The 143,112-nt window shown below is 47.4% G+C and overlaps 3 protein-coding genes and 2 pseudogenes across 3 annotated transcripts; all 5 read left to right on the top strand.

Moving 5' to 3' along the window:
- The first annotated feature begins 8,727 nt into the window (after positions 1 to 8,727).
- On the top strand, positions 8,728 to 83,355 carry SLC13A3 (solute carrier family 13 member 3). Its single transcript, XM_072735722.1, has 13 exons — positions 8,728 to 8,897; positions 34,882 to 35,147; positions 37,539 to 37,702; positions 48,556 to 48,622; positions 51,785 to 51,967; positions 54,320 to 54,445; positions 59,453 to 59,548; positions 60,490 to 60,594; positions 64,889 to 64,986; positions 70,063 to 70,175; positions 76,201 to 76,362; positions 78,777 to 78,914; positions 81,546 to 83,355. Exons 1-13 carry the CDS (start codon positions 8,787 to 8,789, stop codon positions 81,720 to 81,722), a joined length of 1,806 nt encoding a protein of 601 aa, XP_072591823.1. The 5' UTR covers positions 8,728 to 8,786; the 3' UTR covers positions 81,723 to 83,355.
- Positions 83,356 to 89,904: 6,549 nt separating this feature from the next.
- OCSTAMP (osteoclast stimulatory transmembrane protein) lies at positions 89,905 to 95,588 on the top strand. Its single transcript, XM_026014722.2, has 3 exons — positions 89,905 to 89,999; positions 92,430 to 93,432; positions 94,692 to 95,588. Exons 1-3 carry the CDS (start codon positions 89,956 to 89,958, stop codon positions 95,088 to 95,090), a joined length of 1,446 nt encoding a protein of 481 aa, XP_025870507.2. The 5' UTR covers positions 89,905 to 89,955; the 3' UTR covers positions 95,091 to 95,588.
- Positions 95,589 to 106,341: 10,753 nt separating this feature from the next.
- LOC112931930 (thyrotropin-releasing hormone receptor-like) lies at positions 106,342 to 115,873 on the top strand. The gene is made up of 2 exons (XM_026014742.2): positions 106,342 to 107,810; positions 111,312 to 115,873. The coding sequence occupies exons 1-2, from the start codon at positions 107,025 to 107,027 to the stop codon at positions 111,624 to 111,626; spliced, it is 1,101 nt and encodes a 366-aa protein (XP_025870527.1). The 5' UTR covers positions 106,342 to 107,024; the 3' UTR covers positions 111,627 to 115,873.
- LOC112931931 (ADP-ribosylation factor 1 pseudogene) lies at positions 115,073 to 115,873 on the top strand (annotated as a pseudogene).
- A 17,279-nt stretch (positions 115,874 to 133,152) lies between these two features.
- Positions 133,153 to 134,457, top strand: LOC112931906 (large ribosomal subunit protein uL4 pseudogene; annotated as a pseudogene).
- The last annotated feature ends 8,655 nt before the right edge of the window (positions 134,458 to 143,112 follow it).

Raw genomic sequence — 143,112 nt, forward strand, 5'->3', positions numbered from 1 at the left:
GCCAGGAAAATATGATGTGACATTGTGATATGTCCAACACTGCCAAGCATACAATGCCCACATCTTTCTAGAACATTTAGAAGAGCTCTTGTGGCTGGCCTATGGACCACGGAGTAGAGTTACCCAAACTGGGCACAGTGAGTGCCCTGTCCAGCAGGCACATTCTTGTTTGGTAAACTGACCACACTCACGGCATGTGCTTGCCACGAGGATCTGGCAACCCCTGCACCATTGAGGGGACCTGTGTCTCATCTCTGCTGGGATGGGTCCTGGTTCCGATAACAACTTATTTACAAAGCCAGGCAGCCAACTTGTGGGCCATAGTCAGCCAAGTTGATTTTTTAAAATACCACGTTAAGATACTTGTCTTGATTTATTGAGTTTTTAGGTGCTCCCTTAAACGTGTGCCTGCAGGAGAGCCTCCCTTGCCTCATCCTGGTCCTGACCCTGCTGCCGCTGGCTGCTAGAACCCCTGGCTGTGAGAACCCAGCTGATAGGGCACTGGGACTTTCCTCTAGTGCCCTGAATTCACAGTGCTGCCACTCCAAAAGACCCAACCACCCTTTCTGGGGCCCAGAGGAGTGGCTCTGTTTGCCAGCAGAGGTCGCCAGTTACTGTCCTTGTCAGTGTGAAGAAGCTTCCCTCCCATTCCATCCTCCTCCTTCCCCCCTTCTCTCGTCCCCTCCCTCCTCTGCCCCTCCTTCTCCTTCCTCTCCTTCCCTCCTTTCCATCTCTCTCCCTACTTGGAACTTGGTTCATTTATCCACTCAGCACCTCAGCTGAGCATCCCTCTCTGGCAGGCCCTGTGCTAATCACTCGGGCTGCATGGGGCTGTCTAGTTCTCTCCTGATTTAATTTTGTCATTCACTCCCTCACCTCTTCACTCATTCATTCACTGGGTATTTGTTGAGCACCTTGGCTGTGTCTGGCTCTGTGCTGGACCTTGAAGAAGCTACAGGGATGACGGAGCCCAGCTCCACCCTGGAGCCCCTTGCCCCCCTTTCGACGCTGCTGCAATCCACGGTGTCCCCATTGCTCCCCCTGCTTCTGACCTGCCTTCCATACTCTCCCCTGTTCAACAACCAGAGGCACCCTTGTAAAGCCAATCTATGCTGCTACTCTAATCAGAAACTCGATGGCTTCTCATCTCATGTCTCCTTGCTTACCAGCTGTGTGATGTGGGACCCACTCATCGCACCTCTTGGAGCCTCAGTGTCCCCATCTGTAAGATGGATTGATGATGGTGCCTACCTCGTGGAGCTGCCGTGAGCGGTCATGGGTCAGAATCCCGGGAAGCAGACTGTGAGCTGCAATGTAGGTGGGATGTTTACTAAAGTGTCCCTTTGAGGGTCATCCTTCACAGAAGGGAAGGAAAAAGGGAAGAGAAGGGCAGGAGAGGGCAAGAGAGGGCAGGGGGAGAAGTACGATCAGAAAACAGACCCAGCAATGGCCTCAGCTGACCCCATGGGGAGCTTTTGGCTACAGTGGCCCTGCAGTGATGTCCCAAGTTGGGCTGAGATGAACAGGCCCTCATAATCCCCCATCACACAGTCACTGGTGGGCCACCCCTGGAAGGACATGAACATGGGTGAGGTCATTCTCTGCAGGGACACCATCCTTGAAGGGCTGACAGCTGATGGCTGTCTCCTGACCATACTTCCTACATTTGGGGCAATCAGGCTTGTCTTGGGGACCTGGGCTGCAGGTCGATGCCCAGCACAAGCATCAGTGAAATAATGCATGTAGAGTGCTACCACAGTGTCTGGCACATTGTAACGACTAGCAACTGTTATTATCATATGACCTATTAATACAATTTTTACAAACAACAAATAGGCGATTATAATAAAGCATCATTTGCTCCACTTAGAAGCCAAAGATACACAGGTACACTTCTCCACACTGCTGGCCCCAACTCCAGTGTTTCCAAATCCAAAGTTCTGGGCCTGAGCTGAGAATTTGCATTTTAACAAGTTCCCAAGTGATGCTGTTCTGAGAACCACTGCCCTAAAGAAGATCCAAGTGTTCCTGAGAAGGACGGCGGGTAGATGCTAAGAAGGCAGAAACAGCAGTTATTTACTGTACCCATTTTAAGGATGAGGAAGCAAAGTTTCAGAGATGCTAAGTGACTTGCCCAGTCATCAGCTTATAAATGATAGAGCTTATGCCAGGCACTGTCATTTGCCAACCAAAAGCCACCCTCTTGATTCCTTTTGGACAGAGCCTCTATTTGTTCAGGTATTTAGTAGGTGAAAATGGCTTCATCTCAGGGAATGTCGGCCTGGTCCCTGATATACAGATGGGCATGTGACTTTTTTCTGGCCAATAAGACACAAAGCAAATCTGCAGAAGTTGCTTCTGGGGCAGAGAAGTTAGGAAAGGTGTGAGAATTCTCTTTATGCCCTGATTCCAACACACCCCCAATCAGCAATTCCTCCCTTTAAGTGCAGTGGTGATAACTGGAGGTTCAGCAGCCGTCTTGGGACCAGAGGCTGCCCTTTGGGTAAAGCATCAGTGAGAGGAAGACAAGGGAATAAAGAATGGGCAGAAATGTGAGTCCATCCTTAGTGATGTCACACCTCAGACCTCTTTTCCCTGACTTATGACTTGTATAAGTAAGCATTTTTGAAGCTGAAAGTGCTTTAGCCAGGTTTCCTATCACTTGAAGCCAAAATATTCCTAACCAAAACACAGATATCCGTCCCCTAAAGTCATACTTCTTCATTGGCATCTTGCTTCCTTCCTGGGTCAGCTTGGCATATTGGGCAGCACAGGCCTCTCTACTGAGATCAAAGTGAAGAAGCATTACAGGCAGACTCCAGCCCCTTCCCTTCGTGGGCTGTAAGGTGAGACCCCTGGACTGAGATTCAGCCTCTGGAAGACCTGGCCGATCTCTGCCGGCAGCTTCCTCTGTGTGTTTGGCCCCTTCTGTTCCTCTGCCCCTACTTGGTCACCCCGTTCTTCCAATAGACAGTCCTGCTGCTATTTCAGGGACTTTGTACTTGCTGTTCCCTTTGCCTGCAACACTGTTCCTTACGAATCTTGATGTGACTGCCTCCCTCACTTCCTGTAGGTCTCTGCCAAATGCCACTTTGAGAGGTCTCCAGTGAGCACCCTATGTAAAAGTGACACCCCCTCCCAGCCCTCCCTAGCCTTTCTTTTATTTATTTATTTATTTATTTACTTACTTATTTATTTATTTATTTATTTAATTTTATTTATTTACTCATGAGAAACACAGAGAGAGAGAGAGAGAGGCAGAGACACAGGCAGAAGGAGAAGCAGGCTCCATGCAGGGAGCCGACATGGGACTCCATCCTGGGATTCCGGGATCACGCTCTGGGCCAAAGGTGGCGCTAAACCGCTGAGCCACCCAGGCTTCCCCGCAGCCTGACTTTCATCCCATTCCTGAGCACCTGCTGCTGTCTTTCACATTCATCTGCTTGATTGCTTCATGTTTACCCTGTGGGCAGGGGCCTGGTTTGTCCCCTGCTCCAGCTACGGTTTCTACAATAGTGCCTAGAAGGTAGTAGGTGCTCTGTAAAATTTGCTGAACTGAATTCCCTCATGCCAGTGCAGCCTGCTTGTGGAAAAGAAAATCATGGAGCCACATGAGGCTTCCTCCCACTACCCCAAACACACACACGCATGCACACGCACACACACACATGCACACACACGCACACACCACCTACCCACAGTCTTCCCTGCTGGAGGCAAAACAGAGGATGGTCCTGGCCTGCAGCTTGGAACAAAAAACATTCAGAACCCTGGGGGTTTGGTGCCGATCAAGATCAAAGGCCTCCTCGTATTTGTAAACCTTCCTCTCCTGCCTGGGACACAGAAGGTCAGGGGATGGCCCAGAACCCAGAGTTAGATGAGCCCATTGGCTGGGGCTGGTGGGGGGGGGGGGGTACTCTGGGCCTACCCCCTCCCCCATAGAGAGGAAAGGCCCTGCACGGCTGAACCTCTTGCTACCTCCCCTCAAACCCAGCCAGAGAGCTAAAAGGGGTAACTAATCCCAACCCCAGCCTGAGGCCCACCTGCTGGGACTGGATTCAAAGCCAATATTGCTCTTGGAGCTATAGAGGCCTGACCAAAATGTCCCACTGAAATGTCCCACTGAAAAATGCTGACAGCGGTGCGTGACTTAGTGGGGGGGGGGGTGCTGAGTCCTCCCCTTCTGTGGAGGGGGAGTGGAAAGCTGGTACTAATACCCCGCGCACTCTCCCCTCTCCCAGCTTTATTTTTCTCCAGAGCAGTGAGCACTATGGAAGATGTGACATATTTCATTCATTCATCTTATTAAAGAGCTAATAAAAGGAAAGCTCCAGAGACCAGAGATTTTAATCTTGTTTGTCCACTGCTATAGCCCCAGCACCAAGAATGATACCCAGTATATAGTAGATGCTCAGTTAACACTTGTGAATGAATGAGAGTCATGCTTTTGGTTGATGTTCATAATAATAAAGTACAATGACTTAAGGCATTTTCAATTTTTCAGGACTTACTGGACCTCTGCTACGTTCCAGGTACTGTCCCAGGTGCTGGGAATGTGGCAGGGAGTAATTTGGACTCCTTGTTCTCATGGAGTTTAATCTAGTGGAGAATACTTCAAACGATGACTCACATAGTGAAGGAAAGAACTCCGGGGATTTTATAGAGTGTATGACGCGAAGTTGAGGAGTTGAGGAAGGTTATGTTCCAGTAAATGGGGGGGAGGGGGTGCTCTGAAGAAGTGACATTTGAGTTGAGACTTGAGAGAAGGAAGCAACCATTGAGATGGGATGGTGGGAGGGGGCGCAGGGGGACATCCAGGCAGAGGGAGCAGTCATGCCAAGTACTCGGCATGTTCCAGGAGTAGGAGGAAGGTTGCAAAGAGGGAGGCATTCAGTGATCAAGGAGAAGGCAGGTCATCAGGCATGGCATGGTCATTCATGTAAGTGCTCAGCACAGTGCTTGACCCACAGCAAGCCCTTAAAACCTGGGCTGGTGACTATAATCAATATGTATGCGCGCTCCTATTAAATGGGGGGAGGGGCGCCTGGGTGGCTCAGTCAGTTAAGCATCTGACTCTTTGTTTTGACCAGGTCATGATCTCAGGGTCATGAGATCGATCCCACATTGGGCTCCACACTCAGCAAGGAGTCTGCATGAGGGGTCCTTTCCTCCTCCCCTCCCCCTGCTCACATACTCCTCTCTATAATAAATAAATAAAATCTTCTAAAAAATAATAATTCTAAAAATGTGGTAGGGGAGTGGTGATGTGTATCACAGGAATTTCAGCTCTATCATGCCCTAGCTGTGTGACCTTGGGCAAATGTCTTAATCTCTCTGAGCCTCAGTTTCCTCATCTAACTGACAAGCCTAGCAGGGAATGAAAATAAATGGTAGTCAAACCATCCATCAACTATGGAAATTCTTTAAGAACTCCCTCCCACATTCTACTTCTTTCTCAGTGTAAAGGGGGGAAAACAAAGAAAGGGAGTGAGTGGATCCAGCCTGGGAGCCACCTTTTCTCCTATAGGGTGCTAAGGTCCAAGTCATCCAACGAGGGGCCTCATGTTGTGTGGATTCTGCTTCCTGTAAGAAGCTCTTCTTAGAGGATTCAGCCTCTGCAAGTTCTGGGTGATCTCTGCCACCAACTTCCTCTGTGAGTTTGATCCCTTCTTCTGTTACTCTGCCCCCACTTGCTCTCTCTGGTGAGAAAAGTAATAGCGATACTAATAGTTACCTATTGCTATGTAACAAATTGCTCCAAAACTCAATGACATGAAACAATTATTTGTTATGCTCATGGATCATGTGGCTCAGAAATTTGGAGAGGGCAGCGTGGGGGTGTCTGGTTTCTGTTCCACCATGTCTGGGACATTAGCTGAAAGACTCGAAGGCTAGGAGCTGAAATTATCTGTAGGCTCGTTTGCTCATATGCCAGTTAGTTGTTGCTGGCTGCTCGTTTAGAGCCTTGCTTTCTCTCTGTGGCTTTTGTGCCTAGTTTAGTCTGACATTCAGTTATGGTAGCTGGGTTTCAAGGACAGGAATCCCAGGACTGAGCGAACCAAGCAGAAGCTGTACCCTTCTTATGGCTCAGCCTTGGAGATCCCATAGCATCAGTTCTGCTGTGTTCTATTGGTTGGCGTGGCACAAGCCCCCACCCACATTCAACAGGTGGGAACGTGGACCTCCAGCTCTCAGTGGGAAGAGTGTCAATCACGTTTTAAGAGGAGCATATGGGAAGCCCATGGAGGATGGAAGATAGATGTTGGTGCCATCCTGGGAAAATAAAATCTGCCACAAGCAGAATGATCATAAGTGTTGTCAATTGTTGAATGCTTACTCTGTGTAAGTACCATGTTACAGCCTTGCTTATTAATTCTTCCAACATCCCTGTGAGCCACATACTCTTGTTTCCATTTCAGATAAGGAAACAGGCCCACTGGGGTTAAAGCCTTTGTCTAGGGTTACATAAGAAGTCAAGTGGTACAGCCAGAAGTTGAATGTAGCTTTGTCTAATGCAGGGTGACAGATTCAGAAGGGTAATGCACACAGATTATCGTACAGATTAAATGAGTTAAAACATGTAAAGTTCTGAAAACAGTGCCTGGCACATAGTGAGTGCAGTATATGTGCTTGCTATTTATTATTATTCCATTTGAGCCACTAGACTGAAACCTCTGCTGTAATACTAAATACTGTCCTCTTTATCTCTTAGCTCCTTCCAGAACAAGGAAGCCAGTCCAGGGACCCTGGGTGCAATATATCCTGGTCCCAACTACCTCCACTCAGGCTTTGGGGAATGGGCCACAGTTTCTATGATGTCAGCTGGCCCAAATCTCCAGGAATAGTTTCTCTGGTTTGGAAAACTATCCTCCCACACCCAGGCTTCGAATGTCCAAAGTGCTCCCTGCAGGGCCTCACCCTCCATCCGAGGTCGTCTGCTACTAACCTGGCTGGAACCTTTGATGAAGCCGGTGATTGGGCTGGCTCAAGGTCAGGTGCCCAATTTGAAAGGACACTGGAGAAAGTTTCATCACAGCCTGCAAAGGGTCCATTGGGAAATAACTTGCCCTAGGGGTTTATGGGAATCATGGCAGTGTGACCCACATGGGAAATAATAAAAAAGAGCAGAGGAGCCTCCACTTCTGAGAAGACAGAGTAGACATGATTTTCTTTACTTCCTGCTGAATACAACTGAAAAACCCTGTACAATACACATAAAACAAGAAGACTCTGGAAAGTAGAGAGATAAAGGCAGTACCTTGGGACCCAAGGAACAATCCGGTGATAAAGTCTATTGGATTTTATTTTTGCCTCCTCTATCTTAGACTTGGAAGAAGCAGGCTACCCAGAAATGCCCACAGAAGCTCCCAGAAAGCCCCGACAAGAACCTGCACTCTATAGCCAAAGCACCGGGAAAGATCAGCCTAGCCAGACCTCTATCAGACAATCCGACTTTACTCCAGCTGAACACCACGGAAAAAACTGTGAACTCACCCCCACCAACATAGGCTGCCTGAGGAGCCTTGACTTCCAACCTCACCAGGCTGTCACAGTGTGTCCCAAGCTTCCTTCCCAGGGCTGTGTCAGAGGAAGTGGAGGGGGCTGGGACTTTCGTCCTTCCTGGCCTAGTAAGGATCCTCATCTCCTGCCACCCCCTTACCATGTTTGCTCTGTGAAATGCTTTGTTGAAGAGATGAAAAGGCAAGCTGGGGGGGGGGGGGTGAATATTTGCAAACCACATATGTAAGAATATATAAATTACTCTCAAAACTCAGTAGCTTAAAACAAACAGTCCAACTGGCAAGCAAACAGCAGGAAAAGATGATTCCCGGAAGAGGATATGCAGATGGCAAAGAAGCCATATGAAAAAATGTTTAATATCCTCAGTCACTAGGAAATTAAATATTAAAGCCACAGTGAGATGTTGCCACACCTCTATCAGAATGGCTAAAATCAAAAATAGGGACAACACCAAATGCTGACAAAGACATGGACAAACTAGATCATTGACTCGCTGCGGATGGAAATGGAAAGTGGTGCAAACACTCTGGAGAAAGCTTGGCAGTTTCTTTGAAAACTAAGGACGCAATTACCACATCACTCAGCAGCTGTGCTCCTTCCTGGGCTTTTATCCAGGAGGAAGGAAAAGATGCCTCCAGGCTCCTACCTACAGGTGACTCAACCGACCCCAGGGAGGAAGTAAGAACAAAACGAACAGCGGTGGAGATTCCCAGGGAGCCCTTGCTCCGTGCCAGGCGCCGTGCATCATCCCATTTAAACTGCCCAACAGACCTCTGGTCTGGTTGAGGCCATTATCATCAGCCCCACTTTGCGGATGAATAAACTGAGGCTCCAGGGCCATCGCTCAAGGCGACGCAGCTAGACCGTGCAGAGTCAGGACTGGAACCCGATGCTAACAGGTGCTTGGATCCTCACATCGTCTTTACCGCCCCTTCCCCGGGGGGGGGAAGGGGGGCCAGGGAAGGTCCCGCAGGTGTCCCACGAGGCCACGCTGCCTTGAGGGCTGGAGTCCATTCCTTGTTCCCGTGACTAAAGTTCCCTGACTATCCCGACAGTCCACGCCCCCCCCACCCTACCCGCGTCCCCTGCCCCCCGCCCGAGTCCCAGGGGCGCAGGCCCCACCCTCTTCCTCCGGGAGGGGCAGGGAGAGGGCGGGCCCCGAGCGCAGTCCCCTCCCCGGGCCCTCCCCGGACCCTCCCCGGACCCTCCCCCAGGCTTTAAGCCGGCGCCGGGGCCCAGGCGCGGGCAGTCCGGGCGATCGCGCGATGGCAGCGCTGGCGACAGTGGCCAAGAAGGTGTGGAGCGCGCGGCGGCTGCTCGTGCTGCTGTTGGCGCCGCTCGCGCTGCTGCCGGTGGTCTTCGCCCTCCCGCCCAAGGTAACGCCTCCTCCTCCCGGGCGCCCCCGGCCCTCTCCCCTGTACCCTGCCCCTCTAACCCCTTCCCCGCTGCGCCTGGAGCCGCGTCCCACGCAGCCTCCGGGATGTCCTCACCGGCCCGGGAGTGAGTCTCTCCTCTTTGATGAGCTCTGAGGATGCGCTGAGCGCGCGGTGTTCAACGTTTCACCCCACAGCCACCACGACCCCCTGAAGGAGTGCCACGCTGTAGGGTCCGGGGCAAGTCCCTGAACCTCTCTGAACTTCATTTAACTCCCATGTAAAAAGGGAGGAAATGAGACCGTCGCCCCATAGGGTTGTGCAGACGAGGCAATATATGTAAATCTCTTAGAACTGGTGCCCAGCAAGTGCCCACGACAGGCACGCGGGCTGGCTTTACTCCAGGCCCCTTAACTGATGGGAAGAGCCAGGGTTTGAGGAACCCTCACCGCGAGCCTGGCAGTGAAGCTTTGCCTTGCCGGCATCGTTTTGTTTCAGCCTTTCCGTGCCCCGCAAAGGGGGAGGATTATTTTAGCTCAATTTTCCAGAGAAGAAAAAATGAGGCTCAGAGAGATGAAGTGACTTGCCCAGAATCACACAGCACGTGCCTGAGTGGGGATCCAGCTCCTGGCTTGTCGGAACCCAGAACTTGAGCACTTTCTGCCCTCTCAGAGAAAGTAAATCCCTCCACCAAAGGCTGCAGATTGAGGTCAGGAATGTAACCATGTAAATCAATGGCAGTGGGGCCTGGGAGAAGATGGCATCACAGGCCCCAATCGGGTCCCTCAACGGTGCCTGGCCCATCTGGGGCATTATGGGAGGGCACGGACAAGGCTTCTACCACCAGGCGGTTGCTTCACTACCTCTCAATGCATTATTAAACGTTCATAAAAAAGAAAAGCAGGTAGAGGGTGTAATTTAGTGGTACATTACCCAGCACCATGAGCAGAGACCAGGGGAGCTGGGCGAGGTGTTCAGAGAGGGCTGCATGCAGGAGGGACCCACCTTGGGCGCAGGGAATAGGAAGGTGATACCAGCTGGTGCCAAAGAGATCCAGGTCTAATGTACAAACAAGCTTTCTGGTGTGGAATGATCCAGGCTCTTGGACTTCTTTGACATTGAAGAGAGAAATGACAAATGCCGGAATAAGATGAGGTCACTTTTTAAACACCATCCCATTCCTGGGCAGCTGCTGACCTCAGGACCTTGGACCAACTTCCTTTCTTCTTTGGGTCTCGCTTTCCTTGTCTGCAAAGTGGGGCCGTCATGGCGCTGGCTTCTGAGAATTGATGTGAAGGGCTGAGTGAGGAAGTTGCCTCACTTTGTAGAGCATCACCGGTGGAAGGATGGGTGGGCCTGTGAGGTCCCAGGTGGAGCCCCAGGGAAGAAAAGAGAGCACGCAGCATCCTTCTCCCCAGCAGGGGCTTCTGCAAGCTTCTCTCTGCTCTGGCCTCTAGCAAGATCTCTGAACCCAGGGGCAGAGCCAAGTGTTACGGGGCCTGAAGCATATAGTATTGGAAGGGTGCTTTGTAAGAAAAAGTACACGGAGGGCTTGGGAGGGGCTCTGAATCTTAAGCGTCATTAGCTTCACCGTGAATCCACTTCACTGGGTTGGGTGAGATGATACAAGTTCGAGTGGGGTTCCACTTGAACCCCAAGTGCCCCAGTAACATGCCAGTAGCCTTCTGCGATGGTGGTGCGGCTGATGAGTCGGGATTTGTGGGACGCTTCACTCTTACTATGTGCCAGGCGCCACGTGAAGAGCTTCTCAGGCATCCTAGGTAACGTGCACAGAGCTGGGGAGACAGCTGCTCTCTGAGCAGGTGAGGAAATGGATGTTAGCAAGATTAGGTGACTTGCCCAAGATCACATACCCTGGACAGAGCCAGAAGGCAGGGAGTGTGCCTCTAACCATTGCACTTGATACTCTTTCCTCCGTTATCATTGAATAAGAACCTCTCCTGGTTCCCTACAGATGCTGGGGGCGGGAGAATCCTGCGTGTGGCCCTCTTTAAGTGGCTGATAAGTGAGGGCTTGCTCCCAGGAGACAGGTCTGGCTTCTTGGGGGATCTTAGCCTCCCTCAAAAATCTCTTCTCAGCATCCTCAAAGCCTCACCCCATATAATATGTATGTAATTATCATTATTTCATTCTTGGCTCATAATCACTGATATGTTTCTCAATCTGATGTACAACGTGAGTCACGGCATCTTTAGAGAGCATTGAACAGAGAACATTGCTGTTTTTATTGATCGGGGACATACGTTTAAAGCAAAGAGTGGGTGTGCTATGCAAACACAGGTTCCAGACAATTTCTGTGGTAATCTTATCCAATTTCAACCCTGTGATAACCTCACCAAACAAGGGCTGGGGGGCTAACAAAAACTTTATGTTTGCTGTGCAAATGTAGTTTCAAGGCAAGCATCCATAGTGTCAACTCCCACCCCCAATGTCACTTCTAAGCCTCTCTCATACAGAAATTCTAGAACCATCCATGCATGTGATATTGTACGTATGGGTTCCCAAAAACTTTGCAGGTGTCAGATCAGGAAAAATAGTGAAGAAGCCTGGGCATTTGCCATTTGCCCTTTGTTGGGTCCTGGTTGTCCAGCTTGATGATGCCTCCAAACCACTGCTGCTCTGATGTCCTAGGAGTCTGTGTGGTTGACAGCGTCGGCCCTTGTGCACCTGTCCCCTGGAGACTGGTGAGCCAGTCTGCGGGGAGGTCAGAGTTAATCTGATGAGCAGATGGAAGTGGAGGGATGGGGGCGGGGAACAATTCTTACATTATGTCCTCCTGGCTTGGAACAGAACAGGGATGAAAAGGAGTGGGGTGTACTTCTGGAATGCAGTGATTGCAATTTCCAGTGCCACTGGAGGTTCCAGCTCTTGCTACAAGAGTGCTGGAAACATAGGAAGTCGGATGCTGCTGGAAGGATCACCTCAACATTTTCTAGGAATGGCCACCCTGGGAGATGGAAGTTTGGGAGCTGGCCTTGGGCAGCTAGTGGGGATAGGTGAGACTGTTAGAGCAGCTTGCAAGTGAGCACTAGCTCCATCCGTGTGTTTGCAGGGGAATCTTGCCGCCTTTTCCGTCTTGCACCCATACCCACCGAAAGCAGATGTAGCCAGACTAACCATGTGGCCAAGATGAGTTCTTGCAATGGGTACTCACAGGTGACTCTTTCTAAGGATGCTTCGAAGAAGTATTGGGGAGATATTCTAGGCAGGACTGCTACAGGGTGTTGAACAGGCTGTGCACTGCACAAAGGACCTTGAGTTGGCAAAAAGAGACTGGACCTTCCTGCACTCCACCTGCCCAACTGTGTATCCTGGTGCAGTGCTGGATCTACCTGAGGAAAAAAAGGAAAGCCTCCTTTCCTAATATGCTGCTAGCAGCCAACTTGTTCTGGGGTGGTGGATCTTTTTAGAGGATGGTAGTACACCTGTAAGGTCAGAGGCCCACTTTTTTTGCATTTGCCTAATTCTTAGGTGGGTGGGATTTAAGTGGATGATGAGGAAAATGGTTATTTCATTCCCAGTTTTGACTCTTTGGAATCAGAACTGGATTCTCATTCCACATACTTGCTCTGTGACCTTGGGCAAGTCATTTTACTTCTCTGGGGTCCAGTTTCTTCACTTGATAACACGGCCACAAGATCACCTCGCTCCCTGGTCATTTTTGGGTCCCGTGAAATATATAGTACCTGTGCCATAACTTCCTACTTTTAAGTTCAGTGCTCAAGGTTTGTTTCACCTCTCCTGAGCCGTACCTGGGCAACGGAGACCCAGGTAAGTCAAAGGATGGATAGAGCACGGGCCATAGCACTGAGACGGCCTGCATTTGGGTCTTGGCTCTGAAACTCAGATGGGCAGCTCTGCATTTCTGAGCCTCTGTTCCCTCATTTGCGAAGCGAGGACTCACACCTTCCCCCAAGGGCTTTATGAGCCTTAATTAAGAGAACATATGGAAATTGTCCTGTGCTGTGCTGAATGTAGTGGGAGTTTATAATAATAATAACTGTAAAAAAATTTTCCCCATTTATCCTATTCTGTTTTATATACCTTTCAAATTTTGTTTATTTACTCTTCACATCAGCCTTAAGAAGAGAGAGTAAGGATGATCCCCATTTTTACAGATGAGGAGAGCAAAGCACAGAGAAGTTAGGTAATGTTCCTGAAGTCACACAGTTCCTCAACATTACTTTGTTCACTTCTCTTGGTCCTGGGTTTTGAAATGAAGACAGCATGGCCAGGGTTCTTAGAGACCTTGAGTCTTTCCTTAACCGGGACTTCCCAGAAAAACCCCATAGATCCAGCCCTGTGGATCCAGTACCTTCCTAGTGCTTTAAACTTGTATTATCTCACTGAACCCAGAGAGCTTGGACAGGGAACCCCCAAAATAGACTAGGATCCGATTTCGTTTCCATCACCCAAATCATTGCCCACAACATTTTTGCCAGGTCCCCTTCCCCTGCTCAGTATTACTTACTTAATTATATTCCTATCATGCCTACCCCCCATTTTTTACATTATTGCTGCCTTACTACCTGCCCCTCCTTTCCTTTTTTCTTTTTTAAAGATTTTTAAAAATTTATTCATGAGAGACACAGAAAGAGAGAGAGAGAGACATGGGCAGAGGGAGAAGCAGGCTCCCCTGCGGGGAGAGCCTGATTTGGGACTTGATCTCAGGACCCCAAGCATCACACCCTGAGCCGAAGGTAGACGCTCAATCACTGAGCCACTCAGGCGTCCCTTCACCCCTCCTTTTCAAAAAACTTAAATCCAGTGACTTAAAAGGAAAATTTAATGTCAAGACCACGTATGGGAACCAGGATCACGAATGACCAATAGAAGAAATGCAGCAAATATCCAGTGTTGGTTGTTTGTGGCTACACGCGCTGCCCGCTTGAAGCTGAGGGCCTGAGACCTATCCTTTCTGTGTTGCCCAGGGAGGCAAATGCTCAGGAGAGGCGTTGAAGACAAGTTTAGTACCAAACTGAGACTTGGCTTTGGAAGAAACGAGAAGGAGTAAAGAATCCGCAGAAAACCTTCACGAAGCTCTCTGACTCTCTGACTCTGACGCAGTCCCCGGTCTGATAAGCGGATTTCTTCATAGTCCTTTCCTTGCGGGGGTTTTTGTGATCAAAGATAGGTTTATTTGCAAACACTCCATCTCAGATGCACTTACATTTTGTTTCTTTTGAGGTCTATCCTGTACATGCTCCCCCTCCCCCATGGAGAGATCTTTGATGCTGACTGTGGGGGAAGGAGAGACGCTTGTGGTGTTTGGTGGAATGAGCTAGTTGACACGGTCAGTCCTGAGCCTCAGTTTATTCGTATGGAGATTGGGTCTAATCCTACTGAAATGCGTTCATGCTTGAGTGCTGGCTTGTAGTAAGCTCTCGGTAAATGTCAGCTGCTGCTATTACAGCCCCGGTCACCGCGGTTCAGAATTTGGGGCTCATACTAGCTCAACTTCCACCAAGAGGTAACTGCGGTCCGACCGAGAAGCAAGTGGGTTGCCCGAGGCGTCACGGTGAAGGAGTGGCAGGGTGGAGGGCGAGCACCTTCCGCCCTGTCTTTGTCCACTGATCCCCATCTTAGGCTTCTGGCTATCATGTGTTAACTAGCAATATTTAATCTCTGAGCCTAACTTCTAGGTGAGGGGTGAGGGGAATCCAGGTCAAGCTCCCTTACTTCTGTTCAGATCACAGTTGGCCCTCAACAGAGAATATAAACAGCAAATATCCATTGATCACTTACCAGGAGCTCTGGCCTCTTTGCTCCCTCTGCTACCACATTAACCTTGCCTCTTTCTTAAATATCTCAAAATTGTCCTCACCCCCAGGGCCTTTGCACTTGCAAGTTGCCTCTGTCTGAACTGCTCTTTCCCCAGATGTCTGCAAGGCTTGCTTTCTCACTTCATTCATCTCCGCTCAAAGATGACCCTCCTCAAAGGCTTTCCCTGACCACCAAAAAAAAAAAAATCCTCCATTCTCTTCCCTGCCTTACCTTATCACTATCTGGCAGTTTATTATGCATTTAAGGAATGGGCAAGTCAGAGTAAGCAGCTGAGGATTGGCTGCTGCAAATCACTTCAATGGGCTCTGGGACGCAGGCTGTCCCCTAGGTGTCTGGTACCTGACCCTCAGTGATTAAGGCCGGTGGGTGGATCATGGCCTGGAGACAGAGAGAGCCAAATAAGAGGTGGTTGCCGGTGTGGGCTTTGGATTGGGCAGGTTTGCATCTGAAAAACACCTGAGTTATTTACTATCAGGAGGAACTAGCTAGCCCTGGGAGGGGCTGACCTTTCAGAGTTATCAAGGTCCCAAGATATCAGAGCGTCAAATTCAGAAACTAGAACACACACTTGATCCGGTCTTCCATAGTCTTCTCTTGTCTCACTGTGATCTAGCCTCGTAGGCCTTCTTTTAGTTCTTCAAACCCACCAAGCTTGTTCCTGCCTCGGGGCCTTTGCACTTGCTGTTTTCTCTGCCTGGGTTGCTCTTGCTGCTGATCTGCCACAGTTGGATCTTTCTGGTCATTCAAGTCTTAGTCCTAACAGCACCTCTTCTGAGGAGTCCTCCCGGATTACCCCTCCTCAAGAATACTTGTCCTCCTTATCCCACCAGTCACTCTCTACACCCTCCTATTTTATTTCCTTCGTGGAATTAATCACAATCTGAATTATGGTCATTATTTGCTCACTGTCTGCCTTCAAAAGTAGGCAGTGGGCAATGGAAGGGCACAGCTTGTTCCCCACAGCATCCCCCATGCCTGGGACAGCACCAGACATGTAGTAGGTACTCAGGAGACCAGTGAATGAATTAACTTGGATTTGAACCCAGGCGGCCTTGCATTTTCAGAAACTCCAGACTGTGGCGTTTGTGGAAGACCTGAGCTAGAGGCAGCATTCTGGCTCTCCTTTCTAAAGTTGGAAAGACCGAGGCCCAGAGAGGGCCTGAGGGACCTTCCCAGCTGCTCCCAGCCAGGTGGTCCCAGAACCCTCATCCCTGCCCCTGCACGCTCTCTGGCCGGGTCTGACCCTTTGCCCACACGGCCCCCTTGGCCTCGGAGCTGCTCCTCTGAGGCCCGGCCAACTTTCCACTTTCCTGGAGCTCCTGCCAGGTGTGTAAACAGGCCGATGTGATTCCTGGGGATGCAGCAGGGAGCAAGATCGTTTCCCGACCAGACGCAACAGGACAGTGCCCTCTGGACTGATGAGCAGGACTTTCTGCCCTCCCTCCCTTTCCCCTCCCCCTCCCCCACCCTTGCCCGACCTTGAAGACACAGAATCAACACCTTAGCCGAGCCAGACCTGACTGGGGCCTGGATTAAGTCACACCCATGTTCCTGAGCTGTTCTTTCCCGCTGAGATGCATCAAGGGAGAGACACACCAGGACACAGTTCAAAGCACCTCCTGCCAGGTCACTTCCCTCCTCTGAGCCTCAATTTTCTCATCTGCAAAGTGGGCATATCAAAGCCTACCTGCTGGGAAGACTTCAAAACATCTGACAGAGTAGGTGCTCAGGAAAGGAGCCTGACTGTTGCTATTTATCTGCATTATGGGGGTACCAGGCTCTTGGCTCTGCTCCTTGTCCCTGAAACCTACAGGGCCAGAGGCAACCAATGGGGATGAGCTTGTGTTGTTGGGTAGAGGGAAGCACCAACACACAGAACGGAACAGTGATCCCCAGCTGATAAAGAATTGGGAAGAGGGCTGAGGGGACCACAGGCCCCTGCTGGCCAGCCTGGGGGCTCTCTTGGCCCGCCTGTCCCTTTGCTCTACTCTCCTGCGTGGGTCCTTATCAGCAGTCTGGGCCAAGATGGGGATTTGATTTCAACCGTATAAGCTCTGTTACAGGAATGTGCTGGGGTCCCTGGGAGGCTGCAGGAAGTGAATTCAAGCTTGTTGATGGCCTGGGCCACATGCCTTATCCGTGCCCCAGGAGGCTTCTAAGAGTCGTAGCCAGCACCTCTCCAGGACTTATTAAGTGCCAGGCCCAATTCAAAGCACTCAGCATGTGCTTGCTAGCTCATTATGCTCACCACGGCTCTGTGGGGCAAGTGTTGCTCCTCCCCACATTCACAGATGGGAGAACTGAGGCACAGAATGATTTAGCCACTTGTCCACACTCCCAAGGCTTGGAAGCTGCAGACCCTGGCATTCTAGCTCTGGAATCTGTGCTCTTAGCCACGACGTGTGATGCAGGGGTGATGGACACATTTTATAGATGGAAAGGTCAAGGCTGAGAAGTGAGGCCACTTGCCCAGCACCTCACAGTCACTGAATGAGTAGTGGGGCTGGCATTTGACCCTTGGTCTACCTTGTTGAAGGCCCACACTCTTGCCTGGTTGGGTGGAGGCAAAGGGGAAAGGAAGTGATTGTGCAGCGTGCTGTCAGGGACATCAGGAAGAGCTTTCCAGAAGACAAGAGATGTCATCCTGGCCCGAGTAGGAGTATGGAAGTCTCAGGATGCTCTCTGAAGACAGGAACTAACATGGGGTGGTCATACATGATGGATGGGAGCTTGGATTTGGCTGCTTGGGTTCAAATCCTGGCTTTTTAATATGCTGTGTAACCTTAGGCCAGTTACTTAACCTCTCTGTGCCTCACCTATAACCTGATAGTGTCATAACCAATAATTGTTTGTAAAGGTCTCAACAAATTTGATTTCAAATCTGATTTCATGGGCAAACCACCTACTACGTTCCAGGTCCTGGGAACTGCTTTAAATCAGTGATTCTCAAGCATTTTGCTCCACAGGAGATAATTGGCAGAGTCTGGAGACATTACTGGTTGTCACGACATGATGGAGGTGCGACTGGCATTGAGTGGGTAGAGGCCAGGCATGGGGCTAAACATCCCACAGCACGGGATGCCCCTGCTGCAGCGACCTCAGGCCCCGAACTTCCGTGGTGTTGTGCTCCAGAAGCTCGCCTTCTGTGTGTTCATTGCTTTGATCCCCGAGCCGGCCTGTGAGGCAGGCACAGTCAAATCCCATTTTCTGTCCAGTATTCAGGCCGAGGGTGCCTGGGTGGCTCAGTGGTTGAGTGGCTGCCTTCGGCTCAGGTCATGATCCCGGGGACTTGGGATCGAGTCTTGCATGGGGCTCCCCGCTGCTTCTCCCTCTGCCTCTCTCCCGACTTACTCTCTCTCTCTCTCTCTCTCAATTTCTCTCTCAAATACATAAATAAAATAAAATTAAAAAAACAAAAGAAAAAGGAAGCAGGGGCCCGTGCTTGCCTGGGGGCCACAGCCTGGCTGCAGAGGCCTCACGGGTGGGGAGGATTTGGAAATACCCCTGCCGCCCAGCCTGCTCCTGGCTGTGCTGGGTGGAGCTGACCCCTCGTCCCCTCTGCCCCAGGGCTCTCAGCGGGCGACACACTGGTTGGGAGAAACAAGAGAGGCCCTTGTTCTCTGCCACTCACAGCTGCTTGTCCCCATACTTTCGCACTTGCACCTTCCTCTCCTGACACACTGCTCTCCCCACCGGCTCTGCGGCACCTTCTCTTTGAAAGGCCTGGAACTTAGCAAAACCTTGGTGAGGGGTGTGTGTGTGTGGGGGGGTGCTGAGCAGGGCGTTTTACAGCTGAACCCCAAACCTAGACGTGTTGGCACTTGGCTGGCAAGTGCATCTGAGGGGCGCTGACATCTGGGGCAAGAACATGGGGTGTCCAGGCCCAGGGAGCCCGGCAGAGGCCTGGGGCTGCACCCTGCTCGAGGGTCATCTCCCTCCTCTTGCTGGGGGACCAGAGGCTTGAGACCTGTTCTGAGGTCACCTTCTCACCTCTGCTAACCTGACGCCCACCTAGGAGGCCTGTTTCCATTTCCTGCTCCCCACCCTTTTTCTTCTGGGGACCTAGATTCCTCCAGACCTTGGCTTTTTTCCTTTAGGAGAGGGGTCTGCCTGGAATCCCTGGGCTGGCGTGTCCTTCCCAGAACCACTTTCTGGGGGAGAGGGGCAGCATCGTGAAAGTGTGAACACTGACATGACACCAAACTTCCGGGAGTCCTCTTGCTCCCTCTCTTCCTGGCTGTATGACCATGGGCAAGCGACTTAGCCTCTCTGTGCCTCAGTTCCCCCTCTGTAAAATGAGGACTGATAGGACCTACCTCGGAAGGGTGTTGGCTCATATACCTTGAATACTTGGGGCTGTGCCTGGCCCATAAGAGGTACTAGGTCAATAGTTGCTATTAATGTTATTTTACTACTAGTGGTAGTAATATTTGCATTACAAATGAGCTTGGGGATCCAGGCTCTGGAAGTGCTCTACAGAGTATGAGGCTTACTCCTGGGTCCTCTTGGCCTCCTCCCCGCACTCACTGTGTGGGTTCTTGGGTCTTCTGAGCCTCTGTTTCCTCCCTTATAAAACAGAATAAGCTTTTCCCTAGGAGCTGCAGAGATTAAATGAGATAGAGCTTATCAGAGAGAAACCTCTTTTTCTTAGTCTGAAGTCTGGAACCCCAGAAGCCTGAGAAGGGAGGGATTGTGGGCAACAGAGGGTCGTTGTCAAAAGGGGCTTGGAAACTCCATAGGTCAGGCCTCTGCAGCAGGGGCCAGCTTCCTCCAACTCCCCATGTGTGCCACAGGGGCTCCCAGGATGCCTGGAGCAGGGCCCGCCTGACCAGAGTATGAGTGGAATGATGGGAAATAGTAGAGAATTGAACGTGTTAGGAGCAGGACAGACTCCTAGTGCAAAGTAGTGGGCGCACAGGATATGGCCTCAGCTGACCTGGGTTGCCCGCTGGTGTGGCCGAGAACTTGCTCCACGAGTGACCAAAGCATGTGCCAGACTCAGTTTCCTCATCTGTCTAATGGGCCTGCCTACCTCATGTGGCCATCGTGAGAATCCAGGGAAGCTAAGACTTTGTTAACAGTAAAGTGCCTCAGGGCCCCTGGGTAGCTTAGTTGATTAGGTGGCTGCCTGTGGCTCAGGTTGTGATCTCAGGGTCCTGGGATGGAGCCCCTCATTGGGTTCCCTGCTCAGTGAGGAATGTGCTTCTCCCTCTCCCTTTCACCCTTACTCATTCTCTCTCTCTCTCTGCACTCTCTCTCTCAAATAAATAAAATATATATTTTAAAGAAAACAGTAAAGTGCTCTGCAAATAGTAAATTACAAGCAGGGATCAGGGATCCTGTCTACCTTGTTCATTCACCAATGTACCTTCCAACACCTGGCGCACAGTAGGTGCTTAATAAATATGTCCAGAATGAATGTGGAATAAAATGACTATTTTCTGTATGCCAGGCACTGTCCCCAAGTGATTAATACATTCGGTCAAAAACTATTAATTGAGCACCTACTCAATGCCAGCTACTATTCCAGAGGAACATGGCAGTGAACCATATAGTTGCAAGTCTTTATATTTATGGAACTGACATTCTAGGGAGGGAGACATTGAAAAAAAGAAACCAGAAAAATAAGATCTATGGTATGGCAGATGGTGATAAGAATAAAATCAGGGAAGGGGAGCGGGGAGTTGACAATGGAGGTAGTGCAATTGTAGAGTCAGGAAGGTTTCATTGAGGAGGGAATATTTGAACAAATACCTGATGGAGATGATATTTGAACAAAGCTGAGCACATATAAAGGAAGAGCAAGGGACAGAGGTGCAAGGGCACTGAGGTAGGAGCATGACAGGTGTTCATCAAATGATCTTCCTGGGCCTCAAGACAACCCTTCCCAGGAGATAGGCTCTTGGCCCCCTGAACATGGAGTTCCAGGGCATAGCTGGGATTTAGAGTCACATCCTCCTCTTGCCTTCAAGCCAGATTTCACTTTTGGCCAGAGAAAGGGCTCCTGTTAGTACAGGCCTCCAAAGACGTGGGGAGGGGCTCTTGAGAACCAGGGCAGGTAGAGAAGCCCTGAGGGGGGCTTTAAGTGTACCCCTACCCCACGTTGGGAACTGAAGGGCCCTCTGGACAAATGGGGACACTGAGGCCCAGAGAGGGGAAGGAACTGCCCAAGGTCACACTGTGGGTGGCTTTCTTTTTTCAGAACAATGTGCTCTATCCCCCTTGGGCTGAGCCCGGCCCCTGGGGCCTCCCGAGTCCCATGGGGCTCCCCCCCTCCACCCCCCGCCATCTCACTCATAAATGATTAGTGAAGCTTGGACAGCCGTGATGTATGAGCTGCCCCAGGAACACTTTTAATGAATGTCTTCAAGAACTTGAACTTGTTAGAACATCTGCTAATGAGTCCAGGGGTCTAACCAATCCAGTCCAGAGGAATGGTAGGAGGGTGAGGGGGCTGGCCTCGGAGGTCTCCTGAGGCGAGTCCCCCCCACACACACACTTTTTCCTCTTTCCCCCCTTGAGTTTTGGGCCCAGATGGACACAGGTGGCTCTTAACTGCTTCCTCGGCTGTTTTCAGGCACAGGAGAGCCCCGGTGGGAAACCAGACCAGACTTCTGGGCTGCCGCCACTGTTTCCTTCTGGATCACCCTGGGCTTGTTTCCGGCTTAACCTTCTAAGCCTCAGTCTCCTCCTCTGGAAAATGGGCACACTAACCTCAGCTCTGCGTATCCTCAAGGCTGAACAGACCCAGAGAGGATGAGACAGGGCTTATAAAGTACTTTTCTGTTGAGTGTCCTTTCGTTTTCTTTAATACCAGAATGTGTATGGAACAAAAGTCACAATACATGTAAAGGAGCTCGTCCCAGCACCCGCGCAGAGTAAGCACTGGCTGTTACTGTCACTGCTATTTTCCTTGCTGGGCCTGGTCTAGGGCCCTGGGCTCAGACCACGTGGAGGGAGTCCCACTCCATCCCTGCCTAGAAGCGCACCCATGGATCAAAAAGTGGGGGTACCTCTCGGTGCCTGTTTTCTCATTTCCAAACGGGCTCGTGTGCTGAGCAAGTGAGTTAATGCATGGCAAGGGCGTGCTTGGCGGCTGCCAGGGGAAGCCCTCAGTAGATGGTAGCTTTATGGTCCTCATCTACGGCTCATACTGAGGCAGTGTGACCTTGGGCCAGTCACCCAAGCTCTCTGAGCCACGGCAGGCTGGGGACGGCAGTTGTAGCTGCCTCATGGGGCTGTGTGTGGGGTTGAACAAGGGAATCCCCGGGAACCTCCCTGGCCCAGTACAGTGCTTGATGCCACAGCTGTGGTATCGCTCTGAGCCAATGAGCGAGAGTCGCTGGAGAGACTGGGTGGGGAGTGGAAGGGAGAAGAGAGGAGAGAGGGGACGTGCCCCCAGTCTGTGGGGCTTTCACAGAAGGGCCACGGCCACACTCCCTTTGATCTCTCTCCCAGTTCTCTGAGGATGGCGTAACATGTCTCCTGATGTACTGATGAGGACCCAGAGGCCCAGAAGGGACACCTATCTGTCCAGAGCTTGCAGCTGGTTGAGTGCTAGACCAGGCTTCACCCCCAGAATTATGCGATTCCTGGCGGCCTTGCACCCCTGGGCCTCGCCTGCTTTGGTTAACTCCCCCTTTGCAAGTGGAGGCCGCAGGCCTAGATGCAACTCTGTTTCTTGGGTTCTCTCTTGTTTTGCTTGACCAGGTCCTTTCCCTTTCCCCGGGGGGCCATTGGTGTGTGTGCTCCAAACTCTCTTCCCTTTGGGATCCATGTCTGTGTGTCACCCAGAATCACTGCCTTCATCCTTACTTGGCAGACCTGAAGTACCTCGCAGATCCTTGGGAGGAAATTTCTAGTTTCCAAGGGTAGGAAAGTAACAGAAAAGCAACAGGGGCAAGAAATAAGCTCAGGGAAACAGCTTGTCAGCAGTGGGACACGTTTTGTGAAGCACTGACTTGGTGCCAGGCGTGGCTCCCAGCACGTTACCTACATTAACTTACTCAATCCCTGTAACAATAACCCCGGGAGTTGAAATTCTTATCATTATCATCATCCCCATTTTACAGAAGAGGGGACTGAGGCATAGAGCTATGTCACCTACTCCAGGAGGCAGTCAAGGCAGGATGTGAACCCAGGCACTCTGGCTCGGGATGCCAAGAGCATGACTCCTAGGGTCCTCTGCTTTTTGGGGCCAGGCCCAGATTTCCACCACTGTGTCCTAATTCCCTGTGCGCTGCTGCTTCTGCTGATCCCAACCGTTACTGCCTCTTGGGGGCTGGTCATCCTCCAGGTGCCGGACCACCCTCGTGACTGTGATGCCATCGCTCTCATGTTATCTGTGCACACTGAGGCTCTGAGTGGGGAGGTGGCCTGCTTGAGGTCACTCACACCACTAGCTAGTGCCTGAGCTATGAAGCTTCTAGCCCCCAGTGGCTGCAAGGGTTCTGTTCACTGCACGGGCACTGAGCTGGGGGTCATGAGAGAATACTGAGCGTTTAAGGCATCGCTTCTGCCTTTCTAGAGTTTGGGGCTTCCCACAGTCCGCCCTGTGCCCCCCTAGGGAATGGGCCTTTAGTGGGCCTTTAGCTGGAGGGCACCACCGGGGGCTGCTGGCCTCAATCCTACTCCCTGATGGGCTGGCCAAGCTGCTCTCTGCCTGGCAGGGAGCCACCTCTGGTGCCCGCTGGGAGCCTGGCCATGGCTCTGTGTCCTGACAAAAACGCCTGCCGCAGTTCAGTAGGGAGATGGGGCACAGGAGGGATGGTTGCGGGGGTGGGGGGGGGGGCTGGTTTCTGCACCGCTCCTGCTCTGACCTCAGAGAACATTTGCCGGGGCAAGCGGGAGGGCAAGCTTGGGGGCAATGGAAAAAAATGGCCTTGTGTCTGCCTGGAAAATCATTCCCCAGTTCAAAAATTAACCACCTGACATGGCATTTTTTTCTTTCTCCCCCACCTCATCTCTTCGTATTTTGTCTGCAGACTTTAATCCCTGTAGTAATGGATTGGCTAAACCCAAGAAGCGGAGATTTCCTTGGTGGAGGGATTATAAGGCTTCCTGTAAGAAATGCCGAGGCTAGCTTGGCATGACGAGGTCAGGGTCAGGGACTGTCCTGACTAACCCCGTGGCCCCCGTTCTTGCTCCCACCCAGGACAAGGACCAGCCTAAGCCTGGTGAGGCACCCAGGGAGCAACGTTTAAGCTGGGCTTGCTGTCAGATGGGGCACTTGCCTCACCCCTTCCAGCCCTGCTCCCAAATCCCCTGCCTGGTAAAGCTCAAGGCAGGAGTCTTTCAATGAAACAAGGTGAGATAAGTCCTTCCCTTGTATTCAGTGTGACCTCAGGCAAGACACTCTCCTTCTCTGGATGACCATTGTACTAGGGGAAGTGTAGACCAGGGCGTGTCAACCCTGACGATAATGACATTGACAGTACTGAAAACAAAAACAAATAATCCTCTCTTGCGGGGCTGTGCTATGCTTTGGCCGGTGTTTAGCAGCATCCAAGCCTCTACCCACTAGACACCAGAAGCACCCTCCCCATCATGACAACCCTAAATGTCCCCAGACAAATGTCTTCCAGGGGACAAAATTACCCCCTGTTGAGAACCACTGAATTAAATGATCTCAGGCCCATTCTCTCATATTTTAAGATTTTTTTTTAAGAATTAAGAACAGCATTTCCGAAGCCTAATTCCAAGAAATTAAATTTGTGTTATTAAGAATGTAGTAACACCATCACTCCATGATTACTAAGAACAAAGAAGACATAACAACAGCTCATGTTTATTGAGTGTTTTCACATAACTTTCACTGGGTCAGTGGTTATCTTATTCTCTCCAGGTGTAAATAGAAATCACTCTCCAAAGTAGGTGCTATTATTACGTGCCTACAGCAGATAAGGAAACTGAGGCTGAGGCCAGTTGAATACCCGGATCACACAGCCAGAGTATGGAAGTACTGCAGTTCTAACTCAGGCTTGCCTGATTCCAGAGCCTGTGCTACTTCTCCTGCGCGTATAAATATAAATAAGCAAAAAGGCAGGACAACCCTTTCTGATGACCAAAGCCCTAGGTGGAAGGCACTTGTGGTTCAAGTTGCTGGGATCCAGACTTTTCTGTACCATTCACCTTTTTGAAGCAGTCTGAAAACAGCAACAGAGCAGCAGAGAGAGAGAGGAACCTGCCATCCTGAGGAAAGACGCCAGATCGCAGAGCCATCCCCAGGGTGTGAAGACAGGCGGACGCTGGCGGTGGGGTTTGGGCCACGTTGCAGGAGGCCAGGAGTGATGCGAGCCTCAGCAGTTCCTGGGCAGCGTCCAGATTTCTGAAGTGTTTTTCAAACTTTCTGAGCCCTTTATGAATGCTGGCAAAGCCTGAGGCATGCACAGTGGGGAAGGCAGTGTCCCCAAGACACATGTGACAATACAGAGTTCAGATGAACTGGATGAGGAGGCTTGAAGATCCTGGGCACAAAGCGGGATGTTCAGGTGGCAGGCAGAAGAGAAAGGATCGATAGTGCCCCACTGTGTGGCTGCAATGGTTCTCACTTTCTTAGTCAAAGAGTTGTAAAGCTCAGGATGCCTGGTGGCTCAGTGGTTGAGGGTCTGCTTTTGGCTCAGGTCCTGATCCCGGGGTCCTGGGATAGAGCCTGCTTCTCCTCTGCCTGTGTCTCTGCCTCTATCTCTGTGTGTCTCATGAATAAATAAAATCTTTTTTTTTTTAAGTGATGTAAAGCTCAAAGAGACACCAAAGAACTATGATATTCTTGCTTAGAGTGGAGACATATTTCAGGCAGTGCTGGTGAGACAGGGTTCTGGGAAGATCCTGGGAAGATGCCTAGACCCCTGCTGCCTCAGCTTCCCCTCCAGCCCCTCTCCTCACACTCACCTTTCACAAAGAACTCACCTGAGAAGAATGGCCCCTGCCCTGTTCTGTAATGAGGAGCCAGCATGGGACCTGCAGGAAGGCAATATGAGAAATAAGATAACAGAGAACATCAAATACAAAGTACATAAAGAATGAATACTGGAAGAGCTGCATTATCAAGGAGGAGAAACTGTGGAACAGACATTTCTCTGTGAAATATGAAAAAAAAATTAAAGAAATCATGGCCTTCCTCATATAAATCTCAAGATGTGAAATAAAAGGTTCAAAGGAGAGGCAGTGAAAAATAGAAGGACATGAAGAAAGCAGGGTTCTGGAAGGAGAGGGAAGAGAAAAATACAGCTGCTCTTTTATACAAGCCATATTAGAAACAGCAAGATGGAGACAGGTTAAACACATAGTCAGAAAAAATATATATAAAATATAAAATAAAAACATACTCAGGGACATGATATGCAGGCTGAAGAAGATAGAGCAAGATGAAGTGGGAAAAAAAGTAAGAAAGGAGGAGAGGAAATGACCAGTGTGGTATACAAAGGAAATCCAACTAATGCATAATTGGCATTGCTCGAAATAAAGAAATAGAGCAGAAAACAGTGCAGCTCTTCTTCCACTTCCAGCAGGGTTACATCCCGACAAACTGATTGTAAGTTGGAAATATCACAGGTCACCAATGCATTTGCTACACCTAAACTACCGAACATCCCAGCCCAGCCTCTCCTGCCCTAAACAGTGCTTGGAACACTACGTTAGCCTATAGTTGGGTAGAGTCATGTAATGCCGAGTGTTGAAATGGAAAGCAGAATGGTTGCATGGGTGCATGATGGTGTCAGGTGCATGGGTGGTTGTCCTTTGGGATTGCGTGCCCGTGGCTGCTGCCCAGCATCTGTTTCTAAGAGCATGAGAGGGCATCACTGATTATTGCTGGCCCAAGAAAAGATCAAAATTCAAAGTATGGTTTCTGCCTTATGTGTGTTGCTTTTGCGTGCCATCCTCACGCAGAAAAAACAGAAGTTGAACCGTCAAAAGTTGGGGACCATCTGTATTAGAATCTTTAATAATGGAAAACTTCCCTAAGACGAAAGTAAAACATATGCGGATTTTCTGTGTCCCAGAAAAAAAAACTTAGAGTCTCATCAACACTGATATATATTATTTATTTATTTATTTCATGGTGCATTAGTGGACTGGCGGGTTTAAATAAAAAATCTTATAGATATCAAGGCAAAAACTTCAGGTGAGCTATACGGAGGAAGAAATCAGGCTGGCCTCCAAATTTCCACTAACAATGAAATATCTAGTAATCCTCGGAGAAAGAAAGTGCAACCCCAGAGTTTTACAGATATATTACTGGTGTATTCAGAGAATGTCTTCTCTAAGAAAATACCATATTTGTGGTTGAAATTTGGAAAGTAAGGCATATAATGAAGAAACAGAAGTGTATTCGTAATCTCACTCCTAAGACCAGCAGCCTGCGGGTCAAGTACATATTGCAAGTGCTCTCGCGCACACTCAATCTAATGGGGTCCCCTGGGATGTACCATATTCTTCTCGGTCTGCAAGTGAAGGAACTCACGCTTAGGGGGTTCAGTGGCTTGCCTTCGGATTCTGTAGCAGAGCCACCACACCCGGACTTCCTGGGCCTCAGGCCAAATGAGCAACTCTGTCCACCAGAATTTTCTGATGATGGAAATGTTCTTATCTGCTCTATTCAGAGTGGTGGCTGCTAGTCTCAAGTAGCTACTGAGCTACTGAGCTACTGTGGCTCCCGGGACCGAGAAACTGGAATCCCAAATTTCATTCAATTTTAATGGATTCAAACATCTATAGCCAGGTGTGGGCAGAAGTTCTGTGTGTGGACGGCCCAGCTCTGGAGATTTCCTTGGCATTCTTTTCCCTTCCATTTCAGCATCCCCCAACCCCCTCCACGTCAGGTTCGTCCAAAATCTGGCTGCTGTGTCATCCTTGATAATCAGGATCGGCAAGAGCTGCCGGCACCTGTCTCCCCAGGCTGTGGCCTGCATCAGGCTCATCCACTCCTGGAGGATTCAGTCGAGCGGTGCCAGCTTCTAAAAGGCACAGGGGAGGGGCCGGGTCGCCAAGAGCTATTTCACCAGAAGCCATGATTCCATCTATCCTGGGCTACCTCAGCAAGATTCCATCTCCTGAAGCGGAGCCTCTGGACAGAGCAAAGCGGCAAAGGGGCAAATTGCTGACTTGGAGATGACCCAGAAAATGAATTTCTGCAGGATCAGACACCTGCCCCAACCTCAACTCCAGAAGTTAAAATTCAAAGGAACAAGGCCCTGGGACCATGTGACTCGATGCTTCTACTGTAATCTGCCTTTGAGGGATCAAGGGAAGTCTCTGTTTGCAGGCCAAACTTCCATGCGTCCAAGTGGCTGGTCTGAGTTCATGAAAGGGGAGGAGGGGGTGGTGGAGGTGAAGAGGCAGAGCGGGCACAGAGGTGCTGTGGGCTGGAGTAAAATCGTGGATCTGCCTGGACCCCACTCCCTGGCCCACCATTTAAGTGGTAACCAGGCCTGGGTGCGGTGACCTCTGCTCTGGTGTTCTGCATGGTCCTCAAGAGATCACTGCTCCTCACCAGACCTCAGTTTCTCTGCCTATAAGATAGGAATTTTAAAGTGGAGCAGAGATTTTTTAATATAGCCTCCCATAATCCCTCTTGTTCTGTGAACAACTTGACATTAGATTCGGAATTGTGTATGTGTGAGCACTTTACTGGAATGTTATACCAATTAAAACCATTTAGACTGGAGATCGAAACGCGGTGACCATGGGTTTGATACTGCTTGCAGATGGGGGTTTGGGTTTTTTTTTTTTTTTTTTTTTTTTTTTGCCTGTACTTTCCTCTTAAGAAGCAAATCTTTTTAAAACTGTGAGATTTCACATAAAAGCATGGTTTCGAGCTTTTTTTTAAAAATCAGGAGATCTGACATCGTGGGGTTCCTGTTCTCATGACAACAACCAGAAGCTGGGCAGCAGTGGTTATTCTTCGAGGAACCTATACCCGCCCTCATTCGCCACAGTCCCCACTCCTCCCTATTGCACTCCTGACACTGAGGCCTAGTGCCAGCTGTGATTTATTGTCAAGTGAGAGCCGTCTCCCTGCTACTAAAACAACGGCACTGCCAGAGGTGCAAATCAGACTCAAGAAAACGATGTGATTTTTTTTTTCTTCCGCCAACCCACTTCACTCCTTAAGCTGTCCCCTGCCCTTGAGTTTGTGCTGCCTGACTTAGATCATGTATTCATTCATCCCGCCAATATCCATTGAGGCCCCGGAGACAGAGGTGAACAAATAAAGCCAAGGGTCGTGTTTGTATGGAGCTCATGGTCTGGTGGATGAAAGGGGGAAATAAGGCAACAAAAGAGAAGTACTTCAGCGATTGGGAAGTGCTTGACAAGAACAAGGCCAGACAATGGGAAGCTGACCACAATCGATAGTGTGGCCAGAGAGGGACTCCCTGAAGAGGTGACCTTTGAGATGAGGGCCAGACAACCAGCAGGAGCCAGCTGGACGGAGATGGGGGTGGAGGGGCCCCAGCAGAGGGGACAGCAGGTGCGAAGACCTGGAGGTGGGAACTGGTTCGGCCTGCCCGATCTCTGAGAGCCCACCACTCAGTGTGTATGGGCGCCCGCTCTCCAGGCCTTGCCCCCAAGCCTCCTGGGAGATTTTTGCTCTTGGAGTCAGTGCTGTCCTCCAAGCCTGACAGGGATTGGTGGGGGGGGGGGTTGGGGGGGAGGAGCAGGAGTACGTATTAATTCCCCACCAGATGTCTGGCAGCCAACAGGCAATTCTGAATCCATTTGCCCACAGGAAGCCCAGCTAGGGCAGGGAAGTTATTTGGGGTCACCTCGGCCCTGCTCCAAGCCCTAACTAACCAGCGAGGTAATGAAACACACTCTTAACCCACTTACTGGCAAAGCCCCCATGCCGGCCAAGGATCAACTTCCCAGTTCCTGCCACTCTCCTTGGGTCACCTCCCCAGCCGACATGTGCTGTTATCTGTTCCTCTGCAAAGGATTGGTGTTGACGTCTTGGTGAGAGCACCAAGGGAGGGAAGAGTGGGAGTGGGAGTGAGTAGAGATAAGAGAGAGTGAAACAGGGAGAGAGCCCGGGAGGGAAGAAGAGGAAGGGGGAGAAAATAGGCCTGGGACTCGGAGCCCTTGAAAGGCAACCCCTTAGAGCCAGAATTTATCAGTAACCCCTCACTCCTGCCTCCATTACATAATGTGTCATATATGTACCCTGAAGAAAAGGATGCATAGGATGTCACCCCCAAAGCAGATGCATTTGTATGTTCACAGCAGCTTTACTCATATTGCTCCAAACTGGAAACAATCCAAATGTCCATCAGCAGAAGGAGGTACAAACCAACGGTGGTATAGTCACACAGTGGAATACTACCCAACAGTAACAAAGAATGGACCGCTGATACCCACAACCACGTGGATGAATCTCGTAGACTTTGTACCGAGCAAAAAGTACAAAAGTACATCCTGTGCGATTCCATTTAAGTCCAGGGACAGGCAATACCAGCTTCCAGTGATGGAAATTACAGGGAAGCCTGGGTGGCTCAGTGGTTTAGCACCGCCTTCGGCCCAGGGCCTAATCCTGGAGACCCGGGATTGAGTCCCACGTTGGGCTCCTTTCATGGAGCCTGCTTCTCCCTTTGCCTGTGTCTCTGCCTCTCTGTCTTTCTGTGTCTCTTGTGAATAAATAAATCTTTAAAAAAAAAAAAAAAAGGAAATCAGCAGTGTTTTCAAAGGAGCATGAGGATTGACTGAGAAAGGGCAAAAGGAAACTTTGTGGGGTAACAAAAACATTCTCTATCTTGATTGGGATGGTTGTGGGTATGTACACTTGTTAAACCTCAAACTGGATACTTAGCAATGGATATACTTGATTGTATGTGAATTATCGCTCTAAAGCAAGTTTTTGAAAAGTCACATTTATTTTTCTCTCTTGCAGTTGCTCTAAAGTGTTTTTAGTAGGGGACGATCTTCCCCTATAATGCGGATGAAGTAGAGGATAGTATTAGTACCCATTATTGATTGAGTTAATACATGAAAATGTTGGTGTTTTTTGTTGTCATCGTTTCCATAATTCTTTTGCATGGTGATGAGAGGCAGGAGAGACAAGGAAACTGGTTTCCCAGATGGCTTTGCAAGTCCCATCATGCTCAAGCATTACTCTTTTTAATGCCCTCGTCAGGGTAAGAGAGTAGCAGGGTTACCCTGACCTCATAAAATGAATTGTATCTCGTTTCTCTATTCTTTGGAAGAGCTTATGTAAGATGTGTATTTTTTTTAAGATTTTATTTATTTATTCACTAAAGACACAGAGGAGAGAGAGGCAGAGACACAGGCAGAGGAAGAAGCAGGTTCTATGCAGGGAGCCTGATGTGGGACTCGATCCAGGGTCTCCAGGATCACACCCCAGGCCGCAGGCGGCGTTAAACAGCTGCGCCACTGGGGCTGCCCAGATGTGTATTTTTTTATTCCTTAAATGTTTGGTAGAATTACCACTGAAACCAGCAGGCCTTTTTTTGAAGGTTTTTTTTTGGTTTTGGTTTTTGTTTTTTTTGCAGGAAGGTTTTTGATGTTTGATTTTGCCCCTTTAATAGACACTGAAACATTCGGCTTTTTCTTTTTCTAATAGTTGAATAAGTTATGTTTTTCAAAAAGTTTTTCTATTTCTTCTAGGTTATCAAAGTTAATGGTAGAAAGTCGTTCATATAAACCCCTATATTGTCCTTTTGAAACTATAAGATTAGATCAGTTTATGAGAGTGGGACCCCGTAATGGGATTATAGCCTTTGGAGAAAGAGAGCTTTCTGCGTGCGCACACCAAGTAAGGACCAGGTGAGGACATAATAAGGAGATGGGATCTATAAGCCTGGAAGAGAGCTGTTACCAGAACCCAAATGTGCTGGCACCTTGATCTTAGATTTTCCAGCTTCCAGGACCGTGAGAAGTAAATGTCTGTTGTTTCAACCACTAAGCCCATGGGATTTGGTTATAGAAGCCTGAGCTAAGGTAGACATATGTCTTCTAAGCCAGGATACCTGTCGGTCTGTCAGGTGGTATATAAAAAATAAGATAGCTGTGGCATGTCTTCCTGAGCCAGCAGTAAGACTTGACAGAAAATAGTTGTTTATTTTTAAAAAATAAACATGATACCAAGCATGGGTTGAAGAGTGTCCAGTTTGCAACAGAACAGACTTGACAGAAAATAGTTGTTTATTTTTAAAAAATAAACATGATACCAAGCATGGGTTGAAGAATGTCCAGTTTGCAACAGAACGTGACTCAGATTTCTTGGTAGGGATTTGCACAGATGTTCTGCTTGAAAGCCTGCAACAGTGTCCTGGAGCATGTGTCCTAGCTCTCAGATCTGATTGTCAAGTTTTCATAAAATTTGCTAGCCAGTCGTGAACATAGATATTTAAAATGAAATCATACAAACTTGTGATTCAATATATTAACACAAAGGTAATAGATACTCAAAGCTCACCATTTCCTGATCATTTTACTAGTATCTAAGATCTTGAGATTATCTGTATCTGTGTTATTTATCTCAGTATGGATGGAGGAAGTACTGTGTAGTGGTGTGATTCTGCCTATCTCATTCAGTGCTCACTTGATAACTTGAAATCAACCACGTGGAGGTATTTATACCATAGAAGTTGGCAAACACTGCAAATCAGGGCTTAGTTTATTGTTGCTTGTCTAGACTTTTTTTTTTTTTTGAGGGGGGGGCGGCAAGGGAGGGCAGAGCAAGAGAGAGAATTTTAAGCAGGCTCCATGCCCACCGCCAGGCCAATGTGGGGCTTGATCTCACAACCCTGAGATCATGACCTGAGCAAAAATCAAGAGTCAGACACTTAACCAACTGAGCCACCCAGGAGCCCCTTGCTTGTCTAGATTTAAGAAAGTGATGGAAAATGTTACTAGTGCAGATTAAACTTAAAATATGTTGCATCAACCGTGGTCACATTATGCACACCCCCCCCCCCCCAAAATGAAGAAGAAGTATCTGCCAGTATTTGAAAACTATCATTTGATTCAGTACAGAAGTCACTCCCATCATTGGTGAACAAGTGAATTTCTGACATACTTCATTGTTTCCTTCTTGTCTTAATCACTAGCGTAAATAAAAAGATAAACTGACATTCGTAGTAGAACCGAATTCATGGGTCAATGACATGAGTGACTTCCTAACCACACTGAATAGTAATCAAAAACTTCTACACACACACACATATGCACACATACAGAGCTTTTCAGAGAGCCAGCTGTTAAACACTTAGCAGCAAACCTCTGCTTGAGGGAGACTTGGTAGACTGAGTCTGCGAGGATCACTCAAGTTTGAGAACAACCAGCCACCGAGAATCTTCTATAATTGGCATGATCAGATTTGCTGGCTCAAGGGAGTCTCTATGTCTCACTCATTTTCCTGGTCTCAACTCCCAGCCAGGTTCTTGAGAAAACAGGATGCATTTTCTCAAGGTATGCAAATGGGTATGGATGTATCCCACAGTCTTTCCTGCTTCGTAAGTGACTACATCCTTCTTCCCCCTGCTGAGGCCAACAACTAGAATTCCTCCTGGTTGCCCTCTTTGCCTTACACAACCCAGCAGATCCTCAGCAAAGCTGTCAGGCTCTCCCTTGGAAATACACCCTGACTTTGACCACTTCTCACTACCTCTACCACTCTCCCAGACTCTAGGCCCCGGTAATCTTTGCTTGGATTGCTGCCAAAGCCGTCAGTCCCTCGGATCCTGCCCTTGCCCATCTGGTAAATGGATTAACTAGTCCTAGTGTCTGCATGTAGCCGATGCCATGTTCTGTTAGGATGCAATTCAGTTCAATTTCTTGTGGACACTGAATAAAGTCAACCAAACCTACTGTGAGTAAGAAGTAAGAAGCATAAAATGGTACCAGACAGCATCAAATTCAAGAAATAGTCTGTGTTTCCTGGAACATGCAAGGTCATTGCCTTGAAAGACCATAAGAAAGCAAGGTCAGGACAGTAAGAAATTTTATTCAGATAGTGACCACGTGAATAATAATGAGACACTATTGACGATGGATCTTATGAGACGCTGATGTTTCGGAAGTGAAGGCATTGTCATTACGACACTCTTGTTTCTAGAACATTTCCATCACCTCAAAATGTTCCCTTGAACTCCTTTGCAGCCCCCCTTCCCCAATACATGCACCTCCTGCCCAAGCCCTGGCAACCACTGAGCTATTTTGTTCTGAATCTTCAATGTTGCCCTGTCAAATTATCATAGGTTCTAGTATTGCGCTAATAACAGTTGGGGGGTACTTGATTAAGAGCGATCGCTCTGGATGCAGATTGACATGTTCTGCACAATCATTGTCTTGCTAGTGACCTCCTTGCATCTCAGCTTTCTGCTCCATAAAATGGGGGTACTTACTCCTCTGGGATTTTGTGAGGATTAAACAGTTCCCAGTACTTTAGAGCCCCACAAATATTGCTTATTATTATTACTGTTAACAGAGTGTGTGCTCTGTGTTGGGCATTGTGTAAGTGCTGTGCATGGATGTGGTAACTGCTACTGGTGCTCTCTCCACGTCTCCATTGGCACTCACCATTCTGCACGTGCCAGTGGCCTCCTACTGAACCTGAGATGCTCTGTACTGGTGTGTTCTCTCACTCTATGCAGGACAGGCAAGAAGTTTGGGGGAATTAATGCTCTCAGGAGCAGCCTTCAACCAGTGATGGCCAGGAGTTGGCAGGTAAAAAGCCACCTCCCTTGTCTCCTGGAAGGACAACCCTGAAGCATGATCTACACTCTCTCTCAGGGGCCCCCATCAGGATTGAGCCCCAACTGGCCACAAGGGTGTTCTTCCCATTAATACACTGTCTGTATTGGCTTCCTTCTGTTTCACTTCTCTGTTGTCGTCCTTCCAGAACTTTCTGGGATCCACCCTCAAGTAAACTATTTTCACACTCATGCTCATCTTGGGGTCTACTTCTAACCCAATGGAATATTTCATTTAATCCTCAAACAGTCTTATAAAATATACAGATATTGCCTTCCCATTGTATAGTTGAGCAAAATGAGGCTTAGATAGGTGATGTTATCTGCTCAAGGTCAAAACTTTGGGTGCTCATCCTCTCCATAGCTTCCCTGTGGAACACACCTTGATGGGTGCTACCCCAGGATCTCTTCTCCCTCTACCACTCAGGGCTCCACTGAACCTTCTGAGCTGCATCTCACCCCCACATTCCCCGCAGGAAGGCCGCTGCCTGTTTGTCATCCTGCTCATGGCGGTGTACTGGTGCACGGAAGCCCTGCCCCTCTCGGTGACGGCCCTGCTGCCCATCATCCTCTTCCCCTTCTTGGGCATTCTGCCCTCCAACAAAGTCTGCCCCCAGTACTTCCTGGACACCAACTTCCTCTTCCTCAGCGGACTGATCATGGCCAGTGCCATTGAGGAGTGGAACCTGCACCGGAGAATCGCCCTCAAGATCCTAATGCTCGCTGGGGTCCAGCCAGCCAGGTAAGACCAGGTAATGGGTCCAGTCCAAAGGTGGGGAGGCAGAGGGACCGCATCTCTTGGAGCCCAAACTCACTCTTCCTGGTCTGGTCACCCAGGCCAACAAGCTCATCATATCCCACCTTCCATTTACTCGTTCATTCCCTGGATATTTTGTGAGCCCTTTCTGTGTGCCAGACCAGTGCCAGGCTTTTAGGCTGTTCTCAAAAGTGCATAAGAATCACCTGGGGAGCCAATTGAAATACTTATCACAGGCCTTGCCCCCCGGGATTAGTGTCTAGTTGCTTTAGAGAGATCCATCTTAGTAGTGTGACTCCCAGACTGCTGGGTCTGAAACCCACCTTTCCTGCTCTGGGAACTGACTTAACTTCTCTCTCTTTGCCTCTAAAATGAAAGTATAATAACTTAGACCTGTAAAGTGCAATAAATCCTGGCCATTATCATCCCATTTTGCTGTTTAATAGCCCAAGCAGGTGGGGAGTAGGAGGCAAGATGGCCCTGAGAGATAGGGAGGCAGGGGCCATTCCTGCAGGGCCTCCGGCTTCCTGTCTAGGATTTGAACTTTTATTCTAAGAAGATTAAATGACCTTTAAAATAGGGTTTCACTGTTCCTTCGGTTTTTTTTTTTTTCCTTTACAATTTGTTGCAACCTAAGGATCCGTTACTAGAATAATGTTTTTAAATGTATAAAGCACATAACACACAGGATTTAAAACAACAACAGTCATAACAAAATGCAGTTATCCAAATAAAATTTTAAAAACAGATAAATTTGTGATATAGTACCATTTGTACTCCTTTACAGTAAATGGTAAGACCCAGTGACTAGATCCAGTGCCTAATAACAGCTACAGTTTTGAGACTGTTTTGAGTGTCAGTGAAATTCTAAGATATTTGCATCTATTATAATAAAATGCATCTATTATAAAATGATCTGAAAATATCTGCAATCTTAATTACAGCGGAGTCCCAGGCACTTCTAATACTATTGAACTTTGTTGCCTTAGTTTATCACCAAAGGAAATGCTTAATTTCCATTAGAGGTCAGTAAAATAAAGATGCATTTTTCTCCTCATTTCCATCCTGAATCATATCCACATCCTTGCTGGTTATGAATCTGTGCATTTTAAAGGTTCTAAGTTGGGGAATGACTTGACCAGATTTGCATTTTTAAAAAAATTCCTCTAGGCTGCTAGGTGGAGAGCAGATTAGGAGTGACACACCCAAAGCAGCCTGGTTAGGAGACTGTTCTGGGTGTCCAGACAAGCAATGGTGACAGCCTGGACTTGAACAGTGGGAGTGGAGATGAACAAGATAAATAGCTTTGAGAGTTCTTCGGTTGATAAAATCGATGAGAGTAGTGATTAGGGAGAAGAAGGTTCTAGATAACTCCTAAGTGTCTAGTATCTGCTCTACGTCAAGCCCTTTGCTAGGTTCTGTAGCAGTGTTTCCTAATGGAGGGACTGTGAGTCCTGTGCAAGAGACACTATCCATAGAACTGATTCCAATGCAAAGCGGAATTCCAACCTTAGGGGTGCATGTGGTGTGGGAGCACACAGGAGAGGTAAGGGGTAGACCACTTCATGGAGCAGGTTATGTTTGACCTTGAAGACTGGGTGGGGCTGTTATTCAAACATATGATAAAGTAAGAACAATGAAAACAGCATGACACTAGTCCAGAAATAGATTTTTAAATGCTGGATACATATTCTGGAAGAAATCTAAATTCATGGGAAACGAAAGAATTATTCAGTAAATGGTGAGGGTTGGAATAATTGGCTTATTCTTTGAAAAAGATAATCTACTTAGATCTTACTTCATCTGATTATCCATTTAGATAAATTCCAGGCAGGTTAACAATTCAATGTAAGGAAAAAAGATCATGGAATTTGGATTCTTGCTGCTAGGAGGGGCCAAGCAATGGCAGGCAGGCAGGAGATCGGGGCCTATTGGGGTGTGTTGGTGAGATCAGGGGAGTCTAAGCAGGTGCCTGGTAGGAGTGAGAGGGGAAGTGGGAGAAGAGGCTGGGAAGATGGTTTGGAGGGATATGGTGGACAGTCTTGGTGCCAAACCAAGGCAACTTTATTCTGTAATGAAAGCCATCAAGGACTGGGGGTCAAGGGAGAGAAAATTTCAGGGTTGGCATGTCTTTGGACTGTTTTACCTTGGGTGCTTGTGACCAGCTCACTTAAATGTGTGGAATCAGTTTCCTTAGACCTGAAATAAGGCTGGTAAGTGAATCTGGTCCCTACTTGGTCACTGGCTTGTCTTCTCTGGTCCTTAACTTTCCATCTGTAAAACGAGTGGGCTGGATTCCTCAGGGTCGGCAAAATAGAACCAGAGAATCTCTTGGGCCCCCGTTCTGGGTGTGCCTTTAATGCCCTCTGTTCCCAGGCTCATCCTGGGGATGATGGTGACCACCTCCTTCCTGTCCATGTGGCTGAGCAATACTGCCTCCACCGCCATGATGCTGCCCATCGCCAGTGCCATCCTGAAAAGTCTCTTCAGCCAGAAGGAGGCTCAGAAAGACCTCAGCTGGCAGAGTGACGAGAACACAGGTGAGGCTGTGGAAAGGGACTGGGGCGGCCCCACCAACGTGGAGGAGTTGGAGCAGGACATCCAAAGGGTGCAGAGGAGGGTGAAGCGAATGCACTTATTGAGCATCTACTATGTGCCAAGTGTTTAAATAATAATAAAAACTGAGAATTAGCTAAGTCAAAACTTGATACCTTGGTTTTTAAAAGATTTTCATTTATTGGGTGCTTACTGTGTACTGAGTAATGAGGTCAACGCTTTGCCTACAGTATCTCTTCTACTTCTCAAAACCATCTAACTAGGGCAGCCCGAGTGGCTCAGCAGTTTAGTGCCGCCTTCAGCCTGGGGTGTGATCCTGGAGGCCCAGGATTGAGTCCCATGTCAGGCTCCCTGCATGGAGCCTGCTTCTCCCTCTGCCTGTGTCTCTGTGTCTTTCTCTCTGTGTGTCTTTCATGAATAAATAAATAAAATCTTTAAAAAAATATCTATGAAGTAGATACAATACTTAAACCTTAAACCTGGCTTTAGAGCATTTGAAGAGTTGCTCAAAACCATTAATACCTAGAGAAATGCAAATTGAAATGCAATGTGATTTACTTCAGTGAGATCAGCAAAGATATGAAAGCTGGATAATGCCCCGTGTTGGCAAGAATGGGGCCATGGGAACCCTTGTGTTCTTCCAGAGAGCGTGTGTACTAGGTCAGCCTTTCTTAAGGGAATTCTGCAGATATTCAATTGAATTAAATGTGCACATACCCTTAAAAGAAGTGCAGATACCCTGTCACCTAGCAGTTTGGCTCCTGGATACAAATGCCAAAGGAGTTCTGACAGAGGTCCACGAGGGGACAGGTGTGACAGTGTTCACTGCAGCATTCTCTGTGGTGTGGTGAGTTAGTAGCCACACGAGCACGACCACCAGTAGAGGGGAAAGGTCAAATGTGTTCCATTGAGCACCATGCAGCTGTAGGAGCAAAGAATCAGAGGAACGTAGTTATAGAAATGGATCTCACAAAACATAGTCATGATTGGAAAAAGAAACCAGGGTGAGATCTAGAAGACAAAACCTTTATGTAAATTAAAAATTCGCACAAGTGACCATTTTGCAAGAACACCAGCAAATGAAAAGCTACAGTTAAACCCATCTGCATGGTTGCTCTGGGAAGGTTGGGAGTGGGAAATGGGAATCCAAGAGACCAAAGAAAGAAACAAAGAACAAAAAAGGGGCGTCCTACAACAAAGAGTGAGAACGTGCCACCTACTGAAGGATTTTTCACTTGAACCTCAGAAACTGTTCTAAACAAAACAAAATATAAGTAGCCGCTGCGTTCTTAGATGACTGAGCAAGGGCTCAGAGAGGGGAAGTCACTTCCCCAAGTCACACAGCACATCAATAACTGAGCTCAACTTTGCACCCGGACAGTCTGGCTCCAGAGTGTGCCCTCTTACCCGTGGAACCAGCTGTGTTGGTGGGAATGCAGGCAGAAGAAGGTCTGTCTGCAGGTGGCTTGAAAGATAAGGGTTCGTTTTCCTCAAACATCAAGAAGTCAGAGAAAGGCAATTTCAGGATTGATTCAGAGGCACGAAGATATTAGAACTTTTCACTGGCATCTCTGTGATTCCCTTGGTCTTCCCCTCATGGTGGCAGTGGCTGCCACATTGTCTGCTTTAAAAAACGTCTTTCTTTTTATTTACATAAATGTATTTTATTTATATATGTATGTTTGAGAGAGAGAGCACCGGTGTGCAGGCACAGGGAGGGGCAGAGGGAGAGAGAGAATCCCAAGCAGGCTCTATGTTCAACGTAGAGCCTGAGCAGGGCTTGAGATCACAACTGAGCTGAAACCAAGAGTTGGACGTTTAACCAACTTGAGCCACCCAGACGCCCCTATTTACATAAATGTATTTTAAAAGGAAGCTTTAAATTGGTTCAAACGTGGGCAGAAATTTCTAGTTTATCCCCAGTATTGAGTGGGAACGGTCCATGCAGCTCCTGGGTCCCGCCTTTCCTGCCTTCTACTCCTGCTGCCTGGAACATGCATATGATGTGAGGACCAGCGATGCTACCTGGGAAGGCACAGGTTGTAGGACAGATGGCAGATCAGCCCAGGAACTCTGGATCATTTATCCCAAATAACACAACAAGCGTGATTCATGAAACTGGGCTTTGAGTGCTAGTTATGTTTTTTATTTTTTTGAATGCGTGTTAGAATTAATATATATGTTAAAAATCTAAATATTGATCCATGTACCATCTAAGTTCATCTCCTTCACTGCGGTATGGGTATTTGCCTATCAGGCAATAAGGGGTCTTGCTCGTTTTATTTTCACATCAGCCCTGCAAGTTAGAAATGATCATTATAAGTACTTGACTGGTGAGGTTCAGAGAGGTAAAGTGATATGAACAGAATTAATCACATTGTTGGTAAAGTAGCAGAGCCTCTGAAGGTCAAAGCCTTCCACATGGAAGGGAAGAGATGTTCTATCTGGGGGTCAGAAAACTTTTTCTGTAAGTGACCAGACTGTAAAATATTTTAGCTTTTGCTGGCCACACCATCACCACTGCTCCAACTGTGCCCTTGCAGAGAAAAGGCAGCCCCAGGCAAGATCGAAATAAGTGGGCATGGCTGGGTGCCCATGAAAGTTTATTTATGGGTGCTGAAATTAAAATGGTATGTAATTTTTACATCATGAGGGGCACCTGGTTGGCTCAGTGGTTGAGCATCCGCCTTCAGCTCAGGTCATGGTCCTGGGGTCCCGGGATCGAGTTCCGCATCGGGTTTCCTGCAGGGAGCCTGCTTCTCCCCCTGCCTGTGTCTCTGCCTCTCTCTGTGTGTCTCTCATGAATAAATAAATAAAATCTTAAAAAAATTTATTTTTTTACAATATGAAGTATTTGCTTCTACTGGCTTTCTCCAGCCATTTAAAAATGTAAAAACCATTCTGAGTCAGTAGGCTGTGGGCCAGATTCAGCCCATAGGCCAGAATTTGCTTCCTTCGTTTTCAGACTGTTTCCCCCCAAGTCTCAAGGCTTCCAGAGAAGTGTGTCATCATCACCCTGAGTGGTGACAGGCGGTGAAGACTTTGGTCCTTCTCCCATTTCTACCCCAGCTTCTCCACTTTACCTAGTTTAAACGCTGGGCTTCCAGGGAAGCAATTACAGATGTTTACTGAGCCTTGGGGCTCTTCGTAGCGCTTTATGTCTACAGGAGGTGAAACCTGCATTGACCTCATTTAGAAGATTGGAAACTGGGGAAGAAATTTAAAAAAAAAAAAAAAAAAAAGAGGATAAAGTAGCCTCCAAGGTCACAGTTTCAAAATAGTGGCTCTGGTATTTTGTTTTTTTGTGTGTTTTCTTTTCTCTTTCTTCTTCTTCTTCTTCTTTTTTTTTTTTTTTTTTTTTTTAATTTACTTATGATAGTCACAGAGAGAGAGAGAGAGAGAGAGGCAGAGACACAGGCAGAGGGAGAAGCAGGCTCCATGCACCGGGAGCCCGATGTGGGACTCGATCCCGGGTCTCCAGGATCGCGCCCTGGGTCAAAGGCAGGCGCCAAACCGCTGCGCCACCCAGGGATCCCCCCTTTTTTTTTTCTTTAAAGATTTTATTTATTTACTTGAGACAGAGAAAGAGAGAGTGCCTCCTGGGGGGCTCAGTGGTTGAGCATCTGCCTTTGGCTCAGGGCGTGATCCTGGGGTCCTGGGATTGAGTCCCACATAGGGCTCCCTGCATGGAGCCTGCTTCTCCCTCTGCCTGTGTCTCTGCCTCTCTCTCTCTCTGTATCTCTCATGAATAAATAAAGTAAGAAGAGAGAGAGAGACAGAGAGCGCACAAGCATGAGCAGGGGAGAGAGGCATTCAAAATACCTGCGTGGCTCCATGGCTATGGGATTTTGAATCCAGGGTGACTTAATCTCTGCCATTCTGCCTCATTTTCAAGAGTTGTTTTTTGTTTTGTTTTGTTTTGCTCTGTTCTTTATTTTCAAAAAGTCTAGGGGCCAAAAAAGAAAAAAAGGTTTGAAAGCCATTTCCCTCATTATAAAGATGGATAATCTGAGACCCAGGAAGAGGAAAGGACTTGCCTAGGGTCACACACAATGTTGGATGCAAATTGAAATCCAGAGTCTTCTCCCAAATGCTGCAAGATGTCAGGAGGTTAGGAGAGCCTGGGAAGCTAGTGCAGACACCTGCTTTCGCAAGCGGTGGGATCAGAGAGCACGGACTGATTAATGATCAGCCCTAAGACCTAAAACAAGGCTAATTCCAGGGCAAAGAGAGATGTGCCCTTTCACACGGTATGTGTGCTCTGTCGTGGCGGCAGGACGTGAAGACCCGTGGAGGGGGTGGAGACTGTCAGTGGGCCAGGCCAGGGCTGGGGAGGCTCCTGGGGGCTCTAGGTCCACGAGGGACACCCACAGCAACAACAGTAATGACAATGTGAGCTCTCAGTCCCTGATGACCCTTCATACGCCAGACGCGTGCTATATTTTTCATACCCATTGGCTCATTTCATCTTCATGATGAAATGTGCTAGGAAGTAGGTAAATGATCCCCATTTTACAGATGAGGACACTGAGACTCGGGGAGGCAAAATTATTTCCCCAAGGCAGTGTACTTAGTTGCTGATCTCTGCCTGGATCTAGAACCTGTGCTTGTAAGCATCACGTCAGAGCAGGACAGAGCCTGCGGCAGGGCAGAACTTGCTGGACAAGACCCGGGGAGGAAGAGGGGTGCATCCTCAATCTTGGAGGGCAGCCCTGGTGTTTCCATTCAGTTTCTTCTCCCAGCTTGGCTCCCTGTCCTGCCCGAGGGACTGAGGGGCCATGGGGGTGGTGGCTTCTCCAGCACCCTACGTGCATTCTCATTAGACCCCCTACCACAGCCCTGCAGGGGTGGCCCTGTCATCATGCCCATGTTACAGAGGAGGAAACTGGTGCTCAAATGGGTGGGGTACTTGCCCAGTGTCCCTCAGCCAGTAAGGGGTCCGTCTGATTTTTGAATCTAAACTCCATCACCATCTCCGTCCTTTTCTCTGCCCAAAGAAGGCCAACTTGCCACCTTTCAAGACAGCATCATTCCCAAAGCCATCTTTTAGGCTGGATTAAGCATTGCCCTCCTGCTTCACTCTTCACTCGGGAGGCCAGAAGCAGTTTGGCGAGGGCGGTCTCTTTCTGAGACGCTTTCCTCATCTGTGAAGTGAGAACAACACTCCCCACTCCGTACATATTGCTGTGAAGCTTCCATGAGACAGGAGAGCCTGACACACAGGATGTAGTTAATATGTGGCAGTTGTATAAAAGCCATTGTAAGCTTTCTGGGATTAGGGAGGAGCTGGTGATAAGATCCTATACCTTGGAGCACCTTTGTGTTTCCTTCAAGGCCTGGTCAAGAGGGATTTATTTGTATGTAACCTGTCTCCTCCGTGGACTCTGAGCTCCATGGGGGCTTGTGTCAAGTCTTCTCATTGCCATGAACAACCTCCACTGGTGGAGTCTTGCTCACCCAGAACACTGTTTGGCACATAGTAGGTGTTCAATAAATGTGTGAAACTAATGAATAAATGAATGAATGGATTAGGAATGCTGTTCTAAAGCTCAGCATCTTCTGATATAAAATGGTGGGGTGGGGGTGTGGAGGGTGGGGGGCACCTGGATGACTCAGTTGATTGAGCCTCTGACTCTTGGTTTCAGTTCAGGTCATGATCTCATGGGTGTGAGATCTAGCCCCAAGTTGTTCGGCTCTGCACTCAGCGGGGAGTCTGCTTGAGTTTCTCTCCCTCTGCCTACCACCCCTCTCCCCTGGCTCCTGTGAACCTGGCCACACATTCTCTCTCTCTCTCTCTCTCTCCCCCCCTCTCTCTCTCAAATAAATAAATCTTAAAAAATAATAATAAAATGAGGTCTCACTACTTCCTGTCCAGGTTGTTCTAAGTTCTGAATGAGTTCATGGATGTCAACCTGCCCTAGCTTTGGGGGAGCGCTTTGACCTTCCCTGGGTGCTCTTTACCCTAATTAGATACGAGAACTATTTCCTGAGTGTCCTGAACTTCAAGAACATGTCATTCACCCCGGGGAGGCTGGACTAGAGTTAGCAGGGCCAGATCAGACCCGCTGAGAGCCAGGTAGGAGCCCTGGGAGGTGGAGGGAGATTCAAGAGGTGCGGGATCAGTAGTCCTGGGAATAAGCCTGACTCTGCCGCTGACCCACTGGGTCATCTTGATCCAGACTGTAGCCCCTTCTCTGGGCCTCAGTTTCCCCAGATGTAAAGAAGAAGGTAGTAACCCCGGCCTGGCTCTCCCAGGCTATCAGGAGGCAACTGCCAGATTACAAACGTGAAAGTCCTCAGTGTCCCTCGGACTCATATTATCTCAGCAAGACCTCCCGTAAGCTCCCAGCTCCTAACCAGCCAGCCGTCTTGGAGACTTTGCCCCACTGGCCTATTTCCTGCGTGATCACTTGGGTCACTGCGGTCACAGGGAGCCGGGGGACGGACCCTGGGTAAATGGTTAAGAACATTCAGTGTCTCGGTTTTCCTGTTTTTTCAACTTTATCTTCATTGGGTTTACTATCATCATAATTGTTAGAAAAATGAAGCCTGGCATAAAATCTTTCCGTCTTACTCGTATAAAGACGCAAAACTCCTCCTTCCGGATTTTATATGCTACTGATGACTGCGGTTTGCTGTTGTGCACGCACAGCTCTCCTCTGCCCGGGCCATAGTGCGGACAGCCTCATGTTGGGGCTCTCCAGCCGGGTGCTGGTGGCAACCAGACCCCATGGATGAGTGACAGGGGCCAGGTGGGGACTGTCTGTGGCAAATTGGCCCCTCTTGCGGGGGCAGCCTCTGGAGGCTGCAGCTGCCCACCTATCACGTGACACGAGGGCTTTCAACCCTGGCTGAAAAACCATCAATTGCAGAACTTTTCAAAAATACCAAGGCCCAAGCTCCACTCCCAAGCCACTAAGCCAGGACTCCTAGGGTGGGGCCAGGAGGGACGCTTCTAGAATATTCTCCCATTCATTCAAGGATGCCCAGAGCCGCCTTGGGTTTAATGCCTGAGATGCCGGCAAGCTCTACTGAGGTCTGATGCTGTGTGACGGCTGCAGTCCCAACCTGAGTGGGAAAGGTGCAGAGGAGGCTGGAGGTGAGTGAGTTGGGCCTGGGGGTGACTGGGTCCAGGTTCTTCCTGTTTAGCCTTCCCTGGAGAGCGACTTTGCCCACCAGCCCCGGTGTCTCATTAATAGCTGCTCTCACTTCCTGCTTCACTGCCCTGGCCTCTGGCCTCATGCATTGGATGTGGACATTTGTTCCCATCATGAGAGGTCTGGGGCCCTCGTCCCCGTGACCCCGGGTGAACTGATCCGCCGTTAGCCTTCAGACCTCTCTGCAGGTGGTCGGTCAGCAGGACCAGCCTCGGTAAGATGGCAATGGGCCACCATGGCTCCTGCTCCCTCTGGGTACCAACCAACGGGGAAGGAGCAGCCCAGAGTGGAGAGGGGAGGGGACGGCCTCCTCAAGCCACCTGCTGTGACAGGAAAGAGCTGAGACTGGAGTACAAACCCTTCGTCCCAAGCACACACCTGCCGTTGAACAGGTGGGCCGTGAGAGAGAGCACATGCCCCCAGCAGCCAGGATCACTCAGTCAGAGATGCTAGAAAGGACCTCTCATGGGCTTTGGACTTTGGCCGAGACATTTGTGGGGGTCTAAGGAACCTTGCTCAAGATTGAACGATGTCAGAAATCACGGGGGATTCTATGAGTGGAGAAGTAACGGCCATTCAATTGGCAAGAAAAGGGGGATGTTTGGCATTTTGTGGGTGTCCAGTGGCTCTGGGCTAAGGCAAGATTATGAAATGCCTTTGCTCTGTCTCCTTTTGTCAGTGTCAGAGAGCAACTCTGGCCGATGTTGGGGATGTCTAAGATTATTTAGGTCCAACACGAGGACAACACAGCATATATCTGGGTCAGACCACTTCCAGACGTCAAGGACTGCTCTCTTCTTCTTTCTCAAGAGTAACCCATATCCACTAAATCCTTGCTAGTGTTCAGATTCCTGTTAAATTTGTTCAGTTGTCGTCTGGCAAACTTTGGCCCACCGAATCTAGCCTGCTGCCTGTTGTTTGTGCGACCTGTGAGCTAAGCATAGTTTTTATATTTTTAAATGGTTGAATAAGTCAAAAGAAGATTTTGTGACATGTGAAAATTATATGAAATTCAAATTGCAGTGTCCAAAAATAAAGGTTTAGCCACATGTATTCATTTATGTATGGTCTATGGCAGCTTTCACGGCAGAGTTGAATATGACAGAGACCACATGGCCCCCCAAAGACTAGGATATTTACTATCTGGTCTTTTACAGGAGAAATTTGCCAGCCCCTGCTTTTTTTATATATATATATATAAATTTATTTTTTATTGGTGTTCAATTTACCAACATATAGAATAACACCCAGTGCTCATCTCATCAAGTGCCCCCCTCAGTGCCTGTCACCCAGTCACCCCCACCCCCCACCCACCTCCCTTTCTACCACCCCTAGTTCGTTTCCCAGAGTTAGGAGTCTCTCATGTTCTGTCTCCCTTTCTGATATTTCCCACACATTTCTTCTCCTTTCCCCTTTATTCCCTTTCACTATTTTTTATATTCCTCAAATGAATGAGACCATATAATGTTTGTCCTTCTCCGATTGACTTACTTCACTCAGCATAATACCCCCCAGTTCCATCCACGTCGAAGCAAATGGTGGGTATTTGTCGTTTCTAATGGCTGAGTAACATCCCATTGTATACATAGACCACATCTTCTTTATCCATTCATCTTTCGATGGACACCGAGGCTCCTTCCACAGTTTGCCTATTGTGGACATTGCTGCTAGAAACATCGGGGTGCAGGTGTCCCGGCGTTTCACTGCATCTGTATCTTTGGGGTAAATCCCCAGCAGTGCAATTGCTGGGTCATAGGGCAGGTCTATTTTTAACTCTTTGAGGAACCTCCACAGTTTTCCCGAGTCAGCCCCTGCTTTGAAGGGCGTCTTAGTCCAGTCTGCTATAACAGAAATGCCATAGATTGGACATTTATTTTTCATAGTTCTGGAGGTTGGGAAGTCCAAGATCCAGGTGCCAGCAAATTTGTTGTCTGGTGAGGGACTGTTTCTCATTTCATGGGTGTGTAGACTGTGTCTACACATAGTGGAAGGGGTAAGGCTACACTGTGGGGCATCTTTTATAAGGGCTTGAATCCCATTCATGAGGAGTCTTCACTTCTGACATAATCACCTCCCAAAGTCCACACCTCACAACACTGTTACATTGGGGATTAGGTTTCAACATATGAATTTTGGGTGGGTGGGGATGCAAGTATTCAGCGTATAGCAAATGGATCAACTCTTGAATCCTCTTGACAACCCTAGGAGAATTATCACTTCCATTTTATGGATTAAAGAACCGAGGTACTGTGAGATTAAGGGATTTATCTAAACCCAGTTTGCTCAACTCCAGCACTATGACATTTTGGGTGGGATAATTCTTTGCTGTGGGGGCTGACTTGTGCATAGTAGGATGTTTAGCAACATTCCTGGCCTCTTCCCACTGAATGCCAGTAACAGACTCCCACCTCCACCCCACCTTCCAGTTAAGACAACCCAAAATGACTCCAGACATCACCCAGTGTCTCTTGGAGGCAGAATTGGCCCCAGCTGGGAACCACTGATGTAAGGTTACATAGTAAGTGATGGATTCATGATTTGAACCCAGAACCCATGTGTTCAGCTATGAGTCACACTCTCAATGCTCAGGGATCGGATTTTTTGCTCTGATGGTTTCAGCTGCAAAAAAAATTTTAGTCCTCTCAATCTTTCTTGTCTCCAAAATGCTATTGATGGCTTTTGTGGAAACTGACCTATCAGGCAAGGGATATTTTTAAAAGGAAGTCAGATTCTGTCCTGACTCTATTCTCCTCTGTTCAAACACTCCCCTGGCTCTGCTCACATCTGATTTGGAGTAGAAGCCAAAGTCCTTACTATGAGCCCCAAGACCTCTGCATGACTGAGCCTACCTCTTGGCCTCCTCATCTCTCCCCCATCCCTCATCTCACCCTACCTCCTGCCATCTGCTCTTTCCTCATGCCCCTCTAGCCCCATGGCTCTCCCTTCTACTCAACACACCAGATATACTCTCACCCCGGGGCCTTTGCACTTGCTGCTCCTGTTGCCTAAAACCCTCTTCCTACAGCTCTTCCTACAGCTCACAGACTGGCTTCTTCTTGAGACCTTGAGGTCTCAGATGAGCTGCCATCAGCTCATGGTGTCTTCTCAGTTGACCTGACTGAGCCCACCTGCTCCCCTCCCCAGTCTGCGATCACTCTCCATCACATCACCCACTTTCCTCTCCTCCATCACTACCTGAGATGTCTATCCTTTATTCACTTATTGCCTGTCTCCCCTTCTAGAATATAGCCTTCATGGGAGCAGGGAACTTGTTCTGTTATTCACTGTGTACTGCAAACTCATAGCCAATAGCACATAGTAGGTGCTCAACAAATACTGAATGAATGAATGAATGAATGAATGAATGACAGCGGGGTCACCCAGCCCATTGTTGATCTATTATTTATAGCTAATCTTTCCCAAATATCCCTTTGGCAATTGCAGCTCAGGTGAGTTTAGTCCAGAGGACTTGCCACTTAATCCCTGCCCACTGGCCTAGGCCATCTCCAAATCGAGATTCATGAGACAAGAGGATGGAATGCTCTTTGAGTGCCTTTAAAAAAAAAATCAACTAATAGTATAGGAGGGAAACCCGAGAAGCCTTTCCCATTCGCTACAGGAGAATAGGAGCACTCCTATCCATTCACTACGTTACTAAAGACATCATGCTCTTTCCCTAGCTGCTGTGCGGAGGAATGGCCTACACCCTGTGCCCACGGAGATGCAGTTTCTTGCCAGCACAGAAGAGTGAGTTCCTGGTACAATTGATGGAGGAGCCAGTGCTTGGTTCGAGGAGATGATGAACAAGAATTTAATGCTACAAGCAATCCTCCCCCCATCCCCAGATTTTTCTCCAAATGACCTAATGCCCAGGTTTCTACCATCCATCCCTTTGGCTGAGGCATGGACACACCCAACGTCCTTACAAAATGCAGATATGGATAGAAAGGGCAGGGTAGCACATTAAATCCTTCTGATGAGGTGGAGCATCTGAAAGGAGGGTCCAGAGGAGTAGGAGCACAAAGACTGCCTGACAGTCAAGAAGGAGAGGGATGCAGACAGGCATCAAGAGGCTCTCAAGACAAAAGTGTCATAAGAGACAATCACAGTCCTTCACATTTGCGTGACTTAGGAAGCATCTTCACATTGATGGCACGCATAGTGGCTGGTGTCCTTTGCATTTGGCAGCGTGGTTAAGATCTTGAGGTCGGGAGCCCTGCAGACCTGACTTTGAACCTGGCTCTGCTGCTTACCGGCTGTGTGATTTGGACAAGACACTTAACCTCTCTGAGCCTCTGTTAGTTTCACCCACTGGACATGATAGTGGAACCCACCTTAGAGAGTTATTTTGAGATTAAATGAGATAATGTTGATCAAGCATCGATCATGCTGGCCCTTACATGCCTGGATGGCAATGCTTGTTATTCAGGTCATCGTTATCTTGGGTCATCGATGAAACAGCAGGAAGTAAAGTCACTTGCTCAAGGCATCGCTGGACATCAGTCAGGTCTGTTTTATTCACTCAGCAAATATAGATACCTTACCATGAGCCAGGAACTGCCAGGGATGCAGCAACAGACAAAAATCCAGCCCTTGTGGAGTTTACATCCCAGCAACAAGAAACAAACACATAAAAGAGACCTTGAGACCCAGTATGTCAGATGGTCGGTGAGAGCTTTGCAGGAGAACAAAGCAAGAAAGAAAGCTAGGGAGGGTGCCTGTGGGGTGTGAAAAGGCAGTGTTAAAATGAGTATTCAGGAAAGGCCTCTCTAAGAAGGTTCCCCTTAAGCAAACGCCTGTAGGAGGTGAGGGGCTAGGGGATGATCTGTGGGAAGAGTGTTCTCAGCACAGGGGACAGCAGGTGCAAAGGTCTTGAGAGTCCAAAGCAGCCAGGAAACCAGTATGGCTGGAGTTGGGTGAGTGGATGGTAGGAATCAGGGTCAGAGATATTGCTTCTGTGCTGAGGGGTGGTGGTAGAGGGACAGAGCGTGAGGGACCTCATTGTCCAATGAGGTAGCCTTGATTTTCAATGACAGGGGAGCCAGTGGAGGCTTTTAGCAGAGGAGGAACATGATCTTATGTCTGATGGTCTTATTCCATGGTCTCTGCTCCTTCCTGGCACTATACCTGGGGGCTTTGAGTCCAGCTTTGAGATATGGTTTCTGTGATTGGCCCAGCCACTCCCTACCACTCAACCTAGGAATCTCTTTGGACCATCTGCCCACACTGAGCTTGTGCTGAGTCTATTGGAAAAGGCCCACTTCTCATTCTCTAGAACTCCATGTCTACTGAATGAATACCTCATCCATTGGATGGAGACTCTATATTCATTGGAATAAAAGTCCTCTCTCTGGGCCTCAGTTTCCCCAACTGAACAAAGAGAGACTTGCACTAGAGGAGCCCTAGGGCCCCTTCTGCTCTCTCATTCTCATCATGAGGCTCAGTCTGGTTGGGTGCCCAGGTCTGGGGGAGCCCACAGTTCCTGCCAGAATCTTCACCCTGAGAAGTCGGGCTGTGATATTAGTCTCCAGTCCTTGTCATCCTTTTAGACCCCAAATCATATCCCAATTGCCTTCCTGATAAGGGGCCTCTCATGTAGTAATTACGGCCAGAAAATATTTGAAGTATCTTTAATTCTTTTTAAAAAATGATTTGTTGTACAGGAACAATTCTTAATTTCATTCACTTGCAAAAATTTTATAATTGCACAATTTAGAAGAATACTTTTAAGCAAAAAGAAAAATGTACCCTACATCTCACTCTCAAAGACAGATTAAAAACAGTTACGTGAATACTATTCTAGACTATTTCTCGATACCTCTCTATGTACCTAAGTGCATTTTTAAAATAAAAACATTCATCATGCTGTATCTGGTCTTCTCAAACCTGCTGTCTCACTTAATGGAATGTAGTGAACATCTTTTCACCTCAACAAATTTACAGCAACATTATTATCTTTTAATTATATAATTAACAATTTTTAATTTCATTCTTTCCCCATACTCTTTTCACTGCACCAGAAAATACAAAGAAAGAAAAAAAAGGGGGGGGGAAATCCACTATTTCCACCCCCTAGAAAGGTACCAAAAAACTCTATTCTGAATTTTTCTTAATACTCATATATGCAAAAAATGTGAATTTTTAAAAGATTTTTTTTATTTATTTATTTATTTATTTATTTGAGAAAAAGCGAGAGGGAGAGAGAACAAGTGGTGGGAGGGGCAGAGGGAGAAGCAGACTCCCCACTGAACAGAGAGCCCAATGCAGGGCTCAATCTAGGACCCTGGGTTCATGACCTGAGCAGAAGACAGATGTTTAACCGAGTGAGCCACCCTGGCACCCCAATATGTGAAAATTTTAAAAATAAAAAAATTAAGTGGTACAGTCACTGACCCTTTTCCCCTTTACATAATAGACATCTTTCATCTTAATAAACATCCACCTAGATCTTGTTTTTTAATAACTATGCTGACGTCCCATTCGGAAAGACGATCATTTTTATCGAGCCAATCCCTTCTGGATGGAGATGTAGGTTGTTCTAGTATAGTTAGTGCCACTTACAAAAATTTTATAATTGCACAATTTAAAAGAATACTTTTAAGCAAAATTAAAAATGTACCCCACATCTCACTCTCAAAGATAGATTAAAACAATTAAGTGAATACTATTTTAGACTATTTCTGGATAGTCTCTTATACCCACACCTGAGGCACCTGCCCAGTTACTTCTTTAGGATAGATTCTTAGACTACCTGAGCTGAAAGGTTGCACATCTTTAGAAGCTTTTGATGCCCTGCTGACCTGCCTTCAAGGAAGACCACTTCTTTTTCCCACCCCGACTGGTGTGTTTCCCAGGAGGCCAGGAATTCTGATTGTGTTCTGAATGGCTTCTCTTTGGGTTTGTTTAAAGCAAAGACTGTCCCGAGGCTGAGGCTCCATTGGACCTTCTGGCAGACTGCAAGAAGGAGGAGGAATACCGCAGGAACATCTGGAAGGGCTTCCTCATCTCCATCCCCTACTCGGCCAGCATTGGGGGCACTGCGACCCTCACGGGCACGGCCCCCAACCTCATCCTGCTTGGCCAGCTCAAAAGGTAAAGGCAAGTGTGCCCCTGCTGGCACTTGAGTTCTTGCTCCTCCCGCCTCTCTCCCTCTCCATCTCAACATTAGGGAAATCTGTACTGAATGCCTTCTATTGGCCAGACTTCTGGGGACACAGCAGTGGACAGACTCAGCAAAGTCCCGGCCCTGGGGAAGTTCCATTTGGGTGGGAGAGACAAGCAATAAAGGAAATGGGAAATGGATATATAATATATCAGTGCGATAAGCTATGAAATAAAATAAAGTGGGGATGAGGGTGTGGAAGGGACAGGAGTGGGTGCTATTTTATATAGGCTGGTCAGGGATGTGCCACCTCTCTAACAGGGTGACATCTGAGACCTAGGAGCTATGTGAGCATAGGAGGGAAGAGCATTCCAGACAGGGACTAGCCTGTTCAAAGGTGAATCGCACAAAACCAATGAGGCTGGGGTTCAGGAGGCAAAGGGAATTGTGGGAGGAGATAAGGTAAGTTGTTAGGACCCCAGCTTTTCCTGACAGTGAGATTGGGGCATTAGTGGAAAGCTGGCAGCAAAGAAACGACATGATGTGGCTGTAAGGTCCCAGAAGAAGCTTCGCAACCAGGTGCACAGGCCAGGAGCTATGTTTCCCCAGCGCTGAAGCGGTTCAAATAGTAGCTGGATGGCTGTCTGTCAGGGCAGGAGAATAAAAGAGAAGGATTCTCAGATGGCATGAGTCGTCAATTCTATTATCCCAAGCCTCTTCATTTGCAGATGTAAACAATTCCAGTATTTCAAGATTCTGTTCCTAACAGAACATGAGAGACTCCTAACTCTGGGAAACGAACTAGGGGTGGTGGAAAGGGAGGAGGGCGGGGGGGGGGGGGGGGGCGGTGACTGACTGGGTGACGGGCACTGAGGGGGGCACTTGACGGGATGAGCACTGGGTGTTATTCTATATGTTGGCAAATTGAACACCAATAAAAAATAAATTTATTAAAAAAAAAAGATTCTGTTCCTAAGATTTTCAGATTCCAGGATTTTGAGAAGTGGGGATTCTAAGATTCCCCTGCAGTGGAGATGCATCATGTGTTCACTTAATCCACATGAACATAAACGTAAGCATTTGGCAAACAAACACAACAGAAGTATTTAATATGCAACATGGCCCCAGGCTCTGGCCAACTTCTTTGCCCCGGTAATCAACCAAAGAATCAAGGACTTCCTAGGATGATGAGGGAAGGCTGGACTTCCTGAAAGCAGGTTCGTTATCACTTTTAATCAAGTGATTTTCATAAGAAATTCTAGGTACACCCGTGTTGTACCTCCTGAGCCAATTTTAAAACCTTAATTTTCCACCATATTCTCACGTTCTAAAATCTTTTTGATTTTCAGACTTGATGATAGAAGCCAGTGATTCTCAGCCAGGGGTGCATATTAGAGTTAGCCTGGAGGGTGAAAAAATATGCCTGGGCCTCAGTTGCAGAGATTCTGATTCAGGAGGTGTGGATGGGGGCCAGGCATCACTATTTCCCCGATTGACTTAAGCCCACAGCACACCTTTGGTGTCTTTTCATCTTTGAGCAAGGTCTGGCTGTGCTTTGTATTTTTTGCTTAAGGGTTGAAAAACCAGAAGCCAAGATGGGCCTCCTGCTTGAGACGTGGAGACAATCTGGGTTGGCTTTTTAGTGTCCTCAGTGAAAAGTGCCAGCAAAGGGCCATTCGGCCTAGAGGACAAAGCTGGAGCACATCCCCAGGGTTGGGCAGGAAAGATGTGGGCTCTGGGGCCTCCTGGGGCAGATACCGAGTTGGGGCATAGGAAGGAATGGACAGAGCAGGGGAGCAGTTGCTACCAGAAGGTTTTCAGGTTGCCTGCCCACCCTGATGTGAGCAGAACTTTGTTCCAGCTTGAAAAGAGATTAAGGAAAAAATGCTGGAGGTATAAGTAAAAATACCAAATGTGAAGGATTTTGAACAAATCACATGCAAATCACCTGCGAATCACATACAACATTTATTTAATTGCATAAGCTTGGACCTTCTGGTCTAGAAGGCGGGATTTAAAATGAATGCCAAGTAATAGGGGGTTCTGATTCTCTAGCCAGGAATGTGGGGAGGTGGGAAAAGAGCTACCCTGGGCAACCCCCTTGGCCTTTGCTCCCCAAATACATTTTGTTACTTTACTCTGATTATATAGGTACGTTACAGAACACTCAGAAAATGTTGGGAAAAAAATTGAAATACCTTCAATCCACTGTTAATATTAAGCATATTCTAGTTTCTATATATAAACTTCGGTGTTCTAGCTCGGAAATAGCCGCCTGTATGTATGCACTATACATCGGCCTGGCTGGCCTGGGCTGGCTCTCATCGCTCCCCTTTCCCCAGTTTCTTCCCACAGTGCGATGTGGTGAATTTCGGCTCCTGGTTCATTTTCGCCTTCCCCCTCATGGTGCTGTTCCTGTTGGTGGGCTGGCTGTGGATCTCCTTCCTGTATGGAGGAATGACCCTGAGGTACCCTTCATGCTTACTTCAAGCGCTGAGCCCAGCTGGAGTTCCAGGTTCCTTCTCGTTGGGTAGAGAGTGGTCTTCTCAAGTCGAGTTTCCTCCTACGGAAATGGAGGATCGTCACTGCAATTTAATGTTCCCTTATTTTTTTTTTTAAGATTTTATTTATTTATTTATTCATGAGAGAGGCAGAGACATAGGCAGAGGGAGAAGCAGGCTCCTTGCAGGGAGTCTGATGTGGCACTTGATCCCAGGACCCAGGGATCACGCCTGAGCCAAAGGCAGGTGCTCAACCACTAAGCCACCCAGGCACCCTCATGTTCTTTTCTTATGTGGTGACTATACTAGACCTCACCTCCCAGGGATGTGAGGATTGTGGATGATGTGACCTGCCTGCTACACCCAGACCACCCATCATTGGTAATTACAGACAGCGCTGTCCTTTAAGTATGATAAACACTCTTATGGGAGGAGAGAGAGGAGCACTCTCTCCCATTTTATGGGGTCCTGGTACAGGAGATAATCTGGGGTGGCGTGAGGACAAGGTATTAAATAACATCAGCTCGTATTGTGAGAAAAAGAATCCTTTATCAACTCTCATAGAATGGAACGAGTCTCAGTTGGGTGGTGGGGAAACTGTAATACCTCTCTAACATTTCCAAATCAGCTTTTCAAACAAAGAGCAAGCGTCAGTTCCAGAGACCTAAGCCAGCAGTGGTGTCCAGGCAGAGTGTAATAATCGCTTTGCTATCATGTATTTATTTTTACGATTACTTTTTTTATGACAAATGATTCTTGTTTTCCATTTATGGGAGCGATAGAAAGTTTTCTGGTTGCATACATTTCGTTCATTAAAATGAAGAATCTAAAATGATGAATCTATTTGGAGGAAAATATTAAGCAAATGTGAGCCAGGTGGTATGTGGTTATGGGAACATTTGTGAAGGCAGGCTACGGATGCCTGGAGTTTGGGGCATCCTAATGTAGGAACTACGGTTCAGGGCTGAGGGTAGCAGGTATGTCATGGAGTCATTCTGAGACTCCATCCCCTCATCTCTCTGGGCCTTCATTTGTCCATCTGTAAAATGGAACTACTAGATGCTACTCTAGATCAAAGGGATGTGAAGATGTTTGAGAATAGGAAGGCTCTGATCACGGTGTTCTTTGACTCAGATGCCTTCCAGAAATCCTCAGAGCAGAAACTCGGGATTCAAGACCCAAGTTAGCTCAGAGAAGCAAGTTCTGACCTTGGACTCAGATGCATCAGAATTCAAATCACGCTTCCATGTGACCTCGAGCCATTTGGTAACCTCCCTGAGGTTTAATGTCTTCACTTTAGATTGGGGCTAAAAGTTAGCTTCAGCTAAAGTCAAGTCTGAATGAGGGAGGACGTACAAAGTGTCCAGGCGCGAGCCAGAAATAGAGCCTGTTTGTCCAGTCTACCTGTTTCAATCTAGCAGGCATCTGCAGAACTCAGGCACGAGAGGATGGACGAAATGCAGGTAGAGGGAAGTTCAGTGGCAGACGTGTTTCTGGGTGACAGAGAAGTTTCAGGCCAATGTCATGACACCATCTTCACTCAGCAGACATCTACTGAGCACCTCCTGTGTGCCTGCCACTGTTACGGGTGTTGAGCATGTAGCAGTGGGCGAGGCAGAAACATCCCTGCCCTTGGGGAGCTTGCACTCAACGTGGGGAAGACAGACAGGGAGCTGCCAAGTGTAGCAGGAATGCCAGTCGGAAGTGCCGTGAAGGAAAAGACAGTGAGAGGTGAAGATATGCCCTGGAGGACTCTCTCCTCACGGGGAGGTCAGGAGAGCTTCTTTGGGGAAGCGACATGAAGAATGAATAGACCTAATTCGGTAAAGGAAGGAAAGGATATGTGGGCATGATGAAGAACATTCCAAGCAGATAGAACAGTGAGTGCAAAGGCCCTGAGGCTGCAGGTATTGAGGGATGTTTTGGAAGTGAAAGGTTAAAGTGACTGAGTTGAGGGGGTGAGGGAGACCTGTGGGAGATAAGGTCAGGGAACGAGGCAGAAGTTTTCACCTGGAAATGAACCCCAAACCCCCACCCCAAACTCCTTCACCAAGGGACATTCGGCAGTATCTACCGACATTTTGGTTGTCACTGCTAAGGAAGTACTACTGGCATCTAGTGAGTAGACATTCTGCAATTCTACAGGATCTACAAAACACAAGTCAGCCTCCTGCAGCAAGGAATCATCCCACCCCACAATAAAGAAAGATCCCGCCCCAATATATTAATTAGTTCCAAGGTGGAGAAACCCTGGGCTGGATCATTGAGAGGCTTGTGGAGGTTTGATCTTCATACAAAAGAGCCATAGTGAGGATTTTTTAAAAATACATTCATTTGTTGTTGTTGTTTTAATTGGGATAAGCAACACATACACATGGTTCAAAAATCAAAACGATGCAGAGATAGGCAGTGAGAATTCTTCTTCCCAACCATGCCTTCATTTACCCATTCACTCAATACTTCCCCCAAAACTGGCAGCTACTTTTATTAGTTTCTTGGGTAATCTTCCAGAGTTTCTGTAAATAAATATAAGCAGATATAGTATATTTTCCGGTGACTAGTCTCCCAATACAGATACGATTTTGTATATTAGCACGTATTTTTCTAAAGTAAATTTCCATAGGTGAGACTTTGGAGTCTCATTATAAACACATCTTCCTTCTAATAGATATTATCAAGTCATTCTCCATAGAATTTGGAGAATTTGTTCTCCTATTTATGATGGATGGTTCTCCTACGAATTTGTACAAATACAAATTTGTTCTATTTATGATGGATGAGAGTATCTGCTTCCATGCAGCAGTGGATTTTTGCCAATCTGATAAGAGAAAAATAATTTGCATTCATTTTATTAAGAGTCACTTGAGCAACTTTTCATATTGGAGGGCAACATGAAAAGTTTTCCAATCTTCATTAGGGCCACTGGTATTTTCTTTCTTGTGGCTTACTAAACCGTGTGTTTATATCCTCTGTATATTTTTTCAAATGGATTATTGGTCCTGATCTTCTTGATTTCTAGCACTCTTTATGTATTGAAATATTAGTGTTTATTCTGCAACATAAGTTGCAAATATTTTTTCCTGATTTGTGTTTTACTTTGCTTATGGTGCTTTTTCCATGAAGAATTTTTTAGAAAAAAAAATTTTAAGGGACGTCTGAGTGGCTCAGCGGTTGAGTATCTCCCTTTGGCTCAGGGCATGATCCTGGGGTCCGGGGATCTAGTCCCACATCCGACTCCCTACAAGGATTTGCTTCTCCCTCTGCCTATGTCTCTGCCTCTCTCTCTGTGTCTCTAATGAATACGTAAATAAAATCTCTCAAAAAAAAGAAAAAAAAAACTTTTTTTTAAGATTTTGTTTATTTGAGAGAGAGAGAGAGTGAGTGTGAGAGAGAGCAAGAGTGCACAAGCCGGGAAAGAGGCAGAAGCAGAAAGAGAAGCAGACTCCCCGCTGAGCAGGGAGCCTGATGCAAGGCTCAATTCCAGAACCCTGAGATCATGACCTGAACAGAAGGCAGACACCCAACCAACTGAACCACCCAGGTGCCCCTAGAAAATTTTTATAGCTGAATTTCTCAATCCTTCTCATTGTGACTTCTGAATTTTCAGTAACAGATTTTCCCATTACAGGAGTTGTTTTTTTTTTTTTAAATGATTTATTTATTCATTCAGATAGGGCAAGAGAGAGGCAGAGACACAGGCAGAGGGAGAAGCAGGCCCCATGCAGGCGGCCCGATGCAGGACTCGATCCCGGGTCTCCAGGATCACGCCCCAGGCTGCAGGCAGCACTAAACCGCTGCGCCACCAGGGCAGCCCTTCATTACAGGAATTGTAAAAAAAAAATAATCTCATGTTTTAATCTAGTTTTTTGCTTGCTTGTTGATTTTTACACTGAAATCTTTTACCTGTTTAGAGTTTATCCTTTTTTTTAAAAAAAACATTTTATGTATTTATTCATAGAGACACACACAGAGAGAGAGGCAGAGACACAGGCAGAGGGAGAAGTAGGCTTCATGTAGGGAGCCTGATGTGGGACTCGATCCCGGGTCTCCGGGATCACGCCCTGGGCTGGAGGTGGCGACAAACCCACTGAGCCACCAGGGCTGCCCTGTTTAGAGTTTATCCTTAAGGTGCAATGTGAGGTTTGGATCCAACTTCATTTCTTTGTTTCAGGTGGCCACCCAGTTTTCCAGTGCTATTTATTGTCACACAAAAGTTTTAAAATTTGACAAAGTCCAATTTATCTACTTTGGTTGCTTGAGCTTTTAGCATTATTATATCAAGAAATAGTTGCCTAATCCAAAACCAGAAAAATTTAGCCCCATATCTTCTTCCAAGAATTTTATACAAAAAAAGAAAAAGAAAAAAAATTTTATACATCTAGCCTTTATATTTAGGTCTTATCCATTTTGAGTTTAAATCTTTTTTATATGGTTTGAGGTAGGGGTCCACGTTCATCCTTTTGCATGTAGCTATCCAGTTGTCCTAACATCATATGTGAAAAGACTATTCTTGCCTGGTTGAATGGTCTTGGTACTCTTACCAAAACCCAGTTGAGCATGGAAGTATGGGTTTATATGTGGACTCCCAATTCCATCCCATTGATCTGTATGTCACCACCACTGACCATCTTTTCTACACCAGTCTGAGATACCAACTTGACCATAGACTAAATCCCCAGCCTATTTCTGGACTTCTGACTTTGTTCCGTTGGTTTTATTCACGTGTCCTTTTGACTCCCTGAAGAACTGTAAGCCTGGGAGTCCTATGAGCAGATCCACATTTTTCCAAGGCCAATGAGGCTATCAGTGGGGAGAACAGACTTCAGAAAGGGAAGACACAGGGAGGGAGGCCACTCAGCAGCAGGCTGTTCATCTCCAGAACAGAGATAATGAGGCTTGGCCAGGGAGTGGTGGGGAGTCGAGGGGTTATTCACATTTGCAGTGGCTGCTCCTAACCTCCCTACTCCATTTCAGGGGCTGGAGGAAGAAGAAATCTGAGATCAAAAGTGTTGCAGAAGACAGGGCTCGAGCTGTGATTCGGGAGGAATTCCAGAACCTGGGGCCCATCAAGTGCGTGGTACCGGGGTTCCTGGTAGTGGGGGGGGAGCCCAGCGTAGACTTTCAGGAGAGCCACCTCCCGCCCTGACCTCTGGATCCCTGGGGGCTGAGTTCCAGGGGAATCAAGACGATGGCCTGGCAGCCTGAAGATGGAGGGTAAGGGGGTGGCTTAGCCAGTCAGCCTCTTGTCCTGGCCCAGGAAGCCCCTCAGGGTGTACCTGGGGTGGGGACCTGCCACCTGTCCAGCTTGGGTGCTGTTTCCCTCCTGGCATGCGGGATCCCCAACACGACCTCCTGGGACCTTTCTCAGAGCACGTTTTCCATTCAGTGAGAATACCTAGGAGTTAGGAGGTCTGCGCCCAGGAGCTGGCCCTGCCACGAACTGCTGTGTAGCCTCGGGCAAAGCACTAACCTTCTCTGGGTCCTACTCCCCAGTCTGTGGAACGGCCACTTTGGGTAGATGTTTACTCCAACTTTTGAAGATTGTCTGTGTCTGCCCTCTGCACATCCATCTTCCTCTGCATGTATGACTGTTCCTCTCTCTTTCGTCTCCCTCTGTTTCTATTTCCTTTTTTTCTGACTCTGCCTCTACTTTGCTTTTTCTTTCTCTCTAGTGATTCTCCTTAGGACCTTGGGAAATTCCTGGTGGGAATGATATAAATAACCTGGGGGGAAGGTGGTGCCTGATGCTCAGGTAGGAGCTTGGGGGAGTGTGGGAGCCCCTTGCAGGAATCCCCTTATACCCCGGGATACCCTTCCCCTCACTCTGGGGAGTGGATTACTTCTCAGGATACCCTTCCCCTCACTCTGGGGAGTAGATTACTTCTCGCAGCTTCTCAGAGGCAGGGCCAGGGGCCAGGTCACAGCCAGCAGGCACCTGCCCCAGACCTCCCCACGCGGTGGTCCGCCCAAAGCCTGCCGTCAGCATAGCACCTGCCTTATCTGTGCCACAGGTTTGCCGAACAGGCTGTGTTCACCCTTTTCTGCATGTTCGCCATCCTCCTCTTCTCCCGGGATCCGAAGTTCATCCCTGGCTGGGCCAGTTTCTTCACCCCTGGGTGAGACTTGGGGAACTTGAGGGTGGAGCCCCAACAGGGAAGATTCTGGGATGGGCCACCAAGAGCTGGAGAGACAGTGTAGCTGGGGGTGAGGGGAAGGGGCTGGGCTAGGCGTATATCCTTGGTCCCCTGTGACTATAAACTTTTACCCTCAAAAAAATTTAGGTTCTGATGATAAAACATTTTGGGTTCTCATGTGTCAGGAGCTTTGCCTTTGGACTCAGGCAAAACTAAGTTCAAATGCCAGCTCTGCAGCTTGTAAATGGTGGTATCCTGAGCACATCATTCATTCATTGACTCATGAGTTTGTTCAATCAGTCAGCATTTATGGAGCGCCTGTTGTGTGCTACATATTGTGCTAGATGCTGGGGATGCAGACAAAAGCAAATAGTTTGACAGCAAAACCCTGCAGATTGCAATGAGCACAAAGAAAGAAAGAGCAAGAGGACTATATTATAAAGGAATGAGGCGTGGGCATTGACTGTGGCTAGTTCTGGGAGGAAGCAAAGTTCCCAGTAGAAATAAGCACTGGAGGCATGTTGGGAATGTCTACTGAGAGCCAGAGGGCAGGAACTTAATTTGAGGAACTGAAGGAAGCCCCATGTGACCAAGGCTCGGTGGGAAGGGAGGAAAATCAGCAAGACATCACAGAAAGGGCAGGCAAGAGCCAGGTCCTGGAGAGTCTTCTTGGATGAGGAAAACTTTTCTTTTTTTGGGGGGAAAACTTTTCTGTGAGGGAGGCTCTGTGCCTCTGTTTTCTTATCTGTAAAGTGGAATTATCAAAGTACAATTCCTATTGGATTGTTCCAAGGATCAATGAGGTAGTTCATGTCAAGTGATTAGGATGGCACAAGGAATGAACTCAATAAAGGATTAGCTCTACTTGCTAGGGGATGGATAGGGGAAAAGAGGTAAGAGCTCTAACACCATCTAGATGACCCTCTGTCATCTAGGACAGGGCTGGCAAACTAAGGCTCATGGGCCAACTCTGGCCCACCACTTGTATTCGGATGGCTTTTCCATTTTTAAATGGGTAAAAATCAAAAGACAAATATTATTCACGATGCATAGAAATTATATGAAAGTCAAAGGTCAGTGTCTATGAATAAAGTTTCATTGGAACTCAGCCACACTGGCTCATTTAGGTATTGCTTGCAGCTGCTTTCATATTGCAACATCAAAGTTGAGTCAGGACAAAGACCACATGGCCTGCAAAGTCAAGAGTGTGCCCCTTTACTGTGCGTGCCTTACTGTGCGCCCCTTTACAGAAGATGCTCACTGGGTCTCGCCGGCATGATAAAAACGGTAGCACTAGACAGGCAACCATCAAGATCTGTTTGGAAGTTAGAAATGATAGCTCTTGCTGCCCAGTAGGATTTGGGGGCGTGAGGGAAGGAGCACCTGCATGGATGGTGGTTAGTTGGAGAAGAACCTTCTTTAGGAGACAGTGGGCAGCTTATCAACAATTCAATTTTGGACTTGGGTTAGACTTGTCAAGCCAAATATGTCTTTCAAATACTGCAACCGGCAGCTGGAACCACAGGCCCGGAGCTCAGCGGAGGTATTGAGTTGCAGGTATAAATCCAGGAGTCATCCCATAAATTTGAAATTTAAATCCATAGGAACTAATGGGGTCAGCTAGGGAAAAGAGTAAAGGGAGAGTGTAGAAGACTCTGAGGACCCCCAACATTTAGGGGCTGGTTAGAGGAGAGACCTGGAAGAAGCAGGCAGTGAGGTAAGTAGAAAACCCCGTGCAACAAATGAGCAAAGGCTAAGATTGGGAAGCATTTTAAGGTGAGTGAGTGAGCCACCACATCAGATTCTGGTGTGTCAGAACAGAATTAGATAGGACATATGTCCTCTGGTTTTGGTGAGATCTGATGATTTCCATCAGCACCATCTGATAGAAATATAATGTCAGCCACATACATAATTTCCCAGTTTTAGTGGCCACATTTAAAAAAGTCAAAAGAAACAATGAGATTAATTTTAGTAATATATTTCATTTAACCCAATATATTATTTCAACATGGAATCTATATAAAGAATTATTGAGATATTTTATTTTTGTTCATACTGAATCTTCAAAGTCTGGTGTGTGTTTTTATAAGGTAACACATCTAAGTTTGGTCTTGCCAGAATTCAAGTGTCTACTAGCCACATGTGGCCACTGGCTGCCCTATTGGATAGAGCAGTTCCACACAGGGAACTCTTGGAGCCTCAAACAACCCCAGGTAAATGGGTGAATAAGGTTCTGATCTCATGTGAGTAATTATGAGGAAGAAGCAATGTCATTTCACAGAGCCAAGAGAAGTGGCTCTTACTACTATTGTCTTATTTTCCAAAATGTAGATACTGTATTTTTTTTTTCAAATGAAAAGTAGGTGTTGTAAACATTCCAACAATACAAAGAAAGCAAAAATCACCTAGAAACTCAGTCTCCAATTCTGAGTTAAAAATGCCTTTTTAACCTATCTTTTCTGACTTAAAAATGCCTATCCAGGAACTGTTCTGTATCTTAATCCCATTGGTGGTTGGTTACAGGACAGTATACATTAGCTATGTCCTTTAAATGGGTGCATTTTATTGCATGTTAAATATATTTCAATAAAGCTAATTGTAAAAATACATGCAAACTAGTTGAAAAGAAACCTATCTAAACAGAAGATTTTTTTAAAAAAGAAATGTGATTACTGTAGACATTTTATTTGTGATCTGCCTTTTTCTTTTTTGTTCAACTATATGTTATGCACACTCCTTATAAAAAATTCAAACAATGCTGAATTGAAAAAGTAAAAGTTAGTAAATGAAGAAATTATCAAATTAAGAGTTTGGTGTCTAATATATAGGATATACACACAGACATGTGTACACATGTTACAAAAAACTAGCAAGTACAAATACATCATCACAAGCAACTTGCTATTTCTGACCTACTTCACTCTTTTTAAACCCTCCATAGTAAAAGAATAAAAATAAAAAAATAAAAATAAATAAATAAACCCTCCATAGTATTCTATAGAATGAGAGTATCTTAATCTATTTAAACAATTCCTTTTGGATCGTGTCTAATACTGCAAATAAAACTTTGTCTTTTTATTTACAAAATATCTTGGTTGTACTTTTATGTCAATGCGTAAAGATTGATCTATCTTTAAAAAAGCAGATGCAGGGTATTTCATTATAGATACACTGTTACATATACATTATCATACACAATTTATTTACACATGTCTGTACTAAAAATCTTCCATTATTTTCCCCTCTTATCCATAATGAATATCCCTGCACCTAATCTGTATATCGGAGGCCAGTTTTCCTGAGGATCAATTCCTAGAAGTATAACAACTGGATCAAGGGGTATTCACATGTAAAATATTGAAATATGTTGCCAGCTGCCCTCCAGCAGGTTAAATCAGTTTATTTTCACACCACCAGTGTATGTTTTCCAACCTGTCCATTAGGTATGATCGTTACCCTTTCAACTTTTGCCTGTTGTTAGCAGACGAGTGATGCTCCATTAGCAGTGGGCTTCTCTTTCTCTGATACAGTGATGTTGACTATCTTTTCCAGTTTCTTGGTCATTGGAATACTCTTCTTCTCAAATGTGTGGGCTGAAAGGGCTTTTGTTGACATGGGGCTCTATGCTTCCTTGGGCTTGGAGCCAGACAAATCTGGATTCAATGCCCGTCTCCTGCATGGACCATGGTGTGGCCTTGAGCAAGTTGCTTCTGCGAGCTAAGCCTCAGATTTCTCATCTGAGATCGAAGCTGCCTGCCCCAGAGGGCTGTTTCTGGGACTTCTGTGAGCTTAATGTCTCCATAAGATGCGCAGTGGATCCTTCAAAGGCAGTAATTAGATTTTGTGGGGCCGTGAGGCTGCTTCCATCTGCATTCTGCTGGTGTGAAGGGGCTGCGTCTGTGGACTAGGCTGCCCATCCCAGGAGGGATGCAATCAGAAGCTGAGCAAATCCGTACAAGCTCTTAGAGAAGCCCTGGTTATGGTGATTGGCAGGAGTTCCACAGATCCCATATTTGGTGATGCCTAGATTCTTCCCTCTTTGGTCAAGTCTCTCTTCCTAGGAGGATGAGCCTTTGTTTGTCACAGGCAGCCTCAAAGCACCTCGGGGAGTCTGGATAGAGAGAGGGCTCCAGCATCCCAGGGGGCTGTTGCATCAGTGCTGAGTGGCCCCCAACAGTGCCCCCTTCCCACAAATCCTCATTTGCAAATCTGCCAAACTGGCAGCCTGCTGAGATGCCCGAGGGTCACATGCTTTGGGGCCTTGTCATTGTAGGTTTCTTTCTGATGCTGTCACCGGAGTGGCCATTGTCACCATCTTGTTCTTCTTCCCATCCCAAAGGCCCTCTTTCAAGTGGTGGTTTGACTTAAAAGGTAAGGTGTCAAGGCTGGGGTCTCAGTGGGCTCAGCGAAAACTGTGACTGAACATGGTAATCAGTGACCTCGAGGCAGGGCCCCTGCCTGGGACCTCAACCCCACTGTACTAACTATGTGGTCCCATTTCTTCCCTCTTCTCTGTCCAAGGCGTTAGCTAGTCTGGGCGCTTGGGGCTGCCAGAGGTGACAGGCCAGGGTAGGAGTTAGCTACAGTTGGCCAAATCCAGATGGCTGCTTTGTACAACCTGTGAGGAAAGACTAGCTTTTACATTTTTTAATAGTTGAAAAGAATCAGAAGAAAAATATTTCATGACATGAACATTACATGAAATTCTGATTTCAGTGTCCACAAATAAAGTTTATTTCTTCAGTAAGAAATTTGTGGACATTTATTTTCTTCAGTGACATAAGAATCTACACAAAAGCCTCGATTTTGCCTCTTGGCTCACAAAACCCATACAAAAAAATACTTACTTTCTGACCCTTTTACAGAAAACCCACACCACACCAGGGCCCAAGGCAGGAGTTGGGACTCTGACTCCGTCGCCTAAGGGACCAGACGTACAAATCTCAAGCTAGATATAGGAAGTGGTGGGGACTGAGGCACAACAGCCTAGCAGCGTTCCAGGTCAGTTTAAAAGGACCACTGAGCCCCCCAAACCAAAACCTCTGCAAGCTGGCCTTCAGATGGCCAGCCTGTGCCCCCACTGAGTCCCCAGCAGGTGTGTCTGCCAGACAAGGTGCTGTCACCTACCACCTGTGACAGTGGCTGCTCCATCTGGGGCAGTGGGATGAGCTCTGCACCCAGAGTCAGAAATAGGTTCATCATCTAGAGTCTAGGGCAGGTTAGCTCCAGTTTCAGAGGAGGAGGAGGAGGAGGAGGAGGTCTGGGCGTGGGGATCAGTAGGTAGATGATTTCTCAGGGCCCCGGAAATAGTTATTGCAGCCAAAGGAACACTGGGTCCAGGGATCCTCGGGCTGTGGGTAAAGATTGGGCAACCAGGCAGGCTTTGTCTCTGCTCCTCCGTCTTCCTCCCGGCTGGCTTCATCATGCTCCCCGAAGACCACGTCCTGGCCTCTCCCCGATTTCTACTGCTTCTGGGCCTCTTTATAGCTTCTGCTTCTGTATAGTTCCTGCTTTTTTTAGAACCTGGGTTCCCTTCCCATGTCTCCTCTGACACGATGCCCACGTTCTCATGGCATCCACTTGCTCATTCCCCCCCTTCCCGTAGCACAAGGCCTCCCTTTCTCTCTGTGCTTTCACTTTTATTTTTTTAATGTCCTTTCACTTTTAGCTTCACTTCTGTGCACCTGCTGTCGCTCCACTTGCCATGCATACCTCTGAGAGTAAGAATCTGCTTGGTCGGCCTTGTTTTTATTTGGCCAGCTCTCCCACCAGGCCGCTTCGTAGCCCTCATGTGGACTGGCTGCCCTTGGTCAGATCCCATCCGCAGCTCTGTCACCTGTGGGTGGGCTCAGAAGGCCCAGAGCTCCCCCTCAGCCGAGGCTCCGGCGAGGGCCTGTGATGAGGATGTCTGGTAGCCCAGCCCTGGTACTAAGTTGCTGGGTGGCCCTGAGTAAGTTCCTTGGTTGTCTGGGCCTTGTCTTCCCACTTAGAGGACGAACATGTCCCTTGGACACTCTTCACCTCTGGCTTTAGTGGTTTGATAGAACAAAGCTTGCAAACTCAGATGCCCACAGGGAGGTAACGGCTTTGGGTGCAGCCGACTGGGGGCAGGAAGATGTGCTTCATGGCACCCACCGCCCCCACCGCCTCGCCCCCACCCAGCTTTCCTTTAGAGTTTTTGAAACAGAGAAGAGCATCAATATGAGGAAAAGAGCAGCAGAGGCTGCTCGTGAGTGGCAAGACCCTTCACTTCAGGGTCAGGGTGCTGTGGGGTCCATGGAGAACTGGCAAGCCAATGCCCTTTAAATGAAAAGGTGGCTGTGACTCAGTTTCCACCAAGTGTCACCATGCGGGACAACAGGACTAATCTTGCCAGGTTTCCTGATTTATCAAGAGAAGCAAAACACTTCATGCAATCTCCCTGATTTTAAACATTGGCAACTAACTCGAATTGAAAACACGGTGTGGGCCCAGAACAGGAGCGTTAAAGCCCATCCAGGAGTTGGGTCTGGCCCGTCTGCGGAGCACAAAATGCCACTTCGGCAGAAGGTTCTTCAGGCTGGAGTTTCAGGTGTTGCCTCCAGTGGAAGGAGAGAGGGGCCACTCCACGAACACCGTCTGTGCTTCGGCCACCAGTGGGCTCGCACAGCCTTGAAATGATGCGCTCTAGCGCTCAGCCCTCAGGACTCACATGGAGCCTGGGAGCGGCCGGTTTCCATGGAGAGAAAGTGACTCGATCAAGGTCGCACAGCTAGCTAAACAGAGACAGGGGGTAGAGCCCAGGCGTCCAGGACAACCTTGATTTTCTTACTATACCCACTGTCTTCCATCCTTGCCTGGGTTGGAGTTACACTTGCATTTCTGTCCCTTTGTGGTCACTCAGCAAGTATCGACGCAGTGCCTACTATGTGCTGGGCACTGTGCCTGTGGATGATGATGATGACAGTGGTGACTTCCATTTCCTCTCTGTCCTCCAAGTCTTTCTCCAGATATCGCATGGCTCACTCCCATCACTATGCTTAGACCGTGGCCAAATGACACTTCCCCAGAGAAGCCTTCCATCCCTGACTGCACTGCCCAGAAGAGCATCCCTCCCTTGTCACTCTCCACCCCGCGACCCTATTTTCTTTCCTTCATAACACATTAAATTTCCTGACATGAGATATTTATTGGTTTCTCACCTGCCTCCCTCCCTGGAAATGTAAGTTCTCTAAGGGGAGGGATTTTCTCTGTCTTGGCCACTTCTGAATCCCCAAGTGCCTAGAGGAGTGCTTAACAGGTGGTAGGTCCTCAATATATATTTGTGAAATGAATGACCAAGGACTTGCTCTGGGCCACACCCAGAGCTGAACCCTTTGCACACATGGACCCGTTTCTTCTCCCCAGTGGGTCTTCAAGGAGGCATGATTGCTCCCTTTTGCAGATGGGGACACTGAGGCTCCGAGAGTCAGCAGCTCAAATCACACAGCCAAAGGGCAGAGCTGGGGTTCAAATCTAGTTCAGCTTCAGAGCCTGTGCTTTCGGCTACTGCTCCAGACAGCTCACTCGAATACAGTGGGGCTGGAAGTGTGAGATTCACAGTTAGAGGCTGTGCTTTTAAGAAACAGCAGTGAGGGCATGGTTGCACGGGAACATAGTGAAGACAATCAGAGCGAAGGTTGAGTGCCTCTCGTGGGACAGGTGGCCTCACGAGTGCTTTCCATGTCACTCATTCAATCTGCGTGATGACAGGGCCTCTCCCACCCTCTCTGACCCTTACCTCCTAGGTGGGGCAAGTCCCTTTGCTTTTTTAGGCCTTGTCTGCCTCTTTAATGAAATAATACTTCATTGCCTAAAGGCAGCAGACCGAGCCACCCAACATCTCCAGCTTTGATTTTAGAATTCGAAATTTGGAAAAAGCTGGAGAAACAAAACATCAACAGTTATGTGACCAGGAATTGTCGGGCAGCCCAGGTGGCTCAGCGGTTTAGCACCGCCTTTGGCCCAGGACCTGATCCTGGAGACCTGGGATCGAGTCCCGCGTCGGGCTCCCTGCAGGGAGCCTGCTTCTCCCTCTGCCTGTGTCTTTGCCTGTGTCTCTGCCTCTGTCTCTGTGTCTCTCATGAATAAATAAATAAAATCTTAAAAAAAAAAAAAAATTAAGGAATTGTCCTAAGAAGTAGGGAACTGCCACCATGGGCCAGACCTGTCCTCCCCACCTCCCTGGTGGCTGCCTGCAGGGACAGTTCCATTTCAAGAGTGTTCACTCTGCACCGGACACTGGGCTATGCATATCACATCACATTAGCAGACAAGCATTTCCGAGTGCACACCAGGTGCCAGGCAGTGACGCAGGGATTCAGATGTGAACTAGACGGGACCGTCCCTCTCGACCGGCTGCTCCGTCATTTCCTCGTCAGTGTTCACAAGGGCCCTCCAGGGACTGTTTCTGTGCCATGTGTCAGCCAAGGAAATGGAGGCTCAGGCAGGCAAGGTCACGTTCAAGGGCGTGCGGTGAGCCAACACCCCAGAGGGTCTGTCTCGAGGCCTAGGCTCCAGACACGGGAGTGGCCAAACACACACACACCCCCTTTTTAAGTAGGGTTTCCTGGAAACACCGCTGCCCAGCTCACCTGTATCTTGTCTGTGGCTGCTCTGGTGGCAGCCTGGTTCAGCAGAGGCTTGCAAAGCCTGAAGTATCCGCTCCCTAACCCTTTACAGAAGTTTGCTGGTCCCCATTCTAACCACTGCATGCAGACACTGTTGCTTTTGAGGAAATAAAAATCCTCCCAGAATTCCATAAACCAAAGATACTCTTAGCTTCTCTTTTCCCCCAATTTCCTTCCACTTTTTTCCTCTCTCTGCACATGGTCAGTGACAAAGAGCCTTTTCTCTTGTAAATGAGGATGAAGGCAGCACTGCCCCAAAAGGGGTTTTGGGAAATTGAAAGGAGGTCCTGCATGGACATGTGGGGGTCCAGGTTCTAGGAGGTTCTCATGCTGTGGGAACCATGACAATTATTTTCATTCTGCAGAGAACAGAGGCCCCTCATGATGCTCGTGGGGCTTTTTCCCTTAAAGCTCCAAAATCAAAAGCTGGAGCCAGATTGTGGCTTCCTGGAGACTCCCTCCTGTCAAGTGTCCCCGCAAAGATGGGGCTGCGGGGGCCGGTGACCCTTCCTTTTTTTTTCTTTTTTTTTTTTTTAAGATTTTATTTATTTATTTATTCATGAGAGACACAGATTGAGAGGCAAAGACACAGGCAGAGGGAGAAGCAGGCTCCACGCAGGGAGCCTGATGTGGGACTCGATCCCAGGACTCCAGGGTCACGCCCTGGGCCGAAGGTGGCACTAAACCGCTGAGCCACCCAGGGATCCCCTGGTGACCCTTCCACAGGCTGAGTCTCCCGAGTGTGTGTCACAGGGGACCCATGTCCCGTCTTCAGGCTAAGCGTCTTTTCTCCACTCAGCTTCCAACGCAGAGACAGAGCCCTTGCTGACGTGGAAAAAGGCCCAGGACACCGTGCCCTGGAACGTCATCCTCCTCCTGGGCGGGGGCTTTGCCATGGCCAAAGGCTGTGAGGTAAGAGCAGCGAGTGGGCTGCAGGCCTGGGGGTGGGCGCAGGGCCCTGGCCCAGCTGCTCCCGGTCAGAGCACACAGGCTACACTGGCACATTCCTCCTTTGCCAGATCGGGATAATCCTGTGTCACAGTCCCATACCCAGGGCCTGGTGCTGCGGAGAAATAAGAGGAGTGAGGCCTGATCCCGACTCTCAAGGAGCTCACGATGAGCTCGGGGCTTCTATCCATCCTACTATCCTAGCTCCTACTAGCCTGGCTCCAGGGGTTCCATGAGCACAGAGGAATCCCACCACATGGTGCTCCCCCTGGGCCGGGCACCATGCCTCACGCTTTACACACATGAACCCACTTAAACTTCCCAACCAGCTATGGGAGAGGTGCCATTACAATCCCCATTCTATAGATTGAGAAACTGAGGCACAGAGAAGTAAAGTGAGTTGCCCAAGGTCAGTGCTGTGGATTCAGGATTAGAATCCAGCGAGTTTGGTGCCACGGCCTATGCTCTTAACCACTATGATGTAAGTGTTAGAGATTCCTAATGTTAATTGGCTAGTGTTATTATGAATGTTGTTCTAGAGGGCTCTGTGGGCTCAGAGGCAAGGCTGTGGCTAGAACGAGGGGAGGGGAGCACAGACTCTCAGGAAACACTGGCTCTCATTGCTGTGCAGGTGCGGAGTCAGCCGGCCCTGCTCAGAGGAGGTGCGGCCTCGGGGTTATCTCTTCAAACTCTCAGGCTGACCCTAGGGGCTGGGTAATATTTGTATTTCCATTTTATGGGTGGGGAAACCGAGGCATAGAGAAGTTAAGCAACTCTCTTGAGGTCACATAATGGAACTCTGCTCAGGAGCTGGGGTTCCAAACTCCAGCCAGTCTGCTTTCAGAGTCCAGCCTCCTAACAGCTCCTTCTCTTCTCTTTTCTTTTCTTTTCTTTTCTTTTTTCTTTCTTTTCTTTTCTTTTCTTTTCTTTTCTTTTCTTTCTTTTCTTTTCTTTTTTCTTTTCTTTTCTTTTCTTTCTTTTCTTCTCTTTTCTTGTTTCTTTTCTTTTCTTCCTTTCCTTTCCTTTCTTTTTTAAAAGATTGTATTTATTTATTTGAGAGATACTGTAGAGCGAGAGAGAAAACATGAGTGGGGGGAGGGGCAGAAGGAGAAGCAGACTCCCCGCTGAACAGGAAGCCCGATGCAGGGCTCAATCCCAGGACCCCGGGATCATGACCTGAGCCGAAGGCAGATGCTTAACAGACTGCGCCACTCAGGTGCCCCTTAATGGTTCATTTTCAAGAACTTCCCAAGTGCACGCCTTGCATGAAGCACTTTGCAAATAGGGACTCGGTTAGTCTTCGTAAGCAGCGCTGAAGTAGATGTGATTGCTGCCCCCACTTCAAAGATGAGGGAACGGAGGTAACCCGAGGCTAAATAGCGTGCATACCTCTGTGCAGCCAGGAGATTGTTGGAGCTGGATCTGAACCTCCAGCACACGATGCGGGGCCCCACCCCACTCTAAATCTCTCCTTGCAAGCCAAGGCATTTAAGAACACAACCAGTTGAGGGTCAATCTGAAATTAAGGTGAAGGAAAGCTGAAATTGCTTCTCAGATAGCTTTCTTTAATTCAATTTTAATTTTCAGTTTCCAACAGCGATATGGTAAAAGACATCCATAAAGTGTATACTAGTAAGAAGCTCAGGCTTGAGAATCGAGTATCAGGATTCAAATCCCTGGTCCACCACTCCTTGCCCCTTTGGGCAAGTTTCTAAACCCCTCTGGGCGCCAGTTATATCATCTATGAATTGGATCAAAGTTCCTATCCTTCGGGGGTTTTGGAAGTAATTAGAGAACACAATAGCTGGTGTGATACACAGCAAATAGGAAGCACAGAGAACTCTGTGTGCATTCTCTCTAAATCCTCATCCCGTGGCTTTTGGAGGTCCCACTTCTGGGGAGCAGGCTCAGAGATGTAAAGATAAGGGAGCAGGGTTCAACTGTGCCCGAGGCTCCCCCCTCTGGAGGGAGGGGAAGCAGGCGAGGATGAGGGCAGGGGAAGCATGACCATAAGCAGAGCCCACGACACCTCCACCAACCCCACAGGGAGCACGGAGCTGAGCTGGCCCTTCAGAGATGTCCCGATTGGTCTGAGATGTGAGATGACCAGGCCCTACCCCGGCATCCCTGCATCAGTGTGTGCATGTGAGCTGTGCCAGGAGCGAGTGTGACCTTGGGCAGACGACTCTCAGGTCTGAGACAGCCCCTCAAGGGCTGACAGTGAAGGCTGGCTGCTGCTCGTGCTCCCTGAACCGTTATGCCAGGGCAGCCACAAGGCCTTCCCTGAAGGTGATCAAGGTGGCACATTCAAGTTATCTACACAACGACTCCTTTTTATGACGTATTTTGTTTTACTCATTTTCCCCCCAACAAATAACACATACAGACACAATAGTATAGCCTTCAAAAGAAGCAAAAGGATGGCTGAGCAAAAGTACTCTTCTTCATCTCCATTTTAGGAATCCCGAGGACCAGAAAGGTTGACTGATCCTAGGTAACACAGCTCATAGGTAGCAGAGCCTGGTGGGATTTGGGATCCTGTCTGACTTTTCCAACTACTGCCTCCTACGGAGGGATGTATCAGGGAAGGCTTCCCAAAGGAAGTGACCTGTTACCCAGGTCCTGAAGAGGCCATGCAATGCAAAGCAGAGGCTGTTGAGCCAGACTGCCTGAGCTGGAGTTGTGGGTCTTGTCCCTCTTAGCTGTGCGGTTCGGTTTCCTCATCCGTAAAATGGGAATAATAATGGTGCCGTGTCATAGACTGGTTACAATGATTAAACGAGCCGATGCATCTGGAGAACTCAGAATATAGCCGACAGGGTTGGTTATTACAACTGAATGTGAGGGAAGAGGGGGAATCAGATTCAGGGGTGACACGGAGTGTCTTGCCTGAGCAACTCGGGGGCAGTGGTGCCATTTATCGGGGTGGTATGAACCTGGCCTGACCCTGAGACAGGGGGTAGAGGAGATGGTCCAGTACCCCAGAGGCTTCTCGGAGAGTTCAGGATGTGGTGGGAACTCTCAGTGGGGGCTGGGCTGCAGGACCACTGAGCACGCTGGGAGGCCAGGCTGGCTTCTGGCCCAGCCCTGGGCAGCCGCTGGGGTTTTGTTCAACAAGGGCTTTGTGTCTCAGCTGCCCCCTTCCCCCACCCCTGCTGGTACCGTCCCCTGCCCAGGCCAGCACAGCCGGCCCCAGGAGGGACCAGAGCACTCATGGCACATCCTGCTTCTTGGCCCTTGCCCAGTGCCCTCACCAGGCCAGGTCCTTGGATGGGGTCCAGGGTGAGCCTGGCTGTGTGGACTCGGAAGGGCTGGAAGGAGATCCCAGTGCTTGCTCTGAGCTTGGGCAACTCACTTAAACCTGCTTAGTGTCCTCAGTACACTTTCTCTTGCTGTAAAACTGCCCCTAATGCCCCATATATTTAGACTCTAGTCTGAAGTCTTCCTTGGCCTACACACAGGGCCCAGCATGGCCTGGCCCCTGCCTGCTTCTCTGGTGTCAGCTCTTACCTCTCTCTCCTTGTTGGCTCCCTTCCAATCCCACTGGCCCCTTAATGTCAGCCGCACTAGACTTATTTGCACCCCTGGGCAAATGGCATCTGCTTTCTTTCTGCCTAATGCTCTTCCCCAAGATCTTGAGTCCTGGCCCTCTGGTCAGTCCCACAGTCACCAACTCAGGGGCCCTTCCTGGCAGATCTAAAGCAACCTCCCCTGCAGCCACTTTCCCTATAGCCACCTTACTATTTCCTTCCTGTTTCATTCCCCCAAATTATCCTGCTCATTTGTTTGCTTATTGATGTCTCTCTTACTGGAATGTAAGATCCACAAGGGCAAGGGTCATATTTGTCTTACTCACTGCTATTCTGGCATCTAGAAGAGTCCTGGTACATAACATGCTCTATAAATATTTGTTGGCCATGACCCATGAGATTGGCTGTTTTGAGGGTTGATGACATGAGGTGTGGAAAGTGCCCAGCACAGAGCTGATACATACCAGGTACTAAAACCAGGACCACCTTCAACCCCCTCACTTTCATTATTATTATAGTTTTATTATCTCATGAATTAAAAAGTTAGTCTTCTTCTGGCACCTTCATGTGTATCTCATTTAATCTCCAACAAAATAAACTTACCTACAAATACATTGGGGTTATAGGAACTTGAGAGTAAGTGAGAAGGGAGCAAATGCTGTAGGCAGGTAGAAACACTTATATCCTTCCCATCCCTCATTTCCTGCTGGAGAGTCACCTCAATGAGGATGGGGGTGATGATGATGTGTGATGATGGTGATGGTGGTGGTGATGATGGTGGTGCTGATGATGGCGGTGATGGTGGTGGCGATGATGGTGATGATGATGATGGTGGTGGTGATCAGTATTATCATCTTTTTGGAGAGGTAGCCCAATGAAGTAAGAGCCGGATTCTAAATTCAAGATTGCAATCCTAGGGCAAGTCATTTCACTTTTCACTTAGGTGAATCATCACCAATTTGTGCCTCAGTTTCTTCAGCCACAAAATGGAGGTAATTATATAACCTCACAGAGTTGTTACGGGGATTAAATAAGATAATAAGGATACAGGTGATTATTTAAATACTCCTCGGTAGAGTAACTCCTGGAGAAGTCAGTAGAGAGAGCAGAGAGATAATTCACCACTGATGTGGGAGTGGAGTCTGGAGCCAGAGAGGGGACCATCTAACCTGTCCTTTCTCTGTCCTGGAGGGCTGTCAGCACCTCTGGGCATCGCCCTACATTAAGGGGGGCAAACTGCTGTGTCCAGAGGACGGTGCCCAAGTGACAGGGAGCTTTGCAGGACTGTGTTTGCTTACAGAAGTACATGGCACCAGGGCGCCTGGGTGGCTCAGTCAGTTAAGCGTCTGTCTTCAGTTCAGGTCATGATCCCAGGGTCCTGGGATGGAGCCCCACGTCAGGCTCTGCACTCAGCAGGGAGTCTGCTTCTCCCTCTGCCCCCCCCCCCCATGCTTGCTCATCCTCTCTCAAATAAATAAATACAATCTTAAAAAAAAAAAAAAAAGAAGAGGAAGCATGTGGCCCTGAGTGTGAAATACATCTCAGGTTATTACTTTTGGGGACTGCAGGCAAGTCAGAAAACTTTGCCAGGCTCAGTGTCCTCCTCTGTAACATAGGGAAGGCTGAGAGGGCTTGAGGAGGGAATGCATGCAAGTGCCAAGCAATCTGTAAAGCCTCAGCAATGATGATTCTTATAATACAATATTGTGTTATCATTGTAATAATCAACCTTAGCATTACTCACAAATATCTTTACTATTGATAATCATGTTGATAGTGTAGTATTTAATGTATATCTGATACATGTTTTGTTTTGTTTTTTAAAGATTTTGTTCATTTGTTCATGAGAAACACACAGAGAAAGAGGCAGAGACATAGGGAGAGGGAGAAGCAGGCTCCCTGCAGGGACCCCGATGTGGGACTCGATCCCAGGACTCTGGGTTCATGCCCTGAGCTGAAAGCAGACGCTCCACCACTGAGCCACCCAGGTGCTCCTTGATATTTGTTTTACAGATGATATACAGTATATCTTGTATATATTATTATGTAATGATAAGATTAACAATGAATATTTTGTATACAAAATTGTGTTAACATTTTACAATTAATCATGATCCACAGAGGGTCCAGTTACCCTCTCCCACTCAAGTTGGAGCTTAGGGGTGCTCTTAGAGCAAATGGATTATCTGGGGATCCAGGGGTTTGGGTCCTGGGCCTACAGAGTTGGAGTAGACTGTAGTTCAACAAGCAGAGAAGCTGATGCCAGTCAGCTCAAATGTGTGGCCTTGGACCTGTCACTTACCGTTTCTGAACCCCAGTCTCCCTGTCTGTGAAGGAGCATAGTTGTCACTGCTGTCATCATTGTGGTCCATCCTAACCTCCTTCCTAGCCCCAGCCCTTGTGGAGGGTGGCTGGGGCTGGGTGGGGGGTATGACCAGATGCTCCCCTCACCCCCGTAGGAGTCGGGGCTGTCCGCCTGGATCGGTGGCCAACTGCACCCCCTGGAGAACGTGCCGCCCGTGCTGGCTGTGCTGCTCATCACTGTTGTCATCGCCTTCTTCACCGAGTTTGCCAGCAACACAGCCACTATCATCATCTTCCTGCCTGTCCTGGCAGAGCTGGTGAGAGTCCTGGGGCAGGAGGTGGAGGGTACTTCAGAAATCTCTCCCCTACCCCCAGGAGCACCAGGGGCTACAGGTGCCTTTGCCCTCTTCCGAAAGGCATGAAAGTGTCAGACCCCAATTTAAAAAAAAAAATACTATTTTTTTCTTTATGAAATAATGCAGAGTAAATATTTTCAAAGTGTATCAAATTTCCTTCCTTTGGAGACTTTTCTAGGAAAATATAAATTTTCAAATGCAGATTAAGACAAAGTAGAAAATTTGAGTAGACAAACAGCCACAGAAGAAATTATAATGGTGGGCAAAGTTCTAAGTTCCCTCTAAAGAAGAGTTTCTCAGCACCGTTGGCATTTTGGGACAATTGTCTGTTGTGTGGAGGGGCTGTCCTGTACATTGCAGGACAGTCATCAGCATCCCTGGCCAATATCCACTAGATGCCAGTAGCACTACCCTAAATCAAAAATGTCTGCAGACATTGCCAAATATCCCCTGGGCAGGGAGGGGGACAAAATCATCCGCAGTTGAGAACCACCACCCTAAAAATCACCAGCCAGTCCTCAGAGGGTCGGTGAGGTGAGAACTAGCAAACCTTCAAATAACAGCTAGCTCCCACCTCACTCACACGATTTCAGAGAAAGATGGAGAAAGCCATTCAATCCAGGAATAAGGTTAGCAGAACCCAGAAACCAAAAGCAAAGAAGGACAGCAAAGGGAGGGGAGAAAAAAGTCACAACTCAATCTCACAGGTAAACAAAGATGCAAATAGCAAAATAAATCCAGGATCACGAATATATCACGCTCAAATAGAGGTTGTAGGAGGAATTTCAAAAACAGATCAACACTGGAACCGATCAGCATTGTTCTATATTTAAATAGATTAAAGAAGACCAAGCCACATGATCATCTCAGTAGAATCCAGAATTGGTCACATTAAATCAGTGTTGCAACTACGTGCTTTGTATGCCAACGGTGATATGGCGGGCACACTTATGTGAGCCACTTTGGTTTGGGTTTTAGTTGGCTTATTTTTGCATGAATTTGTAATGGAGATCACACTGGGTTAGCACACAGAGATGAATTTACCCTTTTTCAGGGACTAGAGGATATTGTTATGAGTGGATGGCAGTGGGCCTATTTAAGATCTCTACGAGGGACACGTAGGCTGCTTCCAGCCTTTGCTGTGATCCAGCAACGCTGCCTGCACCTTTCCGTGGCTGTGCACCTTTGATTCCATCTGCATACATGCCCAGCTGAGATCCCAGAACTGAAGAGCACGTGCATTTATAATTTTGCTCCATGTAGGAAAATAGTCCTCCAAAGTGGGCACACCATTTTACATCCCCACCAGTAGTCTGGGGTGGGGTCCCCAAACCTTGCCAACTATTATTTGACTTAATCACACCCTTCCCCAGGAAGGGAGCCGATGATTGAGTGAGATGGGGTCCCTGGGGGGGTGATGGGGTAGGGGAAGCGTGGACCCAGCCGGGTCTGTTGAGGCAACTCTTACTGGAGAGGACACTAGGGAATGACACAGGGTTCTAAATGTTGCTTATCACACCAACACTAAAACGTTTTAGATATAAGGGGGTGAATTTAGCACTTTCTGAGAAGATGTATATGCTTTAGGTCATAAAAATTCCCTAGAGGAGCCAAAAATATCCTATCTTAAACACACTAGTAGAGTGGAGGCCAACATGAATTGTTGATGAATCCGTTATTTGGGAGAGGTGACGAATCCAAGGCCAACACACGGACACGTTTGATTCACGCAGTCTTAGAAATTGGGAAATGCTTATTAAGAGATGCTACCTCGAGCTCTCTGTGTCTCCAAAATCTGGTGAGGCCCCAACGAAAGGTGCCCAGGGGACCTTTTGGTGAGGGAAGGACCAGGCAGGCGACTTGGTTTTCGGGGCCTTGGCTCTCTGCACGAGCATCAGCTGGGAGCTTGTTAGGAAGGCAGGTTCTCGGGGCCGCCCCAGACCTGCTGGATCAGAACCCTGGGTGAAGCGGGGCCGGCAGGCTGTGTTTTAGCAAGTCCTCCAGGTATGAAGATGCTCTCGCAGGCTGGAGAAGGTGTGTCCTAGATGAATCTCCCCGGCCCATCCTTGCAGGTGAACATGCAATGTGGCCCCGGGGAATGTCACTAACCTTGGGAATGTCTTCTCTGTGTGTCCCTTGATTTTGGTTCTCTTCTTGTCTGTCTCTGCTTTTGCCTGTGGATCTGCATGTCTCTCTGTGTGCCTCTAAACCTGTCTTCTGGTCGGCTGCGGTTGTTCTCCGCCCCTCTGCCAATCTCGGTCTACACGTCTCTGTCATCGCGTCTCTTTCTGTCTCTGTCTGTTGTTGTGGCCTACAACCACCTCCATCTGTCACTGTGGCCTCTCTCTGTTTCCCTGTCGTGGCGTCCGGACCAGGCCATCCGCCTGAGAGTGCACCCACTCTACTTAATGGTTCCTGGCACAGTCGGCTGCTCCTACGCCTTCATGCTCCCGGTCTCGACGCCCCCCAACTCCATTGCCTTCGCCTCTGGACACTTGCTGGTCAAAGACATGGTGAGTGGGGGCACGTCTTAGCAGAGGCCGTGGGTGGTGTGGACGGCAGGTGCTGGGCCAGACATCTGGGCAGGACCCCTGCTCCTGCTTCACCACCCCCCCACCCAGTTTCTAACTAAATCAATTGGAGGGGCACCTGGGTGGCTTCGTGGTTGACTGTCTGCCTTTGGCTCAGGTCATGATCCTGGGGTCCTGGGATCAAGTCCCACATCAGGCTCCCCATAGGGAGTCTGCTTATCCATCTGCCTATATCTCTACCTCTCTCTGTGTCCCTCATGAATAAATAAATTTTTAAAAATCTTAAAAGAGAGAGAGAGAGAGAGAGAATTGGAATGGGACCAGGAATATCCATTTTAGTTTTAGTAAATACTCTGGGACGATTCTTATGCTCAGACAATTTCAGGAAACACTGCCTTAGTGATGACTTTCCAGAGTCTGCCTCAGGGAACAGGGACTTCCTCCTCTCTCCGGGCACTGCTCTCTTTTTCTTACTGGGTCAGCCAACTGCTCCGTGCCTGGAATCTTCAGGAGAGGCAGGCAGCAGGCTGCACCCTGGGGGCGAGGCAGAAACCAGGGTGGCAGCGGCAGCGGGGGAGACCCACCAGTGTCTTCTCTCTCCCCTCCATCCCCTGCTGAACTCACCTCTCCCTCCCTCCTCCTGCCTCGCTGCCACTTCCCCTCCACTGGCTGCCCGGGGCACTCAGGGAATGCAAATCCTAAGCTGGCATCACAGAGGAGGAGGATGTGCTTAAAACAATTCCTGGTCCAGAATCTCCAGGTGCAGAGACTCCGGCCAGGATAAACTGGGGAGGGAAGGCGGGGTTTACATTGGAAAAGGGAACGTCCGTGTTCCTTTAGCAATCCACGGCAGGGTCCGTTCAAGGAGTCAGGTGAACACTAGATGCTCTTGCATAAATCACTGAAGGTGGGGGGACTGATGCCAGCGTCAGCCGGGGTTCATTCGAAGCTGATGTCCTGGAACATGTTAGGATCTGGCTCATCTTAGGGGTGGTCAGGTGTTTGGGGCTGAGGACAGAACTCTGAGAATGATTAACTTCATGCTTCCCCCTTGAAGTGGGAACATCTTGGGCTTATTCAGAGGCAAAGTAGGGAACATGAGTAAATGGGGCCGAGCAGAAAAACAGCAGAGGCGGGGTGGATTAGATTGTTGGGGGCTGGTGGTGGGTGTGGGGCAGGTGGCCGCTTAGGGAGGAAGCAAGAGGCCAGAGATGCAGACATAACGCCCGTCCTGAGAACAGGAGGAAGCTGGAGGTCGGGGGGGGGGGGGGGGGGGGGGCGGCAGATGTTTCAGAGTCGCCCGCTGCCAGCCAGTCTGGACCCCTCATGCCCACCTGTGGGCCGGCTCCCAAGAGCGATGACATTGGTAACTGAAGTGACCAATGTGGGACTCACCAGGCATTCGGAGCCAGGCTCCCAGGAGCCCAGCCCTCCTCCCAGCCACCCCAAAGCTTTGGCCAGTCCCCTTCCAATCCTCCAAAGTTACCAGGGCTTGGAGAACCCCCATCCCCACCCCAGAGCAGAGGCAGGACAGCATGCTCCCTTCCACGACGATGCCCTTTCCATGAGCCATCCGTGGCCATTTGGACTTAACAATTTTCCTACATCTACTGACATTTTAAAAGTACCTAAATAAGAGTATTTAAAGAGATGAGTTTCTGACGCATCTGTACAAGGAAAACTGGTATTGTACGCCATAGGAGGTAAGTCGAAAAATTAATGCAAAGACCAAAAAAAAAAAAGCAAAATGATTACCTTCGCCCTGATAACGGTGGCCTGGAGAAGGTTCTGGACCCCTGTTCAAGAGGTTCAGAGGGCTATCGGCAAGGAAGAGAGAGGTGTTAAGGGCATGATAGCACCTAAGGGAGACTGTCTCTGAGTAATAGATACAAAAAAGGGATTGAAAAGAGAGGGACTTTTCTCACTGTGCAGTTTGCGATGCTAAGGTAGACCAATGGGGAAACCCAGATGCAAAACCGGGATTTTCAGCCCAAGGTTGGACTGAATGGCACAATTGGTTAGCCCGAGGTTGCGGGGGGCAGTGGGGGGGCCGGGAAGCAAACGGGCAGACCTATTCTAGCTACTTAAAAAGGTTGAAATTTCCATGAGACCAATTCTTCACAACAAATACATATAACCTTAAGTAGACAAGCAGCGTGGATAGGTGTGTGTATGAGCATGTGTGTGAGTGTGAGTGTGCATGTGTGTTATTGATCAAACCGATTATGTTCAAGCTGTGTGATGGGGGTAAGCAACTTCTCTGAGCCTCGTTTTCATCTTCCGTAAAGTGGAAGTAAGTAATAATGACCCTTCGAGGGTGTCCTAGGGATGGGTTGAATGACACATCCCCATGACAACTCCATGGCACAGACCCTGGCACCTAGAAACCACCTGGTGGACGGGAGTGGGGAGCGAGGGGAGAGGCATTTGCAGGTCTTTGAGAGGCAGCCTAGGGTAGTGTAAAGATGGAAGGGTCTTGAGCCTCCACCAGCCTGGATTCGTGTCCTGGCACGGAGATCTTGAATGAACGCATTCCTGACTCTGGGCATGCGTTTTCCCATCTGTAGGATGGGCCCTGAGCTGACCCCTCCCTTCATCTGGGCTCCCTTTCAGGTGCGGACAGGCCTCCCAATGAACCTGATGGGCGTCCTGCTGCTCAGCTTAGCCATGAACACTTGGGCACAGAGCATCTTCCAGCTGGGCACCTTCCCGGACTGGGCCGACATCCATTCAGCCAACATCACAGCTCTGCCATCCGCCTTGGCCAACGACACCTTTCGGACCCTTTGAGTCCCGCTCCCGGGACTCTCTTTGGGCTGGGCCCTCCCAGAAGGCTTTTGCCATCACCTGCTGCTAGGACTCTACGGGACGATCAAGCAGTTCTTTTCTGTGATCCAGTATGCAGGAAGCAAGGGTGACCTCCCGTGGTCCACTTGGGCCCACAGGCTCATCATCTAGGACATCCTCTCCTTCTCTTTCATGGAGGTCAGGGCCCAGATATCTCCCAGATCTGCTGCCAGGGAAACAAGCTCCTTTGTCTCTGAGCTGTTTTATGGCTAGGATGCAAGAGAACCCAATTTCATCAATAGGAAGCTAATCCAGAATGGCGTTTGTCTTAAACGGTTGGAGTGGGGGGGGGCTATCGATTCCTTTGGGCACAGCTAACATCCCCCATGGCCTACTTGAGGTTACACTCTGGAGAGATCATCGTGCCCTTAGATATCACCTTCCTCAGAGAGGCTTTTGGGGCTGCAATGTTCCAGTATGGTTTTTCCAGCTGTTCACAGCCAGTGTAGGTTTTGCTTGGTTGATGCCCATTCTGTGCCCGTTGTTTGAATATTACCCCTGCTGATACCCAGCAGCCAGGGTTATTTTCAATCCCTGGAAACAGGGAAGGGATCGATGACTTCCTGAGGACATGGAGGCTGTGCAAATCCTCCTTGCTGCTCTTCTGGGTGCTGAGCACACCAGGGGAGTTCTAGAAACCCCAGCCAACATCTCTACCCAAAGCTTTTAAGATTTTCCTGTTTAATCTGATTTAGTTTGACCATAATTCTGGGGTCAGGCCAAGCCCCGGCCCCACTGTCTTACAAGTGACCCAAGGTCCCAAGAGTGAGGACTCTCCTACATGTCGCCCACAGGGGCCTTTGTGGCTGCCAGCTGCTACCTGTTCCAGAAGCCAGTCTTTACCTCCCTACCCATCCCCACGGGGTAAGCATGTTTAATTAGCAAAGGCCACCATTTTTCAGGAATGAGGGGAAAAAAGTCAGAAGATAAATTGGGGCCTCATAAAAGGCCAGGATAAAATTTCTCAGGCAGGGAAAATATCATAGCCACCTTCTACAGAGGGGGCCAACTGAGACTTCCCCTGAGCTAGTGGCTGGTAGGGGGCTGTGCTGGAAGATTTGATCCCTCCCTGTTTTCAGCAGAAGCATCTGGGCAGCCCCAGTGAACAGCACAGTATGAGGCCCAGTGGGCACTCCCAGAAGTGCAGTGAACGGCCCAGCATTAGCCTGGCACCAGAAGCAGGGGGTCTGGAAGCCTCCTGTCCCCCCACCCCCTTCCTATATCTCTGAGGGATGAAGTTCCCCGAGCAGCATGGGCTGGGACGGTGGCACCCAGAGACTGAACTCATCCTTGGTCCCCGGTACGGCACGAGTGAGTCATGGATGCTTCCCTGGGAGCAGCGGGGAAGAGACAGGAGAGGTCCCCCGAGATGGAGGCTGGGCTCCACCTCTTCCCATGTGACTACCTTAGTATTCAGTCACAGTTACAGCCCGAGGGGGTTGGGAGCTGTCCTCCTGGAAAACAGGGGACGAAGAAGTCCATGCACAGAGAAACCTGAGGGACTTGTAACCAGATGAATCGTGATTTCAAATCCTTCTGATTGAAAACACTATAAAATAAAGAGTGGTAATCAACACTGGGCCTACAGCTTATTTGCTTTCTGAACATAAGAGAACTTTAAAGCCCTGAATGCCTGAGCTAGAGATTCCATGGAATTGACTTCCCCGACTTCACTTCCTTACCGCTCTAGCCATGTGCCTATACTGTCCTGCCTCAGGGCCTTTGCACATGCAGTTCCCATTGCCAAGAATACTTTACTTCCAAATATGTGCTTGTTTCCTCACTTTATTCAGGTCTCTGCTCAGATGTTACCTCCCCAGAGAAGCTTCCTGGATCATCTGGTGTAAAATCTTGCCCACCTCACTCTCCATCTCCTCACTCTGCTGTATTTTTCTTCTTCTTCTTCTTCTTTTTTTAAGATTTATTTATTTATTTATGATAGACAGAGAGAGGCAGAGACACTGGAGGAGGGAAAAGCAGGCTCCATGCAGGAGCCTGACGTGGGACTCGATCCTAGGTCTCCAGGATCAGGCCCTGGGCTGCAGGCGGTGCTAAACCGCTGCACCACCGGGGCTGCCCTGTATTTTTCTTCTTAGTATTTAGTCAGGCCACTGTATTATGAATTTTCTTGTTTATTAACTTTGTCTCCCTCTAGAATACCAACTTACCAGAACACAAACTTTATTTTGTCGAGTGCCCTAACTCTGGTACCTGGAACGGTTTCTGATACATAGCAGGTGCTCGGTAAATATTTGACCAGTGGATCTATACCAGAATTTATGAGAAAGTAATGTTGCCCTCTGATCTGGGGTCTGTCCTATTCATTTCTTTGCTCATGCCTTCTTCCACTTATTCAGTCAACAACATTTACTTAAAACCTGGTTATGTGCCCCATTCACTGTCTCCATCCACGTGGAACTTACCTTCTAGCTGAGGAGACAGGCAGTGAGCCGGTAAATTAATCAATAAAATGACTCTGGGTCATGATATGGGCTAAGAAGAAGATGAAACTGGACAATGAAACTGACTCAGCAGAGACTTCAGCCAGGGTGGTCAGGGAGGACTTTTCTGAGGAGGTGGCACTGGACTGAGACCTGGAGGAGTCAGCCATGTGCTTATGGCAGCATGGGAGAGAGGTGGGTGGCACGGGTGGGACAGGATCATTGGAAACATACATGAGACTCATCTCTGGAATACAAGAGGAACATCCAGAAGTCAGAAAGAACAAACACAAGCCAAAATACCTATTTCAGTCTGTGGCTATATAACAAACCACCCCAAAAGGCCCTAGAACACAGCAACTTATTGGCTTTAGTTTCTGCTTTTTTTTTTGAGAGAGAGAGAGACTATGAGCTGGAGGGGGAGGGGTGGAGAGGGAGAGAGAGAATCTGAAGCAGACTCCACATCCAGTGCAGAGCCCAACACGGATCTCCATCTCATGACCTTGAGATCATGACCTGAGCTGAAATCAGACATTTTATCCACTGAACCACCCAGGCACCCCATGTTTCTGCATATAGACCGAGCTCTGCAGGGATGGTTTTGTCTCTGCTGTACGTAATGTGGCCGGGGCCACGCAGCTGGGAGCTTAGCTGGAGCTTGAATGAACACGATGACTGTGGAGCCTCTAAGGATTCTAGGCCAGACCTCTGAACCTGACAGTGGGCTTCTCAGAAGGCAAAAGCAAAAGCTATGTGGCCCCTTCAGGGCTGGCCTTGGGAGTCTGGGAATTCAACTCCGCCACATTCTATTGGTCAACTCAAGTCCAAAGTTGGCCTGGTTCAAGGGGAACTCAGCTAAACGCAAGTTCCACCAACAACACGCTGATCCGACCAGCGGCAGCGAGGCAAGAGGACAATAAGTGATGGTGGAACGGGAGGAAACTGACCCCCTTCCTGTACTGGGGAGACTACGACCTTCTACAGCCAGGCTGGCAAGCATCATGGAAGTAATTAGGGGAATTTATAACCTGCATGCCCGGTGGCCCACTTTTCCAACTTCTGGATTCACATTCCAGCAAAATTGTCCCATGGTCACTATGGAGACAATGTAGGAGGATATTCAGGCCACTGCTGCCAGGGGTACCCAGGAGCTAGATGCCACCTAGGTGACCTCCAGGGGGGTGGCATTTAAGTGAAACACGGGAACACACTGTGGAAAACACCACAATACACAGAAGTGTTGAGCAACAGGTCGGTGGAAGGTTCGGACACACACATACATATTCTGGCGCATATATCAAGAAAGTACAGGCAGGTGGGCAGAGGAATGGTAGCAGTGATGGTAAATGAAAACCAAGATGAATAAAAGCCACTGAATGGGGGTTCAGTGGCCACTTGGGACTCCTGGTCTTCCCATGCCGTGTGACGTTAAGCAGGTCCTTTATGTTTTGGACTTTAGTTTCTTGATCTGAGAGGTAAGATGTCATAGGCACGGTCTCCAAAGGAAATAGTAAGCACAGGGACTAACTAATTTGAGGACAGCTTAGTAACGAAGCTTGGAACCTAGTTCCAAGGTGTGGGCAGAGGGTGAGGAAAACCAGGAGGGAAAGTGTAAGTCCTCAATAGTGGGAGGGTGAACCTCCCAGCCAAAGCTCTGAGGGACAGAGGCCTAAGTGGGGCTGGCACCTCTATTCCTAGGACACATTCAACACTTGATGACTCTGAAAGCGGGGCGCTGCCCTGGATCTTTCTCTACACCTTCCCTCTGCAGGCCTGCTGGCACTCCCCACGACCAAACCCAACTGTATGGGTCAGGGTTCTCCAGAGAAACAGAACCAACAGGATGGAGTATATATGTATTCCCAGGAAAGAGTCCAAAGGCAATCTGTTAGCAGAGCTCCCTCTTGCTTAGGGGAAGTCAGTCTTTTGGTCTATTCAGACCTTCACCTGATTGGATGAGGCCCACCACATTATGAGGCGGCAATCTGATTTACTCAAACTCCATTAATCTAAATGTACATCTCATCCAAAGACACCTTCACAGGAATATCCAGAATAATGTTTGACCAAAGAGCTGGATGCTGCGGCCCAGCCATGTTGACACAGAAAGCTAACTAACTGTCGCACCCACAGAAGCCAAAATGCAGGAGAGTCCCTTGATACCGCCCATCCAGGTCTAACCCCTGGGCTTAGGGTGGGGAGGAGAAGAGTGGAGACTGGTCTGGAGGAGCAAACTGAGAAAACACGGCAGGGAAGGTTTAGACCAAATCAGAACTTATAATTTAGTGGTCCCCAGGTCTGCATCCAGCCCACAGTCAGGTTTTTTTGGCCGCCTTTCATGAGTTTTAAATTATTAACTGACTGCTAATATTTTTAAATTCAGAAAGTCTCACCTTAAAACCTAGATTTGTGGGGCACTCGAGTGGCTCAGTGGTTGAACATCTGCCTTCGGGTCAGATTGTAATCCCGGGGTCCTGGGATTTAGGCCCACATTAGGCTCCCTACAGGGAGCCTGCTTCTCCCTCTGCCTATGTCTCTGGCTCTCTCTGGCTCTCGTGAATAAATAAATAAAAATTTAAAAAATTAAAATAAAAGTTGGATAAAAATGTTATTAAAATAAATTTCACTTTTTTATGCGGCTACTAGAAAATTTTTAATTATACACGCGGCTCATGCTCTGTTTCTATTGGATAGCATTGGCTATTAGGTAAGATTTTAGCCACCTGTCCGTATTCTCAGGCTGGGTGGGTGGTGGCAATATTCCATGCCCACGGGCAGTACAATGCAGTGACTCCAATGTTCTACGGACCTCTGATGCTGATTCTAGATCTGAAGGCTTACCGCTTCCTCTTCCTATTCTGTCTTATGGTTCTGAATCCTTCACCCAGAAATTCCCCTCAACAACGCTGATTCTATTTTGGATGATTCAGAAGACCCTTCCGGATGCTGTGGGATTTGGAGCCAGGCCAGCTTTATGTAGGCAGAAGTGACTGCCTACATGTGCTGAGAGAAGTCAAAAATATGTTTTGCCCCTGCCTTCCCTCTGCCACCAAACCCCTAAGTCTTACACATTCACTGAGGCCTTCAGGAAATAACCAAAACGGTCTTTAAACAATAGCTACCTGGTGTCAGTCCAGAAACCAGGCAAATGCTGGTGTCTGCCAGGAGCACTCCCCTCTGACGGGCACAAAGCCCTGAAGTTCCCCATGCGTTGGGGACCCTGGCCAGGGATTCTGGCCCAGCAGGCATCACAAAAGCCTGTATAATCAGGTCCGAGCAGCATGGGGCTCACTTAGGCAGAGCTGTCAGCCCAGGTTGGAGAAAGTAGGGCAGGAGCATTTATCTATTTACTGGGAACTCTACATACATTACTCCATAGAATCAAACAATCCTGAGAAGTAGGTACTAGCATTCTCATGAGAGCAGAGTCCGTACAAGTTCACAGGACAGTTGTCTTGTCCAAGGTCACTCAGCACAGTAAGTGACAAAGTTGGCGTTCAAATACAGATCTACTATCCCCAGCCCAGAGCCCCTGCAGTTCAGAGGGACAGCTAGACAAAGCTCCCTGCACCAGCCCTTCTGAGGCTTCCTGCAGGGGTTGTTAGTAGGCGGCCCTCATGCTGGCTTTGGCCCACAGACCTGTTAAGATGGACCTAAACAATAGTCCTTTTTTTTTTTTTTATGCTGGCTTTAAAAACTTGGAGACTTTTACATAAAAATGGGAATGACTGGCATCTTTGGAAAAATTGGAAAATCTGATAATATGGGACCTCTTTTCAAAGGACTTCACCCCTCAACTGGAGCAGAGTAGAAGCTGTTCTTTCTGAAAGGGCCTAGGCCCTCCCGGCAGTTCACACTGTTTCCATCTGGTCTGCTTTGCTTCTTACCTTGGCTGGCTGGCCCCTGCTGGTGCTGGAGTTTCCTGCTCCCCATCTACTTGGGGTCCTCAGTTCTCTGCAGACTTGGTACCTGGCCTGGTTTCCTGGAGGGGCTTGTGATCTGGGTAGGGGGTCAGGCCCTCCAAGGGCCACAGGTGTCCCATTCAATTGTGTGACCATGAGAATGTCACTTCCCCTAACTGGGCCATAGAATACCCTCCTTTAGGCCTGAGCAAGTGACCCAAGCAACACGTCCTTACAAGGGAAAAGGATGGGGAGTCTGGAACACCACCTAGGTGTGTCCTTCCTCACTGGCACATCCTACAGGGTGGAGACCTGGGGGCACAGGGGAAGGCTTCCCAACGAGGCAGCTTACTGGCAAGTGACAGAGCACAGAGATGCGGGGGGGCAAGGTGTCTGCTTCCAGATGGGGGTTGGCTTTCCAACCAGCCCAGAAGTGTACCTGCCGGGCAATGACTGCAACTGAGCGTGCACGCAGGGACCTCGCACTTATTAAGTGACTACTGTTTTCAGTGCTAGATGCATCTGAAGGTAGCAGGAGTCTTGTGAACACTTCCCTCCACACCAGTAGAGCACAGTGGCTGACAGTAGACTCTGGAGCAGGACCATTGGCTATAAATGATGGCTCTACCTCTTACTAGCTGAGTGGCTTGGTTAAGGGACTTAGTTCTCTGGATCTCGGTTTTCTGAACTGAGGAATGGAAATAACAATACCTATCACAAAGGGTTGTTGGAAATAAGGATTCAGGGGATTCATTTTTTCTTTTATTTCTTAATTTTTTTAAAGATTTATTTACTTATTCATGAGAGACAGAGAGAGACAGAGACAGAGACATAGACAGAGGGAGAAGCAGACTCTTCGCAGGAGCCCAATGCAGGACTTAATCCCGGATCCCGGAATCACGACCTGAGCCTAAGACAGCCACCCAGCTGCTGAACCATCCAGGCTTCCCGGGAATTCTTTTTTTTTTTTTTTTTTAAGATTTTATTTATTTATTCATGAGAGACACAGGGTGAGGCAGAGACAGGCAGAGGGAGAAGCAGGCTCTCTGCAGGGAGCCCAATACAGGACCCAATCCCAAAACCCTGGGATCATGGCCTGAGCCCAAGGCAGATGCTCAACCACTGAGCCCCCTGGGTGCCCCCAGGATTTAGGGAATTCAAATAGAACTCTTGAGAAGTGCCTGATACTTAGCCTGTGCTCAATAAATATTAACTGTTATCATCCTTCCTCTCTTTTAAGAGGAGGAAACTGATGGGCTCATCTGCTCAAGGTCACACAGAGAAGGAGGGACAGAGCTGTGATTAGAAGCCAGGTCCGCATCAGGCTAAAGACAGAAAGCCAGCTGGAGAGGAGACCAGAGCCACTATGCTTGAAAGAGTCTCGGCAGAGCTCCAGTTGTCTCCCAGAGTAGCAGGAAAGCGGGTTCCCACTGCTCAGAGCTGGGAATCAGGCTCCTCTCTGGGCAAGGGGAAGCCCAGCAGACTTCTAGTCCTGGCACTACCACTAATGAGCCTCAGTTCCTTCCTCCGTGAAATGGGAGCAGTTTTACCTTCCTGCTATAAGGATCACAGATAACTGCTGGGAATAGGCTCCTTCCTCCCACACCTTCCACCCACCCCTGCCTCCAGGAAGAGGAGGAGGAAGCTTGCCCAACCCCCTGGGAGGTGGGCCCAAGCGACCAGGAGGGCTTAATTAAAAACCAAAAAGCAGAAGCAACAGGAGTTCCCTAGTTCTGAGTTCTAGAGAATATAATTCCTCCCGCTTCCTCTCCACCTGCTGTCACCGCCTCAGGCTTGCCTGCCCTGATCTGGACCCACGGCTATTCAGGAAGCATGAGGGCCCTCTGGGAGACAGCTGAGTACCTCGCCAGGACCGGGTAGGTCTGGGGACCCTGGACACTGGGACTACAGGCAAGGAAACAGTCAGTGCTCAGGCATGATGGGTATGAGCTTAGGTCTCAAGCTCTGGCATTCCCTGGCTGTGGGACCTTGGGTGAACTCCACCTCTTTGAGCCTCAGTTTCCATATCTGTCAAGGAGCATAGTAACAATGTCTACAGGGAGCTGTAAGAAATAAATGAGAAAATGCACGCCCAGGGCCTGCCGTCCTGCTGGGTTGGGGGGGGTGGGGTGGAGCTCTGGACAGATGGCAGGTGCTTTCTTCATCATTCCCAACACTCCCTCGGGCCTTGGCCTCCAGAACGACGTAGAGCTGGCTTCCCTATTTTTTCAACAGTTACCACGTTCTGAATACTCATCACACAATAGGAGGAGGCTTAGTCCTAAATTAAAATGCCCTGGCGGGAGGGGCCAGAAAGGCCATAATTCATCATCTTCCACTGCAAGTGGGTCCTTAGTGCTGCCGGCTTATGTAGCATTTCTCTGATTCGTTGACTCTTCCACCCTCTCCTTCCTCTTCGAGCTCCTGCTGCCTCCTCCAGCGTGCCCTCCATCAACGCTGACCTGGCTTTCCTGCCACCCTGGGCAGATAGAAGCAATCATACGACACATATTTAGGGAGCACTGGCTCTATGCCAGACAGTATTCTAGGCTCTATGCCAGACAGTATTCTAGGCCCTTGGACCAAGGGCACTTGGGTGGCTCAGTGGTTGAGCCTCTGCCTTTGGCTCAGGGTGTGATCCTGGGGTCCTAGGATCGAGTCCCACATCAGGATCCCCACAGGTTATCCCTCTGCCTATGTCCGCCCCCCCCGCCCCGTGTCTCTCACAAATAAATAATCTAAAAAGCAAAGAAGAAGAAGAAGAAGAAGAAGAAGAAGAAGAAGAAGAAGAAGAAGAAGAAGAAGAAAAGAAACTCAACCAAAGTCACACAGATGGTGGTGAGTGGTGAAATGGGGATTTAAACCCAGGCCCTTAACCACTGCTCTGTTGTGTGTCAGAGGAACTGAGAGATCGGCCCCCATCCTCTACCTGTCACCCGTCCCAGCCTTTGTGCTGTCAACCTTACCCACTGCTGTCCCCACCACCATCACCACAGAAAAGATCGCTCCAGAGGGCCTCCGCTTCATCCACACCCCCCTCTTGATTGGCTCGGCCATCTGCAAACCTGTTAGAGTCTCTCACATCTTGGTCCCATTCCCACCATCAGCTTTGGCACCTTTCTGCACACCTTTCCTGCAAACAGGACTCGGCGTGCTCGTGTCTCATGTCCTACTTCTTCTGGTCTCTTCTGGGCTCCCTCTAGTTAGTCAGGTTTTGGCCCAAGATGCCACCAAGCTACTACCCTTTTGGGCACTCACCAGGGACCTCCAAGTGGCTAAATCCAAAGGCCATTCCTCAGTGCTCAGCCTTACTGACTGGTCCGCAGCACTTGACATATGTGGTCACTCCCCTCTTCTTGGAACACTTGACTCAATTGGTTCCCCAGCACCACATCACCTGGTTCCTCAGCCTCTTTCTTGACCCCCCAGCTGCCAACACATGGTCCCGAGGAGTCTCCTCCTGCCATATGGCTATAAGTATCATGTGTAAATCAATGACTTTACAGGTCACTTATTTCCCATCCTGGACGACACCTGGGTGTTCTCAGTTCCTCAGGCACCAAACCCCCTTGTCATCCCTAACCTCCCTCTTCCTCTCACTCCCACAGCCAATCAGACTGCCAGTTGTGTTGGCTTCTCCTATAGAACGTACCCAGAACCCAACCTCTTCTCACTAATTCCTCTGCCATCATTCTTTAATACAGGCTCTAGGAGGGCAGGGATTCTTTTCTGTTCCATTCATCCCTGTTTCTCCAGTGCTGAGCCTAAAGTGGTTGTTTCATAAATACAAGGATAACAGAATAGAAAAGCTCCTGAATAGTAGAGGAGACCCCGAAGGAATGTCCAGGAGTTGTCCTTGGTTGGTCCAAGCTAACCAAGATGGTGAATTCAGGTGAAACAGTATCTCTCTCTCTCTCTCTCCCCATTTTTGTCTCTTTCTTCTTCTCTCTCATCTGTGCTTCTCTCTCCACGACTCTTTCATTCCCCAGGGCAAGGTGTCCTGGCAAAACTGGAAGTATGGACGCAGGCAGCCCAGGCATCCATCCTCACATCCCCAGGATCTAGACTCTTCCCCAACAAGTGCAGTGAGGATAATCCTAGGGCAGGCTCTGACTAGGGGTCAGCTGGGGTCCTGTGGGTTTGGGGTGAGTTGCTGGAATTGGCCCACAGGGGAAGACTGCCCAACACTGTGGCCAAAGGGGGGGAGCCTGTCAGCAATGGAAGGTTTCGAGGATCAGGGACATTGGGTTGACATCCAACCCCTCATCCTCCTGAGAGCGCCCCCCTCCCCTGTGTCCTTGGTGCAGGTGGAGTTTCTGGCAGCTAGGGCTCTCCAAGGCCCTTGGCCCACTGCAAGCTGCCTGGGTCGCCTTCTCTCAGCCAGTCCCAACCAGCTGCGGCCAGCTGCTGACCCAGCTCTTCCTGTGCGGTTCCCTGGCTGTCGCTGCTGCAGGTCTGACGCGCCACTGGCTGGTGTCCTCGCTGCTTTATCCCCCGGGACCCTCAGCCACGGTGGCCACTGTGTGTGGCCTCCTGGTCTTCCTGGTGCTTGGCTCGGTGCCCCCCGTCCGCTGTCTGTTCGCACTCAGCGTCCCCAGCCTGGGCACGGAGCAGGGCCGCCGCCTGCTCCTGTCCTGGAGTGCTGCCACCCTGGGCGCCGCCGTGGTGCCCAACATCTTGGCCAACGTGGGCGCAGCCGGGCAGGTGCTGAGATGTGTCACAGAGGGCTCCCTGGAAAGTCTGCTCAACACCACTCAGCAGCTGCACACGGCATCCAGGGCTCTGGGCCCCGCCGGCCAGGCGGGCAGCCGGGCCTTGACGCTGCAGGCCCCGGGCAACGGTTCTGCCTTCCGGCTCCACGTGCTCAGGGCCACTCAGCAGGTGCTGGAGGACTTCTCTGGCCTGGAGTCCCTGGCCCAGGGGGCAGTGCTCGGGACCCAGCAGGTGGTCACAGGGCTCTTTACGCTGGGCCTCCTGGTGGACTCGGGCCGGTACCTCCATCGCTACCTGACTGACCTGCAGTTTGACAATATCTACGCCACACGGCAGCTGCTTTGGCAGCTGGAAGAGGCCCAGGCCATGCACCTGGTGGCCTCCCCGCCAGCCTGGCTGCTCTGGGCAGCCCGGCCGAAGCTGTCCCCGGGGGAGCTGCTGTGTTGTCTCCTGAGGCTAGGGCTGCTCACCCTGCTCCTGATGGCCACAGCTGTGACGGTGGCCACAGACCACGTAGCCTTTCTCCTGGCTCAGGCCGCCGTGGACTGGGCCCAGAAGCTGCCCACAGTGCCCATCACGCTCACGGTCAAGTACGATGTAAGTGCCAGTGCCGGGAAGAGGGGACTAGAGTGGCTTCCTGGTAGGAAGAGGCGGGGTGTGTTAACCACTTGATTTGCAATTGAATTTCATTAGCCTTCAGGTCCCAGCCCTTAGAAAAGCTATGGGACCCTGGGGCATTTGCAGACAGACTCCTTTGATTGCCACCCCAGCCCAAAGCAGTGGGTTCAATCCTCACTCCTGGGGCAGATGAGGATATAGATACCCAACGACTTGAAAATAATTGAACCCCCCCCCCCCCCCCCCCCCCCGCCAAGTTACTCTTTTCCTGAGTGGCAAGGTGTCCAAGCTTCATTTTCCTCACTTGTACAAGCTGGATCAATCCTCCTCACCCTGCTTGGTTATTGTGAGTCTTAACATGTGGTCATCTGTAAAAGTACCCGGTGAATTATTCTGATGTTAAAAGAGAATAAGGGGATCCCTGGGTGGCTTAGCAGTTTAGCGCCTGCCTTCGGCCCAGGGCCTGATCCTGGAGTCCTGGGATCAAGTCCCATGTTGGGCTCCCTGCATGGAGCCTGCTTCTCCCTCTGCCTTTGTCTCTGCCTCTCTCTCTGTGTGTGTCTCTCGTGAATAAATCAATAAAATCTTAAAAAAAAAAAAAAGGGGGGGGGGAGAGAGAGAGAATAAAAAATACCTCCGTGAGCCCCTTGCACTGAGCCCAGCAGAGAAGTCAGCCCTGGGCCGAACCAGGATCCAATTCAAAAAGTCTGACTCCAGAGTCAAATGGTTAACCTCTGACCTCACTGCCTCCCTACACCTGCTCCAACATACCACAAGGGAAATGTAGAGCCTAATTCTTAGGATGTTGGGACCCGCCTTGGCTGGGACTGACCCCCTGGGTTGGCCACCTCATTATGTGACCTCAGGCTTCCCATCTCTTCAGAGAGGCTCATTCTGGACTCAACCTCATAGGATCATGAGTATTTGTTGGAAAAGACATCTAAAGTATTCACGAAGGGCTTAGCAAAGAATAAATGCCCATAGTACCCATTTGTTTTCTCTAAAGCATTCCGTTCAGAACCTAGTAATAAAGATAGCATTTGTACAGTGCTTTTTGTTGGTCAGAAAGCCTGCTTCAGACTCCTGATCTCATCATCTGATGCTCCTCAGCCCCCAGGAGGCAGGAGGCTGTGTTACTTCTGGGCCCATCTTGCAGAGGAGGGCAAGCCGCCGCCAAGTGGTGGGTGTCCAGGAATGGCTGGGTGTCTGTTGATGCGGCTTTTTATTCCTCTTTGAAGGCCACGTACACGGTCCTGGGCTTCGTCCCCTTCCTCTTCAACCAGCCCCCTCCGGAGAGCCCCTTCCTCTCCACTCACAACTCCTTGCAGTGGGAGCTGCGCTTCACCTCCCCGGGCTGCCCGCTGCTGCCCGCCCAGCGCCCCCGCACCGCCGCCCCCCTGGTGGCCGCGGCCCTGCAGCTGGCGGCTTGTGCCACCGTCCTGCTGGAGACCTACGCCCGGCGCCTGCGGCACACCATCGCCGCTTCCTTCTTCTCTGCCCAGGAGGCCAGGAGGGTCCGCCACCTTCACGCCCGGCTCCAGCGCAGATACGACGGTCACGGAGGCCAGCGACCGCCCCCGGGGACGCCCTCCTGCTCCCGACCCCCGGGCCTGCCAGCACCCACCCAGCACGGATAGCCAGGCCAGTGCAGGACGCTGCGGAGAACAGAGGGCACGAGGGCCGAGGGGAAGGCGCCTGGGAGCCCACAGGCCTTGGTCCTCCTGCTGCCCTGCTGTGTGACCTTGGGTAGATTGCTTCACCTCTCTGAGCCTCAGTTTCCACGACTGCATAATAATAACCCATGTGACCTACTTTCCACCTGGGGATGTGGGAGAGAAGGAATTCGATATTGGGCATAAGAGGCTTCAAGAAGCAGTAAAGCCCTCGGCACAGTGAAGACCAGAAAGTGTGGAGACAGCTCGAGGTTCCTCCCAGCCAGTTGGGGGGTCAACCAAGGCTCTCCTCTGTATCCACTGCTTTCCCTGGTAGACGGAAACTTCACATGGCGAATGCCTCTAAATGCTCCCGGAACTTATTTATATGTCCCCTGAATCCTCCTTAGATTTAGCGATCTAAAATTTTCTTGATTTTATAAACAAGGTATTTATTAAATCCTAAATTAAGTTATGTTAACACTTTTTGTTTCAAATTCCTTTGGGGATTTCCCATCCGGGGTTGCCAGGGTTGAGCAAATAAAAATACACGACACCCGGTACCATTTGAATTTCGGATAAATAACAAATACGGCTTTAGTATAAGTACCTTCTTGGGGTATTCTTATTCCTAAACATACTGATACCAAACCTGTATTTGTAGCTTATCTGAAATTCAAATGGGACTGAGTAACCCATATTTTATCTGGCAACTGCATCCTCATTGAAATTCTAGGAAAAGGGGGATCCTTGGGTGGCTAAGTGGTTTAGTGCCTCCCTTTGGTCCAGGGCGTGATCCTGGAATCCCAGATCGACAGGCACAAAGGCCAGCGGCTGCCCCCGGGGCCTCCTTCCTGCTCCCAACACCTGGGCCTGCCAGCCTGGGTAAGAGGTAAGGACACTGGTAAGAGGGTCCTGGGACCCCCTTGCATCGGGCTCCCTGCATGGAGCCTGCTTCTCCATCTGCCTGTGTCTCTACCTCTCTCTCTGTGTCTCTCATGAATAAATAAATAAAATCTTTAAAAAAAGAAAAAAGAAATTCTAGGAAAACCCCAGTTCTCTCCTCTGTGGGCTTGGTATTCTCTGTTCCCTCTAGATCATTCTCTGCCCTTCTCTTTTCCAGGAATTTGTACCTCCGTGCATTGAATCACCCTGGCCCCTCTGGCCGATGACTTCTAATTGGGCTTGGCCAGTGGGAGATGCTAGCAGGTGATCCAAAGCAGGAGAGGAGAGAGATGTTGGGTTTGGTGTTCCTGCGGCCCTCTGGGCTACTTGGCAGATGCCAGATTCCATCACTGGCAGCCACAGCTCCTCTCTGGCTGGGCGGCCCCTCACGGTAGCGTAGATGCCCCTGGGTTCTGGAAGGGTACAGCTTCCACAGGTGCTGGTCTCTGAGAGCCTCACCATCCTTCCTTTTACCAACTTCCCACCTCTGTCCCTTCATTAAACTCTCTTTCATTTCCCATTTAAGACTATCATCTCTTTCCTGCCAGGACCCTGACTGATGATGTGGCCTGGGTCGCAAAGCCCTGCTCAAGCCAACCTCTCCCTCTCTTACTCTGCCCGGCTGCATGGGCTCAAACTCCTCAGACACACTAGGGTGGTTTGCACCTTGGGGCAATGCGTTTGCTGTTCCCACATCCTGGAACGCACTTCCTTCAAGTCTTGGCATGGAGAAGCTTCTTTGCATCCTTCGGGGATTAGCTCAAATGTCACCTTCTCAGAGAAGCCTTCCCTGACCACTCCACCTAATATTGTCCCATCCCAGCCAGTTTCACTCCATCACAGGAGTGGACAAGCTGCAATCTGTGAGCTGAATCTGGCCTGCGGGCTGGTTTTGTGAACAGGATTGTACTGGAACACTGCCACACCCATTAGTTTAAGTATCGTTTCTGGCTGCTTCTGTTCTCACGGCAGATTTGAGTAGTGGAGACAGGGACTGCGTGGCCCACAAAAATCTGAAATATTTACCTTCTGGATCTTTAACTAAAATGTTTGCTGACCCCTGATCTATCATATCAAATTGTTTTCTCACCTCTATAAATACCCTTATCAATATCCTTTATTTGATATTAGCTTGCGTGTGTATTCATAGATTTAGCTCTTTGTTACCTGCCGTGTGTTTCATACCATCCTCACAAGAATGTAAACTCCAGACTATGTGTCTGGTCCTCCCTGCTATTTCCAGTTCCTGAGGCAGTGCCTGGTACAGAATAAACACTCAGTATAAAAATCAGTTCAATGGCCAGGTATCTGGAGGTAGGATTGTGTGCTCTCCTTTCTCTGCTTCTTCCTGAAGATTTGGGGCTTGCAGGAAGGAATGGTTAGGTACTGGAAGCAGCTTGCTTTGGGCCAAATAAGTGGCCAAAGGGAAAGATACAAAGCAGGAAGGGATATATTCCCAGTCAAGTGTTTCAACAGCCAGTGCAGTGTGAGTCACCAGCTGCTGGGACCTGAGCCACACTCCAGGCACTTCACCCCCTCCTCGAAGGTGTTTGTGCTCATCCCTGAGGGCCATCTTTGACCTCACCCGAAACCCAGTTCCATCCCAGCTTCCTTTCCCACAAAGCTGCCTTGTGGGTTGTATAGGCAGTGACTCACCCACACGTTTTTTTTAAATTGCACAAGTAACACGTGAATCCTTGTCCTTATGAAAATTAGAGCAGTACAGATAATAATAGCTGGTGTTTGTTGGGTGCTTATGATGCACTGGGGGTGTGCTGGGAGTGGGGCTGAGATGCCCACAATTGGTCTCGGGAGCTGGTGGAGGCTGGCTCTAGCACACCATTAGATATGTCCAAAACTCTGTAAAAAGCTTTATGTATACCATCTTAAAACTAAATAGATGGTGGTATTATTCTTCTCCTTTTAGAGGCGAATAAATTGAGGTTCAGAGAGGTTAAGTGTTTTGCCCAAAGTCATACAGCTAATAAGCTACAGAGTCAGAACTTTAATCCAGGTGCTCTGGCTTTCAGAGCCTATGACCTTAACAAATAAGAGTAACGTCTCCTTTGACCACCACACACATTTCTGCCTCCCTACCCCACAGGCACAACCGCCATGATCAGTTGGGTGGGAACCATTCGGATATTTTTCTACACGTGTAGGTATATGCAGATAGAACATAGGAATGAATACCGTTGTGTGTCGTTCTCGATGGCACGATGTGATACGTGTAGTTCTACAGCCTGTCTTTTCACTCAGCAGTACGTCTCCGCCCTACCTCATTCTTTCTAATTATTGGATGGCATTGATATGTCATGAGTTGTCTAGCACTTCCCTTTGGTTGATGTTTAGGTCGTTTCCAACTTTTGTTGTTGTAAACAATGCTGCAATGGACATCCTTGGCTGTCCCTCCTTGTGTACATCAGAGAGCTTCCTTGACTAGATGTAGAACTTCCCAAATTACATGGGAACTTACTTATTAACTTATCTATGAGGTTGTAGCTTTTTAGGTGCATGTTAGCTGGTATGACAGACAGACATCCAAGATGGCCCCCCAATGACCTCACATTGTGGAATTCATACCCTTGTGTGATTCTTCCCCTTGAACTTGCTTCCAGCTAAGAGAATATGGTACAAATGGTGGGGTATCATTTCTGTGATCAGGTTCCCCAAGAATGCAACATCCATCTTGCTAGTGGGCTCACTATCTTGCCATCTTCTCAGCTTGCATGCTTTGATAAAGCAAGCTGCCATGCTGGAGAGGCCCACAGAGAAGGATCGGAGGGTCCCCTCTGGCAATAGCCAGCTTGGAACTGAGGTCTTCAGCCCAAGGGCCTCAATTCTGACAACAGCCTTCTAAGTGAGAAGAGCCTTGGGTCTTCAGGTGAGGCTCCAGCCACGGCCCATACCTTGACCGCAGCCCTGAACTTCAGAGACACTGAAGCAGAGGACCCAGAGGCTCCATATCCAGACTCCTGCCCCACAAAAACTCTGAGATAAGAAATGTGTGTTGTCTTAAGCCACTTCATTTGTGGCAATTTGTTACGCAGCAATCCTGCTGGGAAGAAGCCAAACCTGAGATAGGGTTTTAAGTATGATTTATTTGGGAGGTGATCCTAGGGAGCACCAGTAGGGATGTGGAGAAGCTAGAGAAGACAGGGAAAGAAGCTGATTCGGGTGCATCAGTAAACAGATTATCATTGCTGTGGAACTTCTGGAAGTTGGTGAAGAACCGTGCCTCAGAGTCCCCTCCACCCTCACCCTGAGGAAGTCTGGGTATTTATCCTCTGCTGTCAGCTCTCACGGGCTGAGGGCTGCTCCTTGCCTTGGCGCCTCCAGCCCGCCTTCTTCTTGGACTGAGGGGAAACTCCTTCAGGAACTGTCACAGGTGTTCACAGTGAGACACCAGCCACCTGTATGGGAAGTCCTAGTGTGGAGGGGATGCAAGTGGGGGGACAGCATCTTCTCCTCCAGATATACTGGAAAGAACAGACAACTGGAGGTCATAAAAATCTAGGTTTCCATTCTGATTCCACCACTTTGTAGCTGTGTGACCCTAAACAAATCACTATGTCTCCCTCATTTTTCTTTGCCTTTCAATGGGGATAATGGGACTTTCCATGTGAGAGAAGCATGGTAAGAAGCATCTAGCTCCATTTTTACACATACTTGGTTTTCAACATTTCATTCACGTACTCAACCAATATTTATTGAGCACGTACTACAGGCCAAGTCCTGTGCTAGGCTCTGGTCCGTACAGTGGTGAAAGGGACATATGAGCTGCTCATGGAGCTGACATTCTAAAAATGAGTTAATGAATAAACAAGATAATTTCATGTAGACATGGGGTGGTCACGGGAGATCTCTCTGAGGAGATGTCATTTGATTTGAGACCTGAAGGATGAACAGGAGCCAAGCATGCAAAGAGAAAGGGAAGGAACATTCCAGGCCAGAGAAATTACAAGTGCAAAGGCACTGAGGACAGATTTGATATTTTTGAGGGACAGAAAAGAGGATGGAGAGGTCATTAGATCATTTCTCTGAGGCCATGGCTCTTTTCCGGAATCCATCACCAGATTACCTGTTGGGTGCCAGGTCTAAAAGGACAGAAAAAAGTGAAGGTTAATTCCAGCCCTGTTGACAATCCCGCATTTGGCCTTGGGATCCTTTTACTCTTTGGTCTAGAGATTGAAAAACACATGGCTGGAAACTGTGTGGTGGTGTTGCTCCCCCCTTCTATCCCAAGAGCTCTCTGAGGCAGGCAAAGGGATCATTATTTTTTTTTTAAGATTTTATTTATTTATTCATAGAGACAGAGAGAGAGAGAGAGGCAGAGACACAGGCAGAAGGAGAAGCAGGCACCACACAGAGACCCGACGTGGGACTTGATCCCAGGTCTTCAGGATCATGCCCCGGGCTGCAGGCGGCGCTAAACAGCTGCGCCACCAGGGCTGCCCCAAAAGGATCATTATTATGGCCATTTTACAGATGAGAAACCTGAAGTTCAGAGAGGATTATCGGATTTTCCCTGAGTCATAAATATTAATGTTGGCCTTTCTCCTACCCAAGGAAGATTCCACAACTTCAAAGAAGAGAGATGGGGAAAGAGGAGTGCTAACTTCCCTTGACCCCGGGGTCAGGGCTATCAAAGGCCTTGGAAACTTGGCGGTATCGGACGCCCTCTGCTGGCTGCTACAGGCCCAGCCTGGGGGATGAGCACCAGAAGAGGAAGCTTCCAAGTATGGAAAAGGCCACATTCCCTGCTGCCCACCTGGAAATGCCAATATGACCCTGGAAAGGAGTTCAAGTCCCGAGTTCCAATCCCCACTCTAGCACTTGCTAGCTCGAAAACAAAATATGTCTAAATTGCAAGATGAGAGTCCCTGAGTTCTAATCTCTTCTATTACACTCACCTTGTCGTAGGGTGGGTGTTCTTGGTTACCTATTGCTGGGGAGGAAACCGCCCCCAAATTTAGGGACCGGAAACAAAGATTTACTACTATCTCACACAGTTCTGCGAGTTGACTGGGCTCACCCAGGTGGTTCTTGCATGCAGTCTCTTGTACTGGTACAGGTGGAGAGGGACGGGCTGGGGTCGTTTGAAGGCTTGACTGGCCCCTCCACTCAGTGTCTGTGGCCACAGTGCTCATTATGGTGGTCTGGACTGAACAGCCCATCTTACCAGCACCTTGGGATTCTGAGAGGTGGGAAGCAGAAGCTGCCAGGCCAGTTAGGGGCTGTCCCTGGAACTGGGCAGCATCACTTCCACCAAAGGAATCACAGAACCCACCCAGACTCAAGGGAGCCCACCTCTTGACTGGGAGTGGCAAGGTCTTTCTTTTCTTTTCTTTTCTTTTCTTTTCTTTTCTTTTCTTTTCTTTTCTTTTCTTTCTTTCTTTCTTTCTTTCTTTCTTTCTTTCTTTCTTTCCTTTCTTTCTTTCCTTTCTTTCTTCTTTCTTTCTCTTTTAAGGTCATGTTTCAAAAGATCACTTGGGACATATCCCTGGAATAACCTTGGAAAACACAATCTGCTGCTGTGAAGCAGGAGAAGCCAGGTGAAGCCTTTGACTTTCAAAGAGCAAGAGACATTCTGACTTCAGCTGGGAAGAACCTTGTAGAAGACGCTGTCTATACACTTGCATTCTCCAGATGCTACTCCAGGAAGAAGGGGAAGGAGAAATGGGAATAATCTCTATAGCATGCCAATGTTACTTTGAGCCATCCAGAGCTGCATTCAAATCTCAGCTCTCTCACTGAGGACTGAGTGGCTTGGTGGCACCCCTATCACCTCTCTGAGACTTGGTCTCTTCACTCTCCATCTGAAGGAAATCAAGGGGGTGGAAGCCATCTGTGAAACTGAACGCCCATGGACCCATGGCCAGTCCTCAGGGGGGTTTCCTCATGCAGTGAAAACCAGGAGAGGGAAAGGGTGTCCTCCTGGGGACAGCATTGCTACCATCTGGCTACAGAGGGCTTCTGTGTACCCCTGAATGACACCTCAGGAGGCAGCTATGGAGGTGGGCATCCAGCACCAGGTCCCAGGCACCTGGGGCCCAAGTCACCCAACCTGCTCCCTCTGGAGCTTCACCTGAGGTGTGGGGAGCAGACTTCACCTGGGAGCCCTTCCCCGAGAGTGGCATGGATCTGTGCTCCCCACCTCTTCCACCCTAGGTCGCGGGGCAGATGAGGCAAGAAAGCAGCTAGAGCACAGACTTTCAGGAGACATTCATTCAGGGTCATGTGTATGTAGGATCTCTGTCTCTTTCCCTCTCTTCCTCTCCCTCTAGGACTGGTTATATAAGAATATAACCTTCCCAGAAGCCCCCCAGCAACAGCCATTCATGACTCATTAACTAGAATTAGTCACTTGCCTATTCCAGCCATATCACGGGTAAAGGGGTTGGGATTGTGAATGCTGGGCAAGATGTTTTTCAAACGGTGGGTCACCACTGTAGATCAGGAACCAAATTAATAGATTGTAACCAGTATTTCTTTAAAACAAACAAACAAAAAAACCTAATAGAATAGAGAAAAAAAAAACCCCAGCATACATTTGCTCTTAGTGAGCATAAGCATAATTTTGTAGACCTTGTTTTGGCTGTGTGTGTGTCCAGGGGTGCTATCTGAAATGTATTTTTTGTGGGTACTGGGCAAAAAAGAAAACCGGGAGCTTAAGTCAATTGTTTGGGAATTCATAATGAGCCAACAGGATGACCATTCCAGCAGCTCTGCTGACATATCACTTTCTTGGGGAGGCATTCCCTGAATTCTCTACCCCGCCCTCACCGCAGACTACGTACGGCTCTCCAATACACATGCTGTAACACCTCCAAAACTCTTACGGCACATATAATGTTCTATTTGTTCTCTGCCCTTACTGGACCGTAAGTGCTGGGAGGCGAGGCACCAAGTCTTCTGTGTTCACAGCTGCCTCCTAACTGAAATGCCTTCCACGGGACAGGGTCTGGCGGAGGGCTTAGTACTGCACAGATATGGTTCCCATGCCTACTTTATCCCTTGCTGTCCATGGGGCACCGAGTAGATCACTTCAGCTCTCTTTGTCACTCCACCTCAGTTTATTCACCTGTCAAATGGGAATCGTCACGCCCCCTCTGCCTAATTCACAGACCTGGCTATTCATTCCGATGACCCAGATCAGTCCCTACAACAAAATCGGTGAACATGGGTTAAATTATTGAATGGGTTTCGCTTCCCACTTTGATAGACTTTGCTTCCTGACAATTGCTGACAGTCTGATTCACATGAGTCCGCTATTATCTATTGTTATGTAATGACTACCCTGAACTTGGTGACATAAAGCAACAACCCATGTCTTAATGCTCATGGATTGTGTTAGGACGTTGAATGGGACAGTGGGGATGGCTTGCCTTCCACTGTGATGTCTTGGGATTCCAGCTGGGAGTGATTCAAGTGATTGGGGGCTGGAATCTGGGGGCTGCCTCACTGCCCCATGTGATGTCTGAGCTGGGACATCGCATCTGGACTGTTGATCGAAGTGCCTCTATGTGGCTGCTTATGTGGCTTGGACTTCTTGTAGTGTCTGGGTACCGAGAAGAAGCATCCCCAAAACAAGCATCCAAGAACGAGTGTTTCAGGAATCACATGCCCACAACTGGGGTAACCTGGGCTGGGCACTGAGCTAAGGAAATTGTGTACAAAGTACAAAGGCTCTAAAGCAGGAAGGTGCTTGCCATGTGCAATAGCTTTACACAAGTTTATTCTCTCACAGTTTCTGGAGGCTGGAAGCCTACAGCCTAGGTGTCAGCAAGGCCATGCTCTTCTGAGGCTCAAGGGAAGCCTCAAGGCCTCGCCTCTCCCAACTTCTTCCTTGGCCTATAACTGTAGCATTCCAACCTCTGCCTCTGTCTTTGCATGGCTTTTTCCACATGAATGTCTCCTCTGTCTGAATCTCCCTCTCCTTTCTCTTATGAAGACACCAGACATTGAATTTTCGGCCACTCTAATCCAGGATGACCTCATCTTAATTAATTATACATGCAAAGACCCTATTTCCAAATAAGGTCACTTTCTGGGGTTTGGGGTAGATGTGAACTCTGGGGGGACACAATCCAAACATCGCACCATGTAAGCCAGATAGATGGAGGCTCTGGCTGAGGCATCATGAGTAAGAGGGAGAGGTGGGGAGGGGCCGCATCATGCAGGGCATTCTAGGGAATGCCCTTGTGGAAAGAGTTTGGATTCCTTTTAAGTGCAAAAGGATGCCATTGAGTGGCTTACTTTTTTAAAAGAGATTACTTGGTACTGCATGAAGAATGAGCTGTCGAGTTAGGAGCAAGAACATAGCTAAAGACCCACTGGGAAACAATCACAGTTGTCCTATCAAGAGGATCTGGATGGAGGAAAGTGCTAGTTCAGGACATGGTGGTGAAAGGTGCATTAATTTGATGTATATTTTGGAGGTAGAATTGAGGGACTTCCTTAAGTATTGGATGTCAGCAGTGAGGGAGAGATAAATAATTCCCAAATGTTTGGTTTTAACAACAGAGTGGAGGTTTTAGCAACCAGTGCCATTACTAAGATGTCTTTGCTAAGATGAGGAAGACGAGATGAGGGAGGGTCTGGGAAAATAGAGAATGCCACTTGAGATGTACTTAGCTCTTTGCCAAGTACTGCCCTTTGCTGCTGGCAACCGAACAGCTCAATTAGGCAGGAGAGAGAGCTGAGCCGGCAAGCTTAGAGGGAAAGAAGCCCAAGGAGCCACTTGCATTTAATATGGCTAAAAGGATTGCTCTGGACCACACTCAGGGAGGACCGCCACCCTCTGGACTGGGGAGGAGGAACCCTGGGCTTAACTGGTGTTTGATACCTTGGAAAGAGCTGAGTAAGGGATGGCTGGGGTTGGGGTGGGGACACAGAGAGTCTTGGGGTTCTGCTTCCTGCCTGGCCCCTGACTGATGACACTGGAAATCATTCCTCTCTGGACCTCCGTTTCCTCACCAATAAAATGGGACTGACGGTACCTGCCTCGCCAGGGCTGGGGGAAATAAAGATAATGAACACAGCATGGTGTTTGGCTCTGAGTAGGATGCTTTGCTATTGTTATTGCTGAAGATCCCAGAGAAGAGTATAGGGCAGAGAAGTAGCATAGTATGTGTGTGTGGGGGGGTATAAGAATGAGGACTCCGTGGACACAATACTGAGCTAAAATGCTAGTAGTTCCCCCCCCCCCACCTTACTAACCCATGTATCTTTGAGCGAGAAATTTAACTGCTCTAGACCTCAGTTTCTTTGTCTGTAAAGTGGGGGATCTGGAAATAACTTCCCCTGTGGATGTTGTGAGCACAGAATGAATAAATACATGTAAAGCACTCAGAATATCACCAGGCAATAGCAGGTGCCTCATATACACTGTCATCATTCATTACAAAGGCTGACAACGGGGGATGTCCTGAACCCTGGCTGTGCCCCCAAGATACTACCCTACCAAGTTCCCCATCATGCATTTCTTATCCATTTATCAGAGTTTGGGGTCATACATGAGGGGAGGGAGGGATATACACTAACCCCTTGCCATGGCCGAGCATAGCTAAGCACTTTGCATGGATTTTTCCTATGTCCCTCGTGTAAGCCTTCCAAGGACACTCCGAGATGAGTTCCATCATTATTATCCCATCTCACAGATGAAGAAATAATTTTTAGAGAGCATAACTGATTGACTGCAAGCAGCAAACAATTCTACAGCATCTACTCTATGCAGGTACAGAGCTGGAGTCCCTGGAAAGCAGCCTTTATGCTTTTTATGAAGCTCAGTGGGTCCCGCCTTCAGGAAGCTTCCTCTAAGTGGAGAAAAAAGTTTTTTCCTTTCTTCAACTACCATGATGCGCCTTCTCCTTCTCCGAGGCAAACACAAAGCTAAAGATGCCGAACTGGCTTGTGCCCTGTGAATGGCAGGGTCTTTGAGATGGGAGAGATCCTTCTGGAGGCGGGGCACACCTGCCAAGAATTTCCAGATCTTCTGCAGGAGGAAGAAAGGATAACTGGGAAAGGTTAGCAGGAGAAAGGGGAAAAGTAACAAGGAGGTGCGAGTTTAGGAGACAGGACCGACCCAAGTCTAGATGGGCAAATACCCTCCCTTTCTCCGCAGCTCTGGGCCTCGCCAACAGCAGGGCTGAGGTTTCTGCCAGTAAAACAAGATAGGATTTCTGGATTGAGTCCAGGAGCCTGCGAGGGCCGACTCCTCCCCCACGGCCCCACGGAGCCGCCCCCATAGACGGGGGGAAAGAAGCCTGCGAGCAGGGCGCCCCATACCACGGCCGCCCTCGGCATCCGTTCCCCCCACCCCGCACCCTGCATCCCCCACTCGACCCCAAGGGCCCGGGGTGCGGTGCCAGGAGCCCGTGGCAAAGAACGCGCGCTGCACCGGGTCAACCAGAACCAGCCAAGCGGTATCAGAGGAGAGACCACGCGAACTCCGGCAGAGGAGCCCGCGCGCCGTGGTCGCGGACAGCGGAGCAAAGAGACTAGCGAGGCGGAGACCCGGCCCCACGCCCCGTGCCTCCTGGAGCGGACACCCCAGATCAGAGTCCCGAGCCCCCCGAGCCTACGGAGCGGAGGTAAGACCTGAAGCGGGCTCCAGCAGCAGGTCTGTCGGGGGCGGCCTCTGGGGGCCCAGTGCGCTCCGGGAGCGCCCCGCCAGCAGCCCGCAACGCGCCCCTGCAGGGAACCGCAGCCCCGGGGAGACTGCGCGCTTCAGAGGCGTCTTGGAAACCGGCTCCCGGTCCCGATTCCTGGGAGTCCCCAGCGCCCTGCGGGGGACAGTGGGACCCTGCACGGAGCTGGAGAAACCTGTTCAGCGGGAGGCAGCGGCCGGCACCCCACCTCCCGCCCCGAGAGCGTCTCCAGATCCCCGAGGGCACTTGTGCGGCCGGCCCGCCGGGGAATTGCCCCAACTCGCCCCAGCTCGCCTTGGCGGCGCAGCGCGGCCCCGAGCGCATGGAGAACCACACCGAGCACCCCCAGCGCGCCAACGCGTCGGGCCTGGGCACCATGCCCCGGTCTCCGCTGGCTGTACAAGCGGTGACCTTGACCCTGGTGCCCTTCGTCTGCGCCATGGGCGTGGCGGGCAACGCCATGGTGGTGCTGGTGGTGCTCCGGAGCCGCCACATGGTCACACCCACCAACTGTTACTTGGTGAGCCTGGCCGCCGCGGACCTGCTGGTGCTCCTGGCGGCCGGAGTCCCCACCGTGGCCGAGGCGGCGTCCGCCCGGGTTTGGGTCTTCGGCCACGCGGGCTGCCTGGGCATCACCTACCTGCAGTACGTGGGCATCAACGCGTCCACCGGCTCCATCACCGCGTTCACGGTGGAGCGCTACCTCGCCATCTGCCACCCGCTGCGCGCCCAAACTCTGTGCACCGTGGCGCGGGCCAAGCGCATCGCGGCGTCCGTGTGGCTGGGCACCGGCGCCTACTGCGTGCTCTGGCTCTTCCTGGTGGACACACGCGAGACCGCGTACGCCGACGGCGTGCAGGTGCAGTGCGGCTACCGCGTGTCGCGCTCCCTCTACCTGCCCATCTACTTCCTGGACTTCGCGCTCTTCTATGCGCTGCCCCTGGGCCTGGCCACCGTGTTCTACGTGCTCATAGCGCGCGTCCTCTTTGTGGGGCCGCTGTCTCCTGATGACCCAGGGCACTCCGGCTCTGCGCCCCAGGGCCACCTTGCTGGCCACCAGCACTTCTCCTCCAGAGGCAAGAGAGGTGCCCTCAGCTCCCGGAAGCAGGTGGGGACCTCGGTCTTCCTTGGGACCCCTGTGCAGAGCCAGCAGATGGATGGATGGAAGCTTGGGCCCTTTTGGAGTCAAACTCCTCAGTGTCAAGCCCTGTCGTGCCATTTACCAGGCTTGATTTTGGAGCTATCACTTCTGTCTTTCTGAGCCTCAGTTTCCTCTTCTGTCATATGGGATAATGACAGCGCCTATCACATTGGAGTGTCCTGAGAAATGGGATTACCCATGGGAAGCCTTTAGCCCATGTGAAGCATGTCACAAACTAAATATTCAATTAAGATTGGTTATTTTTTAAAGATTATTTATTTATTAATGAGAGACACAGAGAGAGAGGGAGAGAGAGAGAGAGAGAGAGACAAAAACATAGGCAGAGGGAGAAGCAGGTTCCCTGTAGGGAGCCTGATGCAGAACTCGATCCCAGGATCCCAGGATCACCACCTGTGGAAGGGAGGTGCTCAACCACTGAGCCTTCCAGGTGCCCCTAAGATTGGTTATTATTAAACTTTCCCAACCAGTGGCTACACCCATGGTGGTATTCTCCTAATGATGGGGAGACTGAGACCCAGAGAGAAGTGACTTTCTCAAGTCCTTACCACATCTGACACTAAAGCTGCCAGCATGGACTCCAGAGCCAGTCAGCCTAAGGGGGGATGGGTTGTGGTGAGGTCAGGAGAGACCCAGCACTTACAGAGCACTTACTGTGTGCCTGACATTCCTGACATTACTCTTTTGGGAGGTTGAACACCTATTTTCATGGATAAAGAAATAGGCTCAGAGTGGACAAAGAGAGTGAGAAGGTGACACATGGAGGGAAGTGGGACGAGAACCCAAGTGTCCAGACTCCTTATATCCTCCACCCACACTCCAGCAGGCAGTGTGGCTTCCCAAGGGTATTCAAGGAATACAGGTGGGAGGAGAGCTCCCCAAACCCAACTGGTCTTTATCTTCAGCCTTCCACCCACACCCTCAGCTGGCGGGGGAGGGGGGAGGACACCTAGCCCCTGCTGAGTCACTCCTGAGCCCTGGGCGTGAGGACCATCTGTGCCATCTCCCTGCCTCCCGGGGTGGGTGCACTGTTGGGGGGCCCTTCCAGCCGCCTCAAACAGCCCCTGCTTGCAGGCATGTTAGCTCAAGAATGGTTCTTAGAGGAAAGGGGGCAGGACGTAGGCTGAGCAGGTGCGGAGCATTAACTCTGGTTGTAGGCCCCACACCACCTTAGGCTCCAAACAAATGTCCCTCCTTCCCTCCCACTACTTATTTACTTCTCTGTTTACCACTTTCCTGCTCAGTCTAAAAGGGCTGGGTTCAAGCTCCCACCTGGCCTATGTTTTGGGTGCAACTTCTGCTGGTGAAAATTATATTCCAGACCTGGATCTATCCAGCCTCCAGCTTTGTTAATGTCTTGCTGTGTGGCCTTAGGTAGGTCAACTCACCTCTCTGAACCTTGATTTTCAACTCTGTAAAGTCATTATAACTATAGTGCCCTCTACCTCAGTGGATGATAGTGAATATTATGAATCTGGCACATAGTAAGTGTTCAGTATAGGGTACCTATTATTACTGTTTTGTTGGAGCATCGGTGTCTTTTTGACAGTGGGCAGTCTAAGGACTAAGCATTCTTTGATGTCCAAGAGAGCCCTTGCAGAATGCCATGTACAGCAGCAAAAGGGAAGAGGCATTGAATGAAAGCCGCATGTCTAGGAGAGCAAGGTAGAGAATACTACTGCTACTAATAATAGTTAACAATTATTGGGGATTTTCTATGTGCCAGGCACTGGCCCAAGTCTTTTACAAAAGTTAGCATATTGAGTTTTTCTAATAACTCCGTGATCTATATACTGCTACCATCTCTGTTTGACAGATGAGGAAACTGAGTCACAGAGGGGCTGCCCCAGGTTACAGGACTGGTAAGTGCAGAGCCAAGATTTGAACCCAGGCAAACTGGCTCCACAGCCCACACACTGGTATCCAGTATTTATCACCCAAATGAACTTAAAATGGAGTAGAATTAAATCTGAATTTGGTAAAATCAGGAGTCAAGACTGACTAGGGAATTCCTGAGATTTCTGGTGCCTGGAGAATATTACAGCACTGAAGCTTATTGATGTAGTCAGGGTCAGGCCTCTTTGGAGAGATCACTTCTAGCACTAAAGTCCTGGACTCTGAGAAGCAATCTTACGCAGGAACATTCCAGGCTAGCTTCCTCCTTGATGGGCAAGTTGTCTCAATGCAAGCTCTAGCAAGTGCACTTTTGCCACCCTAGATCTGGTCTCCGAAGGAGTCACCCAGGACTCCAGCAGCTTGAGTGTGCTGCTGTCCTCCGTATTAGTGATGTCTCTGTCTCCCATTGACGGATGCCCCTTGTGGGCTTTTCATTCTGGAATTTATGTCTCTGTCTCCCATTGACGGATGCCCCTTGTGGGCTTTTCATTCTGGAATTTAAAAACGAAGCATCTTTTGAAACACCTTCCAGTGTGTACCACCTCTAGGAGGTTTAGTCTTTTTTTTTTTTAAATTTTTATTTATTTATGATAGTCACACAGAGAGAGAGAGGCAGAGACCTAGGCAGAGGGAGAAGCAGGCTCCATGCATCGGGATGCCCAACATGGGATTCACACAGAGAGAGGCAGAGACCTAGGTAGAGGGAGAAGCAGGCTCCATGCACCAGGAGCCCAACATGGGATTTGATCCCGGGTCTCCAGGATCACACCCCTGCGCCACCCAGGGATTCCTAGGAGGCTTTAGTCTTAGCCGTTAGGGAAGTGCTGGCCTAGGATGAAGTGGGAGGAGGGGAGGGATGGGAGGGGAGGGGGCTGGGGCATGACTGGATGTCCAGAGAAGGTGGGAGGAAGAGTCTGGAGATCGAGTGGGAGGTGGGGTGCAGTGAAAGCAGCATAGGTGAGCAAGTGGGTGGCCAGGGATGTTGGGGGAGAAGTTGAGCTGGACAGAGAGGTACGTCCAAGCTAAACAGCTGGTTAGTGGTGCAACCAGGATCCTAACCTTGCTGTGCCTGGCTCTGAGCTCCGAGCACTTGCAGTAGTAGTCGCAGAGGTCCTGTTAGCAGCCGCCCATGTGGGGCATTTAGGGCCTGCTTGGCACTGTTCTGCGTTCCTCACCATCACTCACTCCTTCAATCCTCAAGTCTTCCTGTGATGAGGCAGTGGATTCATGAATTTGCTGCCAGCAAAAATGATAGCCTGTCCAAGAGCTTTGGAGGTGGCTGGGGGGTGGGTGGGGGTAGGAGGTGGGATGGGGGTGTCCCTCCCTCTGTACCCCGGGAAAATGAGTTGAGCAAGACCTGGGAGGATGCACAGCAGCTTTCTAGCTGGGAATGGGGTTGAAGGGGAGCAGGGACATGCTTGAGGGTACCTTTGGCGAAGGCCCGCATGCTCTGTTGGCTTCCTCCTCTTGCATACCCGCAGAGAGGCCTGGACCTCGGATTCTCCCTCTGCATTCGGCACCCACCCGTCCCCTTTTTCCTGTCTTACCTGGCAGGTCACCAAGATGCTGGCTGTGGTGGTGCTGGTTTTTGCTCTGCTCTGGCTGCCCTACCGCACCCTAGTGGTGGTGAATTCCTTTCTGAGCCCGCCTTACCTCAACCTTGGCTTCCTTCTCTTCTGCCGCCTTTGCGTCTACCTGAACAGCGCAGTCAACCCGGTCATCTACGCCCTGATGTCCCAGCGCTTCCGGGAGGCCTTCCACGGACTATTTCAGTGTCGGCGGGCCCCACCCCAGCTCCCACCCCAGGAGGCCGCCTCTGTGTACTACAGTGTCATCAAAGACTCCTCCCAGATCAGATTGAGCTCCTAGAAGCAACCAGGGAGCATGATGTCCAGACAGGAAGGAGATCCTGGCACCTGAGGGCAAGACTCACTACTTCATCTCTACTGAGGGGGGAGTGGTGGAGGAGGGAGTAGTGCCCAGGACTGTTTGGTACAGGTGCACAGGTTGTGCACTGCACACAGCCCTAGGGGGGTCACCATTCACATCACAGTCGAGATTTGTATATTTAGTAAAACAATTTCCAGATTTAATAAGTATACAGTCTGAGAGGGAGGCACCTCTTTATAATTTACACAAAAGCACTCCATGGCCTAATGGCAGCCTGGTGGATGAACATTTGCAGATTGAGTAGGGTAGGAGCTAGCACCAGGGTCTCTTGGGAATCTGTTCACACTCTTCCTGAAAATTCAGGGAACCTTTTTTTTTTTTTTTTAAATCCTGCAGAATAAACATCAAATGCTGCCTCCCTCTACATAGTGACATATGACTTTATTGGGACCCTGCTACATACAGGGCAAGCCTGCTGGGCATTACAGACACTACAGAGATAATGCCAACTGGGCTCCTGTTCTTAGGAGCTCCCAGTCTAATAGGGGAGGGAAGTGAGAACACGTCCAGCATGGGCACTAGAATCCTGGCTGATGTGCCTGGGGAGGCAGCCAGGTGGGTGCTGGAGACACCTGCCTTGTCTAAACAGGGCCTGAGCCCTCTGGACCTGTCGCCTGGATCCAGGTTTCTAGGACCACCAAATCTCATAGTGCAGGGAAGGAGGAATATAAAATGACTGCTGGAACCAGCCTTACCTAGAGGCAGGGTCTCCATGTTTTCATTGAAGGGAATCTGAAACATCCCCGTCCTAAAAAAAATCCCCCCACCCACCCTCTGTTGGTGTTTATTTGAAGTTTGTTAAGCATTGTCTTTCCTGGATATGCACATTTCCTTGGGAGAAGGAGTTAACTGAGTCCCTGAAACTTCAGTGTGGATGGCAAGTTCTTAAAAGCTTTCCCTCTAAAAAGGTTTTAAGGTACCAAAGGATCTAGAACAAAGGTAGCATTGACAGGTAGGGAGACAGGGCAGAGATAGAAATGAGGTGGGACAGGGGGTTTTCTGGGTAGCCCCACCTGCTCTAGGATCTTGACAAAGCATTGTTAGGGCAAGAGACCACTGTTAGGGAGACCCCTGTGGGGTCTCCACTTGTTGGGCTCAGTAGAAATTCAAAGACATTCTCATGGAACAGGTTAAGGTAAGATTTATTGTGTAGGTAGTAAAGTTCTTTGAGGGTCGGAGAGAAAAGAAAATGTGCAGGTCCCCCATCCCACCATTTTCCCACGGAAAGGAATGAGGGCACAGGTGATTTACTGGACTCATAGTGTAGGCTGTGTTCCAGGGGAGGGTTCCCACTCCTACTACTCTCCCTTCTTATGGGGATCATGTGAAAGCAGCCTCATCAATGAAGGGAAGCAACAAACTGCCTGGATACCAAGCAGAAGGGATTGGGGGTGACCATGGTTCTCAGGAGTTGTCTGGGGACTGAACCTACCTTTAGGGACACTGGGAACCATGGAAAGGTACAGTCTCTTGTGCTGAGGAAAGGGCCCCTGATCTCATGGAAACTAAGAAGGAGACACTCTCCCTTCATAACCCAGCTGGCTTAATGCCCAGGCAACCCTTGAGAACTTTGGGAGGGCCACTTTTGGACAACTCTGTACATTGCAGGACTTTTCTTTGAGCATCATATATACAATGGCCTAGGTGCATATGACAGCTGCAGAAGTTGTACTAGACATTTTATTATCATTCATTCATTTTGGTTCCTTGACTTCTGAACTTCCTTTCTACACATGGGACATCACCCATGTGTAAATCTTTTAGAAGGCAGGTTACCTTCTCCCACCAAGGACACCTGAAAAGCCAGACACTTGCTTTCCTTTCCCCTGGCACCTGGGGCGTAGGCCATGTGACTTGGGTTCAGCTAATCAGATGCCCAGGATTTGAATCTTCAGCAACTGATACAAATGTATGAGGGGGGCAGACGGGAGAGGGGAGTATTTTATTCACGCTAGTGATAGCAACGGTGGTATCCATTATTCACTGGCAGTGGAAGCAACCACAGCAGCATGACCTCTGCTGTCTGGGGGCAGTGGTGGCAGTGACATCCCCACCAGATGTATTTGGTTCCTGCTACCCAGTCTGCTCCAATTCCCACCTATATTCTACCTTGGTTGCAGGAGTCTCCCAACCTCATTAAAAAACCCCATTTTCACTTATGCTAGCCTGGGTCGATGTCTGTTGCTTGCAACCAGAAAGCCTGGCTGATCTGAGGCTTTAATCTCAAGCTCGTCTCTGGTCTCTAACAAGCTAAGCCACAAAGATTCCCTAATGCTGCGATTCCCCTCCAGTTGTGTACTAGCATTTCTACCTGGATGATAAATCCACTGTGGCCAATCAGAATCATCATCCTCCTTCCCCGCCCCAGATAACTTCCACTCCATTCCTCAGCCAAAACTCTTGAGTCATCCCACTTTTGCCCCCTTCTTCCTTCATATCTAAATAGTTACTGATGAGTGAAAGCCTCCTTTCATCTCCATTCCCATCTCTTGCTGGACCATTGCCTCCACCTCTTGCTGACCTGCCTTCAGCATCTCCTACTTGCCTCCATTTCTCCGCAGACTGTTCACATTCGAGGACGCCCATGGGGTGGTCACTGTGTACATGAGCTTTGGGATCAAACTAGATCTGGAGTCAATATTCAACCCCACCACTCCCCTAAGTGTGACCTAAGCCTAGTTATTTATTAGAATGACAATTTGTCTGTGTTTGCCCAGGACTGCCCCAGTTTTAGTATTTCAGGTCCCGGGTCCCGGCAAAAACCCTATTTATATTTATAAATTATTAATAATACTATCTTTCTTTGTAATGTAAGTTTTGTTTTTCGAATCTGTAAAATGGGATGTACAGTCGGATTTAGGCTGCAGCATTGTTCTGGTCATCGTTAGGAGCCATAAAAAGTGTTTGCACTTAGTAAGCCTGGAAAAAATACTATCTACTTAAAAATATCTTCCACATAGCATTCCGTTCTTTTCCCTCACAGAGCTCTTTACAATTTGGAATTCTATGCTATTTGAAATGCTATAGCTAGTTGTAGCTAATAAATACTGTGGTCTTCCTCACCAGATTCTGAAAGGCAGATCCCATGAAGGCAGGGACTGTGTCTGGCTTTTTCACTGTTGTTTCCCAGAGCCTAGAGCAGTGCCTGGCACATAGCAGGTATCCAGAAATAATTGTTGGGTAGAATAAAGGATGGATAATGAATAAAGACTAATTTTAATTTAAGTACTCAAGACCACTTGCTGCGATTTGGCTTCCAGTTTGAGAAAGGCTTGAGGTGGGGATTGTGACTTATTGGGGTTCTATGTTGGCAACACAAAGTGTCTCTCAATAGCTACATTAAAAAGGAATTTGAGTAGCCTCGCCACGGCTGCCAAGAGTTTCTCTGGCCAGTGTTGCTCCCACCAGCCTACAGCATGGGAAATACCTTTGCAAACCTCTTCAAGGGCCTTTTTTGGCAAAAAAGAAATGCACATTCTCATGGTGGGCTTGGATGCTGCGGGGAAGACCACCATCCTGTACAAACTAAAGCTGGGTGAGATCATGACCACCATTCCCACCATAGGCTTCAACGTGGAGACCGTGGAGTACAAGAACATCAGCTTCACCGGGTGGGACGTGGGCAGCCAGGGCAAGATCCGGCCTCTGTGGCACCACTACTTCCAGAATACACAAGGTCTCATCTTTGTGGTTGACAGCAACGACCGAGAGCCTGTGAACGAGGCCTGTGAGGAGTTCATGAGGATGCTGGCGGAGGATGAGCTCAGGGATGCCGTTCTGCTGGTGTTTGCCAACAAGCAGGACCTCCCGAACGCCACAAATGTGGCTGAGATCACAGACAAGCTGGGGCTGCCCTCCCTGCGCCACAGGAACTGGTACATTCAGGCCACCTGTGCCACCAGCGGGGATGGGCTCTATGAGGGACTGGACTGGCTGTCTAATCAGCTCTGGAACCAGAAGTGAGTCGCGCCCCCCTCCCCTCACTCCCTCCTTCCACCCTGCTTTGCTCTCATGTGGTGTGAGTGCCAGAAGCTGTCTCCATGGTCGGTCACAGTGTGCTTCACCATGCTGTAAATGTGCAGGCGCAGCCTGCAGCCGGGTTTTTATTTAATGTAAATAGTTTGTGTTCCCAACGAGGCAGTTTCTGGTACTCCTATGCAATATTATTCAGCTTTTTTTTTTTATTGTACAAAGAGAATTAACCCACTGTTCAATACTGAGAAGGGATTTAGGCACACGGGGCCTCCAGGAGTTGCTGTGTCAGACCAGCCTGGCACGCCTCCTCTGGGCATTAAATCTATGTTGAGATCCATTTTGGTGGTTGGTTTTTAACCCAAACTCAGTGCATTTTTAAAATCATTACCAATACAAGAAAAGGGAACACTTGAACACACAGAAGGGAAAAACGTGCCTAGTGTAAGTTCTGCAGTGGTGGCCAGAGTCCAGTCCACCAGTGGGTCATTTCCCGTCGGGAACGTGAGACGGGCCAGAACCAGCCACAGTCCATTCTGCATGGTCACGATAGGGTCCCTGTGATGGCTCTGTCTTGGCTCATCCTGCATCCCCTAGTGTTTGTGCTTGTGCTTACAGGGCCACCCAGGAGTTGGGCTGGGGGCTGCATCACGGCTCGCGGGCCCCTTGGAGGGACTCCGGCCTCCCTGCGGGTGGTGGGGGCACTCTGGCTTGCTCCGGGCCGCCTGGGGTCTCACCAGCAGGAGTGCCGGCGGGCAGGCCAGTCATCCCAGCGCCTCAGCCCCCGGAGCCCTGGGAGCCCCTGTCTACATGTGCTTTCACTCCCTCAGCCTGCAAGGGTCAGATTTGCCATCGAAACGATGACCTCTACTGTTTTCCTTTGTATTTTGATAAACACTGATGAAGCTGGAGCTGTTCAACTTTATCTTGGGGAAGTCCTCAGAACTGGTTCATTTGGTGTCGTGGACCCTCTTACTGCTTTCAATACACGATTAGTAATCAACTGTTTTGTATACTTGTTTTCAGTTTTCATTTCGACAAATGAGCACTGTAATTATAGCTACTAGAATAAAATCTCTTAACTATTAATAATAAATAAATAAATAAATAAATAAATAAATAAATAAATGGAATTTGTTGGAGTTGGTAAGAACCAGAACCAGGGGCACCTGGGTGGCTCAGTTGGCTGAACATCCACCTTCAGCCCAGGTCATGATCCCAGAATCCCAGGATTGAGCCCCATGCCTGGCTCCCTGCTCAGTGGGGAGTCTCCCTCTCTCCCTCTCCCTGCTCCTTCTCTCTCACACTCACACTCTCGCTCTCAAATAAATAAAATCTTTAAAATAAATAAAATAATTAAATTAAATTAAGTTAAAGAACCAGACCAGGATAACTCCAGAGATCTACATGATAGGAATCAACAGGCAGTTGCTTCAAGGCATCTATATCAAAATGACTCAGGTCCACCTAGGCCAGGTGTGGGACAGGCAACTTACTGGACCATCATTCAATGGCTGCCATTGACAGTTGCATAGGTTGGGCACTGCAGGTACTTCTCAGCCATCGAAACGGATGAATCCTCTGGAGTTGTGCAGTGTGCCTATGTACGTGTGTGTGGCAGGCACTAATAGAAGTGTGGTAGTTCCCCGAGGAAAATTGAAGTGACGTTATCAGTAAAAGGTAGTATGGATGTGAGGAGGACTGAGAAAACCAACAGATGTCTACCATGGATGAGATGACCAGGTTAACAGCAGCAAGGAGCCTCTGTCCGGACAACAAAGTTCATCCTGGTGGTCAAGGACAGCTGGTCCGTGCTAATACTGTCACCTGGTGGCCATAGAGAAAACTGCATTATCCAATATCTGCCTTGCTGGCCTCCTTTTGGACTTAACTTTCTTCCTCTTCCCTAGCCTCCCTCCCTCCATCACAATTTCTTCCTCCCCCCTTCACTACCCTCCCAATCTCTCAGCTTTTCCCCCCACCCCTTGGCTCCCTTTTCCTTCTCCACTCCTCCTCCCCCTCGACTATCTTGACTAATTCATCATCTCTGGAGACCAGTCCCTGAGCTCTGTGCTGGCCAGACTGAGCTTCAGAGTTGGGGACCTGAGAAGCTGTAGAACTCAGACCCTATTCCCCTCTCATCACTTTCCCTGTTTTCCTCCTCCTTCTTGCAATATTTACAATCCCCCCTCTTTTAAAAAAGATTTTCTTTATTTATTCATGAGAAACACAGAGAGAGAGGCAGAGACATAGGCAGAGGGAGAAGCAGGCTCCCCACGGGGAGTCCAATGTGGGGCTCGATCCCAGGACCCCGGGATCACAACCTGAGCCAAAAGCAGACAGTTAACCACTGATCCACCCAGGCGTCCCTTAAGGAAATTTTTAAAAAGAGAACATCAAAAATAAAAATTCCCTATAGGGAATTCCCTATAAAATTCCCTATATGTGATGAACACTTAATATTTTCAAATATCAAAAATAAAACATCAAAAATAAAACATCAAAAGTAAATCAAAATCAAAACATCAAAAATCAAAATAAAATAAAAATTCCCTTTATGTGATGAGCATTTAATATTTTCAAGTCCAGCGCTTATCTCAGTGAGGATCTATTTGTATGCCTGTGTGTGTTCTATTGCCTCTCTTTACCCTCACACACACATTTGACAGACAAATTAATAGGCCAAGAATGCCTTCATATTTCCCTTTCATTTTGTATATCTTTCATACACAAAATGGAAAAATCATCCATTTTACATATTCATAGAAGAATTATATACATGCACAAGGGAAAGTCCCTCTTCCTCCTAAATAATCCTATATCCCATGGATTAACATTCTTAATTTTGGAGCACACTTTCCTAAATCTTATCTAAATTAATATCTATTTAGAGATACCTGGGTGGCTCAGTGGTTGAGTGTCTGCCTTTGGCTCAGGGCATGATCCTGGGGTCCTGGGATCGAGCCCCACATCAAGCCCCACATCGGGCTCCACGGGGAGCCTATTTCTCCTTCTGCCTACGTCTCTGCCTCTCTCTATGTGTTTCTCATGAATAAATAAATAAGATATTTAAATTAGTATCTACTTAAATGAAAAAACATCTACTTAAATGTGCATAACTTGATCCAAGCATGTGTATGTAAAAGATAAAATTGTGCTTTATATATTTGTTTGTGTATTGTTTTATTTAAAAGAGTACATCATGCTTTTTTAAAATTACTACACTTCCCACTGATAGATTTTCTTTCGGCATGAATTCTTGAATAGTTAATGTTTGAATTCCTCACAATGCTTTCACACATTCAACATGTTTAGATGGACCCACCAAAACAGGTGGAGGCTTTACTGTATTGGTTACAATCTTCTGAATGCTCCCCGCTATGAGATCTTAGATATAAAGAAGGCTTTCTCACATTTAGAACGTTCGCAGGGTTATTTCCCAGTGTGTTTTCTGAAGCTCAATGGGGAAAAACAGTAGAAAGAATAAAATAAACTTTCTTCTTCTTCTTCTTCTTCTTCTTCTTCTTCTTCTTCGGAAAAACAGTAGAAAGAACAAGATAAACTTCTTCTCTTCTTCTTCTTCTTCTTCTTCTTCTTCTTCTCTTCTTCTTCTTCTTCTTCTTCTTCTTCTTCTTCTTCGGAAAAACAGTAGAAAGAACAAGATAAACTTCTTTTCTTCTTCTTTTCTTTTTCTTCTTCTTTCTTCTTCTTCTTCTTCTTCTTCTTCTTCTTCTTCTTCGGAAAAACAGTAGAAAGAACAAGATAAACTTCTTCTTTTCTTCTTCTTCTTCTTATTCTTCTTGATAAACTTATTCTTATGGTGTTCATAAGAGAAGTTTAGGAGCAAGATAAAGATTTTGGAATCATTAACATTTGGGTGGAAATCTCATAATCTGTCATCTTCGCTTCTCAGCTCTAGTCTTCGATGAAGTTAGCAGGCAACTTTTCTTCTTGTATTAATGATTCATAGCAATCCATCAAACCGTGCAATCCATGCAGACATTCCTCGAAGAATTCCTCAGCAGGAGGCGGGGGCCGCGGGGCCTTATGGGGAATGTAGTTCGGAAAGGCGCCGACCGCTTCTGCGCATGCGCTCTTCCCGGTGCTCTATCCTTGCGCTCTTTCGGGGTCTCCAGGTCCTGATGTGGGCGCGCCCCGCCGGCTCGAGTTGCTCCGTGCTCACCGGTACTTGGTGCAAAGTGGAAGCGAAGCCGGTGTTAGAGGAAGGACTGGCGAGTTAGAGACCGACTGGCGGGGGCGGGGGGTGCTCCGGGACCTCTGGCCGTCAGAGGGAAGGGCAGGGCGGACCTGGCCGGGTCCGCGGAGGATGGACACGCGCCCTCCCCGCATCCCTCGGGAGAGAGGCCCCGAAGCGCGTTTCCGCTGGTCCAGGAGAAGGGTAGCGAGAGCCCGGCCGGTCCCTAACCCACAGGCCTCAGGGCGGGCACTCTGCAGCCCCATGTGCCTGAAGAAGGTGCTTTGTGAGGGTGAGAGATTTGCGCATCCACATGGCCAGGTATCGTTCCGGAAGTTTCGCTGATGCACTTGGATCCGCAGCCTACCGGGCCAGGTTGAGAAGTGCTAGAGGGCAGCAGGGAAGGGAACAAATACTCTTTATGAGGAAGCCATACCACTATGTTATGTTAGCTGTTTTACACTAAGTATTTGGTAGGAGAAAGATGCGAGCTGCAGTTGAAGGGAATGGCCAGGGTGCAGAACTGCCCGGACAAGACAGTTCAGTGACGGACTGGAGGGTCAGAGCGGAGGTGTTGAGGTGGTGGCAGCGTTGCGTTAGGTTTTAAGAGTGTGATGTTTGGGTTCCGATCAGGTCCTGTCACAAAACAGCACTGCATCCCTGGGCATGTTACTTAGACTGATCCTGTTTCCTCACCTGTAAAATAAGCATAAAGATCATATTTGCCTCACAAAGGTTGTTCCAAAGTAAAATGATCCAAAGATCAAGCAGAAAATATAATATGTCCTGGATAAGTATCCCCTGCTATCATTGTTAAAAAGATTTTTAGACGTTTCAGCTCAATCCTTCTAACCAGGCTGTGGGGTCTGCATTGCTCCCCCTGTTGGAGCACATTTAAAGACCTCGTTTGCAGAATGCTAAGGTGAATGAATTGAGTTTTAAAACTAGGTCTATTTTACTCCTGGTCTCATGACCTTTGCAATGTGGTTCCCTTCTACCTACACCCATAGGGCTTTCTCTGGCGCGATGACTTGTCCCGTGTGTGCCTCAGGAAGCAATTATGCTATATATTTTGATAGACTCATTTTCCTTATGTCACAAGGCATGATTGAGGTTTCTAGGCTCTTCCTGCTGCTGCAGTATTGTCTCACTTTTCAGCAGCCCTCGTTAGATTTTAGAAAAGGTCCAGCTCACCAGGCACTTGACCCTGGGGACTCCCAAGTGCAGGTTCCAGCTAATGGAAATGTGGCTCCAAGGCCCAGGTTGAAACAAAACCATTCCACTGAAGTAAAAAAGCAGCAGTCCTCACACCTGGAAGAAGATACTCCTGAATCGAAACTTCTTCCTAGAATTTTATTGGGGAAGCAGAAGAATCCTTGAAAGGAACATATTCAAGTTATTGGTCAAAATTTTCCCCTCCACTGTGAGCAATGTCTGAGTGATAACGCCATGGTCAGAGACCGTTGATTATTTTTTTTTAAGATTTTATTTTATTTATTCATAGAGACAGAGAGAGAAAGAGGCAGAGACACAGGCAGAGGGAGAAGCAGGCATCACACAGAGAGCCTGACGTGGGACTCGATCCTGGGTCTCCAGGATCACGCCCTGGGCTGCAGGTGGTGCTAAACCACCGCACCACCGGGGCTGCCCGAGACTGTTGATTATTGTAGCTCAGCAAAACTGTAGGTCAACTTTCAGAAGAACCATGTGAGGTGCAACTGAAGGGAATGGGCAAGGTGCAAATGTGACAGGAAAAGACACTTCCCTGAAGGATTTGTGGGGGTGTGGGTTGGAGGGAGGGAGGGCCAGCCGTAGCAAAGGAAATAATATCTCATCACTTTCCAAGCACATATGTGTCATTCCCTGTGGTCTCTGCTCTTTCTGTTTCTTCTGAGCTGCTCAAACCATGCCCGCCAGCACACCTGGGATTCATTGAATGTCCCCTTCATAGAATCACATAGTGGAGGTAAAGAGAAAGTTTTTAAAACCATGTAACTTTCCTTATTTTAAAATTAGGTAACTATCTTATCCAGTTACGCAGTTTGCTAGCGGTAACCAAGAACTGAATTCACATTTCGGTTTCCAGGTCAGGGCTTTGTCCTCTACCATATTTAAGTTAAAACAGGTTTCTTAGCAAAAGATCCTCTTGGGAAACTGCATCTGAGGGAAGCCAGACAAAAAGGCAAACATTTTAAAGCACTTGCACTCCTTTCTGAGCTTCTCCTGGATTCTCTGCTCTCAAGTGGCAAAAAAATATTAGTAGGAATATAGGTAAAGGACATAATTTCAACATTTCCCATGCCAGTAAGTATTGTAATCCTAGTATTATTTTTAATACTGGAATGGTGTTCCAAACTTTGTATATACTGAATTTTATTGATCCAATCTATTATTGCAATCAGGTCATCTTTAATTTTTTTCCAAGGCCCAAGTTGACAGTAATTCCATAAGAAAACAACTATTTATATTCATTAAGAAAAGCTCTCTGTGATCATTTCAGAATTATAAATGGACAAGTGAATATTACCTTACCAGATTGAGCAAAGGATCATTTTCTTGATAGGTAACCCTAATACCCTCAGAGTTAGCCAGACTTCTTATGATTTATTCCTCTTCTTACTCAGCTCTAGTATCGCGATTCCTGGTCCTTTCTCAAGAGCATCCAAAAATGAACAAATCCCAGGTAAGCTGTTTAGGGATTTACTCTCCATATTTTACAGTGGATTTCAGAAAGGTTTATAGTAATTTGTACATTCAAATGAAATAGTATAAACATAAAATAAAGCATCAGAGAGGGATCCCTGGGTGGCTCAGTGGTTTAGCACCTGCGTTTGGCCCAGAGCATGATCCTGGAGTCCGAGGATCGAGTCCCACATCAGGTTTCCTGCATGGAGCCTGCTTATCTCTCTGCCTGTATCTCTGCCTCTCTGTGTGTGTGTCTCTCATGAATAAATAAATAAAATTGTTTTTTTAAAAAAGCATCAGAGAAAAGAGTATCAGAACACTGCTGGAAAAGTTGGCATAAATATACAAAAATCATATGTTCCTATAGACTTATCCAGAAAGACCCAAACAGTATGAGATATTCTTACATTGGCTACTTGAATGGTTTTCCCGTCATTTATATCTAAACATTTTCTTAGATGATCTTTGAATAAGTGACACCAGGGGCCAGTCTTACCAAGAACATCTGTGAAAGAAATGCATTGGGTTTCCTATGACTTTCATACCCAGGCAAAGTTCAGGGGACCAATTTATTGTCCTCTGAGTAGATAAAATTAGAGTAAATGGGATAATAACTAGAGTAAATGGATCACATGTTCCTCAAATAGTGTCCTGTAACTGTTTCTTTCAACTGTACTTTCAAAACAGGTTGTAGAGTGAACAATTGAGTGTTCTGTTCTGTGGATAAAACCTCCTCACTTACTGGTCTTATTTCAACTCACTTCATGCAGTCTTATATCTGGCCCACCACTCCCATGGATCTGTTCCTGTAAAAGTTAGCAGTAGCCTAGATATTTTCAAACCCAGTGAGTATTTTCAGTCCATGCTTTATTAAACTCCATGTTGTGTTTGACAGTATGACTCTCCCCTCCTTTAAATACACCTCTGATAATTTCTGATGTCACCCACATGGTTCTCTTCCTGGCTCTCTTTATACCTTTTGTAGAATTTTCTTCCCTATATCATTAGCCCCATTATTCTTCCTGTTTTTTTCATCCTCTTTGTGGTTTTGACATGCATCTCTTTATGCTCTGAAGCCTTTGTCCACTTCCAAGAACCTCAGCTGAGACTTGCTGAACATCTTTATAAGGCTATTCATGACAGAACAGTTTTTTCTTCTTTTTAATTCCTACTGCTGTGAACCTTTCATCCAATAGCTATATGTTGACCTATCCAGTATATGCCAAATGCTATGGTAGATGCTTTTGATACATCTCTTGAATAGAAGAGATCCTGTCCCTGTCCTCAGGGAACTCAGAAGCTAAGGAAGGAGGTAGACATTACACAGACAACCAAACCGTGGTGAGGTGGTTCTCACCATCATCAGAACCCAACATACATGTATTTTGTACACACTGTATTAGAACACAGACCTCATGTTCAACCATCTCCTTTATCTCTCCATCAATATAGTCCCCCCATGCTGGGCTACCCCTCCTATTAGACCTGCATAAAACTACATATGAAGTGTGGTATCTGGCTTCCTGGGGGACAACATAATGGAACCAGACAATGTAACCCAGAAGCGTGGGCAAGTTAACTCACCCTGGAGGTGAACCTTGACTGAAGGGAGGTGGGAAATGAGAAGAAAGTGGATAGATACCTTCTCTCTCCTTTTACTTCTCCACATACGATCCATATGGTCCTTGTGGAGAGGTCCCATGTGTTGGCTGAATGCTCCTGCTCAGAGACCTGCTGCCTAACTGGGCTTATACTGAAGGGAGGGGTCAGTGTGATACCACGTGTCATCTCCTCATTACTTACATTCTTTCCGCCCCCCCACTGCTCTGACTGTAGTCCCCCAAATAAAAGACAGTGCCTTAGACATCTCTGTTTCCTAGAGACCCTAGCTAAAGCCCATCTTCCCTTCATCTTATTTGAGAAATCATAGGTACTAGAAACTACTTGCGTATTTTTTTAAATCAATAAAATTCTCTGATATAAAGGAAAAAAGGCAAAGTAATTGAAAATGAGTTAGTATATATTTTAACATGGAACATTCAGGTACAACTCTACTCAGTCAGAAAAGTAGTCGGATGTTTATACCTGTAGGTAAAATCTCGTGAATGTGACAGTTAAGAATTCACACAAATGTGGGTGCAGTTTTGTGATTCAAGTCCCATGAGCAGGATTTCCATTAGTGATAGTTTTCAAAAGAAGTGGAAATCCCTGAAGTTCCAATCTGAACTAAATACAGTGTTCCTTCCAGGTACGCAGTATTGCATTCCAGGAAAAATTTGAGTACATAAAAAAATGTATAAAAATACTGTGTTTTCAAATGTAAAATGGAGTAAGGTAATATGTTTGGATCATTTTTTAAGATTTTATTTCTTTTCTTAAAGATTTTATTTATTTACATGAGAGAGAGAGAGAGAGAGAGAGCATAAGCAGGAGAGAAGGAAAAGCAGGCTCCTTGCCAAGCAGGGAGCCTGATGCGGGGCTTGATCACAGGACTTTGGGATCATAACCTGAGCCAAAGTCAGCTGTTTAACCAGCTGAGCCACCCAGGTACCCCTAAGATTTTATTTATTGGTTTAGAGAGAGAGCACAAGTCAGGAAAAGAGCAGAGGGGGAGAGCATCTCAAGCGGATTCCCTGCTGAGTTCAGAGCCCAACACAGGGCTCCATCCCACAACCCTGAGATTGTGACCTGAGCCAAAATCAGGAGACAGATGATTAGCTGACTGAGCCACCCAGGCACCCCTATGCTCAGATCATTATAAACAGATTTTCCATCTATATGATGGTTAGGAAAGTAGACACTTGTACAAGAGTTGGAGCATGGGCAGCCCGGGTGGCTCAGTGGTTTAGCTTTCAGCCCAGGGCGTGATCCTGGAGACCCGGGATCGAGTCCCCTTCAGGCTCCCTGCATGAAGCCTGCTTCTCCTCTGCCTGTGTCTCTGCCTCTCTCTCTCTCTGTTTATCTCATAAATAAATAAATAAATAAATAAATAAATAAAATCTTAAAAAAAAAAAGACAGGAAAAGAAAACTTGCTTGATTTACATAATCTATCTAGTTATTTCCATTTTTCTCTCCTTCCTTTAACTGAGAAATTGCCATTTCACTTTCCATTCTCACCCCACAAGGGTGAGGACTAGGGTGAGACAAAGAAAGTGCCTCGGGCACAAATTTAAGAAGACACTCACTCTCAGAGTCATGCAGGTGCCTCAGTTGTCATCTTGCCTCACCCTAGACCTCGTCCCATTCAGCCCACTTTCTCCTTCTGATTTGTGCAAATTCTAGAGTTCCCACATCACTGCCAAAATTTCAGATTCACCCCTGCATTTTTATTCTTCATCCTATTGACTGTCTCTCTGAAGTCTACATCTTGAGGTCTCACTGTCTTCTCTCTGTGCTTCCTTGACTCCTGTCTGTCTTACTTGAGACTCTGTCAGCCACACTCACAGTACGCTTTGTGCTTGCTGGTCTCTATGATTGTCTTACTAGTTCTGTGTCAAAGGTACTTTTATTCCATGGGCTTCCTCCTCCCTTCACCCTCTGAAATAGGGTGGTGTGAGTGGGGTTTTGGTTTTTGTTTTGGATTTGGATTTTGGTTTTCCCCTATATCAACCATGTAGGAGATATTTGCACTTGAAATGTGCAAATTCTTAATTCTGGGAGGCTGGGCCTAAAGTCGAATACCCCACAGCAAGGCAGTTGTAACATTCATTTCATAGCAAATGTGTAAAGGCTCACAAATTACTGTTAACTGTGCTCCTTCCTAGAAGTTGGTAATGTCTTAGAGAAAGGCAAGGAAATCCAAGGCTGCATTTGAGGCAAATTTTATGCCTCAACAATAAAACACTAATTACAGAAAGAAATAATGTACTTGGGAAGACATTTAATCTGGGCATGAATACTGTTACCTCAAGAAAAATACCCTACAAATATGATCCCCGTGGAGCCAATTTGAAAACTAGAAGTAATTGTTGTAAAGAAAAGCTATTTTAGAGAGGTTCCTGATGAATACAGTGGGTATGGGAAGCCACTACTCTATTCTAAGCATGAGAAAAGTCATTCTATAATTTAAAAAACACAAATATAGTCCAGTTAGGAGAGCCAGAAGTCAAAATGAAGACCTTACTCTGCACCAGAATATTCAAACTTTGAAATAACCTCTCGACCGTCATAAATGTGGAAAAACTTTCTTCAGAAGGGCAGTCTTCATTACACAGAAGAGAGTGTGTGCAGAAAGGAAACCAAATGAATGTAGTGAAAATAGGAAAACCTCTTCTAAGAAGCCCACCCTAGTTGTGCGTCAGAGAACTCATACAGAGGAGAAACCCTATGAATTCGGTCAATGTGGAAAATTTCTATGTACTGAACTGGCCCTCTTTGCACATCAGATAACTCACAGAGGAGATAAATCTTACATAAGTAATGAATGTGGGACATTTCCCTCCCACAAGTCCACCCTTACTATACATCAGAACTCACATAGGAGAAAAACATGGTGTGTTAAATGTGGTGGAACATTCATTGTGAAGTCAGACCACAATGAACATAAGAGAATACAAACAAAGGAGAATATCTTTGATTGTACTGAACAGGAGTGTGACATCAGCAAAAGCTCACACCTTATGGAACATCAGAAAACTATGTGGAAGAGACCGTACGGATAGATCGAATGTGGGAGAACCTGTCCTCACTCACCATTAGACAACATACAAAGGAGAGAGACCAGAGGAATGTAATGAATATGGGAAAACCTGCCAAAAGTTCTCCTTCACTGACTATACTAGTGAACTCATACTGAGGAGAAACTATATGGGCATAACAAATGTGGGCAATCCTCCTGCCACAGGTCATTCTTCAGAGTACGTCAGAGAATTCACACTGGAAAGAAGCCCTGTAAATGGAGGGAATGTGGAAAAACCTACTGTCGGCTGTGGGCTCTCACTCAACATCAGGAAATACATGCAAGGGAGAAACTCTGCAAATGTAATACATGCAAGAGAACATTTTGCCACAAGTCAGACTTTCTTTTACATCAGAAAACTCCTAAGGGATGAATTTCAAAGAAGCAATGACCAACAGAACAACAAATCATGTAATTTACAGAATGCTAAAACCCTATAAAAATGCACAGAGGAGCAAAATCTTATAAATGCAGTTAATATGAGACATTTTTTCTGCCCTATATCAGTCCTTATTACATCAGAGAACTCATACAGAAGAGAAATAGAGTGTGTTTAATCAGTGTGGTGAAACATTCAGTATGAGCTGTAAAAATGTTCAACAATTCAGACTTTATGCCAAGTATGCCTCCCTTTCAAAATAATGGAACAGGGGCACCTGGGTGGCTCAGTAGTTGAACACCTGCCTTCGGTTCAGATGATCCCAGAGTCCTGGAATCGAGTTCCATATGGGGAGCCTGAGTCCCTGTGGGGAGCCCGTTTCTCCCTCTGCCTATGTCTCTGCCTCTCTCTTTGTGTCTCTTGTGAATAAATAAATAAAATCTTTAAAAATAAAAATAAAATAAAATAATGAAACATTATTTAAGTGAAATTAGTCAAGTCTTCTCCACATTGTTCCTTGACAGTATATGTGATGATGTATGAAGATCTAATCTTATTTCGTTCCAAATCAGTGCAATTGTTCCTACAATACTTAATTTACAATCTCTCAACTTACAGTGTTTTCAATGTTCAGATTAGACAGGTTGGTTTTGTCTTCCCAGACTCCATAGCCTTTTAGTAACAGACTCTGATTCCTCCATCTGCAGAGATGCCAACTAAGAGGACTAACTGTTGTACTCCATGCTCCAGGCCCCATAGTGGGAATGCCACAGGTAAGCATTTATTTGATAAAGCCAAGCTCATGAAAGCCCTTCTTGGGATCTTTGTGATGAGAGAAAGACATAGGACAGCTAATAGGTGATCCTGAAGCTTCCTGCAGCCACGTCAAGAAAAGAGGAATTGCAGTAGGGAAAAAAAAAGCAGGGATAAACAGATTTGAGTAGTAAAGAGAATGTTGATGGTGTTTGAGTCCAGAAAGAGTTGGTCTCCCTGGTGGTGATGTTCTCTAGTACCCACTCACCCCTATTCTATCAGTGGTTTAATTATGTCGACAGACAGGGTTTTTCTTTCTTTCCTTTTACTAGTAAACATGTTCATAGAAGTGTTCTTTAGGATTTGCTTTCCAAATTCTGAGAAAAAAAGACCTCTCTAATGCCAATTAGAATTATATTAAATGTGTATATGCAGTGAGGCAGGTTTGCTGTTTAGTAGGAGATGTTCTTCTTTCAAATCCTCATTTCCATAAGTGGGATTTTTTCCCCTATGCCTCTCTGCTACATTGTGCATTCTGCCCCAGGGAAGATGAAGCCAGTTTATCCAAGTGTCATATTGGCATGTGTATACACCTACATATGTATATACATGTATTACACATATGAATATTTATATATGTGTACATGTACATGTGTGTATGTGTGTGTGTTGCTCTTTTGTGTGTGTGTGTGTGTGTGTGTGTTGCTCTTTTTTCTTGAAACTTTTCCTGTGAAACTTACTCATAGTTACTTCAAAGCCTTGGTTGCTACTGAGAATGGACTTTATTATCTTTCGCTTTATTTTTATTTTTATTAAATTTTTTAAATTTATTTATTTATTTATGATAGTCACACAGAGAGAGAGAGAGAGAGAGAGGCAGAGACATAGGCAGAGGGAGAAGCAAGCTCCATGCACCAGGAGCCCGACGTGGGACTCGATCCCGGGTCTCCAAGATCGTGCCCTGGACCAAAGGCAGGCGCCAAACCGCTGCGCCACCCAGGGATCCCTTATCTTTCGCTTTAAAACTATATTCTTGGAGTGCTTGGGTGGCTCAGTTGGTTAAGCGTCTGACTCTTGATCTCAGCATGGGTCTTAATCTCAGGGTCATGAGTTTGGGCCCCAGGTTGGGCTCTATGCTGGGCATGGAGCCTACTTAACAAAACAAAACAAAAAACTGTATTCTTTATTGGTGGAATTTTTTTTAATTGTACTTAAGTTGTCTATATTTTTCCCTCAGTTTTAGTACTGTTTTGCTTTCTGTGTTTCAGAAATTTTCTAAATTTCCAATGGTCTGCATATTAATTGTCCAGTTGTACCTTCAGCTTGTCCACTTGCTTTGGGTTCCATGGCAATGCAGGATTCTGTCCATTATTGTATTGTTTTTCTTTATTGTTTATATTTAATATTATACAGATGGAAAAGCTATGTGTTGGGAAGAATGTTTTTAAAATCTGATAGGGATCCCTGGGTGGCGCAGCGGTTTGGCGCCTGCCTTTGGCCCAGGGCGTGATCCTGGAGACCCAGGATCGAATCCCACGTCGGGCTCCTGGTGCATGGAGCCTGCTTCTCCCTCTGCCTGTGTCTCTGCCTCTCTCTCTCTCTGTGACTATCATAAATAAATAAAAATTAAAAAATAAAAAAAATAAAAAATAAAAAATAAAATCTGATAGAACCAGTAAATCCAGAAACCCAAGAAATTCAGTGAACCCCAAGCAGTATAGAAACAAAACCACAAGGCACATCAAAATCAAATTTCAAGACACGTAAAAATCAAAGCCAAATTCAATAAAGAGAAAATCAAAGCCAAAGGGGAAAAAGGGGGGGGGGAGATATTAAAAAGAGGATATATTTGTTTTCTAGGCTGCCATAACAAGTACCACAAACTGGGTGCTTTAGAACAACAGAAAATCCTGAAGGCTAGAAGTCTGGGGACAAGGGATTGGCAGGGCCGTGCTCCCTTCTGAAGGGTCGTGGGAAGAGTGTGTCCCAGGCCTCTCTCTTGCCTTCGGGTAGTTCTGTGGCTCGTGAAAGCATCACCTGGTCTTCATATGGCATTCTCCCTATTTGCCTATCTGTGTCCAAATTTCCCTTTTGTAAAGATCCTAGTCGAATTGGATGGGGGCCCACTCCCACTCTACTCCGGTATGACTTTATCTTAACTAAGCTGCAAAAACCCTTTCTTTCAAATAAGGTCATATCCTGAGGTGCTGGGGGTTAGTGCTTCCACCCACAACGTAGGGCAATGTATTAGTTATCTATTGCTATGTAACAAATTACCCTGAAACTTAGCAACCTAAAGACAGCAACCAACATTTACTATCTCACAGTTTCTATAGTTTAGAAATCTGGAAGCAACGGAGGTGGTTCTGGCTCAGGGTCTTTCATGAGTTAGCCATCAAGATGTTGATCAAGGCTGCAGTCATTTCCAGTCTTGACTGGGGCTGAAGGGTCCACTTCCACCATGGCTCCCTCGCATGGCTGTTAGCAGGAGGCCTCCGTTCTTTGTCACTTGACCTCTTCGCAGAGCTTCTTTAGTAGCCTCACCAGATGACAACTAGCAGTCCCCAGAGTGAGTAACCCAAGAGAGAGCAAGATGGGAGAGCAAGAGAGCACAATTCCCCCTTTAGCCTGGCTGTGGAAGTGCTATCACAGTCCCCATATTGTATTGATCACACAGACCCACCTTGGTATCATGTGGGAGAGGACCACACAAGGGCAGGATACCAGGAGGTAGAGATTGCTGGGATGATCTTCCATGATAACCACAGTACAAATCAAGTGGTTTCAAGAACAATGGGAGGAAACACACTGGGAGCAATACAAACAACTCTTTCAAGAAGTTGCACTAACTGGGTGTTATGCTATATGTTGGCAAATTGAACTCCGATAAAAAGAAATTAAAAAAAAAAGTTGCACTAAAGGTGAGGGAAATGACCTGGTAGCCCGAGGAAGGAGTGTACAGGAGAAGATAGAGCAGCTGCAGGCCAGTCTACTGACCCATACCAGCAAGGAGAGAAGATAAGAAACAACATACATGAGCTACAGAAGCCTTTCTGAGCATAAAAACAAAATGACAGCTGCTATGATATGAATACATTGCCCCCCCCCCCAAATGTATATGCTGAATCCTCACATCCACAGGTGATTAAGAGATATGGCCTTTGGGAAGTGATGTGGGACACAGTGGGACACATAAGGACACAGTGGGAAGGCCCCAGCTATGAATCAGGAAGAGAGCCCTTACCAGAAAAGCCTTCATCTTGGACTTCTTGGCGTCCAGAATTTGGACATAAATTTCTGTGGCTTGTAAACTACCAGGTCTGTGACATTTTGTCACAGCAGCCCAAATGGACTGTGATAACTACTTCACCTCCACCCTCCAAATTCCACACAAGGCCTCACTGGAAATGTACAGGGAAAGGAATTCTGGGAATATAGCTCAGCCAAGCCATCTTGACACATTACAAAGTCATCATACTCCCCTGTCCTCTTCAATGTAGGGACAGTGGAGGCTTCCTCCAATTATTATAGCCCTAAGTACTCCACTATCCTTGTCAGTTTCCCCCAGCCCTGCCCACACTTGTGTGTGCCACCTTAGTAGGCACCTTAGTAGGTGGCAGACTTGTAAGGAATCTCTCCATCCGTTTTCATTCCTTTTGAATCCACTGCTTCCCAACAGGACTGATTCCATATTTGGTGCCAGAAGTGGCCCCAGGAAACAGATTCTCAGAACAGAAATAATAGGATCCTGGAGTGATAGAGGCCAGGGTCAGTACCCTAACCGTTGGAGACACAGTGGACAGTGATCACAACATGCCTCATGCCTTAGGGTAGAGTGGTAATCAGAAGATTTTGGCCTTTTGTTGATGGCTAATTGATCATGGAGACCCTAGAATGGGCAGCTTTCTAAGGTATAGCTTGATCTGTAAATGAAAAATGTCTGGGTCTCTCGGACAGAAACCTAATGAGTGTAGTAGAAATTCATGGCACTGTCCTCAGTTCTCAGACCTAAGTCAAGTCCTAGGCCCAAAGTAGCTTCAAGAAGAACCTTCACATAAGGGCCATGCAACAAACCCATAGGAGCACAGAATGAGTCTTCCTCCTCCGGGCCTTCCCAGAGGGAGCTGTGGTCATTTACCAGCATGACTGTGTCCTGAAGAAGGGGTAATACTCAGACCTCCAAGGGTAATTAGATATTGGCTCCAGTATAATGCTAATTTTTTGAGTTCCCAAATATCACCATGTCAGAGTATGGACTTACATAATGGTCAGGAGATAGTTGGAGTTTGGGCCTGAGTCTACCTCACAGAGGATTTAGTTCTACCGGTTAAGCCACAGGCCCATCCTGCAGTCATTTCCTCAGAATGTATATATAGTAGAGACAGGCTTAGTAGGTGGCAGATTTCCTGTCTTTGAGGGAATTAGGTTGACGTTTTTGTAGCTCATGATACTATAATCTACTTTAGTAACTCTTATATTGTTTTAGAACCTCCGCAAATCATCTAAAAAGGAGCCACTGATTTCATGCAAACATCCAACATTGTTTGTGTGGTGTGCACGGATTACGGTATGCTGTGCACCTCTCCAATTTTGCATTCTATGGAAGTTGAATTGTCTTCGCAGAGATAATTTAATCTTTAATAGAGTTGAACATTCATCCAATAGCAATTATTTTGTGTTTACTCTCATGAGGACATCACTGATTGGGTTTTGACCTCATCTTGGTTATACCTGCAAAGGTTCTATTTCTAAATAAGGTCAGCTTTTCCTATAGGAGCCACCGGGTTGAGAGGAGCATGGCCCTCTCCTCTCGCCGCGATGGCATGTGCTCGTCCGTTGATATCTGTGTACTCCGGAAAGGGGGAATCATCTGGCAAAAATGTTACTTTGCCTACTGTGTTTAAAGCTCCCATTTGACCCAATATCGTGAACTTTGTTCACACCAACTTGAGCAAAAACAACAGACAGCCATATGCTGTCAGTGAATTAGCAGGTCATCAAACCAGTGCTGAGTCTTGGGGTAATGTCAGAGCCCTGGCTCGAATACCCAGAGTTTGCGGTGGTGGGACTCACCATTCTGGCCAGGGTGCTTTTGGAAATATGTGTCGTGGAGGCCGCATGTTTGCACCAGCCAAAACCTGGCACCGTTGGCACCGCGGAGTGAACACAACACAAAAGCGATATGCCATCTGCTCTGCCCTGGCTGCCTCAGCCTTACCAGCACTGGTCATGTCTAAAGGTCATCGTATTGAGGAAGTTCCTGAACTTCCTTTGGTGGATGAAGATAAAGTTGAAGGCTACAAAAAGACCAAGGAGGCTGTTTTGCTTCTTAAGAAACTCAAAGCCAGGAATGATATCAAAAGGTCTATGCCTCTCAGCAAAGGAAAGCTGGCAAGGGCAAAATGAGAAACCATCATCGTATCCAGCACAGGGGACCCTGCATCATCTAACATGAAGACATTGTTATCATCAAGGCCTTCAGAAACATCCCTGGAATTACTTTACTTAATGTAAGCAAACTGAACATTCTGAAACTTGCTCCTGGTGGGCATGTGGGACATTTCTGCATTTAGACTGAAAGTGCTTTCCGCAAGTTAGATGATCTGTATGGCACTTGGCATAAGGCTGCCTCCCTCAAGAGTAACTACAACCTTCCCATGCATAAGATGCTTAATACAGACCTTAGGAGAATCTTGAAAAGCTCAAACATCCAAAGAGCCCTCCAAGCACCACACAAGAAGATTCATCATAGAGTCCTGAAGAAGAATCCACTGAAGAACCTAAGAATCATGTTGAAGCTAAACCCGTATGCAAAGACCATGCACCAGAACACCATTCTTTGGCAGGCCAAGAATCACAAACTCCGGATGGATAAGGCGGCAGCGGCCTTAGAAGCCAAATCAGATGAGGGGGGGTGTTCCAGGCGAGAAGCCCATGGTAGGGAAGAAAAGAAAGAAGGCTGTTGGTGTGAAAAAGCCGAAGAAACCTTTGGTAGGAAAAAAGGCTGCAGCTACCAAGAAACCAGCAGCTGACAAGAAACCTGCAGAAAAGAAACCCTCCACGGAAGAGAAGAAGCCTGCTGCCTAAAAAACTTATATTTGTTTATTCCATAAAAGTCTAATTATTTTGGACAGCTAATTTTAAATAAAGACCTGATCAAAGACAGTGAGAAAATAAATAAATAAATAAATAAATAAATAAATAAATAAATAAATAAAGTCACATTTGCAGGTAGCAGGGTCTGAGATCATAGAAAATATTTATATTGATTTCTGCTCCCAGTTCCTGACACAGAGCTCCTAAATCCTTTAGAATTTCATGGCTGACAGTGGTGTCTTTTCTTTTAATGAAGGGACTCTTGATGGGCTTCTGGATGTGGGATAGTTACCAGAAAGACTAAGCCATGATTAGAAGCTTGGAATTTTCAGAGATGCCTGGGTGGCTCAGTGTTTGACCATCTGCCTTCAGCTCGCGGCATGATGCTGGTCCAGGGATCGAGTCCTGCATCGGGCTCCCTGCAAGGAGCCTGCTTCTCCCTCTATGTCTCTGCCTCTCTCTGTATGTCTCTCGTGAATAAATTTAAAATCAAAAAAAAAAAAAAAAACTTGGAATTTTTAGCCCATCCCCCATTCTCCCGGGAGGGGAGAGGAGCTGAAAATGGAGTTAATAATCCATCATGCCTACATGATGAAGCCTCCATAAAATCCCAATAACATGGGCTTCAGAGACCTTCCAAGTTGGTGAACACATGGGAGTACTGGGAAGGTGGTGCTCCCAGGAAGGACATGGCAGCCCTATGCCCCTTCTCACCTACCTGGTCCTATACATCTCTTCTAGTAGAATGTTCTTCTGTACCCTTTGTTATATATTTTTTATAATAAATTGGTAAACAGCAAGTAAACTTTTCCTGGGTTTTGTGAGCTGCTCTAACAAATTAATCAAACTCTAGAAGGGGGCCATGGGACCTCTGATTTATAGCTGATGGATCAGCACAAGTGACATCCTGGACTTGTGATTGGCATGGCAGTGGTGGGAGGGAGGGTAGGGACAGTCCTGTGGAATCTGACACTATCACCAAGTAAATAGCATCAGAATAAAGTTAAATTGTAGGACACCTGGCTTGCATCACAGAATTGCTTGGTGTGGAAAACCCCCACACAGCTGGTATCAGAAGTGTCATGAGTATGGGAGTCTTGTGAGAGTAAAGGAGAAACACAGAATGGGGTGTCTCCTGCTCACGAGGGTTAAAACTTAAACCCAAGTCAACCCACATAGATTATATCCTCAAATGTGTGACAGTGAAACCTCAATATAAATTTATTAAAATTAATAATTTTATTATTAATATAATTAATTAATTATTATACTATTATTAATTACTTTATTATAAATAAATAATTATAATTATTAATATAAATTTATTAAAAGCAAAAAAATTAGTTGTATACACTAGTGTGCAGACGACATTTTAAGTTTAAATATTAGCATTTATAACATCTCTCCCTTATCCTATCAACTCCAGTTACTTGCTTAATGTAAATGTCTTATGTGGTTTTGATATTAAAATCCAGTTGGAAATAAACAGAAAGCAAATTCGTGCTGAAACTTTATAATGTCTTGAATGGGCTAACTTTTGCATAATGGCTAACCTTTTATTTTTTCATAAAATTGGAGAATTATGGCTTACAATTAGTGGTGGCCCCCAGGAAACATGGCAACAGATCTAAAGAGTATAGGAGCACCTGGGTGGCTCAATCGATTGGGCATCTGCCTTCAGCTCAGGTCATGATCCTGGGGCCCTGCGATTGAACCCCACATTGGGCTCCCTGCTCAGTGGGGAGTCTGCCCCTCTCTCTCCCCCTGCTTTCTCTCACTGTCTCTCAAAATTTTTTAAAAAGTTAAAAAAAAGATCTGAAGAGTATATGTTAATTTTTTATTGAGATCTAGGTTTCTATTGAGTCTAGTAATGGCAAATTTGGAGTACTAGACTTTTCAGAACCAGCTGTGCTAGTCTGATCTTTTAAGCTTTTTTTCTTGCAATACAGACTTTAGAATTAGTAATTTGACCCTGATAAGAACCATGTTGGAAATCTTAATAGATTTGAAACACATGAAATAGTTCCTGTTTAATTTTAACTCTAACCTAGAATTTTAAGAACCAAAATCAAGAGTAAGGAGTCTGGTCTCTTCAATAAGTGGTGTTGGGAAAATTGGACATCCACATGCAGAAGAATGAAACTAGGCCACTCTCTTTCACCATACACAAAGATAAACTCAAAATGGATGAGAGATCTAAATGTGAGACAAGATTCCATCAAAATCCTAGAGGACAACACAGGCAACACCCTTTTTGAACTTGGCCACAGTAACTTCTTGCAAGATACATCCACAAAGGCAAAAGAAACAAAAGCAAAAATGAACTATTGGGACTTCATCAAGATAAGAAGCTTTTGCACAGCAAAGGATACAGTCAACAAAACTCAAAGACAACCTACAGAATGGGAGAAGATATTTGCAAATGACATATCAGATAAAGGGCTAGTTTCCAAAATCTATAAAGAACTTATTAAACTCAACACCAAAGAAACAAACAACCCAATCATGAAATGGGCAAAAGACATGAAGAGAAATCTCACAGAGGAAGACATGGACATGGCCAACATGCACATGAGAAAATGCTCTGCATCACTTGCCATCAGGGAAATACAAATCAAAACCACAATGAGATACCACCTCACACCAGTGAGAAATGGGGAAAATTAACAAGGCAGGAAACAACAAATGTTGGAGAGGATGCGGAGAAAAGGGAACCCTCTTACACTGTTGGTGGGAATGTGAACTGGTGCAGCCACTCTGGAAAACTGTGTGGAGGTTCCTCAAAGAGTTAAAAATAGACCTGCCCTACGACCCAGCAATTGCACTGTTGGGGATTTACCCCAAAGATTCAGATGCAATGAAACGCCGGGACACCTGCACCCCGATGTTTCTAGCAGCAATGTCCACAATAGCCAAACTGTGGAAGGAGCCTCGGTGTCCATCGAAAGATGAATGGATAAAGAAGATGTGGTTTATGTATACAATGGAATATTACTCAGCCATTAGAAATGACAAATACCCACCATTTGCTTCAACGTGGATGGAACTGGAGGGTATTATGCTGAGTGCAGTAAGTCAATCAGAGAAGGACAGTGTATGTTCTCATTCATTTGGGGAATATAAATAATCGTGAAAGGGAATATAAAGGAAGGGAGAAGAAATGTGTGGGAAATATCAGGAAGGGAGACAGAACATAAAGACTCCCTAACTCTGGGAAATGAACTAGGGTGGTGGAAGGGGAGGAGGGCAGGGGGTGGGGAGGAATGGGTGACGGGCACTGAGGGGGACACTTGACGGGATGAGCACTGGGTGTTATTCTGTATGTTGGTAAACTGAACACCAATAAAAATTAATTTATTAAAAAAAAAGAGTAAGGAGTCCGGTACACAACTTTTTTTCTCTTTATCCCAAATAACCATTTCTATTTCTGTAGTTGTATTTATAATGTTTCTACTGTTTTCATTTTAAAACTTAATTCAGGTGATATATGTAACATATATATAACATATTTTCAGCTTATATATAACTTAACCTATAAAACTATAAGGGTCTTATTTGCAATGGTCCTTTTGGTAAGATATATATATATATATATATATATATATATATATATATATATATATATGTCATTTTCTTAGAGATAAATACATAAAGAATAAGATAAGGAGGGGCCACATCTGGAGATCACAATTTAGCTCTGTGGCAGCCACTGTAATATCTGGTAAAGCAGAGAGAGGTAAGAATGACCCCCACAGAAGAAATTGAATGTTGTCTTCCCATCACTTTCTGTGGATAGGGGCCAGACTTTAAACAAACTTATTAGACCCCGCCTGTCCTACTTGGCTGAACAGGGCGAAGTTGCCACCAATGGTGGTGGGAAGATTCAAGCAAGTAGAGATTTCAGACCCAAGGCCTGAATGGATTCAACATTACACACCAGTGTTAGCATATATTAGAAGACTTTGCATTTATTCATTAAAGCATACAGGAAATCCACATATTTCAAATAATCCTACAATAGGTTCTCTGTGTCCTGAATCTAACTATAATTGGTGCAATTTGTCCATCTCCTTGTGGTTCTCTAGATACATCTAAGGATGGTGCTAACTATTCGGGGAAGCTGGGTGTTCTAGAGTTCTATCCATTTAGACTAATGGCAAAAGCCATCACCCCCCACAACCAGTAACCTTTAGACCTCTCATGTCTACCCTCTTAACCCTATCTTTTAGCTTCTCTGATCGTGATCAGCATTTTGTTTTTCCACTGTCCATGGCAAAATTTCTTCTTTTCTGATAGTTCTAATTCCAAAGAGAAGGCTTTTGCTTTCCTTACTTATGCTTAGATTAGGGTTGCATCATCTCCCTACAAAAGTTTACATCTTTAGAGAGCTGCCTCCATTGAAAATATGCTTTTTATTCATCCAGTGAAAACAGATGAACAGACAAAATGAGTGTTCTTTTCCCTCCACCTCTTAGCCTACTTTTCATGCCAGGAACAGCCTTATCCAATTTCAAGTTTCGGTTGAATACATTTAGCCATTTTTTGCTCAAAGAATCAAGTCAATACAATATATAAAATACATTTCTAATCACATCTCCCGGTTTCTTCACTACATACATATTTCTAGTTGTCAAATGTTTTACACACATTTGGGCTTTGACTAAAAATCTTTGATCCCTTTTGCTAGAATTAGGAATTGAACCCAAAGGTAAGTGCTTTTTAAATGCCTTTCTGCATTTTTAGGGTTTCTTTTTATCATGAGTTTTCTGATGTCGAGTAAGTTTTGAGTTTAAGCTAAAAGCTTTTCCACACTGATCACATACAAAAGGTTTCTCTCCAGTATGGATTTTCTTGTGTTTATTAAGATTGGAGTTATTGTTAAAAACCTTCTGGCATTCATCACATTTATAGAGTTTCTCTTTTGTATGAATGTTTTTATGTCGATTAAAGTCTGAGCAATAGCGAAAGGTCTTTTGGCATTCATTACATGTAAAGGGCCTCTCTTCAGAATGAATTTTCTGATGTTTAGTAACATTGGAGTAATATTTAAAGGTTTTTTCACAAACATTACACTGGTATGGCCTCTCTCCAGTATGAGTTCTTCGATGTTGAGTTAGATCCGAGAAACGAACAAAGGTCTTTTTACAATTGCTGCATATGTAATGTTTCTCTCCAGTATGGATGTGTTGATGACGTTGAAGATCTATGAGCTGGGTAAAGGTCTTTTTACATTCATCACATGAAAAGGGCTTCTCTCCAGTATGAATTTTCTGATGTTTTTTAAGATTTGAACTGCTTTTGTAGGATTTATCACAATCATTACATTTGTAGGGTCTCTCTCCAGTGTGAACTCTTTGATGTAGGATAAATTTTGAGTATGGACTGAAGTCCTTTTTACAATAATTACATGTGTAATATTTCTTCCTAATATGAATCTTTTGGTGTTGCATTTTTTCTGAGAAACTGTCAAAGGCCCTTCCACAAGACTTACAGGCAAAGAGTTTCTTTCGAGTGTGAGATTTTTGATGGAGAATCAGGTTTGGTCTCTTGCCAACATGAAATCTCTGATGTGTGTTAAAGGAAGAGAGAAACCTGAAGGTCTTCTGACACACACCACATTTGTATGGCTTCAGTCCGCTGTGCACAGTCTGGTGTTGAATTAACTTTGAAGTGCTGTTAAAGGTTTTACCACACTGGTTACACTCCAAATGTTTATCTAGAATATAAATTCTTTGGAAGACTGTAAATGATGAGCAATGCCTGAAGGCCCTTGTGTTTTGACCCTGTATGGGGGCTTTCTCTATCTTGTGAATTCCCTGATGTCTGGTAAGATGGGTGATATGGTTGAAAGCCATGCTGCAGTCCTCACATTCATAATGCTGGACAAAACTACACAATTTTTGATACCTAGCACGGTGAGAGCTTTGTCTGATGATAGTCTCAGATTCATTAAGGGCATGATAATTCACCAATGCTGGCTGACATGCTGTTAGGAAAATAGGAGGAAAATTAAATTAAATCCAGACATTACAATAAACATCAAGATCATTAGTAAGGTGGTTACAGGGTAAGAGAACGTCTCAGTGATCGGGGACTTCAGAGAGGTAGGACCAGAAGTGAGGGTGGAGGAATAAAAGACACTTGTTCTCTAAGCATAAGAACTTAAGTGATCACAGGTGGCATATGAAAAATTTTGTAAACTTGAAATACTTATATGTGACTGTAAAAAAAAAATTAGTTAAAATTTAATTACCCAAACAGAAAAGCTTAAAGAATCTAAAAAGAGGGATGCCTGGGTGGTTCAGTGGTTGGGCATCTGCCTTGGGCTCAGGGCATGATCCTGGGGTCCCAGGATCAAGTTCCGCATCAGGCTCCTTCCATGGAGCCTGCTTCTCCCTCCACCTGTGTCTCTGCCATTCTCTCTCTCTCTCTCTCTCTCTATCTCTCTCTCTCATAAATAAAATCTTTTAAAAAATCTAAAAAGAATCACATGAAATTCTATGCAGGGATCAAAGGTTTATTTTCATTAAGATCCCTTAAAATAGCTCTGTATAGATATAGCAATTTGTAAAAGTGATTATACTTTACATATTTTCCTTTAAACAACAAAATTTGAGGTCTTTCTATGAGTAAATATTAATCTGGTATATCAATTTTACTGATCTATATATATTATATACATATGATATTAATGGCACTAATTGATAATGTCATTTGACAATATGACATGTCACATAATATATAACAAAATATCAGTAAAATTGATATGGGATATATATTGATATGTGTATATATATATACACATCTTGTTAATTTTTTGAAATATATTCTAGGCATAGATTCTTCAAAATGAGAGGGAGTCCCAATTTTTGATATATACACATATTACATTCAAGTTTTATACTGCAAGAGCACATCATTATTTTCTAGTATTTGGATAACTGCCACTCTGTCAAACTTAACTTCGTCAAACTGTGAGGTTTTAAGTTCTAACTTTTTTTAAATAAAGAAATCTAAATGAAAATTGGTTAACTGCTAGGAAAAACTAATTTTGAGCATTTCTATAGAACATAAGAAGTATTATATTGGTTAATAAATTCAAAATGTTTTACCATTGATAAGATGAAGAACTAGAATGGTTTTCTTTTATCTTCCTCATTCTAGATCTTGAAATGCTTTTGAAGTGATTGAAAATGTATGGAAACAGAGGAATAGTTTAAAATAGATGAATAATATTTTCCAAGATAAATGTCATTAAAAGACAGAATCAAATGGTAATTAAAAAGAGCAAAGTAGAAATAATTGGCTTGAAGATCTGTTTAAATAAACAGTAGTTCACATTTATAGCAAAATTATACAGTCAAAACTAAAGTTACACAACCAAAGACAAAGCAGTAACATGGGACCCTGATTGGAGAACTCAGAGGAAAAAGGGGTGAAAAAATGAAATGTAGATCTCAAAAATTGAAACAGGAGGTTTAAAAGAGAAGTAGCACTACCCATTCATAAAAGTCCTCAAGAGGAGGAAAATAGAAAAAAAAAAAGTTTAAGAGGATTTACCAAACTTCAGATGGCTTAGTACACAGACGGCTAGAATCTCTGGGAGAAAGGAGAAGGAAATACCAGGGGGAAAAAATATTATAAAGGAATAATGACCAAAAACTTTCCAAACACAATGAAAACTATAAACCCACAGATCCAAGAAGCCCCACAAATCCAAACACAAGAAACATGGAGAGAATTGCACCAAGGTACATGATAATCAGACTGCTCAAAACCAGCAAAAGACAAAAGTATTTTGAGAAAGAATAAATAGGACATTCTGCACATTGAACAAAGATAAGAATGATATCACATTTTCCACTAAGAACACTTCAAGCAAATAAATGAGATAATATATATATCATATATAGAACAAAAATTTTAATATCCGGAAAGGAAACAACCAAAAGCCAAAAACAAACCCTATCAACCAGAATTCTTATGCCCAACAAAGACCTTTCAAAAAATGAGGACCAAGAAAAAAACTTCAGAAATACAAAAGCCAAAAATTCATTTCCAGCAGAACTACAAGTTAATTTAAAAGATTTAAATTTTTAAAATTTTAAAGGAAAAGGCTACCAGGTAGAAATTTAGATCTACACAAAGGGAATGAAGAACATCAGAAATTGTAACTACATGGTAAATATGTAAGGTTTTTAAAATTATTACTCAAGTCTCTCTAAAAGAGTATTGGCTGATTAAACAGAAACAACAGTGTATTGCGGGGCTATAACAGACATAAAAGTAAAATGTGTCACAACAGCATAAAGGCTAGTTGGAGATAAATGGACGTAGAACTGTTATATTAAAGATGGATACTATAAACTCAAACCTTAATGCAACTACTAACTTGAAATCATAGATACTAAGCCAAGCAAGGAGGTTTTTCTTAAAAATTTCTCAATTTAAGAAAGAGGACAAAGAGGAATAAAGAACAGATGTGACAAATAAGGTATGTTCAGATGTAACCATATCAATCACATTAAATGTAAATGGCAGTCGGGGTGCATGGGTGGCTCAGTGGGTCAAGCACCCGACTCTTGATTTCAGCTCAGGTCATGATCTCAGGGTCAAGAGATGGAGCACCTGTGTTGGGCTCTGGGC

This window comes from Vulpes vulpes, chromosome 14 (assembly GCF_048418805.1).
Source record: "Vulpes vulpes isolate BD-2025 chromosome 14, VulVul3, whole genome shotgun sequence".
NCBI classification, from domain to species: domain Eukaryota; kingdom Metazoa; phylum Chordata; class Mammalia; order Carnivora; family Canidae; genus Vulpes; species Vulpes vulpes.

Coding starts and splice junctions, on each gene's coding strand:
- SLC13A3 (XM_072735722.1), top strand. CDS start 8,787: ATGGCAGCGCTGGCGACAGTGGCCAAGAAGGTGTGGAGCGCGCGGCGG. Junction 59,549..60,489: donor CAGAACCTGGGGCCCATCAA/GTGCGTGGTACC, acceptor TCTGTGCCACAG/GTTTGCCGAACAGGCTGTGT. Junction 64,987..70,062: donor GTGGTGGTTTGACTTAAAAG/GTAAGGTGTCAA, acceptor TTCTCCACTCAG/CTTCCAACGCAGAGACAGAG.
- OCSTAMP (XM_026014722.2), top strand. CDS start 89,956: ATGAGGGCCCTCTGGGAGACAGCTGAGTACCTCGCCAGGACCGG. Junction 90,000..92,429: donor GAGTACCTCGCCAGGACCGG/GTAGGTCTGGGG, acceptor TCCTTGGTGCAG/GTGGAGTTTCTGGCAGCTAG. Junction 93,433..94,691: donor CGCTCACGGTCAAGTACGAT/GTAAGTGCCAGT, acceptor TCCTCTTTGAAG/GCCACGTACACGGTCCTGGG.
- LOC112931930 (XM_026014742.2), top strand. CDS start 107,025: ATGGAGAACCACACCGAGCACCCCCAGCGCGCCAACGCGTCGGGCCTG. Junction 107,811..111,311: donor CCCTCAGCTCCCGGAAGCAG/GTGGGGACCTCG, acceptor CTTACCTGGCAG/GTCACCAAGATGCTGGCTGT.